Source organism: Aulonocara stuartgranti (assembly GCF_965226115.1).
Source record: "Aulonocara stuartgranti genome assembly, chromosome: 11".
In the NCBI taxonomy this organism is placed as follows: Eukaryota; Metazoa; Chordata; class Actinopteri; order Cichliformes; family Cichlidae; genus Aulonocara; species Aulonocara stuartgranti.
Window position 1 is genome coordinate 17,763,096 of NC_138947.1, and position 140,221 is coordinate 17,903,316.

General features: G+C 39.9%; 13 protein-coding genes and 1 long non-coding RNA gene across 19 annotated transcripts; 5 read left to right on the top strand and 9 right to left on the bottom strand.

The window, feature by feature from the left end:
- Nucleotides 1-393: 393 nt before the first annotated feature.
- On the bottom strand, nt 394-7,462 carry ppp1r8b (protein phosphatase 1, regulatory subunit 8b). The gene is made up of 7 exons (XM_082550672.1): nt 7,367-7,462; nt 6,821-6,881; nt 6,372-6,525; nt 4,890-5,107; nt 3,004-3,148; nt 2,657-2,721; nt 394-2,418 (listed from the first exon to the last, which is right to left on the bottom strand). Exons 1-7 carry the CDS (start codon nt 7,417-7,419, stop codon nt 2,065-2,067), a joined length of 1,050 nt encoding a protein of 349 aa, XP_082406798.1. The 5' UTR covers nt 7,420-7,462; the 3' UTR covers nt 394-2,064.
- A 1,151-nt stretch (nt 7,463-8,613) lies between these two features.
- themis2 (thymocyte selection associated family member 2) lies at nt 8,614-14,503 on the top strand. The gene is made up of 6 exons (XM_082550951.1): nt 8,614-8,773; nt 9,115-9,255; nt 9,332-9,757; nt 10,255-11,468; nt 11,729-11,843; nt 13,415-14,503. The coding sequence occupies exons 1-6, from the start codon at nt 8,671-8,673 to the stop codon at nt 13,522-13,524; spliced, it is 2,109 nt and encodes a 702-aa protein (XP_082407077.1). The 5' UTR covers nt 8,614-8,670; the 3' UTR covers nt 13,525-14,503.
- A 320-nt stretch (nt 14,504-14,823) lies between these two features.
- rpa2 (replication protein A2) lies at nt 14,824-20,841 on the bottom strand. The gene is made up of 9 exons (XM_082550955.1): nt 20,678-20,841; nt 20,383-20,477; nt 19,942-20,043; nt 19,480-19,593; nt 19,169-19,243; nt 18,019-18,135; nt 16,966-17,103; nt 16,556-16,650; nt 14,824-15,342 (listed from the first exon to the last, which is right to left on the bottom strand). Exons 1-9 carry the CDS (start codon nt 20,688-20,690, stop codon nt 15,255-15,257), a joined length of 837 nt encoding a protein of 278 aa, XP_082407081.1. The 5' UTR covers nt 20,691-20,841; the 3' UTR covers nt 14,824-15,254.
- A 389-nt stretch (nt 20,842-21,230) lies between these two features.
- Nucleotides 21,231-25,156, top strand: smpdl3b (sphingomyelin phosphodiesterase acid like 3B). Its single transcript, XM_082550952.1, has 8 exons — nt 21,231-22,029; nt 22,109-22,325; nt 22,498-22,595; nt 22,704-22,847; nt 22,970-23,139; nt 23,306-23,486; nt 23,639-23,772; nt 24,135-25,156. The coding sequence occupies exons 1-8, from the start codon at nt 21,942-21,944 to the stop codon at nt 24,495-24,497; spliced, it is 1,395 nt and encodes a 464-aa protein (XP_082407078.1). The 5' UTR covers nt 21,231-21,941; the 3' UTR covers nt 24,498-25,156.
- A 232-nt stretch (nt 25,157-25,388) lies between these two features.
- Nucleotides 25,389-29,096, bottom strand: mecr (mitochondrial trans-2-enoyl-CoA reductase). Its single transcript, XM_082551118.1, has 10 exons — nt 28,758-29,096; nt 27,576-27,673; nt 27,353-27,484; nt 26,967-27,110; nt 26,625-26,727; nt 26,386-26,488; nt 26,237-26,310; nt 26,067-26,127; nt 25,776-25,848; nt 25,389-25,695 (listed from the first exon to the last, which is right to left on the bottom strand). The coding sequence occupies exons 1-10, from the start codon at nt 28,949-28,951 to the stop codon at nt 25,532-25,534; spliced, it is 1,146 nt and encodes a 381-aa protein (XP_082407244.1). The 5' UTR covers nt 28,952-29,096; the 3' UTR covers nt 25,389-25,531.
- Nucleotides 29,097-33,496: 4,400 nt separating this feature from the next.
- Nucleotides 33,497-45,105, bottom strand: lin28aa (lin-28 homolog Aa). 3 transcript variants are annotated; one of them, XM_082552100.1, is made up of 4 exons: nt 44,416-45,105; nt 40,509-40,681; nt 36,529-36,713; nt 33,497-34,214 (listed from the first exon to the last, which is right to left on the bottom strand). In XM_082552100.1, the coding sequence occupies exons 2-4, from the start codon at nt 40,584-40,586 to the stop codon at nt 33,995-33,997; spliced, it is 483 nt and encodes a 160-aa protein (XP_082408226.1). In that variant the 5' UTR covers nt 40,587-40,681; nt 44,416-45,105; the 3' UTR covers nt 33,497-33,994. The 3 variants fall into 3 exon arrangements, with proteins under 3 accessions (XP_082408226.1, XP_082408225.1, XP_082408224.1); XM_082552099.1 differs by lacking the exon at nt 44,416-45,105 and adding an exon at nt 41,602-41,803; XM_082552098.1 differs by lacking the exon at nt 44,416-45,105 and adding an exon at nt 41,194-41,350.
- A 5-nt stretch (nt 45,106-45,110) lies between these two features.
- On the top strand, nt 45,111-56,239 carry LOC309717485 (glycoprotein endo-alpha-1,2-mannosidase-like protein). Its single transcript, XM_082552097.1, has 4 exons — nt 45,111-45,631; nt 46,899-47,008; nt 53,769-53,845; nt 54,199-56,239. The coding sequence occupies exons 1-4, from the start codon at nt 45,121-45,123 to the stop codon at nt 54,833-54,835; spliced, it is 1,335 nt and encodes a 444-aa protein (XP_082408223.1). The 5' UTR covers nt 45,111-45,120; the 3' UTR covers nt 54,836-56,239.
- A 179-nt stretch (nt 56,240-56,418) lies between these two features.
- Nucleotides 56,419-63,565, bottom strand: yrdc (yrdC N(6)-threonylcarbamoyltransferase domain containing). The gene is made up of 6 exons (XM_082552246.1): nt 63,301-63,565; nt 59,700-59,895; nt 58,927-59,041; nt 58,715-58,834; nt 57,865-57,995; nt 56,419-57,238 (listed from the first exon to the last, which is right to left on the bottom strand). Exons 1-6 carry the CDS (start codon nt 63,470-63,472, stop codon nt 57,169-57,171), a joined length of 804 nt encoding a protein of 267 aa, XP_082408372.1. The 5' UTR covers nt 63,473-63,565; the 3' UTR covers nt 56,419-57,168.
- Nucleotides 63,566-64,111: 546 nt separating this feature from the next.
- Nucleotides 64,112-65,386, top strand: LOC309717779. Its single transcript, XR_014279811.1, has 4 exons — nt 64,112-64,244; nt 64,318-64,376; nt 64,442-64,543; nt 64,625-65,386. It is a non-coding gene; the product is annotated as an uncharacterized lncRNA (long non-coding RNA).
- Nucleotides 64,765-79,502, bottom strand: mtf1 (metal-regulatory transcription factor 1). Its single transcript, XM_082552612.1, has 11 exons — nt 79,331-79,502; nt 77,584-78,111; nt 74,254-74,492; nt 72,763-72,894; nt 72,434-72,507; nt 70,784-70,917; nt 70,220-70,297; nt 69,918-70,020; nt 69,196-69,833; nt 68,881-68,950; nt 64,765-68,218 (listed from the first exon to the last, which is right to left on the bottom strand). The coding sequence occupies exons 2-11, from the start codon at nt 78,046-78,048 to the stop codon at nt 67,737-67,739; spliced, it is 2,415 nt and encodes an 804-aa protein (XP_082408738.1). The 5' UTR covers nt 78,049-78,111; nt 79,331-79,502; the 3' UTR covers nt 64,765-67,736.
- An 89-nt stretch (nt 79,503-79,591) lies between these two features.
- inpp5b (inositol polyphosphate-5-phosphatase B) lies at nt 79,592-99,752 on the bottom strand. 4 transcript variants are annotated; one of them, XM_082552608.1, is made up of 23 exons: nt 99,316-99,752; nt 97,516-97,594; nt 97,134-97,231; nt 96,970-96,999; nt 96,747-96,857; nt 95,619-95,762; nt 92,050-92,140; nt 91,351-91,521; nt 88,209-88,310; nt 87,803-87,917; nt 86,824-86,940; nt 84,727-84,914; nt 84,508-84,619; nt 84,312-84,421; nt 82,824-82,959; nt 82,600-82,710; nt 82,237-82,402; nt 81,741-81,976; nt 81,497-81,604; nt 81,138-81,222; nt 80,572-80,699; nt 80,369-80,480; nt 79,592-80,022 (listed from the first exon to the last, which is right to left on the bottom strand). In XM_082552608.1, exons 1-23 carry the CDS (start codon nt 99,371-99,373, stop codon nt 79,913-79,915), a joined length of 2,718 nt encoding a protein of 905 aa, XP_082408734.1. In that variant the 5' UTR covers nt 99,374-99,752; the 3' UTR covers nt 79,592-79,912. The 4 variants fall into 4 exon arrangements, with proteins under 4 accessions (XP_082408734.1, XP_082408737.1, XP_082408735.1 ...); XM_082552611.1 differs by having other exon boundaries at nt 97,516-97,558; nt 99,317-99,456; XM_082552609.1 differs by lacking the exon at nt 99,316-99,752 and adding an exon at nt 98,523-99,303 and having other exon boundaries at nt 97,516-97,558.
- A 2,517-nt stretch (nt 99,753-102,269) lies between these two features.
- LOC309717827 (uncharacterized protein) lies at nt 102,270-105,437 on the bottom strand. The gene is made up of 5 exons (XM_082552691.1): nt 105,210-105,437; nt 104,833-104,992; nt 104,402-104,475; nt 103,958-104,053; nt 102,270-103,515 (listed from the first exon to the last, which is right to left on the bottom strand). The coding sequence occupies exons 1-5, from the start codon at nt 105,258-105,260 to the stop codon at nt 103,267-103,269; spliced, it is 630 nt and encodes a 209-aa protein (XP_082408817.1). The 5' UTR covers nt 105,261-105,437; the 3' UTR covers nt 102,270-103,266.
- Nucleotides 105,438-114,593: 9,156 nt separating this feature from the next.
- LOC309717913 (uncharacterized protein) lies at nt 114,594-118,011 on the top strand. The gene is made up of 8 exons (XM_082552824.1): nt 114,594-114,743; nt 114,995-115,095; nt 115,211-115,295; nt 115,491-115,675; nt 115,748-115,838; nt 115,941-116,076; nt 116,404-116,643; nt 117,718-118,011. Exons 2-8 carry the CDS (start codon nt 115,027-115,029, stop codon nt 117,773-117,775), a joined length of 864 nt encoding a protein of 287 aa, XP_082408950.1. The 5' UTR covers nt 114,594-114,743; nt 114,995-115,026; the 3' UTR covers nt 117,776-118,011.
- A 2,271-nt stretch (nt 118,012-120,282) lies between these two features.
- Nucleotides 120,283-130,648, bottom strand: zc3h12aa (zinc finger CCCH-type containing 12Aa; the record flags this gene model as incomplete). The annotated part of the gene is made up of 5 exons (XM_082553142.1): nt 120,283-123,259; nt 124,842-124,948; nt 126,404-126,638; nt 129,677-129,816; nt 130,275-130,648. 5 exons carry the CDS (start codon nt 130,646-130,648, stop codon nt 122,217-122,219), a joined length of 1,899 nt encoding a protein of 632 aa, XP_082409268.1. The 3' UTR covers nt 120,283-122,216.
- Between the last annotated feature and the right edge of the window lie 9,573 nt (nt 130,649-140,221).

Genomic DNA, 140,221 nt, shown 5'->3' on the forward strand with positions numbered 1-140,221 from the left:
AACCTGTTCTAGCAACGAGCGGAGCACACTTATCATTCCGTACAAGTGAAAAGGTTTCTGTTTTCATTTACACCTTTTTTTAGTCTCCTGCAGCACTGTTAGACAGCATGCGTACATGCTTCTGCAAACCAGAAACCCGGTTCATCATCTCGCTTCAGGTAGGCAGAGATAGAAGTGAATATGTGTGGCGAGACAGCTGCACTTAAGTCCCGACTTCAGTTTCACTGCCTATCTCTGCTGTTAGACAGGCCAGGTGCTGGAGCAATTTCACAACAAGAGTCGTTAAAGCGTGTGCAGAAGTGTCACAAAGACACGCTATAATCCCCTTCTGCAATGTGCAGGTTCATACACAACTGGGTGAAAGTATCAAGAAGGGCCAGAAAGGCTCATGAGTCAAAAGTACTCTTTTATTTACAGTCATATTACAAAATCCACACACCCACAAGGACAAAAAGTCACCAGTACAGGTTGTATAAAAATGAAATGACGTCCTCTTTCTTTTATCTCAGATTGCCAACCTTTCGCTGATTTAAGATCCTAATAACTGATCACTTGAATTTCCTGTGAAAACTCCCAAAATGCATTGCATCTTCTGTCGCTGCCTCATGCAGAAATAACCTCAAGCCGACTTGACTTTTTGGCCGATGTCAGACCAGGCACCACATCAAAAAGAAACAACAATGTTATGTGGCAGCCTTGTGGTCAGAATGCATGTTGCACTGAGACCACAGCATTTAATCTGCGATTCCAGCTAGGAACCTTTGCTACAAATCACTTACCCTCTCCTCTCAATTACTACTACGGCTGTTCTGTCCACATTTGAAAGAGAAAAATCCAAACCACTATACTATATAAGATATAACACAATTTAATGGTGGACTTAATCATGGCCACAGTCTTTATTAACCAGCTACAGCCAGCTGATTACCTGTTTGACACAGAGAACTTTTAACCGTTTGTTCAAAACAGTAATACGTTGTATAAACTGCACTGTACTGTTTCATGTGAGAGATGCTAACATGCTACGTGACATTTAGAATAGTTTAAATCCTAATTCTCTTTTTACTAACCTTTTATTTTGCCTTTCAAGTTGGTATTTGTTCTTGTGCTAGTGTCTACTCAGCTGTATTCTGTTAGTGCTTAGCAAAAGTTCACTTAAATGCCGAGCAGAACAAAAGTGTGAGAGTACACCTGTGGTGGAAAAGTGGGCAACAAACCATTTAAAAGTAATATACTTGAAAAAGCCAAAGAACAAATATGTTCGGGATACTGTTTGGACAGGGCAAATAGCTTATCAGCGACATGTGAACGTTTAGAAGCTTGAAGCTCCACTTTCATGTGATGCCACATATATAACGATGATTTCTGTAACTGTGTAGCCAGTGTCACTGAAAATGCACAAGCCACCACCTAGTGGGTTGTTGGAAAAAACGCAGGACACTTTGGTTCATATGATGCTGGTCTAATATATGGAATGAAAAGCTTGCAGTCAATAATACACTTGTATTATATGTTTTCATGATAAAAATCAGCCCTGTGTTTTGACAGAAATTCAGTTCATAGCTGCAATCTCTGGCCCCCCTGACTCATCACAGTAAAATCTGATAGAAAAGTACGTTTTGCTTTCCTTTAATAGTATTTTCAACATTCTAAAGAAGTGAAAAAAATATTGAAATTGTAGAAAAAATACAACCTTACATCAAATTCGTCAAAAACATAACTCGATGACCCACCATATCTTCGTAAAGAATCACTCAGATAACCATACCTGCCACTTTGAGCCTCAGATGTGAAGTCCTGTAAATGTATTTTAAATTTCGTTGCAATCAATAAGCTTCTACTTATCAGCTACCAGTTTAACAGATGCAGACACATCTTGTGACAGACCAAAACAGAACTTGTGTGATGACTTCTTGTAATGACAACGAGTACACGACAAATTAAAAGAAAAAAACAAAATAGAAAACAACAAAAAAAATGGAAGTGAATGGCTCCATCTCGTCCAGGTCACAGTCCCTGATGTTTCTGCTGGTAACCTGAGAGTCAGCAGCTTTGAGAAACTGGTTAGATGAGTAGTGAAGGGGTGGGTTTCTTGCCTGGCCAAGTTTCTTTGGCATACTTCTTTTTTCGTGGCTCGTTGTGGGTCTCCGGTAGGTAAGGAGCTGTAACAGGTGTGGGGTTGAGAGTGACAGGTGGCTGTGGAGCCTCAGGGGCCAGGTCTACCTCTGGTGCTGGGTTAGGGAAAGGGAGAGGAAGCCCTCCCTGCATGGCAACACCTCCTGGAGCTCCTATCGGCTGGTTCTCATGACTGGTGGGAGGCAAGTCCCCATAGAGACCACCACCAAAGCCGTAGCCGTGCATGCGTTTTGAAGTCAAGTCATCAAAACCCAAAGTGTTCTGGCCCTCTAATCTCCGTTTCTACAGCAGGGATAGCAGAGCATCAGCTTCACAGTTCATACACTTAATACATGTTTACCTTTCCAAGTCATACAGCTAGACCACTGCAAATGGTAGTGTTACACTGGGCATACTGGGGCCACCCAGTGAGCTACACAGGACAACTTTTTATTTTTGCAAAAAATGCACATTTATCACCTTAAAAATTACATTTCTTTAACCATCCTGTCAGCTAAATGTATCTGACATCAAAACTCACCTTTATAGGGATGACAGCAGTCTGCACCATATTTCTGAAGCGCCCAACAGAGGGGTCTATATCCTCTGTAAAGATTTAAAGAACAGTTGGTATACATTAGCGCTGGGGGCATTTCTTCTCATTAGAATTCACAATCAACATATTTGATCAGTGACATATCAGCCATAAGCCACCTCACTGCAAACCCACATTAATTAATGCGTTTCTAGCCTGGAATGAAAAGTATCCAAATTTAGTTTATTTGGCTTAATCTTAACTAATCTAATCATCAAAGCTCATTTTCTTCTCATGTACATGCTGTAAATAAAATAACAATCCACTAGTTTTTGGGTAACTAACTTGAGTACCTGGATTAATGATGGAATCTTCTTCACTGAAGGTAACTCTGGAATTTTTTCGTTTCCTCTTGGGCCTCTGGATTTCCAGGTTGCCTTCCTCAATGGTGAGGAGGGAGATGCGCTTGTTGTGAGCTGTGTTGAACTCTGTCAGGTTCTGGCAGGTTAAAAACATTACATATGAGCAAAATAGCTGCATGAATGTCAAAATATCCCAACATAACAACACGATATACCGGAACAAACTTGATAGAAAAAAACAGTATTATAAATAGGGATGGGTATCGTTTAGGTTTTATCCGATACCGGTGCCAAATCGGTACTTTTGAAACGGTGCCGGTGCTCAAACGGTGCTCAAACCGGTGCTTAAAGAATGGAGAACACAAAATTGGTCCAAAAACCTCTCATGTTCAGCTGTTTTTTGTAAAAATATAACAATGTTAGCCTTTTCTGCAGCTATGGGGCATATATGGTATCACTCTTGGCTGGAAGCAGTGCTTAAACAATGGAAAAAACACAAACTTTGTCCTAAACCTCTCATGTTTAACTGTTTTCCACTTTTTCTTTGGTCATTTTAGCCTTTTTAGCCAGGGTGAAGGGAGTATCTGCCATCAAACAAGAAGACAGCAGCATGTAGCTATGATGATGTTTGCTAGTTCGCCTTACATGCATTAATGTAATAACGTGGTTAGCCTGCTCACGCAGAGAAGAACGGCTGCTGCTGCATCATCATCCGTCATCATTTCTGCTACACTGGCAGGGCTAGGGGCCAGGACTCTCCTCTTCGTGTTTTTGGGGGATGTTGCATAACAGGCAACCCACCCGCAGTAGATGTGCTCGGTGTGAGGTCTCGCAGCAAGCTATCAAATACGGCGCATTTCTGGGCTTTTAAAAAAAACGCTATGCGTCGCCAGGTGTTTCATCGGATTCGAGGTGTTACCTCCTTTGACAGTATCACAGTATCAGCTTAAAGCACTTGTTGCAGGCTGCTGAGTTTGCATATTTTGCTATGAAGTACAGCCAGACTTTTAACCGCTTCGCCTTGGGCATTTTTAATCTGTAGCTCTGCTTTAACAGAACGTACGTACGTACCTGGCCCCGCCTACTATCCTCGGAAACGTAAAATGATTGGCTAGAATCTAAAGTGTATCACAGCTCAGGGAAATAAAGCACCGAAATGTGCGCTGCTTTTCGGTCTGGTTACTACCGTTTATGTCAGAACCGGTGCCATCATGGCACCGGACACCGGTACCCATCCCTAATTATAAAGTGTCATATCGTGATAATTTTGTGAGGCCACATCGAAAAGGCTCGGATGAGCTTTCCAAAGTTCTACAAGTTGTGCCTCCATCCCTTGTGTCCAGATCACACGCTGCACTGCCGTGCTACTCCGTCTTTTTCACCGACATTTATGCGTTTGCGCATGCGCAGTGTGAGCGGCTGCGGTGACACCCTCACGACGGTCGTGAGGATTTCAAACCTGTTTGAAATCCTCCCGACCAAGCGATTGATGATCGGGAGCTGGTCGGGAGGTGTTAATCACTTCTCGTTCCCCACGTATACTACATGATGCACGATGAAGGCCAAACTCGGGCCGATCACCAAAACGGTCGCACGACTCAACAATCGGCTCAAAATGGGCCAAAAATCGCACAGTGTAAGCCCAGCTTAACTTATAAAAATAACACGTGGAGTTTTCTAGTCAGAAGACGTATCGCAGTATCATGTGCATTATGAGTGAAGGGGTTACAAATTGAAGAGCTTAGCCTATTTAAACAGACCTAATTTAGTGTTTTTTAGTGCACCAAAATACATACTGTGGACCTGAGAGGTATTCACATCAGCCATGATATTCCTTTCCCGTGCAGTTCATTTTTCAGAATATAAACTAACTGTACCTCCAGTTCTGTCTCTTCTTCTGGAAGCCCAAGCAGTCCTTTCAGCTCCTCATCATCTCCTGTCTTGCTGTCCCCTGTGCCAGCACTGCCTTGGGTTTGAGGTTTCTCTCTGATGGTGTAAGTCCGTGTTGAGGCCCCAAAAGATATTGTAGAGTCTATGGGAACCTGCTGAGGCTTGTGGGCCTCCAGCCGAATGTGTCCAAGGAAAGTACCGTGTGCTAAATGATGACATCAAGCACAGTTTTAGGACTGATGTGTGTAGCTAAGCCTGATGTAATAATGAAACAACAATAATTCAAGGTAGTCAAACAATACATTTTGTCAATATTTGGTAACTTTTCTGACTTGCCTGACCCAGCAATATTAAATACTAATATAACAATGACCTCTGCATTAACAGAGGCCATGTTTAAGCACATAATGTCTGGTGTGATCAAACTGCAATTTTTCTTTATATCCAGTTATTCTCATAAATGTGATTTTTAGTCCATTCTTAATTTTATCATCTATAACATCATTTTCATTAATACGTTTTTGCTAATATTTTTAAAAAGGTCCAATGCGTGCCACTTTCTTGCCAAAACTCAGTTGCCAGCTGGCATATCATGTTTCTATTTATTTTTTGCAGCTGGTTATAACAAACGAGAAAGAGAGAATGCATAACTGCTACACAAGACAACTACTTCTTTTGAGTGCTCCCCTTAGCAGCCACCACCCACTCTTTCCCTTTCACTGCCATAGCCAACTAATATGTCATCTGCTCCATCCTTAGTCTCCAGCCTTACCTACATCTCACTCGCTCCTAGTGTGCTGTATTCCTAGCCAACCAGTAATCCTGTCTAATTCCTTCATCTCCCTGACTACTGAATATTTGATTACTTTCTTGTACTGTGTTATTCCATGACAAAGTCTCCTTGTTTGCTCTGTCCAGACGATGCACCAAACAGCTTTGCCTGAGCACTTCAGCTGTATTTTCCCAGTCATCTGGTAAATTTCCCCTAAGACCCAGAGCCTGTCTCCTCAACTCCTCCCTAAATTCCACGCCAGCATTCTTCCTCCATAAACTTCCACCATGGAATCTTTGGCTCTGCCATCACTCTGCTCTTCTGCTAGATTTCCAAAGTCATCCTACAGACGACCATCCAGTGCAGCTTAGCTACCACCTCACCACCACCTTGCAGTCTCCTGTCTGTTTATATAGTCCGAATTACACATTTATTACAAAAACAGGACCTTAAATAAACAATAAGGTTTCCAATTACAATCTGACCCTGATGCTTAGCATCATTGCTTTAAAAACTAGCTGATTATCAAAACAATTAGAATATTGTTGTGGATTATTTTTGTCTATCCAACAAATTATTCGAGCGATTATGAGCACTACTGGCTGCACGTAATAGATTAATTTTATTCCCTTTTAGCCCTTAGCTTTTTCAGACAGTAACGTAGAGTGTACAAGTATGACTGAAGATCATGTCTTACTGCTGTTGAGGTCTATGAGGAAGACCCTTTTCAGGTGTTTGTGATAGACTAGTGCAGCGTGAACACGAGAGCACGACTGATGGTCAATGGTGAAGTCGCACCAGTCGGGGTTCCTCCCAAATAGGTAGTACTTCTTTTCATCTATGATCAGTTTCTAGAAGGAGAGACACGAGTTAGTGACTTGGCTTTGAAAACAAGCCAGTGAAGAAGGCTGAATAACATTTCTGTGCCTCTGAGCCATAACTCCACAGTGTTGCTTCCACTGAAAAGCTTAAAACTCAGGGCTGATTCTACTGTCGCACCGTTTGAAGCCCTGCAGCCAAAGCAGACTGTCAGGCTCGTATCTGGTGCATTCAATTAACCCTACTACCAGCATTATTCTTGCAGTTCACAAGTATGCAATACTATAAATTGTTGGTCTAGTGTAACATCTCCAAACTTCCAGTTACCTCTATCAGTTTGTCCCCCTTCATCACGTCCAGGTGGAGCCCAGGGGGCGGTTTGCCTGCCCTAAGAGAAAACATTTTTAAACATTAAAACTGTCTAAGTTAATGTTATACGTGGACAGTGGATCATTATTCTAAATAAATGGCTACACTCCATTGTCTCCCCTTGCTGCAGTTAAGGATTTGTTCATAGAAACGACTCACTCACCTCTGCACTCATAGAAACGTGTTCAAGATTGATACTTTTACATACAGAAAAACTTATTAAATTATATCCTGCGTATACATGTGATTTATTTCTTCTTTTCATGATCAGAATTAAAACTGCACATAAACGATGGGTCTTAATAAGAAAAAAAGAGGCAACGCCATTTGTAGATACACACCAGCGTTAGCCTGCTCAGATGCTAACATTAGCCACTGTGAAAACCAGCTATTCTCCTCTGTAGAAAGTTACATTGATAATTAAGTGAATGCTAATCTGCTCATTTGCACCTGATATCACATAACAAGCTAACGGCTACAACTTTAGCACGTGCATTTTCTCACCATGATGGACAATCAAAAGGAGGGGGACTGTCTTTGCTTATTTTAGTCGCCATCTTGCCTCAGCTTCTCAAAGCAGAGCTGCATGCTGGGTAAACGTCACTTCGGATTACTGGGAAATGTAGTCCTGTAGTACTGCCAAACATTGAATAGAATATTAGACTACGTTTTCTCATTTACTCCGACTTTTACTTAAAATAAGTGGTAATACAAAATAATACATGAATTTTCTAAGAATGTTTAAACCCATGAGGGGGGGGATTAAACTAACACCAACTTTGAGTTACCACAAGAACCAGCAGGGGTCCCTATCCCCCAAATTTCTAAGTTAACACTGTTAAAAGGTCAAATCAGATAAAATAACTGATATTTGTTTCGTGAGCAGCTGGTGGTTTGAATGAAGCTAGGACTGTGGGTCTATCTATTTGGGGCAACGGTACTAATAGCTGGTGTGGGCGGACTCTGTGTCAAGCACTGATCTTTAGAGCTTTTTGTGGTTCTTGGAAACTGTGAGTTGAGTCAAACGCTAAAAACCACTGCCTGCCTTCCTTGATATGTCAAGGTGGGAGGATATCTAGCCTCTCCTTGCTGCAGATAGAAGTGTCATAGGCTTAGAAAAGCACTAAGAGCAGGAAGTGCTGAGAGAGAAAGATGACACATGGCTAAAACGAATATCACAAAGAGCCTGAAATATTAGTGAAGAAAAGCTATCAGTGTGTCCTCGCATCTGTGCTCTGAGAGTTGCTCTTTTGCATTTTTAAAGGTTATCATAGTGCATGTATTTATTTAAACCTTGCGCAATGTGTTCACACTGATTTTGGCCACACCGTTAAGTAGAGCAGCTTGACTATCAAACAAGAAAAAAGAAATATAACACGTTCACACTGCAAAATTGCAATTGCGATTTGCTCCTTTTAAAGTCTGTCATCCTCTCCCCCTTTCTCTCCCTCTCTCTCTTTCACTCTTACACACACACACCCACACACACCCAAAAAATTAAGACATATAAAAAGCTCAAAGTTAGAGTGTGGATGTTTTCTTTTATTCTTCATAGCAGGCTTTATGCTGTAATCCCCCAAAATTTAATAAAACATTCTTTTGGATACTTATTCACCATCTTCACAGCAATGAGGCTTTGCCAGATTGCTTTGTCCCCGTATGTGAATGCACAAGTTGTGCAAAGAGATCCTGTAACTTCCTCATTCACTTTTGTGGTTTTTAACTGAGAAAGCACCCCCGTTTTGTGCTGCGCTTGTCATTTGCTGCCTGCCTTCATTTTTGGTTGCACACACTCAGAGGCAGCAGTGATGGCAGGCGCCACTGCTTTGCCACTTCAGGAATTCATCGCGTCATTGGACGATACCTGTCTGCCAAAACTTTTGCAAGTTTGCTCTGGAGTATATTTCCAAGGTAGTTTTTTATTATTATTATTATTACTTTTCCTCAGTGAGATGGCGTATACAGAAGGACAGCACTTACGAGATTATAGATTACTTCATTGCTGTGCGCTTCTCTGTGTTGTGTCTGTCTTTCATAAATTCAAAGTTACAATCTAGTGTACATTCCTTTTACATTTTGTACATTTTTAACCCTAAATTAGACGTTATTATATATAAAAAGAACAGTGAGCATTTGTTGTATTGCTCATGGCTCGCAACTGGAAACAATTCCCATTAGAGTGTATGCGTTCATGTGCTAGTTAAGAAATCATAATCATTTTTGTTCCTTCAGTTTCTTGTTTTCCATTCCAGGTTCTATATATGAAATTTCTGGGAGTGAAGTGTGCTTTTCCACTGGGGATCTAATAAAGGTCACTAAAATTGAGCTCCTATCAGTTTCCTGTCAAGACGTAGCAAACAATGAAACATTTGAGCTGCCTATCAGCCACACAGGTTGGTCTAGAGAAATTCTTGTAAGAATGGTTAAATCTATTTTGTAGAACTACAATGACTTTTCTTTTCTTCTCAGGCTTGTTCAGGGTCGTGCCAGAGGAGATGCCATACAGTACGGTAGAGGAGATGGTCAGCATGAGGCCGGTAGGCCTCGACTCCTCTCTTCCCTTCACTTTCTCCAGCCACTCCAAGATGACCATTGGCAATTTAGCACTGGGAGCTGGGACAGCTTTGACTGTGCTCTCTGTTGAGAAGCACAAGGATCAAGAGGATCAAGTCCGCTGCCTTATTCGAGGACAACAAGAAGCCTCAGCTGAAGTGTGCATCCCTGTTTCTTTCCGAGGGGAGTTCTATGAGTGTGAGAGTGAGGAGCGCTTTACCCTGCGGGAGATCATGTCCTCGTCGTCCCTGCGTAGCCGAAGGTTTCGCTTTGTCAATGCTACCAAGTGTGATCGGCCTCTTATGCTCAGTCCAGTATACCATGTCCAGGCCGTCATGAACTGTAAGAATAACCTACTTTTTAACTATTTAACTACTATTTAACATAATGTTGATCTGGATTTGTTATTTGTGTGTGAACCCCACCGTGTGTTATGTTAATGCAAAGTTTGTGAACTTCCACTTTAACTTCCACCTTAATTGTGAAATACTTGGTTCATGACATTTTATTGTTCCTCTACATCTGTGCACATTTATGCACTACATAAACAACATTTGTGCATATTAAAATTTTACACTTGAAGCCAATGACATATAGTACATACCATGCTATAAAACAGTTAAAGTTAATGCCACCTTGAAAAACATCAGCATATCATTAAAAGCAATTAATCTATATGATGCACTGTTATGATTGCTTATGATTATATGATTGCTTATATTTGTAACCTCAATAATTTAAATTCAGAACAAAAAAAAGCATAGTTCACCTGTACTGCACTCATACCAAAGTTAAATATACCTAATATGCATGACTGCCTTCCTCTCTTTTGTCTACAGTGAGGAAGAATGTGGTGAAGTTTCCATCCAGCTTAGAAGTGGATGTGGTCGATGTCACCGAGCTGTGTAAAGATGTGCATTTTATTGTACCCCTTTCTCTGAGTGAAGTCCACTCTGAGCCGAATAAATCATTCCCTGGAGTGGTGGAGATCATCGAAGACCCAGAGACGCGCTCCCTGTTCAAGTGCAGCTGGCTACCGGAGCTTCGCAAGAATGAGCACCTGATTTTTCACAAAAAAGGAACCTCGCCCATGATTTTATTATCCACTTTGAAAAGCAGGAAAACACCGCAGTACTTCCTGGTGTCTCAGCAATATGGTGGACGTTTCCGGAGACGGCCAAGAGAGTTTAATTCAGTATACGAGCTGTACGTTGCTTCAATCCACGCACCAGGTCTGAAGGTCAGCGTAACAAGGAACTGTGAGGAAGTGGAAGAGGAGGGACTCCCTGCCCTCAGTGTGGGGGAACAGCTTGAGGTTGTGCGCTGCGATAGGATGGTTTTACCCTGTGAAGGCAAAGCAGGACAGAAGCAGTCGGTAGAGGCTCTTTTGTGTTATCGCCTTCAAGAGTCGGACGATGATGATGATGATGATGATGATGATGATGATGAGGATCAGGTGAAAAGGGAGGATGAAAAGGAAGAGATTATTATGCCTCTTTACATGGAGGGTCACTTTGTGGAAGTACTCAGTGACAACAGGAAGTACAAACTCAGTGACTTGGGGAAGGAGTTTAGCTTGCCTCTGGATGTTAAAGTGGTGGGCCGTGATACAGAACTCGAGAAGGATCCCCTCTATGGGTTCTCATGTCTCAGAATAGAGGCAGCTATGTTGGAACCCACCATTCAGGCAAGCTTTGTACACAAGCCAGAGTACTGTTTCGAGATCCCAACGCAGTGGCTCTCAATGTCTGTCTATTTTACTACAGACCCCCTCCCATGGCCCAAAGATCAACCCCCCACGTGTCAAGTGGAAAGAGTTACCGAAGTTGCAGACACATTCTTTTATGAGTTTCGCAAACGTGGTAACTCAGATGCGGAGCCGCCACCTCGACCACCAAAGCGAAACATGTCATTTTCGGCACCTCCCAAAAAAACAAAGAAATCAAAGAAGGCAAACAAATCCAAACATCAAGGAGACAAAAGCGTCCCAACCAAACAGTTCAGCGACTTGACTTTGAATAACAAAAAGAGGCCCCCCGCCCCACCACCTCCCGTGAGTGACTCTTTTCATGCTTGTATAACATTTTCGAAAGCTATTATTATAAAGGCTAAAGCTCAGCTTAGGTTGTCTAGATTTTCTTGTCACGTCAGGTTTCTCTTGAAACCCCACTACGGTGAAACTAATATACAGATTCTCATAATGTGACTTTCAGGAAATGAACTAAGCAAAAATAACAAATTGGTGCTTCCACTTTTTTCCTGTGGTAAATACGCCATGCATGTAATAAAACAGAAGTTTCCTCTTTTGTGCAGGCTAATGAAGATGAGCCCCCACCACTTGTGCCCCGAAAGTTCTCAGCGGCTGACCAAACCATAGGCAAGGCTCTGCCAAACACTTATGTACAAATGAAGGAGTCTGCTAAAACAGGTGGGGCTCTGTCTGATATAATGTTTTAAGAGAGCCACCGATTTGTCTCTTGCAAAACTTATAGTGCAGCTGCTGGACTAGTAAAGCATTCTCTATGTTTATATTAAAGCAGTGTTTGCAGGACAACCTCTAAATTTGAGACATTTTCACCATGGGAAAGAGTTTATATACTGTAGGGTTTATATAAAGACCCCAAAAAGTTGAGAATACTGGCAGACTTTGGCTTCCCTCTACATCTCTAAGACAAATGTGAGCGTGACTGTTCACAGAGCCACAGAGAATTCACAAAGTCATCAAGACCACTAAAAGCACATAGAGTAACATTTTTTCTGCCATAACGCACAGAACTAAATTTAAAGTAAATGAATATGAAGAAGGGTTAAAAATCAGCTTCACCTGCACTATATACACAAAAGTACTGGTCAATACATTTTTCATATTTGAATTCAAAGGGTTTTAGTCCCATTTCAGCAGCTGTATAAAATCAAGCATCTTGCCATGCAGTCTGCCTTTGCAAACATCTGATAAAGGATGGTTTGTTCTAAAGAGCTCGTGTCAATAGATAGATAGTCCACCATCCGCTGTAACATATAGCTGAAAAGTGGAAGCGTCTTAGAACCACAACAGCTCAGCCATGAAGTAGCAGACCGTGTAAAGTTACAGAGCGGGGTTGCCAAGTGCCGAGGTGCACAGTGCGTAAAAGTTGCCAAACATCTGTAACGTCAGTAACTGCAGCGTTCCAAACCTCCTTTGGCATTAACATCAGCACAAAAACTGTGTGCGTGGAGCTTCAAGGCATGGGTTTTCATGGCTGAGCAGCTCCTGTAGCTGTAATGTGCAGGTGACCCAGTACTTGTATCCACGTAGTCTACAAATACACAAAACCAAACAGTGAACATGAACTGAATAGTAATGAAAAACATATCAATGTCTTATTGTCTCAGTAATGTGTAATTTATATGTAAAAAACACATACGTAAGTATATTCAATTAAAAGTATGTGCATATGCATATGTAAATATACAAATTACCTAATGTATTAATAATGCATTAGATGCATTAAATGCAAATAATAAGAATTTAGCCGTGTTTATCACACCATGTTTATCGTCCATTAACCATAGACGCAAACTTACACAATAACCACAGACCGTAAACAGCATGTGCAGATTGAGAAAGTCTATGGTTTTGGGAGACTTCATCATTTCTAATATATTCATGCTTTTATTTACTTACTATTACTCTTCGTCACTTAACAAAATCCACAATGACGCCTTAATTCCAAGTGTGTTCCTGTATAAGATTCAACCCATCACCCAATAGTATCTCAGGAGACATTCTTCCTATAGAAGCGAAATGTGTTTAGTCATTTCGATTGGCTGCATCAGGAAGTGAAGTGAAAACCTGTGATAGGTGGTGTATGTGATGGGTGGTGCATAAATGTTTGGTGGTGCATAAATCGCATGTTTTCTGAAAGGAAGACATTCGGCGGCACATTTGATAAATGACAGTTAGGATGAATATAAGAATATTGTGAAATATAGTATTACTAACAATAATCTTTCCACCAGGGAGTGTGCCTGACGATGAAAATGAGGACAGTGACCATGACTATGAAACTGTGGATGACACTTTGGCTGTTATGATGAAGAAAGCACAAGAAAATGTTATGTACTACTAAAGGAAATATCTTCTACATCTTCTGCAACAGAGAAAAATCCTGCTCGAGCAGTGAGAACTGAACTGTTCCCTATCCTACAAGTGCTGTGCAGGGTTGGTTGACATGACATCATTCAGCTTAGCCCAGAATAAATACAAACTTGGTGGTGTTTTCACATCTGTTTTCTCACGTGATCAGCAAAATTTCTTTTTACCTCATAACTTTATACCCAGAACTATACTTCACTGTTTTCAGTAATCGTGTATTCAAACTTTGAACACATACCACTCTTGTAGTTCAAACACTTTTTATTGTACACAAACTTGTTTAGAAATTGTTGATTTAACCATGTAGTAATTGAGGCTATGTCTTTCAGCTTTGTGTACAGGTCCGTATTTATATTGTGAGGTACTAAGTAGCTAGTTACTGTATATAATGCCTTCTTTTGCATAGTTACAGCAACAAACTATAGGATAATATGCAGTCGAACATAACACCATAAATTACAGCCTTTAAAATTACCAGTGTTAAATCAATAACTTCTCTCAAAAATGCATATTAATAAGCTTCAAACTGGCTTCAATGGATTGTATTCTGTTGCACAAGTATACAACATATGTGTATGTCAAACTCCTACTGCATAGATGCAAACTCTAAAGAGAAATAGCTCACCCCACTCATTGATGGAAGGCATTTGTCTAAACCGCAACATTGTATCGCTGCAGCACCGGTAGCAGAAGCCGTCCCTCTAACCACATCAAACTATTTATCTGTGAACAGAAATGTATTTGCCTTTTTTTTTTTTTTTTTGCAAATTAACTCCAAGGAGGAGTAGAAACATTTCCACTGAAAATGAAAGTATGTTTTGCATCTTTGTTAACCGATGGACAATCCATTTTGTGCCATTTTTCTTTGAAAGATTATTTCCACTGCATGTAAATGTGTGGTTGATTTTAATTTTCTATTAGACATTATCATAAAGTATGATTTCTATATGAAACTGGACCTATGTGGTTTATTCCAACTTTGTAAAACTTTAAATAAGATCTTATATTATCTATAAGAATGTGTGTGAAACTCTAAGATAAGTGTTAAAGTCAGCTTGTGGTTTTACAGCTAGATGTGTGAAAGCAAATGTGAATTACGCATGTTAGTTTTTCTAAAATGCAAAAAAACAAAATCCCCACCCTGATAGACACAGAATAATATATAGATATATATACACGTGTGTGTATACTAATGTATCATATATTTACACACACGCCTATACCAGAAAAAGGGGCTTATACAACTTGATAAACTGAACCAACAGAACAAAAATACATTTTGAATAATCAATTTATTTTGGCAAAACTAAATTACATAGACAAAAAAAAAGTTGGATTACTTATGTTCCAAATCTTTAAAAAGAAAGAAAGAAAGAAAGATGTTTTACAGAAGAAGAAAGATACATAAACAGAAAGAAAGTAGTAACTGCCAACAATAATCTGAGTGACAGAAACTTTTTCGGGCGAAATGGCTGAAGCAACATCAGGAATACAGGATGTGTAAACCTTGAGTTTCACCATTTGTAAACCACGTGTTCTTCAACAAACATAGACCACAGTGCCGACAGACTTGCAGCATTTCGCACAGCTCTGTGGCATTATAGACTCAGGGAGGTTGTTACTTATGTGATAGCTTTCGGTAATAAATGATGTACCAATTATTTCAAATACGTAACCCCACTGATGGTAACAAGATGAATTAGTCTAGTCATCACTGTCAGTTGATTTGTAGTGATCTTCGTCGATGGTGGAAAAGATATGACCTTCGTTGCTAAGGAACTCCACAGCTTGTCTGTTAAAGCAAAAGGAAACAGCATTTTAGAAGTGCTAAAAATCAAATAAAAAAAAATCCGAAGGGTTACCATAATAATTTCATGGTATTATTATTAATAATAATACCATGAAATAAAATATTTGTGAACTGAGTACCAAGTAGACAAATCATTTCCTGTACACTAAAGGAAAATCTCTTTAAAAAAATACAATAAAAGCATAAAATCTAATATAAAATTATATATTAGATTTTTTTCTTTTATTGTATCTTTTTCACTCTGGTACAGTTTCAGAAAACAAAGCAAAACTACCAAATTAGCATGCAGTGGGTGTTTCACTCGGGTCATTCTAAAGTCTTGGACATACACTTCCTGTAGTTTGCATAACGTATGTACTGCTAACACCAAAAGGGTGTAACTGCATTTTTCTATTATTATTATTATTTTTTAAACTGAGGTTGTACTGTCCCTGCTCAAATTTTGCATAGTGGGATGCACCAAAAGAAAGTAACTGAGAGCAAAGTTTTTATAAACTGACCCAAACAAAGTCCTTCAAGACCACATTGTCTTGAAGGACAAAGACAATGTGGTCTTGATCCGTAATAAGATAAGGAGGAAACTTTGTTATCTTGACATTCACCATCCCTTAATAAAGCTACCGTACTTTTATCAAGAAGTCAAACTAAAGCATTCAGCTTGTCCTTTAAAGCTGAATGCTTTAATGCTCTAATGTTTTAGAGCATTAAAGCAGCTTGCTAGAACACATCTAAAGTTAACTCTCCATCACAAATAATGTGTTAACGCTTGACTTGTAAAAAACAACAACAAAAAAAGAACACTTTAGCCACTACAGGCCTTCTCTCTTGGTTTCAGTTTGTTTAACAGCATTGTACCTCCAGTGACTGTGTTGTTCAGACCAAGTCCATTTTGCAGATAAAGGGTTGAGAATTTAAATTGTGGGAATTCATTTTGTAGTGAAACTTTGTTGCAAAATCTCTTTGCTATTTGGAAAAAATGTATGTTGTAATTTTGTGTGAGCTTCTCTCTCTTTGAAACCATCCTTTTTATGACGGTACAAACCCAACGTAAAAAGTAAAATAATAATTTGAACGTCATTTAAGTGGATGCAGCTTAGTTTGCCTCTTGGTCTGTTTCAGTGTATGTAAGGGCTTTTCTACTTTTCCAACAGTCAAAAAGTAACATTTTATATTGTTTTATCACTTTAAAACTTACTTGATCACAGCAATACTCATGCTGCCGAGTCTCTTCTTTAGTTCTTGAATGCTAATACCCTGCGGTTCTGGACAGCTTCTTATCAAACACAGCACCTTGAGAGAGAAAAGTCGACAGGGTAAGCAAGCTGACACACACTGCTAAAAGAAGCTATGTTCCAGTCTACTGACTTCTTTTTCTGAAAATGTTTTTTATAAAACAACAAATCTTTGATGCAGTTCACACAAAGAAGTCGAAGACAGGATGTAAGAGTCAACGATCACTGTTTGGGTTTACATAAATAAACGGGTGTAATAGCTGTTCTTTTCAGCATTCAGATACAGTGCCCCTTCATTTCTCACCACAGCTTATCTATGATAGTTAAGAACTGTGAATTTCTTGTTACCGCTGTCTGATTTATTTAGGCTCACCTGATTCTGGTTTGCACTTAACCCATTGTTGGTCATGTCGTTGGCACCTGCATAGCCTCCTGCATTCCCATCCATGCCTCCCATGGTGGGTCGTGACATGGGCATGGCACTACTGCTCATTCCTCCTCCGGCAGCCGACTGAAAGAGAATGAAATTGCACGTTTTCAACATTATACATAGATTTGATAAAGGATACAGAACAACCTTCAGAGACAGATATGTAAAAGTATGACACTGAAAATGTGATTACGACCGCCTGATACACATTCATCAAAAAAAAAACAAAAAAAAACCATGCATCTCAAACGGAAAGGTACCCCTGGCTATTATTAGCCAATCCATTTATAACAGGCTGTTGGTCAATTTCATAAATAAATATAGAGCACTTAAAACAAGTGAGTGTTAAGCCTATTTGGTGGCAGTAACAGTCCGAGTTTGACCTCACGGGTTCCGGCAGTCTACAGAGTATTAGAGGGATTGATGAGCGTTAAAGCCATGTATACTGAAGCAGACTATGCCCTTTATGGAACATAGGATACAAAAAGTAAATTTGCAGCGCTGCAGAAGCAATAGTTATCTAGAAAGCTTAATTTTTATTATGTCATTACTCAGTTTCACTTCTAATGTGTTTCTATATTGACTGCAAATCATTTTTTAAGCCATTTAAAACAAAACAATCATTCTGTACGACCTCTAATGTGTTTAAAATCATCTCTCAAAGCTGTTAGAATTATGGTTTTAATACATAAAACAAAAAGAAAAAAAATAGCCAGGCTGTAGAAGTCAGATAAGGTGTTGACTGGGCTTGGATATTTATACCCATTCACTGAAATCATGTGTGTCTGTGACCATTTATCTGTAGGAGCTCACTCTCACACTTAGCACAAACACAACTAAAAGATGTGACAACGCTGTACTGTTTCTTAGCAATCTGGCAAACAAACTAAGCAATCTTTAACAGAAGTGGTATTCATAGAACCGATCTCAACTTCCCTTTTTCACTTGTTTAGCCACCATTAAAGGCTGTGAAGGTATAAGCACAAGATTTCTCACCATAGTTTGAGGCTTGCTGAGTGCCATGTGTGCTTGGACAACCTCTAACATATGAGAGGTGATTTCATTCATATCCTCCAGGGGCCTGACGCTGAATGCCACAACAGACCTGTGGTTCTAAGAAAGGAAGGCACAAAAAAATAGACACGCCATCATGAATTCAGAGAGGAATTAAAGCGAGCAACATCCACTTCAAGTATTTCAAGTGTTGAAACAAATCTATGTTGGTAAAGGTGTAAAAGCCTTCTTAAGTGGAGCTCAAGTGTAATTTAGACACATGTTAGACACATGTCTCACACACACACACAAAGGTTAATAAATGTTTAAATGTGAACAAGATTAAATATGACATTGTCAAAAATGTTTGTGCAATGAGAAATCATACAGCCGCTTGAAAATTTTACACTGTCATGTTGCCTTTCAATGAAATCATGATGCAAGTCATAAGTTCCTACTTGATTCTGGGTACTGTGCAAATGTTGTTAGCATTTACTTTAAATGAACCATTTCCAATTGATTCACAGTCTGTGTGTGTGTGTGTGTGTGTGTGTGTGGTTATCCGCACGCAAATATATTCTTTTTTTTTTTAATTTAATTTTACAATAAACCTCACTGATAAATAACTAACTCAGCAATATCAGCTGCTGGCGAGTCTCATCCAGTTGTTGGAACTCCAGCTGGCTGTTAGGTCTCGTTCTGCTCTTTAGGTCTCACTGGAGCAGCACATGAGCCATTACTCCACCAGCTGCAGTTAACAATGGGGCAGGAATCAGTCTGGCTGCGGGAAGCAGCTGATTGACTTTGAAGAACGCCACAACACCAACCACCAAGTAAGCTAGTAGAGCAGGGCCTCAAGTGCCGGTGTCCTGCAGGTTTTAGATATGACCCTGGGTCAACACACCTGAATCAAATGATTAGTTCATTACCAGGCCTCTGGAGAACTTCAAGACATGTTGAGGAGGCAATTTAACCATTTAAATCAGCTGTGTTGGATCAAGGACACATCTAAAACCTGCAGGATGTGTCCTCTCTGGAGGACATATCCTGGGGCCTGGAGTTGGACACCCCTGTAGTAGACGGTGGATGGGGTTTGATAGCAACCACACTTTTAAACTAATAAGCGGTCATAGGTGGCAGATATTAAACTCACCTGAAAAGAGCGCAGATTTCCAGATACTTTGACATATGTTCCTGGGGGAAGGACAGTGCTGTCCACACTTTGGTCCTGTATAAATAAAAAGCACATACTTGATCCTTTTCATCCAATTCCAGTTAATTTTCCTTAGGATTTGTGTTACTACTGCCCTTTCCTCTTGGCCTTCTACTTAAAGAAATGTAATGCTAAACAGATATTATAGTATAGTAGCTTTCTCACTATGTAATGGAGTTTATATACACATAATTACCTCATGTTTCAATACAGACTGAGCTTGCAGCAGAGCTGTGATGGTGGATACTTACCTCTGTGTCTACCCATTGCTTCACATCCATGGGAGCGCCTGTCATGTCATCAACCTTGTACTGGATGTTGGTCATGGATTTATCTGTGCTTCTGATGACCCCCACAATGGTGACCTATGACACAGAACACAATTATTATGAAATCTGGAAATATTAGAATAGTTATTACGTCCATGTTGCAAAATGTTGTAACATAAAATGATTTAAAATTCTGCATTTGGTCTGACTGTTAGATAGATGTTTATTTATTTAAAAGGATTTTTAAAAAAGTACAATCAACATAGATGGATATTCAACATAATTTCTGTAAACAAAAGTAACTTGTATTTAAAAGGGAGTGTAAAGTTGCTGTTGTTCAACTGCAGAAGTTAAAAAAAACCCTGTATTACAGAGTACCAAACTAATGCTATTAAGAGATGAAAAAGTAACTGGTTAGTGAACTAACTGAATGGTTTGGCTCACCTGGGCAACATCCACATCTCCTACTCTGAATGACTCATCGGCTTGGGAAGCAGACATTAGCTGAGACACTGTGCAGGGGATTATTTGGTTGGCACGTGTTCTCTGCAAAGACCCAAACACAAATGGGTTGACCTGTCAATTTGTGCTTCCATCACTATACAGAAGTCAACATGTGTACAAAGAGGGGATATCTCACTTGGCAAATGAAGGTATAAGATAAGACTTTATTGATCCCACAACGGGGAAATATTTGCGTCACCTCAGCTCAGGTACAGATATCAGAAGGAAATACAAATAAGTACAATCAATGAAAAAAAGTAAGATAATAAAAGTAATAAAAGTATGGTGTTGCTGGTTTTCAGCACAATTTTTACAGATTTATGTCTGTGTCAAGTCTTTAGTGAATTATTCCGACTTTTAAGTGTAGATATAAGTACAGACCCCCTTTTTCTCTCCCCCCTGGGATAAGGCAGGTGATGCAAATCCTCCTGGAGACTGAGTGTAGCCCCCAGCCATACTGGACTCACTGTACCCTCCTGAAAATGTATAAAGAGGTAAACAACTGTGTCACCGAAATCGTTTATTAAACATGATCTTCATTTGACCCACCTTCACTCACATTCAACACACAATAACAAAGACGTCTGTAGTCAAGCTAACGTGGACCGAAACAACACAGCGACACCGAGTCCATATGGCTGCTTTATAAACACAACGGTGTCGAAATACAACTCACCCTGATTCCACATGCTTCCGCTGTTTGTTTAACTTATTAAAGTAAGGCGTAAAATGTTACGTGCAGTAATGTATGTAGCCAAACGTATTTCTCTGGTCCTCTTCCTCGTTTAATCCCGCGCGCAACCTTCAATGTACAGCGCAGGCGCACAGTGGAACTCCCGCGAAATCTATGATGACGCAGATCTTCTACGTCAGGTAATTCAGCCCTAATTTTTGCTTGTCAGGCTATCGTTCCCCTTCCAGCGCCAAGACTGACCAATGCAAAAGCACAAACTCTGGTCCCAAACCACTGTTTAACATGTACTAACATTATTATTATCATTATTATTATTATTATTATTATTTGCTATATTACTTAATGAAGCTGTCCATGGCCTGGGAGTTACGTCTGCCTGAAAGAGAAACATCAGGGAATGATTTTGAAAGAGTCCTAAGGTTGCTTTCATGAACTTCCCGAAGCACTACGTGCTCACGCGCGGTTTTGCGGCTTTGCAATTGCCATAATAAATCATTTCCAAAGAACATTTGCAAACCCATAGCTGTGTTTATCAAAAACAGACAGATATTGCAAAATTTCCAACGATGATTAAAAACGCCCCTTTACTGTAAAAAGAAATAAGCGAAACAAATAATAACAAAACCAAAACAAAGCAAAACATTTTTTATTTGCATCATCAGCTTGAGAAACAGATTCTCCACAGTTATAACAGCGTCGATTTGGGGAAACACGAGTATCACGCGAGGGCACCATGAATAAAATCCTTTTGTATTTAGTGAAATATTACAGTGTAACAGCGAAAACATTCGCACGTAGATGTGTTTTAATATACTGTGTCTATATACTCCTGCTATGAATGTATGTATATTTATTGGATTCTTAAACAGCGCATGCCCAAATAAGGTAACTGTAAAAGGTGGTCTACTAAATTTAAATTTAGTCCACATAAAAATAGTCTAGGCGTAGTCTACAAGCAGGAATTCGACTCTCAAATAGCTTCACAGATATATGGATATATATAGAGAGCTTTTTTCAGCCGAAGCTTTTTATTGTCTTTAGATTTATTTTGATACTTATTTTTATTTATTTAATTGTATGCAGGCAAAAATGTAGTCTTGCATCATTACTGATAGCGAAGTATCCCCTGCACATAGGGATCCAAACACCTTTAAGCCTCAGATGCGTCATGACCAGTCATCTTATCATGATTTCGCCTTTATAGACTTACGGCATACCTTTTAAACCAGGTCTTGATTTTTGTCGGATGTTTCTTCCTCTCAAAGGCTTCGACATGTCGGCAGTAAGGCTGCTTCTGTCTTGCTTTCTTTTTAAAGAGGCTTTTGCGCTCTCGGGTAAGCATCAGATAAATCAAGTGTATATCTTAATCTCGGGATAACTTACTGGATGCCATTACGCATCGTTCTTACACAGGGAACTTTTGGCACATCACGGATCTCCACTGGGACCCAACGTACAAACTGAGCAACAACAATCCTGCACTGGTGTGCGCATCCAGTGGCAAACGACCTGCAGCCAATGCTGGTAAATTTGGAGACTATGTTTGTGACTCGCCATGGCACCTGATCAACTCTTCTGTTTATGCAATGAAGAGTATTCTACCAAACCCGGACTTCATCGTATGGACTGGGTATGTTACTTTTTTTTTAATGAATATTGCAGGACAGTGCTAGTCTTAAGACTATATCTGGGGAAATAAATGCTTGTTTGCCTTTACAGTCATGATATTTTCAGATTAGTATTTGGTATTGACATGTTTGACTGCAATTAATCCTGAAACAATCTGCTGTGTTACTTCTCAGTGATGACACTCCACATGTTGATAATAAAGATCTGGGAGAAGACGCAGTGCTCAACATTATCAACAACCTCACTGACATCATAAATCGAGTGTTTCCAAGTAATTACAAAATCAGGCGGAAACATGCAAGGTCAACACATATGATAGTGTTTTAGCGTTGGCTGCTTCTAATAAATAATGTCTTTTATACATTATTGTCTTGTTTAGACACTAAAGTGTACTCAGCCCTGGGGAACCATGATTACCACCCGAAGAGTCAGCTTCCTGCAGCCCCAAGCTCTATGTATGACCGAATAGCAGAAATGTGGCAAGGCTGGTTGGATCCAAAGTCAAAAGAAACATTTAAAAAAGGTGAAGAAGGCTTTCTCTAATAGTTACAAATATATGTGCAATTACTTTCCAATGAATGAATACATCAGCTTATGATGCACAGGAAAAATTTAAACACACATTATCTCTTTCCTCTTGCACAGGTGGATACTACACAGAAAAGCTCATGAATCAGACTGGTTTCAGGATGCTGGTCCTTAACACCAATCTCTACTATGATCAGAACAAGCTGACCACGAACATGGATGACCCAGCGGACCAGTTTAGTTGGTCAGATCAGATTCTTACAGAGGCAACCAACAACAAAGAGAAGGCAAAGCATCTCATCTTGTTCATGGATGTTTGGATGTTAGGGACTAGAGCTCAGTAAAAGATGGAGTTTGTAATGAATACAATCCCTGTATAAGCAATTGCCCCTCCAAAAAAGAGATTTGGTCCTGATTGGATTTTAGTTAACTCTGTATTGTTTGGTTTATCAGGTTTACATCATTGGCCACGTTCCTCCAGGTTTCTTTGAGAAGAAAAGAAGTAAACCATGGTTTACACCAAAGTTCAACCAGCGATATTTGGATTTAATTGAGAAGCATCATTCTGTCATTAAAGGCCAGTTCTTTGGCCATCATCACACTGATAGCTTCCGTATGTTCTACAACACAGAGGGTAAGCCACACTGCAGTAATAGTACTCATTTCACCTTGTATTAGTATTACCTGTTTATCACTTAGCCGGAATGCGTCTCCGATATCCAGCATTAACATTAACACACACTAATACTGTTGTTATCAGAGCTGATATCTTGTCCATTTCTACAGGTTCTCCCATTAGTACCATGTTCCTCAGCCCTGGTGTCACACCGTGGGAAACAACACTTCCTGGAGTTAAGGATGGAGCGAACAATCCTGGGATTCGTGTCTTTGAATATGACACAGAAACACTGCTAGTCAAGGCAAGTTTTGGCCTTTACAATTTTCATTAGACATTTATGTTCCTCTAGGGGTGTAGTGGTTAACACATTTGCTTGGCAAGTGAACAGTTGCTAGTTCATTATCAGCCAGATACAAAAATCCCCTTGTATTGTAGCTCCAGAAAGACCATCCGGTGTAAAACGCTGCCAAATCAAACATGTGAAACGCTCCTTGTGGCAACGGGGCAGTCAAAAGTAGCAATCAAGAGCCTAAAAATAGGCTCTTATGCAACTTATATGAATATATATTTGTATTTTAAAAGATTGTAAAACCTTCAGAAATATCTTGTAATGCTTCTATTGTTCGCTTTCTGTGTTTAAACCACATGCTTTCTTTCATGCAGGATGTGGTGACCTATTACCTGAACCTTACTCATGCTAATGTAGCCACAGGACGCTGGGAGAAAGAGTATCGCCTCACAGAGAGTTTCAGAGTACCAGATGCCTCTCCAGCCTCCATGCACGAGGTTCTAAAGCGTGTAGCTGATGACCCCCGCTACCTGCAGAAGTACTATGATTTCAACTCTGTGAACTATGACCTGAGGGATTGTGACAGCGACTGCCGTGTTGACCACGTGTGCGCAGCACGAGAGGTAGACTTTGACAGGTATGAACACTGCCTCGTTAAGGAGGGGGCAGTTTTCATCTATGGTGGCCTCCTGCCACTCATCTCCGTGGCTTTAAGTCTGGTGGTGGCCCATGAGTAATTAATTCAATACTATTTTGAACTATAACTAACTCTGAACTCAGTATGGGTTTATTGTTTCCCTAAACCAACATATAAGCTTTCTCCCTCAGAATCTATAAATATGCAATAATCTTTTGTTTCAAAATTATTAAAATCATGTCCACACGTGTATCACTGACCCATTCAGCAATGCAAACTCCCCCTCTGACTTTCTGACTGGCCGTATGACGTTCCACCTTAAAAACTGCACACTTTTAGCAGAGGAATCTGAGAATAGCTTTCTGGTGTCAACATTTGTAATGAATTTCATTCTTTAAATTATAATTCAAGAGAGACATCAAGAAGCAGGAAGTATTTGTTTTAAATGTCACTATTTAACATGTAGCGCTATAATAATGCATTTTCATACTTTCAGTTATATTACATCTATAAATGAAATGAGTCATGCTCCAGTGTGTAATTAAACTATGGAAAAATGCAACCTTTGTCTTCAGTAATCTTTGGTGTGCCCCTTGACCTTGATTTATGGGTACTGGCTGAATACTTTGTTTCAAAACTACACAGTATTCTTGTGCCTCTAAAGGTCAGCTACCATAGTTTTATTTGTGTAAACTCTACTGTATCTTGTTGTCAATCCAAAACTCAATCTTATGAATTTCATGTACATTAGCTAAAAAAATCGATTATATCAGGATTTTATATATAATAAATGTCATAACATTACTTCTATTGTCCATGCAACTTCAAAGCAAAGCAATCAGTTTTGGAAATATTATAAGATAAAGTTGTATTATCTGTGTTCTGTGATAACGCCTGGCATTTCATATCTTGTTATAATGACTTAATAATCTTTTGATAGCTGCCTGTAAACGCTGTAAAGTGTCACTACAGAACATGACAGACGCTGGACTTTGAGCCTCATGTGAATACACTTTTATTGAGAATGTGGATTTGTTTGACATATCAGCAAGAATGTCACAGTTCTCTGGTTTCACCCAAATATGCATGCAGTGTTCTCAAGCATCCGGTGGTTAGTTGACACACTCAGCTAGTTCACATGACCAAAATCTGTTTAGTTGATATGAAAGGCTGCATAGCAGTATCCAGAGCTGCGTGATACTGCTGCAGACCCACCTCAGTGCAGGCGGGAGCTGTCAGCTTTCCCTGCTTGATGAGGGAGCACAGTTCATCCAGCATGGCTCTAAATGCCCTTCCATCTAGGAAAAACAATATCCCAGGGAAATGTTTATCTTTTTTAGATTAATTTCAAACAATCTGAAACTCCATGCCTACTTACCATGAGAGTGATCTCTCTTCCACTGTGTTACCCAAAACCCTCGAACCTTCACATCTTTGAAAATAAGAGCACTCTAGAAAGAGCAGCAACAACAGCAAAAAAATACATCAACATACAATATTTCACATTTGTGAAAGGGAACTTTAAAATTACTGTTCATGATTTTGGGAACCTCTTAGCTGCATCTAAGAGGTTGAAAAGTGTCAGTACCACCCTCACACTTATGATGCATGCACCTCTTCTGTCTAGTGTGAAACTGTGTAAAAACGGCAAATGCAGTTTTCCTCTTACCACAGGAACAGTAACTGGCTGTTTGGACATTCCCCCATATGTCACCATTGACCCTCCGATTCTGAAATAAATGGAAGAAATCTGGCAAATACATAGAGTTGGGGTTTTCCCTGCTCTCTACAGTGCAACTACATTGTATAATACTAATAGAGATTATTAAGTATGCTCACTGTAGATGACGGAGAAGTTCTGTTGCACTCTTGCCTCCAACTCCATTTAATGCTAGTTTGGGCTTCGGACAAGTCTATAAAATATATTCATAAATTGGATACGTTCGTTCACCAGCAGGGACAAACTACAAGATCATATCTCTACAGACCTTAAAGAGTTCTTTAATCTCATGCTTCCTCAAGGCCTCTTCTTTGATTACATGACTAGCTCCAATAGCCTTCAGCTTATCACTGAGCTCTGTGAACTCTGGCCTGAAAGTGAAGGCACATTGAAGAATTTTATTACAAAGATGGAAAATCCCCATGGGGTTCAAGAAATTTGCCCTAGTCTTCAAAAAAGAAAATCGATATTTTAAAAAAAGCATTAATATGAAAGAATTAAGTTCACCTGTCTCTTATAACATTAATAGTGTTTATTCCCCTTGCAGCAGCAATCTGTATGACAGCCTGTCCAACTCCGCTGTTGGCAGCGTTCTGGATCACAGAATCACCTAAAAGGACATCAGAAATGATTGGACAAATGGTTACATGCTGGCCACAAATACGTAGAATGGAATAATGCACCCTCTAATCTTATTTATTTTTTACTTCTAAAATTGGTTCGTCTGTCTTGCTGTAAAAGCAAAAATAATTTAAGCTGTGGGAATATAGTACCTCTACACCGCTATGAATAATCCAAGATTTGAAATTTGGTGAGAAGGAAATAATCCACTGTGAGTGGATTAGTTACCTGGCTTGAGGTCTTCAAAGTCGGAGAGCATCCTGAAAGCGGTGCAGGGATTCACCCCGAGTGTGGCAGCAGACACCAGGGGAATGTCATTTGGTACAGAGATAACATCTTCCTCAGGTAGCACTGCCTGTGTCCTCCATGTGCCTGATCACAGGAAGGAAACAGTCTACAAAGCACTATAAAATGTTTTTTTATTTTCCAATTCACACACCATGCAAGGTGCTGTCCCAGCACTTAGAGCTCCGTGTTTACCAGAGATAGATTTTAGCATGCAGTGGGGGCCAGAGATTGTGATTAGTTAAAGGCTCAGAGGCGGAGGTCCACCTTCAGCTGGGAGCTAAAGTGGCACTCTGAAGATTTCATTTTGAGAACTGTGGAGTCCTTACCTAAACCAGCATCTTTTGGGATCACCCAGTCTCCTGTCTTGAGGGACTTCACCTGGCTGCCCACCTCTACGACCTGGGCCACACCTTCATTGCCACCAACAGCTGGGAGATCCGGCAGGATAGCATAAGTACCTGAAAAAAACCCCATCAGATTATGACCTGATCATGATGCCACACATTAAACTGCCCTGATGAATGACTGTTACTACCTGCTTACAAGTACCTTGAATCATGTTTATGTCTGATGGGTTGATTGGGGCAGCCAGCACTTTAACCAAGACATCCTTTGCACCTAAGGAAGGAAGCTCTACACCCTCCAACCTGCCAAAAATACATTTTGCACAATCAGTCACTATTCATGTAAGCTTGCATGACATGTTGTCTTATGTTAGGTGGCAGGCTTTATAAATACAGATAGACTAAAAGCCCTACATGCTTGGGAGGAAATGTACGTGCTTGCATCAATATAGAAACAAACACACCATGAAAAAGAAATAAACATTAAGCACGATCGTGGCTCAAGAGTTGGGAGTTCGCCTTGTAATCGGAAGGTTGCCGGTTCGAGCCCCGGCTTGGACAGTCTCGGTTGTTGTGTCCTTGGGCAAGACACTTCACCCGTTGCCTACTGGTGCTGGTCAGAGGGCCCGGTGGCGCCAGTGTCCGGCAGCCTCGCCTCTGTCAGTGTGCCCCAGGGTGGCTGTGGCTACAATGTAGCTTGCCATCACCAGTGTGTGAATGGGTGGATGACTGGATATGTAAAGCGCTTTGGGGTCCTTAGGGACTAGTAAAGCGCTATATAAATACAGGCCATTTACCATTTACACCACACAGAGCCACTTATAGACCATATAAAATAGACAGCTGGATCATAAAAGTTGGAGATAGGAGTGAGCAGGCACTGCACAGGAAGATAGACTTCTTAAAGACTGTGAGACCCAAGGGCCCTACATTTTTCTGCCAAGTCAAAAGTGTTAGAAAGACAGGGAAGACAGATGATTACAAATCCTCAGGAGAAGAAAAGGGGAAATGAGGCTCTAGATATTCTAGAAGTGAAATCAGGAATGCATTGCTATCGAGCCACGTTTAACATCTTTACGTAGAGACATAAATGTTTTCCTCCTGTTTTTGTCACTCCATACCGGTGAGCGGCGGTAACGCAGCGACTCGTTGTTTGCTTCCCGCCACAAATTTCAAAAAAGAAGAAGAGGAGTCGAGGGCTCACAAAGGTGAGACTGAGGTTTACAATAATAGGTTGTATATCTTTTATAAGACAAAACACCTGAGCTTTACACCGGAACTGTGGGAGCATGTCCTGAGCGAGGCTAGTCACATTTTAACCGTAACCGTTTCACTCCCACAGTCACAGAAACATACGCACACTTATTGTTTAGCCAGATATTCTTACTGAACGACTCGGGAAGGGTCTCCGTGGGTTCTGTACACAAGTGCCTTGCATGTTTGTGCGGAGAGTCCGGCTGAATGGCTGAAGTGGGAAACGCTAGCGTCTCTGTGCCTGAAACACTGTGAAACAGCCGCAGCGACGCTTCGTCTGCAAACTCTCTGGCTTCTTAGACAGACTGCGTGGAGTGGCACCCACATTTCTACTCGGGACAAAGCTGTAAAGTATTAAAACAACCCGACTATTTAATAATATTTGTAGTTTAAAGCCAGACTTGAGCTGGCACTCTTCATACTACGGCCATATTGGACTGTAGTCGTCAGGTTGTGTCATTGAAAATGTAAACACAGAGCTGCCCCCTGCTGGATGAGAGATGAACTCCGCGTTTCTACACACCGTCAGAAGGTCCTTTTTTGGATGAAATAAATATGAGGAACTGGTTGGTTTTTTTTTCCAGTATTTCGCTTCAGGGAAGGGAAATGTCGAAAATAGATTATTGGAACGGATTACTCAGTTGTCTCTTTTTTATTTTCCTTTACTGAGTCATACTTAAGAACATCACGAGACATGGGTGGGTTACGACAATACTGCGATGTAACATGCTCAAGTTCCACAGAATTTCTTAGCCTACTTAAATATATTTACTGGGCTCTCTATTAGGTACACTTTGCTTGTACTGAGTTTGACTCTCTTTTCCCTTAGGAACATCCACCCATCTTCTGATTGCTGCTTCAGGCAAGATAATGCACAATGTGATAAAGCTCAAATCATCTCAGACTGCTTTCCTCCACTTGGCCTCCACACTCACAAGGTTTCAGTTCCATAAAGCACTTTTGGGATGTGGTTGAATGGAAAGGTTGAGTCATGGATGTGCAATATCTCTGTGGTGCTATGATGTCATTGTGATGTCAGTAAAATATCTGAGGAATGTTTTCACCACCTTGTTGAATCAGTGCCACAAAGAATTAAGGTAGTTCTGAAGTTCTTGTATTCCAAGGTGCAATTAACGAATGCTCAAGGTTGCTTCAGGATTCAGCATTGCATCTTCTAGTATGTGCTTTTTTACCCCACTACCAATGGGAATCTGTGGACCATTTACCAATCAGAATATTGTGGATTCCTCCAGTGCTGAAGCATCTTCATCAGGCAAGTGTGTGTGAATCTGAGCAAACACCTAGGCATAGATAAAACTGAATACATGTGAGAATAAGACTTGTAGTAGAAAGCACTTTAAGCACTCTACTGAGTAGAAAGGTGATATTTAAGTACCAGCTAATTTAATTCTGTCAATGGAAAACTCTTTCATGTATTGGAAAACCTTTAGACTGTGCTTCTGGTACTTTTTCTAAGTTTTGTTAATACTTTAGTGAGTGTGATAAGTCTTGTGACTGGGTGATTGGAGTAAGAAGGCATTAAAAAAATCATGAATATTAACATATTTATTAGGAAACGGAGCAGATCTTTACATATAATGTATAAAACATAATCACAGTAATACTTTGAAAATCCTACATGCTGCTCATCGTTGACAGACTTGCCATTAAATTGCCTGAGATCAAGTTAAGTGTAGTTCTATGGAAACAAACACTGATACATTCATCACTTTCTAAAAGTAGCTGTAGCCATTACCTGATAAAATACAGCACCACAAATTAAATGGCTGACGGTCACAAGTAAGATGTACCATTAAAAGCACAAGTTAACACTACTGTATTACAGGATGCCTTGATGAGCTTCAAAAGTTACTCTGAGCACACAGTCTCATGGGTGGGTCCTTGGATTTTAAAGCCTATCTAACCCAACACCTGACAATAAAATCACAACAGCACACCACTGAGGGGCCAAAGAGGTTTGTTACAATCAGAAGTCTGAAATGACCTTCCTTAGTTTCCAAGTGATATTTTGAAAACAAATACTTTCAGTTACCCTTATTGGTCAGTGTTGAAATTCCCGTAAACCAGTTAGAGTGTGAGTGATTACAGTGCGACACTTTGATGACATACTGGCGCTGCAGTTGTGGTAAATTCAAAAATCAAAGTGTGCAGAAAAATAAACTCTCAGCACGCCACCTTTTCCATCCTTTTAAAAAAATGTTTATCAAAACAATTTAGCAACCGTCAAACTTTGAAGACTAACAGCAGAGTATGAAGCAATCCGTGACACACATTCTTTTTGTCATGAGCATTGATAGTCTGAAACACCAAAGATCGATGTGTTGAGATGAGACAACACCGGATTATACACTACTAACCCCAGCCCCTTTACAATATTCTACTATATACCCATCTACAACGATTATAGAGGAAAAAAAATACAATAATAGTGGAACATTTTCTTCATATCGTATATCATTGGCAAGTTATTTGAAAGAGGAAAAAAATATAAAGAACATCATCACACTGGGTGCATGGACATATGAAAGAGTCAAAAAGCAACAATCATTTCACATCATCATCATGTAGTCATTGTTTTCATAATCAAAACTGTATTATAGTAAAAAACTGAAACTGTTGCACCAAGACATTCACTTTGGCTTCCTCGTCACACACCTCACATCATGCGAATGAGCATTTAATCCCTGCTTTTTCTTGAACACCCCATGACTCCTTCCAATCAATCTGAAGCATTCCCTGAGATTTCAGATTGGTAATTCCTGAGATGAGCCTAAAGAGCGGAGGTATCTTTTTTTCCCAACCAGCAACCAACTGAACTGTGTGTAGTTTGTGAAAATTCAAAATATATATAAAATAGGAAACATATATTCAAAAGTGATTAAACTGAATAGAACAAATATTAATGCATTTTACGATTAGTGCAGAGTAATATTGCATTGGTTTTGGCATTAACAACAATGGGCTTCTCCTCTGAAAAGGTTAATTGTGCACCAAAGAAAAAAACAAAACCCTCACAAGAAAATCATACAAAAAAACCCCCCTCACATTTAACATCGGTTCCTATATTGTGTACCTGTACAGTATGCACTGTATATTGTTTGTTTTTGGTTGCAATATTTCTGTAGCATTGCATCCATATTAAATTACATTACAATGAATTATCAAGCACATATGTACAAAGTATTATGAGTACCTTGATGTTAAAAATGTATTACCCCAATGTATTCTCAAGTCATATGTAGCTTTTAATGATATTTGCCAATTTTCTGCTGTCTACTAGAACATTCAGTGCTGCGAGGCTTCAATCGGAGCGGAAGGAGAAGCTGCAGCACTTTTGGATGAAAATAAATAAGTATGATAGTTTTAAAAAAGTTTTAGAATAATTTTACATATATATTAATTGGGTGTAAAAGACTCAGTCAGCTTCTCCTGTAAAACGGGAGTAAAATGCTGATTAGCTAGCTAGACCTACATGCTCCTCCGTGCAGGCTTGGTGTTCCTGAACTACTACCCTACTAAGGGTTATAGGGAGGTAATGTCTTAAATAACTACCTACTAGTGGATATAAACAAAAACACCAGGCTTCCCACTGTCTGATTCTGCCTCAGTTTTACTCAAGCAAGAGGAGAGCTAGCCAGACCCTTTACTAACTTAAGTCCAGATCAAATATCTTACCAGAAGTGACATAGATGTAACGGGGTTTGTGTCGCATTGGTTTAAATTCTTTCAAATCCAAATTGAGGTGATTATAAAACAGCGCTCTTATACACAGCAGCCACTGCAGTTAGAAGATACTTCACATGGAAAGTTGACAATGGTTCAAACTCCCATGAAAACAACTTAAAATGAAGAGAAACCTTTTTTTTTTTTTGCTTCCCCCTTTGGGTCAATATTTTGATTGCTATGTTTTATCCCAAGGTAGTGCAACACATGACAGCTGGTATGGTGTAGTATGTGTGCCCAAAGAAAACTTCCTGTCAGAAAATGGGCAGGGTTTGTAAAATAGTCCCCCAACCTCTTTCTTCCTGTTAATTACCGAAACCCTATACCAGTTTTTCAGAAAGACACACTAGGCTATGGTTGGCACACTAGACCGAGCTCTCAGCCTCAAGCATATATGGTAAACAGACTACAGAGATCTGTTAACTTCACTTCTCTAACGCTCTACCGAGTTTGCTTTCACTTTCATAAGCTGTTTTAATGTGTTACAGCCCTGACATAATCGCCAACCTCAACTCAAGATAACCCCACAAACTCCCCCCATTCTGAGACTATATGAAAGGCTGAGAGCCTGGCTTGGATGTGGTCTGATGTATGCTCACCAGAGACTGATTTCACAAAGTGTTTGGTAAACCTATCCATCGACGTGTGAAGTGACAAGTCAATCCGCTAGAGGTCAGTAAAGTCAGGGAACTGTTGAGTTACTCTTTAAGGAAGTATGGCGGTGTGGTGTAAATACTGTAGTGCAAAGAGGATTTGACTTAACCCCAGTTCAAATCACAATCTCTGAAGCTGTATTCTGAGAATAGTTGGTTTGTCATCGGCTTTTAGGATGATAGATTTACTAGCAGACCAAACATGGACCAGTGAGGTAAACCATGTACTTTTAGATAGCCAGCCAAATACTGGATGAACAAAAAATGAAATGAAAAAACAAAAAACAAATTTAAAAAAACAAACCTGACCAAAAGCTGGAAAGCACCTCTGGTCTAACATTCATTTGGCCCCAGGAAAACTGGATGGTCAATTGCAATATTGGCAGCTGCCAATTCATTGCTAACATACCCTTAACCCCCCCCCCCCCCCCCCCCAATGTTATTTCACAAACCCCTCCCCCATCCCCGTATGATATGCAAACTCTAACATTCATTACAGATGTACTAACTGTTACATCTACGCCCTGTCGGATAGTGAGGTGTAACAGTCGGGAAGGAAACAAAATGGTAAGGCAGCAAAAGTGTAGCTATACTAAACACACTGAGTATTACTCAAAGAAGAAGAGGTATAATGCCCACAGCAGAGGCACATTATTATATAACAGAAATCTACGTAAACTCCTGAAGATCATCCATTACATAGCATTGCTCACTACAATCTCCAATCCCCAATACCAGTGATTCATACATTAAGCAAGCGTCCTGAGTGCAATAGTACAGCAGTATTCCTGAGTGTTACACCAAATAAAAACCAAATAAAAAAAAAAAGACTTCAGCAACATTCTTCATGAGTATTTTTAACCTGAGGTAGTTCCAAAAGCAGCTTCAACAGGTGGAAGGGGATTGAGTCTCCCTCCACTCCATCAAAGCAGTTTGATTGGCCTCTGTGCTTCCCCAGAGTCGGATCCTGTGTTTAATCAGAGGTCTCGGTAGGTGGTGCCTGCTGGCTGTGCTCCTCCTCGTCTCCTTTGGAGGAGAACAGTTTTCCCTGAGAACCCGGTGAAGACTGTTGTGCTTTGATTGGGCAGCTGGCAACCATGTGGTCAATGCTTTGGCAGAAGTGGCACTTCTTTGGCTGGGGAGGTAACTTACACTCTTTGGCATGGTGGTCTAAGCCTCCACAGTTGTAGCATCTGAAAGAATAGAAAGACGTCTATTGAACCTGCAGTGGTCTCAAGAAAACAAGCAGGAAACACAAGTATATCTCTGTATTTGGATATGATATAGCTTCCATATCCAGAAGAGATGAAGCAACCTATTATGTGGTATTATTGTATTATTGTATCACAATGTTGTGATACAATAATACTCTGCTTGTGATTAAACATCTGAAAACAACATTTTAAGGTCAGATAATGTTCCAGCTTGATATCAAACTCTATACCAACCAAAAAGTAGTAACTAATGTGACAACTAAGAGACATTTTTGCATGTTGAGGTTTTCAAGCTGCAGCAAGTTACAACGTAAAGCCCTCAACTTAAAGCTTTTAAGTTACCACTAGATGGCAACATGTCACCTAAAATGAACGAGTTTGCATTTGGTCATACTTTAAGTCTTTAGGGAAACAGTAGAAGGAAATGTTTTTAAAAGTTTTCTATTTGACCAAAAATACCATTAAATTTCAGTAGCGTCTGTTTTGATTAGGAGGGTTTTTAGAAGACATAAATTGGGTGGCAAACCTGGTATTTTTATGCGGACCTTGTTACCATGGATCTTTAAGTTTTGTGAACCGCTTCAGATGCTTTTGTATCAAAGGTAGGCCCATAAGGTGCCCACCGTCCACCGTTTGTAATCTATAGCATGGCCACGCGTACAGGGGCAGAAGACAGATGGGTTGTGGGCGTGGGGCGGTCAGTATGTGGCTCTGTGGACCCTCTGCTACCTTTGTAGCACCAGATAAGGTTGGATAAGGGCGGCTGCCAAAGGGTCAGTGTGGCTTTGTAGCTGTGGTCGTTGGGGGTGGTGTCAAGGTCTATACCATCACATCACAGAAGCTCCCTACATCAGCATCCATCAGAAGGCAAGTGGAAGGAAGGGGAAGTGGTCCCTTTGTCTAAAAAAGCTGCAGTAATGACCTCTGAACTCTGACCCCCAACCCCTCCCCAATCCCATCCCAGCCCCCCAGCTCTCTTGCTTTTACTCATACACCGTTGCCATGACAACAGTGACCCTTCACCCCCTTGGCAGGGCTCTTACATCTGTTATCAATTAAATGGACAGGAGGGCTTTTTCCCCTTGTTTCAGTCATATAAATATATAGATGTATATGTACACACACCCTCAAAAAGGTGCCGTGTTTTACCCCGGTGAAGCGAAAATTGATATAATTATCTCCATATAGGTAATAAATATGATCAATTATTCACATGCATACATCCATGAAACCCAATCCAGTGTTGCATAATGAAATACACTGAAGGGGAATGATATCTTTGGATCAGCACAGTCTAGAGAGGTATTGAACACAGCAGCCCTCCCAGGACTCTTTGAGGCAGTAATGATCTGTTTTCACACTCACTACTCTCTGGCTGTAATCACAACTGACAGAGGGGGTAAAGTTGATACACCTCTAACCCTGCATTAAATGAATATTCAAAGACTATCCCGAGTATCAAGGCCCCCTTAGTTCTTTTTTCTTCTGCTGGGAGGGGTATTGTTGCCTTTGCCTTTTGATCTTCATGAGAATTTTTTTCCCCTTCTGAACAGAAGCTGATGTTTTCTCCGTTTATAACATATTAATCATTAGTACTGACATATTAAATTTATCACTTTTTAAATTTCTTTTAGAAACGCCTTTAAAAAAAATCGACATTTTATTTTGATAACATCAAACTAGCACCTTGATTTTTAAAACAGGAGTTTAAAGTTATTTTGAAGTCAACGCTTTTATCAAATGAGGTTGGTAGAGGAGGTTTTGGAGGAGATGGAGAGTGGGTCGGTTTGAATTCACCAGGGGCCAGCAGATTTAAACAGTTATTGATCCAGGTCACACGTCAAGCCTGCTGATGTGACCCTTACTAGGGCTAGATGTGGGGGTTGGGGTCAAGGGAGAGGAAGCAAAATAGGGAGAAACTACAACATCATTGTGTATCTACTTCAAACTCAACAAAAAAAGTGCAGGATTTTTTTTAAAATTAATTTATTTATTTTTTGCTGTTGTTAAAGAAGTAAAAAGTAAAACTGAAATATTTTATTCCTGTGTTACTGTGTAAAGTTTATGAGTGTTGAAGTTTTACTGCTAATTTTAATTAGCTTTAGAGCTATTTTTATTGGGTTAGTGATGTTTTTTCTGCTGTTATTAGTACAGTTTGCATATAGTGTACCATAGAAGTATTTCACAAATTTTATTTTTTAATCTGACACCAAGATGCTTCAAATAATTGAACATGGAACTGAAAGAAATTAAAGATATTTCTCTTGTCGTGTCCCAGTTCATCCATGCGTACCTGTCCCCCTTTGAACGCCGCTTTTGGACCTTCTTGCCTTTGGGTCTCCGCTCACTGCCCACGCAGTGGATGCCACCTGGTCCGGTCACTCTCTGTGACTCCAGACCTTTGGATGACTTTTTGAAGGTAAACTCGACCGCCTCGCCCTCCTTCAGGCTGCGGAAGCCTTCCATGTGCAACTTACTCTGAAAAGGGAACATAGGGAGATTTTCCATCATGAGCGTAACTGTTTCATGAATGAGTTTTCTGGCCATTCAAGTGTATAAAGCATTTGCAACATGGGAGAGTGCTGATTGATAAACGATGTGTTTCTCCATCACATGTAGATATCTTGTATGATATATAGAGTGATAATTGGATGTTTTACAACTCCTAATATCACACCAAATCACCTCCACGTTGAGCCTGTGGAGACTTTGACCCTTGAGATCAACCCCCACTCATTCCTCACGGTGTGATATCATCAGAGGCCAACTGCGCTTATCAGGCATTTAGTATTTTAAGGTGATTGCCAGGCCTCACCTGATGATGAGCAAACAAGCACCAAAGCTTGCTGTTCCCACTCTACTCAGCAGTATGCACACACCGATTTGCAATTCAAAGCACTGTTTCTCTAACGCTGCATTGTCTATTTGGTGTTGTCTGAGTAGTAAACCTGGTGGGGATAACCTTCAACCCATCCCCCCCTTTAAAAGAAATTCCAAACTGCTGCCCCCACCCTGATCCCTCTTCCCACCCACATCACAAAGCTCTTCTAACACACTGACCACCACCACTAACCCTAAACTGCAGGATGCAGGGGTTGGTGTTCGAGTTGGGGGTGGGGTGAAGCTTCTCTGTGAGGTTGGGGGTCAGGGTGACATTCCATGAATAGTTGCTTGGCAGAAAGAGGTGGAAGATAAAAGTTTCGGGAATGCAAAAATGATTGATAGCTCTCTTTCATATCGGTACTTGGATATAATGATGATTTTGATCTTACGAGTTCTTGGCTTAATCAGTCATTTTATCCACTGTATTTTAACTGATACTGCCTTCACCTGAAGTGACCTTTGAATAGGATCATCTTCTAGATACTAGTGTCCTTATAGAAACATTTTGGACTCCCAAAGAAAGGAAAGAGATGAAGGAAAGGGGAAGGTGTGGTGCAGTTTTGAGGATAAATCCCATAGACTGGCTAACACAACATGGGAAACCCCTCTCTAAAATTCCCGTAGTGCGACTATATGATTAAATAGTCACTCATACCGCAGACTGCTGGCAAAGGAAAACCGATCCATTAATTATGGGGTTGTTTTGATAGGCATTAATCCCATTTTCTTTTATTTATTTTTTTTTGGAGTGAGTTATCATCCATCTATTACGTGCGACCATCGGTCTGCATTCTTTCTTTGCCCAAACCACAGGGAATCATATTCCACGACAGGTTATAATTTAAAAGGAGACAAGTAGTTAATCTCCAAAACGCAGATTTATATTAAACAACAATTAGGACACACCAGTGGTTAAAACCGAGGTTTAAATCGTTACAAACACAGGCGGGGGTCCAAGTGAGCCAACTAGCAACACCCCCATCAGTGAGAAACAAAACAAACAAAAGTGATGTGTTCTAATCCTCCAACACTGAGTCACAGCTGAGCATCTGCTGCAACGTCCTGAGCAGCGAGGAAACATGATTGGTGAGCCATGACAATTGAGTGGCATTGCGTGGACGTCCATAGAGCCCCAGTCCCATCAGGCCTCTCTGTGCTGCTTACTGTTAACCATTTCCTCTTCAACGTGTGACCTTCCTTACCCCAGTAACGGACCCTCAACACACCAGGTTAGTCTCACATGCAGGTACAGAATCAGGATGGGGCCATTTAAAAGTGAAGGACCTGTAAACAGAAGATGACTGGAAGCCAACTGAGTCAGAGAAAGACATCAGAGCAGTGAGGGACTATAAAGGGACTACCGCTGAGACAAACAGGGGCTCGGTCACGGCCACAGGGTGCTTCATTCGAATGCATGGCCCCATTGTTCACCTGCACAAAGGCCAGAGGACCCTGGGAGTTAATTTTCCTTGACACACGGCCACTAATTTTAGGACTGAGGCCTTTTCTTTTGCAATAACCCCTGTACATTAATCACTGATGTGTCCAGGTTTTCTAAAAGACAGTAAGAGAAATAACTGGCTAAAATGACACCAGTGATATTATAGTAATGGTCAAATGGAAGCTCAAACTAAAAGACAAACATGTGGCCATTTGTAAAAAGCATTCAGTTCAATAACTCTGAACAGTGATTTTAATGTTTTTAAGTAGCATATGACCGTTTGTATGAATCTATACTGATGGCACCTGCGCTGGTTCTAATTTCATTTGAGTCCCTGCGACTGCTGGAGCACTAATCTACATTTCTGCCAACTGAACTGATGTTTTTGGTTTGCAATATGAGTAATCAAATACCAGCTTCCTGTGTATAGTCAAAAAACATATCAGAGCTGTTCCACAGAACAATTAAATGTTTCTATATGCATCATCATCAGTAGGCAACAGGAAGACAGAAACGAGCAAGACCTGCTTGAGAGGACATGCAAACTTATTATAATGAAATGTGGATGGCAGACCTGTGTTATAGCTGTGTATATTATGTAGGTGCATTTATTTATTATGCATTATTTAATCTTAGCATAAGTCTAAATGATGCAAAAAGCAGATCAAAACTAAGTGTTACAATGTAGGAACACATCTTCCCATGATGCTTTGAGAACAATTTTGAGAAATTTACCAGGGTGTTCGTTAAATTGGTGTGTTACACTGACTTACAGATCTAGTGTACCTCTGCCACACACACAGAGGGGGTTGAGCAGACGGCAAAGAGCCTTTAATCACTTTATGGTGAGAACTTTGAGGTGAATGGGCAGCTAGTGAGAATGCCTCTCATTCACATGCGAAACCTTTATCTTATCAGATAGAAATGGAGAAGCTCACTGAGATGAAAAAGGAGGAGAAGGGACCTCCCCACACCCACACACAAACAAAAACTCAAACACTTAACTTTAAGGTGAATAAAAGTGTTGGAATGAGCCTTCAAGCTCTACTTTAAAACTAAAAGTAGGAACAGCAGCACCAGGTGGGGGGGAAAAGTGTGTGAGGTGACTGTGTTGTATTTAGCCACCTCAAGTTTGACTGTTTAAAATGTGTTTAATCTGAAAAGCAGTGATCAGGATCAGTAACCCTTTTTAGATACCACCCCAATAGGTTGCTCAAATGATGTGTTAAAGAATTCTGTTCGCAGGTGGAAAATAAATGGTTAAAAAAATCTAAACAAACACCCACACACAAAAACAATGCACACTGATTGTTCACGTCTCCAGATGGATCAATTAAACGTTTCCTCCTCCTTAATGGCTCAGTTTTCATGCAGCTCAGGAGGCTTATGGATGTAAGCCTGTTAAAAGTGCGCTGGCTTCAATGAACAACAAAAACCGCACATTCATCTCTCCATCACATTGTGTCAGCGTCCTGAAAACCACGAGGGAGGCCCGCTGCTCCCCTCTGGCTGCAACACGTGTTCCCCTAAAGGAGAAACACCCACCGCGCAGCAAAAGCATCAATTTAACAGTTAGACGTTTCCGGCGTTGTAGCAATTTTTTATCTTTAAATGTCTTTCAGTGCCCTCCCTGTTGAAGGACTGGATTTCTGATTAACCTCGCTTTCTTTAAGTTTTTGTTTGTTGTAATGTTTTAACTTGTGCCCACAATCCTTTGCTGCTGGGACTAGGTCTAAAAGCACAGAAACTGAAGACTGGAAGAAGATAAGATTGATCTCTGATCTCCTGGTGTGGAGAGATTTTACTTGCTTAGATGGAAAACATATTTCTACCTTTACATTTTAGATATCTTTATTGGGATGCAAAGGAGCTGGTCCACACACCGCCACCACCAGTGCTGCGTTTCACATAATAAACAAACACCACGTCGGAGCAAAAGCAGATCATACCTGATGGACGAACACATCCACCGGCTCGTCCAGCGGCTCTCCCTCCCGGCTGGTCATGGACAGGAACCCGAAACCCATGCGGACGTTGAACCATTTACACACACCGACCCCGTGGAAAGACTCTGAATTCTCCTCGGGACTCGGTCCTTCATCCTCCTCGGTTTTACACACTCCTACGATGAAACAATTTAGCAATTACTACAGAAAAGCTTTAAACCTGCGAAGGTGACGATGCTTAAAAACGCAAAAGGTTTTTTTTGAAATTGAAAGGTTTTAAAAAACGGAAATACAAAATTTCCTTTAGGCTAGGCTACCCAATCAATAATCAATACGAATCAATACAATGAACAAGATTAGGCTGTATTTCTCGCAAAATTTGAAATAAATTATAGCCAACTTTTTAAGGGGAATAAACATGCGACTTTTTTCAGCGAATGCACAACGAACTGGTGCATTAGCGCAAAAAGGAAACAAAAATATTCTCCCTTCCCGTAAGATGCACAAAATTTTAAAGACAATGCAAAGCACTGATAGACACACGGACTGCACATTTTAACGTTCAAGTGTGTGAACAATGCGTTAAAACGTTCGGCTGCAATCGAGCACACAGTCCACAGGTACAACGACTCAATTAACTTGCAAAAACTAGTAAATGTAACTCAAAATGTAGCTCAAGTTACCCAACCTCGGAGCTGCTTCTTAGAAACGGAACCCATGTCTTCAGTTCTGCCTTGAGTCAAAATCAGCACCCAAGCTACAGTATCCAGTGTACAAGCCCTCAAACTGGGTAATCCTCGCAGATTGCCACTTTCATGCAAAATGCTGTGAAACGCAGAAGCTGCGCAGCGAGAGGGAAAGCGTGAGAGGGAGGTAAACAAAAGGGGGCTGGCAACCTATCCCCCTTAAACAATGAGGGGTGGGGGGTCACCGGGAGAAATTTCTTTTTCTGTGAGGACCCCGACCCCCCCCCCCCCCCCCCCCCCCTTTCGCTAAACAAAAAAAAAAACATCTTAGACAATACATCGAATTCCTGCCCCACCAGAAAGCGCTCTAACCGTTCCCAGAGATAACTCCCTAAAACCTGCCAGCATACCTTCTGCCATGTTCGGGAGCTATGGTTTAATCTCAGTGTCCACTGCTGCCGTTTCTCCCCTTTCTTTGGACGCCTTTTAGCGCTCCTGCAGTGGCCAGCTCTGTTGGTCAATACAAATGACCATTTCCCACCCAACAAAACCCCCAAACACTCGGTCACGTCCACGTGATTCACAATTACAGTCCCCAGGGATACACCGCATATTGCGTGATGGACGAGCCCAAACATGGGAAGTGGCCAATCACTATAATACCCATAATATTCTTATACCACCTTTGTTGTTGTGATTGACCACTACTTCTGTAACCAGTGTAACATCCTTATATTGCAACCTAAGCATCTGTTCTAGTAGTGAGTTTACACTTACTGTAAATTTATCTGTAATGTATTTTATAGGCAGGGTGAGGCATTTATCTGCCTAAAATGCAACTTTTATTTAAATAAAACCGGATACTAGAACAAACATTTTCGTGTAAGACTTGAAGCTTTTAAGCATTTCATTTAAATATAAATAGTGAGGTGAAGCTGCATGTAATAGATGAAAAGGCCAGAAGTAAATGGTGTATAACACTCTACTTGAAGCAATTAGTTTGAGATGTTCTTTTAAAAAATAATAATAATGGATTTGAATATCTACATTTTATATCTATGTCATATTACTTCTCACGTGTGTTGGTTTCCTTATAATCAGAGATTCCTGTAACTGCTCTCCTAGGAGGGTTTAATGGTAATCCAGATGAAATTGTGAGTGGGGGACGGTTTTTTTCCACATGCAGCAGAGGAGGAAGAGCTCAAAGGAGTCAAACAAGCAAGATGAAGGCGTGAAGAAGAAAACGGGAGAGAGAGAGAACAACAACAACTCGGATTTAACAAAAGCATGCAAAGCAGTTTATGCAAAAAAGAAAGAAAAAAAGAAGGCGACCTCACGAAAATAAAACGAAATCATGGCTCAATAGTGATCGATCACATCACGTTAAGTGTGTTGTTGAATTGCGTCCTTGTGAAATGAGTGATGCTTTAAAGACAGGAGGGGGGATAAGCAAATTTATCTCAGCCTAAATTAAAAAAACAAAATAAAAAAAAAAGATTGAAAAGGTGCTATTAACGTATTACTGGTGATGTTTATGTGTTGTTACATTTATAAAGGTTTTGGAAATGACAGATAAGATTGCAGAAAAGGGAAAAAATACGCAAAGTTCGTTTACATGTATTATACTGTTGTCTATAAAACACGGACACATGGATGTATTTGAAATTGTAATTCGTTTGCTTTATGCTACACCAACAAATATAAAAGATAGGGTTTTGCATTTGCTAATTTATTTGTGTGTTTGCTAAATAAAAACGATTTATTACTGTCACTGATTTGGCCTAAATTGGTAATACTAAATAATATTGAATATACCCGTTTTCTGTTGTATTTTACTTACTTATTTGTTGAAATGGAAATATGTGATTGATGACTGAGAGGAGGCTGTGGCTCCCAGTTTATCACAATTACCACAACGACCTCTTGTGGACCCACAAAACGCGTGTTTGTGGCCCCAGGATAATATATTTTAATTTAATATGGAAGCTGCACTTCATGCTCAAAGAAAGAAAGAGAAGAAAATTATTAATCAGTGGTTACGTTTATTTTCTTTATTTTCTTTTTTTTAAATCAACAGTATTTTAGTATTTATTTTAGTTTTTACTTTTAGTTTTGTAATTTCGTTTGAAAAATGTGTTTTTAGTGGTATAAGTCGAAGGCACGAGTTGTATGTTTTTGCATAATTTACTAACTAGTTCACTAACTGACTACATTTATCTTTACAGAGGTTTGGCTAATGATCACAGAGGCCGTGAATATTTTTATTGCCACTTCATGTTGGAGTTCTTGTGCAAAGAAAACAATCTAATAAAGTGTCAGGACGTCAGAACTTCCAATAGTGGGGTGAGAGAGCCGTAAGTGCTACCTAATAGCATGACCGAAAGACCGAAAGACACTGCTTTTGGACAATATAGCTGAATGCCAAAAGCCTAACAGAGCGCAAAGATACCTTGTTCTGACGACAGGAGGCGCTTTATTATATTTGCGACAAGGTTTATTTACAATCCCCCCCCCCCCCCCCCCCCCCCCCCCCCCAAAAAAAGAAGCTCTACACAACAACAACAACAGCTAATACTGTTATACTACTTACATTATTAATTTAAAAAAATGGAAAACAAGCCACATTTATGTAATGAGTTCCCTATCCGTCTTTTACAAGCACATCAAAACATACTTTTTTGCTATTTCTCGTCTGCCAAAAACGGATTTCCGGTATTTGCCAGAAAATGACTGCGGGAATTCAAACTGTTATTAACAACGTGTTAGTCTATAATTTGTCCAAAAAAAAGAAAGTCCAACATATCTCTCGTGAATGATAGCAAGTCTTTTTGAGGTAGGAAGAACATTCCTATCACAAGGTAAAAGCCATGAATCTTTTTGACTGTTTTATCCTTTATTTATCCTGTAAAAAGAAAATAAAGAAAGAGTGAAAGACTAATCTCACTGGAATTACAGATGTCTTTTTCTTGAGAGATCAGTCCTTCATAAATCCTATTTACGACAGTCTATTTGTCAATATAAATAAAGGTATTCGATGTAACAACAACAACAAACAAACATAAGAAATCACTTTTTAGCACAACACAAAGTGTTCTATAAAATGACCGCTAGATGTCAGTATAAGTCTCAGTACAAAGTGCCGACTAAAATAAATAAAAATCTAATAACCTACCTTAGGTTTAACTGTGAAAACAACTTTATGAGAAAATAGTAGTTAATGTCACCTTTAAGAGATGAGTCATAGTCTTGTGGCCTCAGACCTGTTGATAAGAACAGTAGGCTATATAACGGGTATAACCATGTTGCTTTTTAGTCTTTTCTTTTTGAGTAAACTTTAGAAACGGTGAACGAGAAGGGTCCCGCCTCTTTGGCATCCATAAGGAAACACCAGCCAACCAAGCACGGAGGCTTTAAAGCCTCTCCGGGCATGACCAACAGAGAGCATCACCCCTGCGTTTAGACACCGTTTTTTGTCGGAAGTCAGGTGGATGGAGCAGCTGATGGGCGGGGGCGGTCCACGGGAGCGGTGAAGCGTCTTAGTGAGTGACAGCGTGGAAAAGAAATATGAGAGGAGAGTCTTAAGTTAGGAATAACTGGCCTGTGGCATTTAAAACAAAAAAATTGTAGCTCGGGCTTATCTTAGAGGTATAGATCCGCGTTGCAGTGATAAAAAAAAAAAAAATCCGCAGCTCATCGAAATGCGGAACAGAAGAAAGTTAAAAATTCCTTAATCAACTACGTAGGGTAGTCCTCCCTGGTTTGAGTGCAATCATGTAGACTCGTCCTTTAGCCGATGCGACGAGAAACACTTCGGAGAGTAGTTCGTAGTTTGTGGTGAACTCCATCTGGCCGCAGAAGCAGGACGCAGGTTTAATTTGCGCTCTTGGTTCCGTCCGTGCCGTATGCAGCTCCTGCCACTCTAGCCAACCATGGCACGACTGAGGAGGAAAGCGTGCATAGCTCTGTTTCTTTTCACGCTGTTCATCTTTGGGACCATGATGGGACTGAGGACCCTGAAGCCCAGTGACGGTTTCTCGGACTTGGCTCCGGGCTTGGAGCTCCTGCCGATGATCGGAGGAAAGATGGACCGGCGCTCAGTGTCCCGTGATGGGACCGCTTCCCCGGGTCAAGCCCGTCCGCCTGGCAGCAACGCCAAAGCCGTGTTGTCTAACACCGGCCCCGAGGGGACCATATTTTATGATGTTCATATTTTCTACTATATGTGGTACGGCAACCCACATATGGACGGTAAATACATTCACTGGGATCACATCCTAGTCCCGCACTGGGACCCTAAGATCGCATCCAGCTACCCGAGAGGGAAACACATGCCGCCCGAGGATATCGGCTCCAGTTTCTACCCCGAACTCAATTCGTACAGCTCGCGGGATCCGGATGTGTTGGAGTCCCACATGGAGCAGATCGGAGCATCCGCAGCAGGTACTGTAAAAAATGCAAACCGGCACCCTGAAATTCTTAGAGAGACGCACAAAAAAGAGCTGAGTGTTGTTATTTGTGCACAGCAGCTTTACAGAAATGTGGCTTCTGTAAGCACAAAGCTGCCTCCCTTTAGCTGAAGGGGCTCGACACATTTTTCAGCACCACACATATACTGGACAGCTCCCCACATGCTTGGTTCCCATATATCTGCTGCTGCGCTTTCATCCTTCATTGAGGTGTACATCAGAAGCAAACTAATGTTTTTAAAGATGTTTAGCTATCTATATTAAAACTGAACCTTATACTACTTTAGTATTAAAGCATCACCAAGCCCCAAAGTATCTCTGCAAGTACCTTTATCTCTTTTAAATGTCATGAACTGATAATAGTTGTGTTGCAGTCTCATCAAAGACTTGTATGGCTCCCTTAAATTCAGTACAAGTTTGTTCCCTGGTGTCAAGTAACAGCGCAGTGTGTCAGCCATCAGCAGCCAACACATGATAGGCCCTGATGTGTCTGTCCTGCGGTGCAGTAGGTTACTGTACACCGGCTTGAGTGATGAGAAGGTCATCTAACCCTGAAACCTGGGAATCATGGGAGGTCCAGCTCAAAGTTGCTTAATTAAAACCTTCCATTTAATGAGAGACCTCATACTCAACTGTAAATAGATCTGCTTGACTTGGCGACTGATTTCCTGCCACTGAAATGAATAGCAGTAGCCGTCTTCTTGATACACAAAGACATGTTTGGCTATTGTAATCTAATAGTCTCCACAGCTCCACAGCAAGTGGACATGAGTTTAATAAATTAGTTGTGAGTGCATATACAGTGTGCCAGTTCCTACCTCTTGCCAGGCACCGCTGTGGCTGATAGAAAACCATTTTTCAGCCAGCGTGAGTTTATGAATTTATGAACTGTCACACACTCAAACTGTTGCCACTAAAACAAGGCATAATAAATAGTCCTAAGATGACAAGTACATATTCATTTAAAAAATTGACTGTCCTCCATAGATCAGCAGATGTACTGTATTGCTGTGAACCACAAAGAGACACTAAAGGATGATCGCAGAGAAAGCAACATTACTCCAAGACAACAATAACTGCACATAAACACAGTTAGCTTGAAATCGATGCATCATTTCAGCAATCCATACAATAATATTGTTAGAGCTTCATATACATTTTGTTTGTATGTTCCCATCAGAAGGTGATGGTGCTCTGAGGTGTTAATTCGTATCTTTGATCAAGTGCTTATCTCCCTCCAGGTGTTCTGGTCCTGTCCTGGTATCCTCCTGGAGTAGCTGATGACAATGGGGAACCTGCTGAGGATTTGGTACCAGCTGTACTGGATGCAGCATATAGACACAACCTCAAGGTAAGCAGTGTCAGCACATTTTACGTGTGTGTGTGTGTGTGTGTGTGCATGTGTGCGTGTGTGTGTGAGAGAGAGATGTTTCTTAGATGAATCATCTATTTTAAACATTAACTTTTTTTCTCTTTCCTCTTCATTGACCTTCATTGAAACTCTAAAAGACAGACCAATAAAAAGGAAATCAGATAGCACACTATATAACAATACTGCCAAAGTATAACTAAAGTAAGCTCAGATCATATAGAAATACAACAGAGTTTACAGTAGCTTTGAACTCTGTTAGAGAAATTAGATTTTGTGAAATTCATTTTAACTTTAGGACTATAACTTCCTGGAAAACAAACCAGTGACTTTGTCATTTCTGTCACTCAGCAGCTATTCTGCATGTCCTTTAAGAAATACAGGAGATGCATCTCTAGAGATTTGTGTTTAGATAAAGACTATAACAAAAAGAAAATATATATATGGCTATACTGCCTCTCAAAAGGAAAGCATAGTGTCAATTTAGTACTACTACACAACAGTAGCTACTGCCCAACACGCATGGATACTGTGCTGATGGATTAATGTACAGCAAATCACCACGATATAGAATCTAGGCCAGATGGAAGCAGCTAGGCTTCTCCTAATTCCTAACAGCTGTAACAGTGTCCAAAGTATCTTAAGAATTCCTCATATCTGTCATTTACACTTAGAAATAGTTGAGCTGATGGTTGCAAAGTGTATATGGCAGAATATGTCCATAATTACACAACACTTTATCACATTTGTATTAGTTCTGAATGCGCTACACTTGAATTATTTGCATAAGAGGACCAAACTCAGATCCCTGAAGTACTCCACTGAGAACAATGAGCCATATTGAATTGTGTCTGTGGAGTTTCACTCTGCAGTGTGGATTAAACACCCAAAATTATCTACATGACATTAAGTGCTACGTAGACAGTCATTAATATGTGCAGGCTTGCTTACAGTCTTTCATAGTGGCTCATTGTGTTGGCTTTTGTGGGTTCAAAAGAGAAGTCTTTACAATTGATGATTTCTATGAGCAAAACAGACCTAAAGTAACTCAGCTATTGTTTATTTTGCTATTTTTATTTTGAACTGTTGCAAGAGCCAAAGTTGAGGCTCAAATGTGAAAAAAATTGGAATTTCTGTCCACTACCCTTTCTAAAACCTCAGTGACACGGGACCAAAAGAAGGATTACTGGTCTTTCACGGAGGCATATGAAGAGCTTAACACTGCATAGGATAGTAATCTCGAACCAGTGTTATATGTGGAATTTGTGGGTGCTAAGGCCTTCTCAACTTGCTGTGCTGCATCCTGTAAAGCTGCTCACTGCTACTCAGGATTTGACTCGGAATACTTGCGGCTGCAGTGACTTCGTCTCTAGCATTAAAGCATAAAATGTGTCAAAGAGCTGCTGCTGTTGCCGCTGGATTAGTTGTTGAATGAACTCTTGAACACATTAGTGGGGTGGAGAGCCGTGGGAGGCGGTGCAGAATGTGGGTAAAACCACATGACCAATTGCCAATTAGGTTGGAAAATGACAGCGGACATAGCTGAGTCTGTGTTGGTGCCCCTGCTGCACTGTATTGAAGGCTTATTAAAGCCAGTGTTTGCTTGTAATCAGATATGATTCGTGTCAGATGCTTACCAAATACGAATGGAGGGATTGGGCGAAGAAAGACAATGAAGGGGAACAAGAGTGAGGTGCTAGCAGTACGGGATTTTCAGCAGCACTGTGGATCGGAACAAGGAACTAGAAATAAATTAAGAAAGTTCTCAGGTCTGTATGCTCTAATGTGAAGAATAAAAATGACTTAAGGGCCAAGATCTGAGGACTTTTCCCATGTTAAAGCAGGTGCCATTAATAATACACCACTGCATTTGTACATCTAATTCATTAATTTAATCATCTTAATAATTACCGAACATTTTCTAATATCAGCTTCTAAATATGACATTTTGTTGCTCTTTTTTAATATATGTAATTTATAATCGAATATTTTTATAATTGAAAAATTTTATAGTTTAAAAATGACAAATATGTACACACGTAATAATATTTCCGTGAGCCTCTTGAAGTATATTTACCTTTTAATGCACAAGACCAAAAATCATTATTCACAAGTTGTATTTACAATTTGCAAAAGTTATCACCGAGGTTAATTACAAATCAGTATTGCAACACAAGTCATTATCATGCTGGTGTTTGTATTCTGTTGTGCAGATAACATAATTTGATTTCAGCAGAGATGCGGCCACAAACTGGCCTCATTCTCACTATAAACAACTCCGATGAGAGGCAGAAGAGTTGTCGGGCTAGCCTGTCAGATTTAATATCATACTGGGGAGTTTTTTCTGTTTGGTTGAAGGCAACGAAATAATGCATCTCTACAAGGGCAAGACAAGAATGCAGGGATTAGACATGCATGGCTGAGTTGATGAGGTTTTACACATAATGCTGTCAGTAGAGAAGCTAATAGACAGAATTTAATGCCACGCTTTATTGTCATCATCCACCCAGCAAGCATGGCATTTTCATAAAAGCACGTGAGGAAAAACAGATTGTGACACGTTTTCTTCAAACTGCATATTGGAGTATCTTACTGAAATAAGAACGAGCTGCTTATCCTTGTGTTTAATGAAAACGCGCAGAAGGTCACAATCAGAGCAGTCTCCAGAAAGCGCTGGAATGAAATTATTCAGAGTTGAGTGGAGTCTTTCCAAGCATCCTCTTCCAATTCTCTTTGTTTTTCTTGAACTGTTATGTCTGCACAGAGCTACATTTATCTTTGGATTGCATCCTCTTGCATAATGTTTAGCAAAATGCTGACAAGGTAAAGAACTTTGGCTCTGATAATTTGGAACTCTGATGAAAAACAACCTTAAATCATTTCTGTGCTCTTTTCCACTGAAAGGCCGGACAAAAGGTGGGAGGGAAGCCCAAGTGAGGAGGATGGATGGTCCCACAGAGGGCAGTGGCAGCAGCCAAAAATGTATCAGATCAGGATACAAGAAGCTCACATAAAGTGGCTGCTTGCTTATCTGAGAAATGCATGAGCGAATTAGCAGTTTTGTTTTGAGTCCTCACCACCTTGGATAGTCTACTGTATGATATCAGAAAAATACATTCATAAAAAAAGACAAAAAAAATATCACAAAGGGAGGAACCTCCAGGAGTAATGAGCTATCAGTATTTATGATGCGTACCTTGGTTTCCAGCTTTGTCCTTTCTTGACCTGAGCTGTCTTGCATGTTGCAGCAGCAATCCTCCAAACTGAGGAGGAGTCTGGCACTCGTAACTGATGAATATGAAATTAACTTTCCAAGATTTTCATGGACAGACTAACCCATTAGGGGACACTTACTCGTAACCTTTAAGTATTCAATAGCAAAGAATAAACAAAAAAGAAAATGTAAAATCAGAGAAGCTGGAACCATTTTTGCCTGAAAAATAATATGACACATACATTTTAAAATTAAGAAATTATTGGAAAAAACATGCTTTTTTTAATCAAAGAAGTGTTTGCATTCAGACATTTAAACATGCAGTAAAATTATCAATAAAAATAAAAAAACAAGGAAAATGCTACAAATGACCAGTGACATGATCTGTCTCCATGACAGCAGGATGTAATGCTGAGCTGACAACGCATTTATATGAACCCAAAGCGATAGATGGAGGTTTAGATAAGAGGAATACAGTGAATTGCATACAGCTTTTGACCTAATTGAACATGTACAAGTTAGACTGAAGGTGAATGGAAACTGGAGACGAGCAAGCTCACTAAAAACAAATCCAGCTTCCATCCTGGTAGCGATCCCACGCCACATTGCTAAAAACACACTGACCCCTCTTCGGGTAATGCTGCAAAAGAAAGCAATGTACTTTTTATTATATAAGTTGAATAGCATCTCAGTAACACCCACACACGGCTCATGTTGGAGAGCACATCACATGAGCCTCCACAGCAGTGCTGCTGCTTGACCTCAGCTTGAAGTGGAGCTGAAATAGTCCTTTTGCCCAGGGCAGGGTGGGGGCGGCTTGGTGGGGACAGGGTAGGGGGGTTATTGGAAACTGGAGGTAGGAGAAAAAGAGCAGAGGGGATATGTGCATCATGGGTCCCATGACTCAGTTTGAGCCTGTGAACAATCTGCACCCTGAGGGGGTGCAAAAGTTCTATCTCCTAAGTAGGCCATGAAGCTACACAGGGGAATATGGCCCATGGGTGCCCTATGATGGCATCAGCCACACTTCCTTATTTCCCGATGCACTCAGTAGCTACATTTTTTCGTACATGAAACCTGTACAACCTCGGTGTATATCCACCGACTTCATTCACTGTAGAATGAAAGTGATATTAAATTGATCTAACTGTCAGAAAAGGTCTGAATCTATATTTTTGTGTTGGTGCATATCCTTCCCTTTGCGCTTTCTGCATGACATGCCACTAAATTCACTCTGCTCAGCACAAATCACACCGGGGCTGTTCCAGACTGCACTGTCAATGTTTATGAGGTATTAAAATGCGTTGACTATGTCTCATTTACTTCTAAATTACCAAAAATGTAATCAGCCAGCGTGTTGGGGAAAATGAGTTTTCTAGTAGCCTGCACTCTGATGTAGTATCTATTTTCCTCTGTTATAATCATGTTATAATCATGCAGCTTCACGAGCTGTAATATCTCATAGATTTTTTTGTGGCTTTATCTTACTGTACTATCTTATTGTCTCCATCATTTTCTCTCACTGTTACTGCCAGAGAGTTAGCTTCATAAATATTGATTTTAGAATATGATTTACTCATATGCCCAAGACCTTCCTTCCTCAATCTCTTTTCAAATTACTCTTTTGCAAAACAAAGTGCCTCTTACACTGTTAAAATTGACATTTTTTTGTACATAAAAGCACTTAGTATCATTATTAGTAGCAGAAGTGATCCAGTTATTTGGATCCATCCTGACCGTCCAGGACACATATCCATTAATTCGTTAATACGCTACACTTAACTCCATAACGACAATATGGATCTTACAGAAAAACTACAAAATACATCTATTTCCAATAACAAGTAGGTGAAATGCCATTCTATATTTTAGTGGAGCTTTGCAAGCATTGGATTTTTAACAAAGATAAGACTTGGATCATGTAAAGTGGGCTAAGGCATCTTTGTTTAGCTTACTCAATGGCAGCCTACATCCCTTTAGATGCTTCCATCATCTCAAAAAGGACATTTTCCTTTCACATTGTTCCTCTCAAGTGTCCAGTGCTGGAAAAGTGGTGTTTCTCTTTGATCATGCATTATTCAAAGTCACTGAATTCTCCAGGCACACCTTAAAATATTCAACTTAAGCACTTTTTGTGTACATGTCACTTCATATCCCTTGTTCCTCTGCTGCGTTTGTTCATGAACTGTAAACGGCCATTTCTAACAGACGCATTAACTGTGAGTGTTACAATAGTCTCCAGAGGCAGACCACTCAGGCTGAAAAACAATTATAGTGTAGCAGATTTTGTCGTGAACACGGAGCAGTGAGGAAACATGGTGCTTTGATGTCCGTGTAAGTGGGTAACATTTGTGTTGGTGAGCCTTCGTAGTGTTATAGCCTTATTAAAGGGTTTTTAGAAAACTGCAGTGAGTCTGTAATAAGGTACAAGGGTAAAGGCACCAGACTCCTGATGCCACGCATTGCTTTGGGGCTGCACAAGGTCAAAATGGTGCATGACTAACATGTTTTGCTGAATTATAACCGTGAGACTCATTTTCCTGAAAAGGGGCTCAGAGGTCTGATGAGCTGTGATACCATCTGACTACAAAAACAGGGGTTGGTAATTGCGGTGTGACCAACATTGTTGCATCCGTGCCCAATCAAATTGTGATCTCTTTGTTTTTAATATGGTTACTTCAAAGATAGGGACCAGGTCTGAGACCGCTCAGTCACCATCTTCAAACCCATGTTGGTGCATCAAAACAGTGATAAAACGGGGATAAAACAGCAACAATCTCATTGAGATAATAATGTGATTAATGATGATAAAGCTCAAATCTTTTGTCTGCTGCAAATATGTTGCTATCCACACTTGACCTGTAGTGGTGTACTGGAACCAGACATGGAATCCATGCATTAAATGCAACACTGTCAGCCACAGACTGGGTCAGACTGAAATGTGGAAAATGTATTGCTTATACAGTTATAAGCAAACTGGCACCGCTAGTTCTTTTCAATAACAACAAGCATTTTACCAAGATCATCAGATTATCATACCCTGATGAAGATAAGAGAATGAATGGATTCATGGATGGATGGATGGAAAAATAAGAAGCAAGTAACACAATAATACAGTGTAAGTTCAGGTTTTATGCATGTTTCTCTCTGAAAACACTTAATGGTTCGTCTCTCCAACTACTTTGAACTAGATAGCAAAAAAAAATAAAAAATCAATCCAATCATTCGCCAACCACCTTTCCCTGGTTGCATGGAGGTTGTGGTCCTATTTTTCCTCTTGTGTGACTGAGGCCTTATTGAATTATTTTTGTCTTAGAAACATGTCAGACTTTGATTGATTACAAGCCAGGAGAAGTTACTGTCACTCTTGTCAACTTTCTATGAGGAATCTCCCCCTGGGAACGCCTGACTTTTAGTCAATACTTCTCGAGGTCATCTGTAAATGCTGACCTTGAATGATACATAAATTAATAATGTAGTTATATAATGAATGAAAATGAACATGCATATTGCTTTATCATCTCCCAGGTTGCATTCCACATCCAACCATACAGAGGACGAAACGATCAGAGTGTGCATGACAACATCAAGTACATCATTGACAGGTGGGTGCATGTCTGGCTGTGCTTCATCGCTGAGTCAACTCAAATAGAAAGCCATTAAGATTGCATGCATAGCAAGAAAAACAGCAGTTACGACACTGAAATACTTTTAGGGTGCATTTCAGCTTATATAAAGCCAGTTTCATGACTTATGGATGAGTTCTTCAAGCAAAAGCCATTTTAACTTTTAACTTTAACATGTGGGGTTGCTCTGAAAAAGAGGACCTTTCAGAGATTTACTCAGAAGTCCCAAACCTTGAAAAGATATTCAGTTTAAGTAAGAAATGGTATTCTTTGTCTCAGTGGTAGGGTTTATTGTTGTGTTGTTAAATGTTCTGTATTATATTCTTTTTAAGGTATGGCGACCACGGAGCGTTCTACAAGTTCACTACCAGCACAGGGAAGAGTCTTCCTCTGTTTTACATTTATGACTCCTACCTAACTCCACCCGAGTCCTGGTCTGAGTTTTTGACACCGACTGGCTCCCACAGCGTGCGTGGGTCAGCTTACGACTCCGTCTTTATAGCCCTGATTGTGGAGGAGCGTCATAAGCACGACATCCTGGCAGGCGGCTTCGATGGCATGTACACTTACTTTGCCTCCAACGGCTTCTCCTTTGGCTCTTCTCACCAGAACTGGAAAGCCATCAAAGCTTTCTGCGATGGGAACAACCTCCTTTTTATCCCCAGCGTGGGGCCTGGTTACATTGACACCAGCATTCGGCCGTGGAACAACCACAACACACGCAACAGGGTGAACGGACGTTACTACGAGACAGCCCTGCAGGCGGCACTCAACGTGCGCCCAGAGATTGTCACCATAACATCTTTTAATGAATGGCACGAGGGGACACAGATAGAAAGGGCTGTGCCTAAAAATACTGTGACACGGGTTTACTTGGACTATCAGCCACATGGGCCTGATCACTACCTGGAGCTGACCCGCCGCTGGGCCGAGCAGTTCAATAAAGAAAAGGAGCAGTGGCTCATGTGAGCTTTCATCAAACTGACTTGAAACGGCACGCTGTAGTGGAAGTGTGTGCACACATGAAAGAGGAGGCAAGAGAGCGATTGATTGATATAGTTTTGAGTGCAGAAGGACATGCTGTTACCTTTTTTAAACATGCTGGATGCGAGAGGTCCTATAGATGTGTGTGCAAATTCAAAGATAGGATACAAAGCGTATCAAAAACCCAGACTTGTAAAATGCTCTGTGGGTCTGTCTCTAATCTCTAATCTCCCCCACACAATTGGTACGTTGAAATGTCTGCCCGATAATTTATTGTATTTCTAAATACAGTAAGCCACCATCTCATGCCCCTTTATATGGTGAAATAATAGAACTGAAGACACTGTAGTTTTCATTTATCCATAACATACAATTTGACCCTTTACCCAGGTTCAGAGAGCTTTTTAAAATGGGGATGATGTGGTGTTTTACAACTTGTCACTGTCACACAACATCATAATTTGTAAAGGTAAATTTGGAACATTATAGCATGTTAGCTCAACTTGTAAAAACACAGAACATGACAGTTTCTCACAGCAGATCCCCTGCATCCATTTCACTCGATCTCTAACATCTTCCTCTGTCACGCCAACCATCTGCACGTCCTCCTGCCTGAAAGCATCAATCTTCAGCATCCTTCGTCCAGCACATCCACCATCGCCTCTCTAACCTTGCCTCCAAACTGAGAGTCACCCTGATATCCTCATTTCCAATCCTGTCCATTCTGCCAGTAAAATCTTAACATCTTTTACTCCACCTCCAGCGTGACAACTTGCCCTTTCGTTATTGCCGCTGTCTCTAAACCATATATCACAACAGGTCTCACTACCATCTCATAAACTCTTTTACTCTTGCCATCCTTCACCAACAAACTAACTTACCAAGAATACTCATTTCTGATCTACCCAAATAAAATTGGGTAATTTCAACCGCTCCTTTATTTCCTGAGGCCTCTGACACAGATTTTACTCTAGGTACTATTGACACAACCCTCCCATTCATCAGCACAAGCTTGTGAGTCCCCGAGGCTGGGATTGTGTCTCCTCTTTGTCTCAAGCTGGGGATCTTTCCCATATAACGTGTCAAGTACTACACCACAGACCCGATATCTACCCAAATACAATTGGAGATTGAGTAATTCCTATATGAAAAGACTTCACTGTAAGCATATGGGACTCTGCTTTTTTTTCTCCACTGAAGCAAGAAGTCAGGACATGAAAGTCTATGGCTCAAAGTGATTGAACGCATTAATGAATATAAACCTGCCCACTGACTGGGGCACACTCTGTATAGACTTGATTAAGATTCTGATAGCTTTTAAAATGAAAGGTTTCGCAGAGACAGGCGTTTTTGAGAATAAAAGTGCGTTCTCTGAATGATCCGAAGTTGATTTCCCTGTCCAGGTTGCCAGTAAGTGGTTTCTGCTCCTTTTTAAACACTTAACATTGCTCTATTGATTTCACCCTCCATTAAGAAGCTGTTTTGAGTGAAAATCCAGACACCAGTGGATAAAGACAGAAATAAATCTCAGATAGCTTCTTGTGCATGGAGAAAACTGTGAGACTGGGAAAAAAATATGTAATTTTATTGTGGATTTGCCAATGTTGTACCATCTGTTAATCAAGGTCCAATCAGACACTGAAGATTTAATCATGTACTCCAATTATTAACATTCAAATGAGAGGAATTCTACAAATTATATCCATGTGCCAACCGAAACAACCCAAATGTGCCAGTATTAGTAGTCTACACTGTAAAACAGGATTTACTGCAAGTGTTGATGCTAACAATTGAAGTGCAATCTTCACGCTGCCAGAAAAAAAATTATTAAAAAACAAACCAAAAAAAAAAAAAAAAAAAAAGATTAAAAAACAAACAAACAAACAGAAAACAGTTTACAGCCCCCTTAAATAAAGTTGATTTATTATATCACACAGATTCAATCAGACCATTAAAATGTGTTCACTACAGTTCTGATCGTGTTGCGAAAAGGCTGGCTCAAACCATTCTTTCTCCCATGACCACATTACTTAAAGTACTATACAGCTGACCTATTTCTGTATAAATGATAGTTTAAAGCTTAAACTCCCAAATAATGTAATGACAGAAACATATACAAAATATGCTAATCTAAGACATAAGGAAAGATACCCAAGACTTTGAAGCTGCCACTGGAACAAAATCGTCCATCAGCAGTTTCAGTCCTCCTGAGATACAGTCTTCCCCGGCAAAGGCTGATTCATGGATTCATCTTCTCCCAAGTAGCCCCGGGTCAGAGCTGGTTGTGCGTGATTTTTGGAGTGTGGAGAGTTCAAAGGTCATTCTTCCCCAGAGAGCTCTGACAGTCCATATTTGCGCTCGAGCACATCAACCGTAGAAGAAAGGGCACTGAAATCAAAATTAAAGTCATTTCTTGTTTAATGTACCAAGTCTACTTCAGAGGAAACATGGGTGGTTTGGGGGCAGAGGGGGTGTAAGGGTCAGAGTGAGAAAGAAGAGTGTTAACACGATGCGACAGACTGACTCCAAATATGGTTTTTTAATGAAACTAAGACTTGTTCTTGCAAAATGCCTCCTTATTTTTTGTGGTGGGTATTTCAATATTTAAGTTTTGTTTTAGGAGATTCATACTATAGCTGGTGCTGTAACACTGGGAGAGGCTGGAAACACCTGGGTATTTCAAAGCAACAGTGAGTCAGTGCGGATGCATTCCCCTTCTTCAAGTCATGGAATAAACTGGTGCTATATGAATAACTTCCAGTTCTAATTCAGGTGACTTGAGCAACGTATGACTGCTTACTTTGGATATTTTAATACATCAGACTCAGTCAGTTTACTTTTGCTCAGTTCTGGTTTGAAAATGTTTTTTTTCCAGTCAATTTTTTTGTCAGTTGTAAAATGTGCCTGAAGTTCTCTGAAGGAGTTTAAATGATATGCTTAAACATTCAGTTACATCAGATAGTTTTATCTCACTTGGAGAGAAACTATTGGAAAAAGCGTCTGGATGAACTTACCACCCTGGTCTGATGATGCTGTATTTGCCGAGTACTGACAGGTCGACTACTGTTGATCCAAGGCGGCTCTGGTCTCCTATCGGTCCACCATCAACAACCACAGCTAGTTTGGGCCAGAGCTCCTGGAACTCCTTAAGAGGATAAACCCAGCAATATTCAGAGCTACATACACTCACTGACCGCTATGTTAAGTGCGCCTGTTCAACTGCTCAAAAATACAAATAATTAATCAGCCAATCACATGGCACCAAGTCAATGATTTACACATGTAAAGACAACCTGCTGAAGTTCAAACAGAGTATCATAATGGGGAAGAAAGATGAATGAAGTGAAGTGATTTTTTCATCACAGTGAATTCACTTCACTCAAATGGAGCCCACAGTTACCAGATTTCAATGCAATAGAGCACCTTAATAATGTGGTGGAAAAAGAGATTGGGATCGTGGATGTGCAGGTGGCAAATCTGGGGCAACTGTGTCTGTCTGGTAGGTGTACTTGAAATTTAACCTCCTAGGACCTGGCGTCCACATACGCTGACATCACATTTAAGAAATATGTAAAATACAAAATTTTGCTCTACAAGGGCCTGATATCCACTTACGAGGACATTATACTGCCACTGCTCTATCGAAATTTAAAGCGAATGTCCTCATATGTGGATCTCATTTTTCTCAGAAACAAAAACAAACAAAAACAAAACATAATTCTTTGTTTTTACACTCATCAGATCCTAATCAGCTCAAATAGCAAAGAGACATTAAAAATGCATGCCATGAAAGAGTTCGGGTCTTAGGAGGTTAACGTACTTGAAACTGAAAGAAACAAAAACATCATTTACTTTAGTACTTACATGTACTTCCACTGTGCTGGTATGTGAGCTGATGTTGGCACTTGTGAGTGCCAGTGGTTCCCCACACATCTGACAAAGTTGCCTCATAAAGGGATGATCTGGGATACGTACACCTACAAGCTGAGGAAGACATGGATGTGTAAACAACAATTCACACTTATGATCAAACAATTTATTGTCAGCACTATTCAATGAAAAAGAAGCAAACTCACTGAGGTAAAGGGGTTCAGGTCTGTGTTCAGTTCTTCAGACCTTTCAAACACCAGGGTGACAGGACCAGGGAGCAGGTCACCTAACAGCTCTTTTTTCACCTTCACCTTGCAGTACCTGCACATGACATCACATTACCATACTTGTGTGTAATCTAGCTCCCAAAACTATAAGGAAAACAACATAAATGACCATTAATGACTGCATCACTGCAAAAAAAAGCAGCTGTGTTTTATTTGATTCTCTGCTCTGATCCTGTTTTGTCTTTTGCAATGAAGTTTTGAACTCATGATGTCACGACACCAATTTGCATTGTGGAAAAATTGCTTTGGGCCATTTCATCATGTTCTGAATTTTAATGAAGCAAATGACTGATAGCCAAAATAACTATCTGATAATAAAATAATTGTTTTTCAGGCCAGAATAGTTTTTGGGAATATCCACTATTCTCTGATTTAATTTGTTTCACTTTAAATCCCACAAAGCTTTAACAAATCTCAAAGAAATGCGACATGCCTGCACAGTGATAGAAAATACAGTCACAGAATAAAGTTGCGAATAATAATTACCGAGGTGTCCTTTGACAGCAGGTGTGCCTGTCACTCAAAATGTAAAATGTGTTATTTGAGTGGAGATGGTATCTGTGCCTCATGCATGTGTGACTCTTCAGGAAATGAGTAATATGTTTGTGCAAAATAGATGAGGAGGACTGCACTTAGAATGAAGCAATTACACAACATGTGCCCTGATCAAAGTGAAATAAAAGCACACTTACTTATAGATATCCTGAATTTCCCCTACACAGATGGCCAGCGGCTTCTGTCCGTTTCGTCCTTTAGTGTCATACGTTTTTCTGACGGCGTCGGAGTTTTGGGCCAGACATGCCAGGCCGTAGATGGTATCTGTGGGCACCGCAACAATGTGACCCTCTTTCAGGGCCTTTACTGTGCAACTCAGGATTTCAGCACCATCTGCAGTTCAAAAACAAGGGGTGTTAATGAGACGTCATCCACAGAAGGACACAACAGTATGAATGGATGGTATGAGGAGGTTAGGGCATCTAAATTAAATGTTTACTCTAAACATGTTCCCCCAGCTTTATTACTTTCATTTTCCTTTATGTATAAGGTACAAATTTAGGCTCATCAGCTATCGTGAATGCAATGTAAATACATTAGGGGGAGCGATAAAACAGGAAGAAATATGTATAGTGTAATATGTTTGTTGACTACCAAAAAAGTACACGCCTGAAGTAGCTAAAAAAAAACCCAAAACCAAAAGTACACAACTGAAGTGTGAATAGATAAGCAACCTAATGAAATCCTACTCACACAATTGAACAGGTGATGTAACACCTTTCCAGATGCAATCTCACCTTCTAATCACACTATATACTATAATGCTAAAATATTTGTTGCTTGCCTTCACACACACATCCCATTCTCAGTCCAGAGGATTTAATATGTCAGCCCAGCCTTTGCAGCCATAGAAGCCTCAGCTCAGCTGGGAATTGTGTTTATGGGAATTTTAACCATCCAGAAGTGCATGCATGAGGTCAAACACTGATGTTGGACTCACAGTCTCTGCTCTAATTCAACCCAAAGGTGTCTGTCGGGTTGATGTCAGGACTCTGTGCAGGCCAGTCAAGTTCTTGCACACCAAACTCGCTCATCCATGTCTTTATGGACCTTGCTTTGTGCACTGGTGTGCAGTCCTGTTGGAACAGTAAGGGGCCATCCTAGAGCTGGGCGATATGAGATTTTTTCATATCACGATATGTTCTTTTCATTTCAGGCGATAACGATATCTATCACGATATAAGCCAAATAACTATATTTGTAAGATTTAAATGTGCCGTTGCTCACAAGTAAAATGTGAAATAATCAGCAGCTTGTTTTTATTTAAATATTTATTTCCCATAATAAGTTCAACAGGGTAGATGTACTTAAGGAACATGAGACTTTTTCAGATAAATAAAGGCAAATATTGCAAACTACACAAAAGGCAGCCGCTAAAGCGTTTAAGTTTCAAAATAGAACAAACGAAACAGACTAAATTGTCAATTCCCCTTAGAAACAAAATATTAATTCTAAAAATAAATCTTAGTTTGTTTTACAGAAGAACAGACAAAACTGACTAACCTTTGTCAATATCAAATAAACTGAGAACTAAAGGGAAATTCTCAATCTCTCCTTGTTGTATAGCTTAGCTTTTCAAACAGTTTTAACAGTTACTTTAGTCTGACAAAAGCCGAATGACGAATTAGCGCTTCCAGTCAGAGACTGAGGCTACGTCCACACGTACACGGGTATTTTTGAAATCGGAGATTTTCCGTTTTCGTTTTAAAAAATAATCCCGTCCACACATAAAGGCAGAAATGAAGGAAAACGCTGCTATGAACATGCCAAAGCAGCAGGTGGCGCTAGATTCCTAACCGTGCAGAAATGTTGGCCAATCAGAAGTCTAGAAGCCTCGGTGGGAAAAAGTAAACAAAGCTGGGGCATAGAAGCAGAACAGAGTCGTATGTGTGGAGGGACAGTAACTGTGTGTATATGTAAGCATTTAAACACTGCAGAGAGTAGAATTAACAGTAACAGTATTGTAGAAATTCATTTCACCGAAACAATAACGTGGCGCACAGTGTGACACATGCACCAGTTTATTGTATTTCCAGACTTGCTTTCGGCACATTTACAGTGCACGCTACTCTGTTTTTGTCAGACTTGAAATAGCCGAAATACCTTCCCACTACGGAACTTCTATGGCTCTTCCGTTCGACAATCTCTCCGGCATTGGAACCATCATCTGTTTTCTCTTCGGTCACGCTCGGTTGATTTTTCTAGTCGGCACACTCATTTCCTCCATTACGCGCTGGCTCCATTACCCGCTGGCTGTTTCCCAAACAAACACACGTGCGGCTTGGCACTTGTGCTGTACGTAACAAGTCACGCGACGTGACGCTGCGGCTGTGATTGGTTCGGCTCTGCGCTGCTTAATTTGGATTGGCTGACCTTTTTTTTTTTTTTTTTTTTAAGAGGACAAGAGCGGCGAGGTCTATCGCGATAGCTTAATTTCTCTATCGAGTAAAAGTTATATCGCGATACATATCGTTATCGTTCTATCGCCCAGCTCTAGGCCATCCCCAAACTATTCCCACAAAGTCAGGAGCATGAAATTGTCCAAATTGTTTTGGTGTGCTGAAGCATTAGGAGTTCCAACCAGACGTCATAATTCCCCTCTTCATCAAACGCTACACTTGGCACATTGCACACAAGTTCTGTTCTCCTGGCAACTGATTGCCAGATGTAGAAATGTGATTCATTACTCCCGAGAACACGTCTCCACTGCTCTAGGGTCAAGTAGCAGCGTGCTTTACACCAGTGTATTGCTTTGCATTGCACTTGGTGATGTAAGCCACTCAGCCATGGAAACCTATTCCATGAAGCTCTCTATGAACTGCTTTTGAGCTAATCTGAATGCCATGTGAAGTTTTGGAGGTGCATAGAAACTGACTCTGCAGAAAGTTGGCAAGCTCGGCACACTATACATCTCAGCATCCGCCGAGTCTGCACTGTGATCACACTTCATCAGCCATGAAGTGATAAAATCACACTTCATGGCTGAGTGGGTATAATACCACTCACAGCTGACTGTGGAATATTTAGTAGCAAGGTAATGTGACAACTTGTCTTATTGCACAGGTGGCTTCCTACTCACTCACTGAGCTGCTCAGAGACCCATTCTTTCTCAAATTTTTGTAGAAGCAGTTTCAAAACATTAAGAACACCTGTCAGCATACTCATCGTCTTAGTACATTTCATTCTACACCTGTTTAAATGTTAAACTTGTTAAAGCAGTGATTGTCAAAAGGATCTGCTTAAGTTCAACCCAAGTATCCGAAGAGGCAAAATACGTAATTTAACTCCATTTGGATAGGGCCAGATGAGGACCTGAGGTTTTCACACAGTACAGAGGCATGAACGTTATGGTAGTTTGGGGCTTTTAATAATTTCTTTAACTTTTGTTTTCCTTTTTCTACAGTGGAATACAGCATACATAATGACTACAACAACAAGAATTAGGTGTACAACTTTGAATTTCTGCTACTAATTTCTAGTTTGGGCAAACAGCTACAAAGTAAGCAGTTCATCCTAACTGGCAGTGCTCACTCTACTGTGACTTAACTGGAGCTTAGTTTTGGATGTTAGAATCACATCGGGTTAGCTGTGAGTCACACATAACAGGAAAACCAAGAATCTGATGCAACATGGTGCAGTGTTTACGTTGCTTAGCGCCAATCAGAGCCGGTTGTTTACAAACACACTCTGCTTCACTAAGCGAGACCTACGTCCACTTTGAATGTTAGACACATGTACCTGTCTCGTCCCGATGGACCGTCGGTCCGTTGGAGGTCGGCGGTAACAGACGCAACACTTTTGTCTTGAGCTCTTTAAACATCTCTGCACTGATCCGACGAGCTGCGACTGAACCGTGAACTCCTTTAGATGTATTTACTAATACAGCAGCAATACTACATACCAGCTTCATAAAATCAAGCGTTCATCCGGAGGACTACCCTGTCTCACACGAGCAACGTGTTGTGGTGGGACCAGATGATAGAATTTTTCCGGGTTACGCCCCCAATCTATGACGACAACAATTAAAGAGCCAGCGGCACGGAAAAATGCAGACTAATACCAATGACCGCCATAAAAACGAGTATAATTTCACACTTGACATATACTTATAGCATTTCTAAAGAGATATCTCTCTCTCTATCTTTCTAAACCGAATGCCAACTGCATTCTTTAGCTCATTTTTTTTAACCTTTTGCAAATAAATAAAAATTATGAGCCTGGTTATATCAAAAATAAAATTTTAAAATAAAATGCATCACGTTTACGGAAAAAGAGGAAAAACAGCAGTGAATAAAAATGTTTTAATACGAGACACTTTCACTGGGAAAAAACAAACCTATGTCTTTTTTTTTTTTTGCTATTTATAGGGGAAAAAAACAACAAAAACCCCAAACAGATTATTAACTTCAAGTGAATTTCTCAGAACTTTGAGTAGTTAAGTCAAAAATGGGAAACTATACCCCGAAATATACCCTTTCACTTATTGGTGCCTTTTTTGTCCTCCCCCAGTGGTAGAAACATATGTCCAGAGTGGCCTGGGCAGTTCTTTCCCTCGCCATTCACTAATTAGTAAAATATAAATCACATGAGCACACCTGCTTAAAAACACCGAATGCCCTTCCTCTATGAAACACGCTGAGCTTGCAAGACAAATGTGTATTTGCTCATGGCCTCGGAAACTGGTAAGGTCGCCTGCTGCCCTCCAGCTTTCATGTTATCAGCGGGTTTGTCCAGGTATGTTTTGAACACTTGCAGGTTGCGCAGAGGATTTGCCGTCTGGGCGCGTTGATGAGGCAGGCTCCGAGACTAGACAGGTGAGTCACAGCATGACATTTTAGCCTGATGGTGCTAGGCATTTTAACCAACACGTCCTCCGCAGGCTCTACAGGACATCGAGGACAGACTGTTGGGCCTGTCTGAAAAAATAGCCCTGTGCAAAAAGATCGAGAATGACTTGAAGGACTTGCGTCATGCCCTAAAAGTGAGTTTTCTTCTGGTCTCTGAATTCTACTACAAATGGTTGTTTTTTTTTTTTTTAAATGATACTGGTTAAATGTTACAGAGGAAATCCCCCCAGGATGTGTCCGCACCACTCCAGAAATGAAGAGAAGAGGAAGACCCCTCCCACCTGCTGATTGCTATCTATCTAACTAAATGAATGAATTCTATTAAAGTAACACAAAATGCTTCACCAAGCAAACATTTCAGTGACAAGGATAAGGTTTTATTAGTATTATATTGCTCTCAATTCAGAAAGTTACTCATATTTATATGAAACGCATAAGCAAACAGTTTCACATTATACATTCTTTAAAAAAATACAAATTCTTAACATTTCCTCACTCTTTGGGTGTCAAGACATTCCTTTGGAAGCATGTCGTTTTCCTCTTTCTCCCTGCCCCAGCTCTTCCTGGAAAATATAGCCTGTTTGGTGGAAAATGTTGATGGCAGAAATTCCAAAGAATCTACACTTGTGAACAATCTGCTTCCAAACAAATGTCGCCACAATTGATTTGCTGACACTACAGACTGATGTAAATATTAGCCACGTGAACTTGGCCGACAAAGGCAAAATTTCTCTGTTTAATGAAAGAAACCAATAATTCACATGTTAAACTGAAGCGTGCGAAATGATGAAACTGGATGGAATTCTAAACATATTTAAGCTTAAAATGGAAAATATCTGATTAAAATAACAAAACTGCCAAATACTTAAACATGCAAATCCAGCTGATATTAAACCAATTACAGAGGCCATAGGGTGGCTGTGAAACAGTACTTCATGGATTCACTACAGTCCAGATTCACACCATTCAATGCAAAATATACAGGAGCACTGTAGCTCAAAGCTATATTGCAGCAAATATTACTTAATGGGAGGCATAAGTAACCATTTAATCTTTGAGTCGGTAACTGAACTTGTAAATACCACACTTAAAATTGCATAGTTGGGTTCACCAATGATCTGTATGAAAATGTATAATGGTGAATAGGTACGACTCCCGGTGGTATTTTTTTTTTTCTTTGTGGGAATTATTTTAATATCCACTGGAGTCAATGTCAGATTTGGATGCTCCAGACATCTAATTAATATTGTATTATGGGAGGAAATTTGCCTTGTGGCTCCTATAAATTTCCTAAATCACACCAGAGGAGCCAGATTAAAACTTTACTTTTTTTTATTTTTATTTTTTTAAAGATTGATTCTGCAAATTGGAAATTAAAAGCAGAATCATAATGTCTGCATCTGTTATATAGCTGAGTTTAATTTCTTTTTTTAAGTCAATGCTGAAATATTATAGTATTATATTGGTAAAGCCCATTCGACTTTCCCAATATCACAACTGGAAAATCTCCATGCTTTTGCCTTGGTGTGATCTGCTGCTGGAATGGCTGCCTGAGAGTCGGTGAATGTGAAAACAGTGTCAACAAGCCGATTACTAAAGCAGAGGCTATCAAGGCAAGGAGGCTTACAGAACAATTAATGTTGTAAGGCCAAGAAGCTCTACTGTCATTTACAGGGCATAATGCCTTTACTCTATCATCATTGCATTGTGTCCCATGCGAAACAATACTGTTAAATTATACTCTGAGCCAGAGGCTATGCATTACATATATTTTCTTACAATGTGGACTATACAGAAACCCAGCGGCTTGTATAACTATTCAACTAAAACACAGCAAAAACATCTTCTGCATAAACGTGACGGGGAGAAGAATGAACAGAGTATACATTAGGTTCAAACTCAGAGTTAGCAATTCAAAAGTCTATACAAAAATACAAATTCTAGAATAATCTACAAGTTTTTCAAAGATGTTTACACTAAAATGTACCATATTTACATTGTCACCAGGACACCATCTTTTAAATGCTACTTTACAGCAGGTTTATACAAAAACTCTGTAGTGGTGCCGCAAATCAGCCTAACCGATATGCAGAACCAACTTTACAAGTTAGTGTGCAATAAACAGGGAAGAGTGCAGCAAAAACGTAGGGCTACTGCGAGTGTGGGCCGTCCGGCAAGGAAAATGCATGTCTGAGAAAATTGTGGGAACCAGGAACAGTTATGACTTGATGCATCCCTGAGAGGGTCACAACCCTAAAGAAGATGGGATGTTGACAGTAGTTCCTTATAGTTTAGTTGTGGGCAAGTTTTTGCAAACAAGCAGATCCTAGAGGATATTTTGCTTGACTGTGCAGTCTACTACACGTGCCTCGTTTTTACAATACTTACGTTCTTATGAAGGTAAAACAATTCAGTAACAAAAAAGCAGCTCAACTTAAAAAAAACATGTGATTGGAATAAATTAATAGATTATTTCTGCTATCTCAAAGATGATAGTATCATTATATTGAAAGAATCAGGCATTTAAATAAATTAACATATACAATTTTAAGTTAGTTTAAGTTATAGGCAACTTATTGACGTTATGTCGCTTAAAGAGACAGGCAGATCTGATCACAGGTTCTCAAAAAAAGTAAAAAAGAATCATCACATTATCTGGACCGCACTAGTCTTCATAGAAAACAAACAAAATACTGAGGAAATCACTTCATATTACAAGACAGCCACGTGGGAAGCTGTGTGACCAAGCTCTTTAAATTTTTGCTGGGAGCAATGCTTGATTAAAATTGTAGCAAAATCCTCTCATATACAGTGCATTATGGTTATTTGCATACCAGCCTAAAGAATTTGTTAGGACCTGTAGTACAGTACGAGGATACAGTACAAGGACAGACGAGTTTTGTTTTCCTGCTAAGGTGTGTGACCTTCAAGCCAGGACAATGAAACTCTAAATTATCAGTGCTTGGACAACACTTGGTCATTTCAATCAATTCAGAGTGAGGATTATTATAAAGAGTTTATCTTTTCAACAAAGGATCTACTGCCTTTTCCCTGCATTAATTAGCGTTTAAGTTGCTAAAACTCAACTACTGCAATGAGACTCAACAGAAAAGTTACACATACTTTGTATATATACCATACCTGTCCCAGTGCCATACAAAGCAGAATGCACTGCAGGTACTGGGGGGGTTTCAATGCACACGCTATATAGGGTGAAAGAAGAGGCATAACTTCGGAGAGTGACTCGAGGTGTGGGTGGAATCGACGCTTGTGGGCGAGTGGGTGCAACAGACAAACATGTGGTGCCAGACTCCAAAGGCAGCTCTTTTAAGGATTGCCATCAGTAGCCATGCTGAAGTCATCTGCGACCAGCAGCAGAGCCTCAATGTTGGCGGCTGTCTCAGGGCTCTGCAGGGACAGGAAGTCTGAGACGTCCATACTGGCTAACCCGTCAGATGAGGGTGGGTTGGCGGCAGTGCCGCTCACTATTGTGGAGAAAGTCTGAGCTGTGGAGGAGGAAGAAGAAGAAGAAGAAGAGGGGGCCTCCAGTGTCACCTCACCCACCTTGGAGGAAGACTTGGGGGGGCAGCATGAGGAAGATGAAGTTGCTGAATGGTGCTGAGGCTCTGATAGTGGCGGGGGAGGGGGCTGTGGTGGCTGCTGCTGTGATGGGGCTGAAACGATGGAGGAGGCACTCTTTGCACTCTTGTCTTTAGCAGAGTCCCTGCAGGCACACTGACACTGGCAGGATTCCTCCTGTTTGATGATGATGACTGGCAGGCTGAGGCCGATCTGCTGGACTGAGTTACCTACAACAGAAACATTACGTTTGATTAGGCCAATGCAAAGAAATTAGTCAAAACCACAGTGGTGTCTGCAAAAGTAGGCTGTCTGATTGTACCCTGTCAATATTTACAGATGGAAACATTACAATAGATTAGGTGACCACATGTTCCTATCAGCAACATGAACTGTAAACGTTGATGAAAACACCATCATCTGGTAGACCTGGCAGTGGTTCTTTTAAGGACCATAAGAGCTGTAAATTCACCAGCAATCACTAACAAATCAAAAATCTTTGACTTCAACTTGCTAATTAGAGCCCACCCCCCCCCATTTTCTGTTTCTGGTCAATTTATATTAATATATTTGGGGAATTCTTAATAAGAAAAAAAAAAGAGTTCAGGGAATCTTACTTTTTTCCTCCCCATTTCATAAATGTTACATTTAATTAGGTGGAAAAAAGATTTAGCAAAAATGAAAGATGGTTACTATCAAGCCTCAGCCTGAGATTGCCATTTCCTTCCTCAAACTTCGCGTTTGTATTACCAAATACTTTTCCTAGTAACTATTGCATACTATTTAACTAATCATCATTAACCCAAGTATTTTAGTGGCAAAACAAATGCCACTAAAATACTTAGTCTTTGGCCAATGTCAACAGCACAAGATTGGTTTCACGGTGGCTTACCAGCATTACCTCCCACTGGTATGGCTGTAGTGAAGAAAACCTTTTCCACTTTTGGAGCTCCTTGATGTGGCTGTGAATAAACAAAAACACCAAAGTTCAAAAGGGTTAACAATAAATATCAGTATCCTCAAGATGATTACACCATGTTCTTTTTTTTGGGGTTTTTTTTTTTTTTAGACTGTATCAAAAAGGGATGGACTGTGTATGAATTAAAAGCCATACTTTCCCTAATGTTTCATAGTTTGTTTGTGCTACCTTGTTTTCTTGTGAACAAGATGAAGAGGAGAACAGATTCTGTGTGGGATCATTACTCACTGCTTGCTCTGGGTTCTGCTGGCTGTTGGTGGCACTGCTAAGGATCCATTGGAGATTCTGGTCAGACATGACCAAGCTGGGCTGCAGCAGGTTCTGTGTGGGTGCTATGGTGATAGTGGCAGGGGTGGTTGCCAGACCAGGGCCAGAGTTTGGACCAGGATTATTGGCCAAAGGCACAGGTTGAGCCACAGGTGCTGGAGCATCTGTTGTGGTAGCTGCAACAACAGCAGGACCTGGTGCTGTGGCAGTCAGTGCAGGGGCAGGAGCAGGCGTAGCAATGGGTGGTGGTAGTGGAGTGGTCTGGGTAGTACTATCTTGCTGTAGAAATGTTGGTGGCAGTGCCACATATTGCTGGGGGGTGACGTGGTTTTGTGGCTGGACAGAAGCCTGTGGCACGTCTGAGATCTGCTGCATGAAAGCAGGAGGCTGTGTTGTGCTAACATTTGCAGTGATGGAGGCAGGGGTGGAGGTCTGGGAGGAAGAGCTCTGATTGAGCTGGGAAGAAGCCTCCATGACTGCAGCGTTTTGTGAACAAGAAGATGAGGAGGTAGGATTGACAGAGAAAGAGATGAGAGAGGAGGCTTCTGTCACTCCCGGTTGGGTGGGAGTGTCCAAGCCGAAGGGCTCAGCAAGGTTCTCTGGTCAAGGGGGAAAAAAAACTTCTCAGAACAAGAACTTTAAGAAAACCCAAACAGGTCGATTTTTAAATGAAATATTCTTACCGCTGGGATGAGCATCATCTTGGCTGATGCTATTTTCAGGACTCTGGAACATAAGCTCAAAGATTTTCACAGGGGTGGCATTGTTGAGGTCCAAATTTTGAGCCTGCAATAAAATTTAAATGAACAAAAGCCTTTAAAAAAGTGCACTCAGTGCACTTTTAACCTTGACATTTTAATACAGTGAATATAAAAACTGAAGACTGAAAATATCTTTTAACTGACATCTCACTGATCATCCTGACAGCTCCTCTACTGTGTCAATACAGTCTGTTTGACAAAGGTGAAATAAAGTTCAAACTCACATTATGGATGTTCTCTCGTAGTTCTGAGTCTGTAGAGATGAGGCTCAAGTCACTGAGGCACAGCGAGTGATTTGCATCCTGCAATTAAGAGATCGAAAGGTCCCTGATTAAAGTAGCCACCCCAAGTGCTGAGTCGTGGAAATGAAAGCTACTGTAAAAAATAGGTAAAAATCTAGGCTTTACCATACAAGGTAGTCCATTACATAATGACATAATTAACAACTATTCCTTTAAAGAAAGAACAATGTAATCTACTTGGTCTATAAACATTTGCCATTAAAAACACAGGCCACTGCACAAGTGGAAAAGTTAAATACTTTACTTTTATGGTGACATGCTCTGTAGAAAGTCAATGTACCATGTAGTAATACCTGTGATATGAGATGTTATAACACAACTGTTTATTATGTGAAAAGCAACAAAAGAGCACTTTACTTCAGAACACAGCATACAGTAAATGGCACGAGGAGCACAGTGTTATGTAGCCCTGAGGCTGTCCATGGAGAACACGATAACTGTGCCAAGTGTGCCCACACTCTGACAAGACGCTGTGCTGTGACTCACTTCAGAGAGTGGATGGGTGAGAGAGACGCTGAAGGACTGTCCTTTGTCGTGGCCCCGAATGTGACTCTTCAAGCTGTACTGGCTGCTAAAAGTCTTCTCACAGCCATCACTAGGACAGTTGAATGGCTTCTCCCCTACAGAATGAGCAGAGACAAAGGCAGAAAATACAGACTGAGACTGATTCGTTTATTTATTATTCTTTACTATTTAGATCTTTCCTGGCAGGAAAAAGTAACCTAATTCAAAGTTGCAGCTTTATTAATAAAATGATGACTTTTCAGTGACAAAAAAATGCAGCCGTATGGGTTTTAAAAAGTCAGCTTTACTCTTGTCACAATAATATAAAATTTTCAAGGGACCAGCATGGCTGTTTCCTGCTCTTACTCTAGCGTTGCAGACTTACACACGCTATAGCTATGTACTGTCACCAGGGGGCAGTGTTAGAAATATGTGAAACAACTCTTAATATGAGCTAGTCTTCTTTGTGTTCGCAGAATTCTTGGTTCTTAAGCTAAGTCGCTGCAGAGACAACAGAAGTCAAAACATACAAAACTGTTTGTAGTAAAGCAAAACCAAACGTTAAAAATAATGAAAACTGTCCTGTTTTCAACCTTGAGGCAACTGTGGCTCAGGAGGTAGTAGGGGGCGTCTTTCAAGGGGAAGGTTAGTGGTTTGCTCCCTAGCTTCATTCTAAAGTGTCCTTGGGTAAGATATGGTGTGTGTGATGATTAGAAAAGGTGTAGGTTAGGTATAGAATAAAGCTCTTGTATGTGACTGGGTGAAGGAAGCTTATAGTTAAAAGTGCTTTGAGTGGTCAGTTAAGCAGAATTGATGGGCCAGCAGGGCGAGCACCTTCGTAGTCGGGGTGGCCCGTCTCTCTGCAGAGAGCTCTGTTTTTAGATGGACGCAGTGTACAAAGTCTGTGATAAAAATCTGTGGGCTATTCTTGCTTGTGCTGCTGTTGGTGCATCAGCCAGGCATGAAGTTATAACATACGAATAGCTGAAGTGAAACCAAGTGCAGAAGAAATGTCTGTGCTTTTCATGGTGTATTTTTGATCTTCGATATTTTTTTTTTTTGTGGTTCTCTTGTTTCCAGTAAAGTCCCCTTTTCAGCCAATTAGCAAACAGTAGAAGTACTTCCTCTCCACACCCTTTACAAAGTGTTACATTGGTACTTAAATAGCACTTTATGGGGCTACTGATTGGGTAATGGTAAATTACCCAATCAGTATTCTACCTATGCAGTGTCATCACTGTTAAGCTACATGCTTTTGTTTTTTCCTCAGTCTGAATATGCAAAATCCAGCCAAATGGACACAGTACAATGAATCCTGTAGCTGGATTTTAATATCCTGATACAGCTTGTTCTTGTACATGTAATTGTTTCTTTTTCAACAACACAAAGCATAAGCCAGTTCAAGTCATTCCTTGTTCAGCTGAACATGATCTACTATATTGATATATAAGGGGAAAAAACCCCACCAAATACATGGGAAGCTAGTATTTGTCTGTGTGTTTGACAGCTGGCATGTAGGAAAGGTGTTCACCTGCCCTAAACAAGCATGCAATCATTAGAGCAAAGAGCTAAATAAATACATCTTTGTTGAAGCTTCCCTAGATAATTGAGGTGAACCAGAACACTGTATACCTGTGTGAGTCCGTACATGTGTTTTTAGGTGATGACTTGCAGCAAAGGCTTTTCCACAACCATCATGATCACACCTGAAAGCAAAAACATAAAAAAACAAAAAAACAGTGTGAGATCAAATGTAAACAAAGTGAAAAACATTCAAGGCTGGATTTCATCATCCTTCTAGATTAAAGTCATGACCCATTGCCCCCCTGTGTCGTTATATGAAGAAAAATGGATAGTTGATATGGATAAGTAAAATTTAAATACCCTTAAAGTTTTGTACAGCAGTTCCTTCACCTTAACTGGGAGAAAATTAAACCTGCTGTGAAAAAGGAAATGCTCACCGGAATGGCTTCTCCCCAGTGTGTGTGCGAATGTGCTTCCTCAGGTCACTGAGGGTGGTAAAGTACTTTGTGCATCCCTCTGATTCACAGTTGAAAGTCTTGCCTGTGTGAAGTCTCTGGTGTGCTTTTAGCCTGCAGAGAAAATAGTGTTTCATTAAACCACAATGGGAAAATATGAGCGGGACAAAGTAAACGCAGTGGCATTCAGCAGCATGTGCTATCATTTCATTTAAAAAAATCTTTCAAAAAAAAAGAAAGAGATGAGTCAGACGGGAAATGGGGCTATTAATAGAATTTTAAACTCAATCACGATTTTTGGCTTCTCACATTTAAATGAACATGGTCTAGTGATACTAAAAATGCATGCTCTGCAAACTGAATGGAAAGCAAAAGCAAACCAAGCCCTTCCTAAAAAAAACAGCACCTGACCACGTGCCTGCATCAGTCAATCACAGCTGTGCCCTGGACAACACAGCGTGCAGTGCTGGACTGATCTGGACGAGTAACACCACATCAAAAGACCAGATATACAGCAAAAATCAAAAAATGTCTGGCACAGGAGAACATGAAGAGCTTGTCCCTTAAAGTGGATCATCATCAGTTGTTTGGAAATACTTTGGATTCAGTGCAAGAGATTTTATCCAAGAACAAATCATATACGAAAATTAAGTGTCTAATAAACACATATTTTTGGGTAAACGTTGGAGGGAAAGAGAGAGAATACTTTGAGTGTTTTTGGCATCCATCGTGCTGATACAATAAATGGAACGAAAGATTTTTTTGTTCGAGGAGATGCACTAAGATCAGGTAAATGGTGAATAAACGCTTACTTGTCTGCAAACATGTCTTAATAACCAAGAATGTAGCACAACGTAAAAAGGAAAGCAGTGCTCTGTTAATTCTATTTTCTGTTAAGTTTTGGTGCTTTTTTTTAAATCATACTTCTTATCTTTTCCAAGAAACGCATGGCGTTTCAGTGAATGAGGAAGACCAGTTTTATTTTGCTGCAAAGATTGATTATGCGAAGCAAACCATGACGAACCACTAATGTGATCTACAATGTAAAGTTAGATCAGGAATCTCAACAGCTCTAAGCCCTGTGTAGCTTACGATGATGGCACAGCAGCATCAAGCCACAGACACATGACATTGCTACTGAAACAGTGCAAACTGGATACTTGGATGCCCTTTGATTTGTACATCTGATATATCTTGTGGTCAAACAAGAGACCTGACGGAATGACTGAAATATGTTCCTCTTTTAATCAAGTCCCGAGTCGCTTGAGTCATTTTTTGGTGTCAAAACATCTACTGCATCACGCTTTGTGTACTGCCCCCAACACTTAGGTCTAATTATCTTAACCTACTTTTGATCAAGTCTAACAAAACTGAAATGGAACCTACAGTGATGATAAAGGTGACTTCATATAAACTTCAAGTTTCCACAGCAATGTAAAGACAGCGACATGAAAGACAACAAAAAAGGCTCACCTGTACAACGTGTTGAACGCCTTTTCACAGCCCTGTACGTCACACTCGAATGGCTTCTCCTTGGTGTGAACACGGACGTGGATCTTAAGGCTGTAAGAGGTGAGAAAGGCCTTTCCACAGCCTTGCTGATTACACACAAATGTGTACTCGCCCCGATGCGTTTTCTGGTGTGTCCGCAAGTTTCCTGCTGTGCTGTACGTCCTTGTGCAGCCTTCGAACATGCACTGGTACCGCTTTACCTGAAAGTGAGAGAATAAACATGGTAAGTGGAATTAAAACATAGTGAAATAATGCTGGTGCTAAGAAAAGGATTGCATCAAATCTCTTTAAAAAAATCTGTTAATCTGCGTTTTAACTTTATTTAACAACACCATTTCAACAAGACAGGGAGAAATTAGTAAATCCAGCTCAGAAATAATAATAACCTGCCCTGCCATTGAATGAGGTGACAGTCTGACTCAGGGTGGCCTTTTGGATAGGATTTGAACTTAATGACTCAACCTCCCATCAGTACACAAAGCGGGTGAGCATTAAGGACATCAGTGATGACTAACCCTCAATTCTCTTTCACAGCACCGATGTCCATTGCAGTGGGGCAGTCTCCTGCTCTGCTCTCACACAAATATCCTGGGGGCACTGTGAATAAAAGCAGCCCAGTCTCTATTCTATAGTGTATTGAACACAAAACCAGGAGGAGAAAACTTGTGGCTGGCCTCCTCAACAAGAGACTCTCCTTCCTCTGCTGCTATTACCTCATTTACTAAATTAAATCCTCTTAGTATTCTTGTAAAAACGAATTGTAGCCCAATTTAAATCAAAGCAAGGCAAGTGAGAATATTAGATGCATCAGAGAAAACTCAGCATGAACCTTGCAGTGTTTGCAGAACTCCACGACACCCAGTATCACAACTGTGATACAGTGAAAGTTACACACAGCTGACTTAGCTTTCGGTGCTTCTGACAAGCGCTAATCTGAGCGATGGTAGTCTGAAACCATTCAGTCTGGTTATTAGTGTGTGGCAGGGATCATTTGTTAAGCAAATATCTACGCAAACCCACAGCAGAACCCTGCTAAAGCTGGCAGCTCAGATCTGCATTTATCTCCCACACCATTGTGATTCTACCACACTGTGAATATGATCATTGCGAGGGAGCACTTTATGCTCCAGCTTCCCACACGCATAGTGGAAGAGACCACTCCATTACAAATTGGTTTATGAAAGAGGAGTGCTTAGCGTGGCCAACAAATATTGGACAAACCATCCACACCCCAGTGCACGCGTTCCGCGGGGATTCATATTTCATATTTGCTTTGTTTAACATATTACAAAGACCTGCATGCACATGACTATTTATGATTCCAGGCCTGCAGAAGAGTGTGGCACCACTTTATATTGTACTGTTGTGCAATATAAATTTAAATTCATTTCTCAGAAGTGGCTTGAAGTCATACACATACAGACACACACAATAAAAGATCCCGGTATGCTTCTATACTGCTGCAAGAAATATATAGTTGTCTTTTAATTCAGAGGGTTGCTCAAAATCTTTTTCTTTAGATATTTGTTATTATTGCAGTTGGTAAAGGGGTTAAAAACTGAGCGGACACTGCTAACAAATAAAATCAAACCTTGACTTAACTTCACCTTTCAAACCAAAACTGGCTACAAAAGCAGCAAAGTTTCTGCCAATAATATTCAGAAATAATAAGGCATTTGCTCCAGCACCACACCCATCTAATGATAACAAAATCTAAATTTACTAGTATATTAATCTTCAATACATAATATGATTTTAAAATATGAAAATACCATGATCAAGACAATATAGTCATAATGCTTTACTCTGAAAAGTTTGCAGTCAATTTTAAGTGTAATTCTATTGTTCTATAAAACTTTTAAACCCAAAAAAGTCTTGGTGCTGTGTAAAATGAACAAAAACTTTTGTGTAACTTCTATAGAACACAATAAACTTACTAAATGTTTAAGCAGACATTTTACCATTTCATAAAAACATTAGGATGGGGGCAACAAAACCGCTTTCAACACTTTGCAGTGAATCAGATGAACTGTTAAAAAAAGGCCAATACCATGATTGGATATAAGAAGAGGATCGTAGAGAGGCAGTGTTAGAAGTAAGCTGCCTCTCTTTTACGGAAGGGGCTCACCAATTTACAAAAGAATCTACATTTACAACTTGTGGAACAATTTCAGAATATTGTTCCTCAAAAGATTCTGAGAATCTGCAGAAATCTCTGTGTGCAAGGGATAAGGCCAAAAATCATTGGATGGGCTCAGGAACACTTTTAGAAGTCTGTGTCTGTGAACACAGTTAACTGTTCAGGTCGTGTTGCATCCTCATTTTTCCTGCAACCTCTAAAGAGGAAAGGGACCAACGTGCTTGTTATCAGCACTCGGTTCAAAAGCCTGCATCTCTGATTGTGTGGGTCATACATTAGAGCCTATGAAATTAACAGCTTGCACATCTGCAAAGACAATGCTGAAAGGTCTATACAGGCTTTAGAGCAACATATGCTTTACCCAGATGATGTCTTTTTTGTGAAAGTCCTTAAATATTTCAGTAAGACAATGCTACTGCATCTGTTGCATGGCTTTGAAGTGGAAGAGTCCTAGTGGTGAACTGACCTGCCCGGAGTCCAGACCTTTCATCAATTAAAAATATACAGCTGTTGTGAGCTACAATCCTGTATCAGACAAGAATCTGGCAACATTTCTCTCACAAATGTCCCACAACTGTGCTCCTCAGATGTTTATAGACTACTGTTAAAAGAAAGGATCATAATAGTGGTAAAGATGGCTCTGTAGGCTATATATCATCTAAATCAACTGATTAAACACAGGAAAGAGAACCATGTTTTTCCCCAATGTGCCTCCCTACCTTTTATGTTAGGTACCTACTGGTTAACAAGTGCAAACTTCCTATCAGATGGTTTTACTATGCTGCTCATCTCTGCTAATTAAGATAGGTTACTGCTGAAGGCAACAGAATGGCAACTTCTGCATAGTTGCTGAGAAGATCCTTTAAAAGAACTTGAAGCACAGTGACATATTTTCAACTGCACACCATTTTTCACCAGGACAAACTAGATTAAAAAAAAAAGATCACTATATTATTAGAGGATAAAATCATAAAATCTTTAAACCATCTGCTCTTCTGCAATTTGTTGTAATAACTGAAACAGCTTAGACAAGCAATCACTGCAATCTGTCATACATGTGCACTACCTTAGAGCCAATCAGAGGAGCCGCTGATGACCAAACAAGCATATGTCTTGTAACAGCTGGACAAGATGCACTTATTTTTGCTCACCTCTCTCTGCTTGGTCTCTGGGCACTCAGAGTGCAAGGTGAGCGTAGCCCCCTCGATGTTGCGTGGCATTGGGGTGGACCCTGGATTTATTGTGAACTGGATCTGGTCAGGAGAAATTGTGTGGTGCACATAACCCTGCGACATCCCATCTGGGTCTGTCATAAAGGCCAGCGATCCCTCCTCCTCATCTCCATCACCTTCTCCCTCTGTTAGGAAGGTGACTCCATCTTCATCCCCTCCACAGTGACCCTCCTCTTCTCCCTCCTCATCCAGTCGTATTGGGTCCCGCTCAATGAGGACCGTGGTGCGGTCATAGACCCGACCAGAGGATGACGAAGGTTCAGCAATTAGGTCACCGTCTTTGCCAAAGTGGATCTTGTCATCTTCTTCGTCATCCCGCTCCAGCTGATCCACCTCCACCTCAAAGTACATAGGCACCTCCGTATGAGGGCCATTCTCACTCATGGTCTCTGATGCCTCTCCTTCCTTGGCAAGAAGGACTGCACTCTCACACGTTAATGTTTCACCCTGAAAAAGAAAGAAGCTACTTCACTTACGCTCTTAGGTTGTATAGCTCAGCTGAATTATTACAAATTGTAATTGGAAAAAAGCAAACACTGTTGAGCAGAAACTCATAGTTTCTCATAGCTGAGCCCAATATAAAGACTGAATATATTTATCAGCGTTTAGTGATTCAGCAGCAGATCTGACTAGGGCTGCCCAGTTAAACTATATCAGCTGTCACTATGTAGCCCCACGCTGACAGACAGGAACATTTGGCAACAAATAACTAGACAGAGCCACAGCTATGTGTGCTTTTGGCAGAATAAGGTTTTTTTTGACTACATTAAATGCCCGTTTTAAACATGTTCACCCCCTAATGTAGCGGACCTGCGGGTGTCAGTCAAAAGCAGCGAATTTTTTTCTTCAACACGTCAGACTGAAATCACCGCAAGTAGTTACTTAGTAAGAGACATAAACACTGTTCACAGAAACTAAAGCTACACATCGCGATCTGGAACTTTCTTACTCCAGTGACAGATGTCATGAGATAGCTGGTGCTTAGCCCTAGCTACTCGGTGACTTCTAATCAATCAAAATTCATCAGGTTACCTCTAAAGGAAAACGTTAAATGCTGCGTATGAAAGCTGTCACTTCAAACCGACGGTGACAGTTAACTTTTACATGGCTGCGCACACAATGCCGCGCAGTTATAAAACATAAGCGTGACCTTATAGGCACTCAGTGGCTGCAAGGTTAACCTTTAGCTGACTGAACAATATCGTTCTCACAACTTAATGTCACAGTACTGAGGTTGTTAGCTTTACGATGCTAGCATTCTGGTGGATATCTGATCTCATATCATGATTACATCGTCTCCAGCCTGATACGTCGCTGGTTAGCTGCTGTAAATTAATCTTAGGCTGCTTATTTTGCATCTGCCGTTACATATCTTTAGAGTGTTTTTCTCTTCAGCTCGTAAGCCACAGAAAGCTAAATGGGAACTAGTTAGCCAGAGGCTAGGCTAGGTAAGTCAGCTGCCACTTATTTCTCTACACATTCATAGCTTCGCTGGATAGCAACACTTTAGCTCATCGCTAAGCTAAGGGGCTAACGATAAACGTTTATTGTGGAGATTACTTATCGTTCCTGCAAAGATGGTCAGTTTCATTTTACCCGGTGATAAAGTGGCAAACTGAGGTTTAAGTGGATCGACTAGAAGGAAATGACATTAAAATAAATTTACCTCTGAATTTTAATCCTTATTCCGATGCTTTGGATGTTGACCACTTTCTTCCTATCCCCTCCCTAGAAAGCCATACGTCACAGGCTCGCAGCCATTCGTGATGAATTATGGGAAATAATGTATAACTAACGCTAAATAACAATGTTAAAAAATTCCATAAGATGATTGTAGGGAAGGGGTTTCGCTTTTATATTTAGTGTTGATTTATTTTAGCAAATAATACAATTTTCATTAGAAAAAAAATACTACCAACACACAACGTGTTTGCAGACATTTTATATATAAAAACAATACACTTTTTAGATCAGAGACATGAAAATACAAATTGTTCTTTTTAAATAAAATATACATACATTAAAATTTGTTAGGCTTCTACATATGCTCAATGATATACAATAAATTCTGCATCAACTGATCACAAACTTGGTTTTGAAATAAAGTGATTAGAAATAAGAAACATCACTGACAGTAATAACTCTACATAGTTATACAAAGAGGATATCAAATCATTACAGTTATTTCAAATACTGGACGTTTACAGTTTTTAGTGTTCAGCTTCAGCAAGGGGGACAAGCCCTCCATCTAGGAGGAGCTTTGGGTCAGGAAGTGCTGAAAGAACTCCTGAGTCTTCCTCTTCTCAGCAAGATCCTGCTTTGCAGGTGACTTCAGAAGCAAGGAGGCAAAAATGGTGGCTACACATAAAGAAAATATATTGTTCATATTACACAGTATAGAAAAATCATTCATAAAAACATAGTGTCTGTAATAATTTTGACATTTCAAGGAATGTAACACAGCAAATGACACAAAATGTTTTAAATAGATACATTTCTTTTAACTGAAGTTCATTTTCCTGCTATACTTTAGTTCACAATCAACCTTTATTTGGTGGAACAGATTAGCACAAAGGACATCTTTACACAAGTCCCCAGCTTTACACTGAGCAATAAAAAAGTCACAAAGTAAAATGTTGCCTAAAGCACAAAGTAGTAATAACACATTTATAAATCAAAGGAACTGCTTGCTTCATGTTCTTACCCAGGATGCTGACATCTAATCGATTGATAGCTGAATTCTTCAAAAGCTCACGGAGAAAGGCAGCTAAATAGTTGAACACGTTTTTATGGCACTGAGGTAGCATGGAAATAACCTAGACAAAAAATACAATACTTTTAACTTTTACAATTTAATGTAGGATTAGTAGAAATGGGTGACTAACTCTGTTCTTTTTTTTTCCTTACTTGCTCACACTGGTTGGCACTGGTGCAGCATTCAAGGCAGCGTTGGTAAAATGAGTAGGGAACCACAGGCTCTGGGAGGGCATCTAGGAACAGAAGCAAGGCCTCTGCTACTGAGTGATTACTACCCGCTGCAGGTCAAGAGTAGCAGGGTCAAGGTAGCAAATTTTAAGAAAAAAAAAAATTACATATCACATAAAAGTACAACATAAATTATACTTAACCCCCCCCTCCCAAAACAAACAGTATTACATTCTAAGCAACATTCAAAACAACACGTTTGCAATTACATGGATTAAACAGCAATACAGAGTATTCGAAAAATCAAGCTTATTACTTTCTGTAATAAGCTATGGTCATCGAAGGTCCCAACTTTCAGAGCCAATTTATTTGCATTTAAATCCTGAATGTTGATTATTACAGGGCTGCTAAAACCCATCCAATATAGATTTAATGCTCTTAAGATAAAATAAAACATATGTACTGACTGTGCTCTGTGACTTCTTCAAATATTCTACAAGGACAAACAATATTTTTCTGCTAATTTTATTATAGTTTTGAAAGGATACGGAGGGACTCTGGCATCCCCGTGTCAAGGCAATCCCTTATTTCAGCAAATTCAATCCGGAGTCCAGGTTGCTGAAATATGTCTTCCTGCAAATAGAGGACAATACATTCAGACTCGTTCTCTCATTATACACCACAGATTCCCTTCAGCTAAAGAAATTATTTGAAGCGCAGTGGCTAATGCAGCAGAATAAATTCATTGCAAGGATCTTCATTCAGTCTATTTATCCTTAATCACAAAAAGCTGGCAGGAAGCCAAGTGTAGTGCAATTCACATGAAGTGGACACTATAAAACAAAGTAGGAGCATAGTATTGTTTGATTTTATTACAACACTGTTACATCACCATCAATTTTCTGACCTGTTTGACTGCATTGCGGAATAAGTGATCCACCATCATCCAAAGTTCTTTAGGAATGTCAAGAGGCTTTTCAGTGTTTGCTGCGTTCTCCTTTATAGGCAACTCTGCCTGATATTGGGAAGGAAAAAACAGAATGAAAGGCAGTTTAGTTACAGCTTAATTAGTCTCCAATCCTCAAAACTACTATAATGAAGCACCTGAGGCAACAATGAATACAATAGAGGTATTTCAAGTGAGCACTAACCAGTTGAAGGAGGGTCTCTTGTGGAATGTCTTGAATGGGCTCCCTCAGCTGACATAGTGCATGGATAGAAGTGCCATAACAGCTTGGCAGGTAGTTTCCTGTCACAGAGATAAAATAGTCCTTGCCCCGCTCTAGATGGAGCACCAGGATGTCTTCAATCTCCTGCTTGCCAGAGTTAAGCTCAGGTGCTGTTGTGCGATTTACGAAAACCTCAAGGTCAATATCCACAGAACCACCTAGATATTTAGAGAGAAGCGCAAATTAAAGAGAAGGCTGCTCCAGTCAGTTGTTATGTTATACTGTGGTCATAACAAGCAATTATGACGTAGTACTCTTTGAGGATTTCAAAGACACTATAATAAGCATAATCTGTCAGTTCAAAGGAGTCTGCCACTTAAATCCAAGTCAGTCTCTTTCTATATGACCAGGCTAATGGATTAATGTTTTATTAAAATTAAATTTGTTGGTTTTTACACAACGATGACGTGTTACTCACCCTGAGCAATAAAGCCTTTGGGGGGGTTGGCTGTGAGCCAGGGCTTGCTGTATGTGAACTCATTCGGCTTTGGAATAAACTCAAACTGACATGGGACCTGCCCGTCATTCAAGAGGCTCAACGTCTCTGCCTGGTGCTGCATGAACTTCACGTCCTTGAAGTGGAACTGAGAAAAAAAAACAGAAAAAAAAAGGGGGGGGGGAAGCAGATTTATGAGCAAAGATTAAAAAAAAAAGTTTTTTCCTTCAGATCATGTGAAGCTATTGTATCCTTTGAATGTCTGCATAATGCACTCTTTCATTATTTTTTTATTATTATGTATTTTAATTTAATGCCAGGGAGAATCGTAAGGTGAAGCTTTACCTCTCGCTTGGACAAGGTTACAGATGGAATGCATTCATTCTCCATTTTGTCAATATCACGAACAATTTCTTCAAAGGTCTTCTTATAATCCTCACTATTTATCCTCTTGATCTGCAGGATGAAGAAAAACAGGATTAAGTAAAAGCAAAGAAATAATGTGTACTTAAAAAAAGCCACAGAATAAATAAATAAATAAAAAAAAGCTCTTCAGCTAAATCATTTACCTCAATGATGAGCAGGGAGCTGACAGGTTTGTGGTCACTGGTCTTCAGAGTCATGTGACTCTGGTAATGCTGTTGCTTTATGTTCTTTCCTTTCCACAGGATACGATCGCACCACGCAGGGACACGACATTTTTCACTAAGTTCAAAATAAATGGCAAACATTAGTTCCCAAGTGTCTATTTTATTACAAAGCAATAAAACAATGAAGGCAGGAATTATCTCTGACTCCATTTATCCATTATCAAAATTAATGACACAATCCCTGCAGGGAGATTCTCTTGTGAGGTGTTGCAAGAGTACTGAATATTACACAACAAAGCTCACAGTTCAGGGCCACATCGGATGGCTAAACCAATTTATAAAGGACACTGATGCAAATGAGATGTAGTTTTTTTCCTTACATTGCTCAAGTCAATTCTTAGGCAATGTAGCTCTTGTACACACACTCGCTGGCCACTTTATTAGGTATACATATTCAACTGCTTGTTAATGAAAATATCCATTCAGCCAATTATGTGACAGCAGCTCAATACATTTAGGCATTTACAAGCTTATAACAAGCATCAGAGTATGGGAGAAAAAAGGTCAGAACAGCATGGTCACTGGTGCCAGAAGGTTTATTTGGAATATTCCAGAATTGGGAGCATAGTTTAAACCTCACAACCTACCTGAGTATAATTACTAACACTGTCCATCCCTTTATGACCACAGTCTACCTATCCTCCTATGGCTGCTTCCAGCAGAATAGTGTGTGTAACAAGGAATAACAGCATGTCACTGCATTCAAATGGCCTCTACAGTCACCAGATCTCAATCCAATAAAGCACCCTTGCGATGTGGTGGAACTAATTTGCATCACTGATTTGCAGCCTACAAATCTGCAGCAGTTATGTGAAGCTATCATGTCAATGCATAAAAATCTGTGAGGAATTTTTCCATCACCTTGTTGAAACAATTAATGGATGACACTACTAATGTGTACCTAATAAAGTAGCTGTGAGTGTATTCAACAAACATTTTATCAAAAAACAAAATGGAAAAAAACTTTAAACACAGCAGAGCTTTCTAAACAGTCTTAACGGTCAAAAATCACTCTGCATTGTCTTTGCAATGCTGCAGTCATCAACCTCAAGCCTGACATTTCTATTATAATGCTACTATGGTATTCTCTTGAGGCTATCCTTCAGTAAATACTATAGACAAAAACCAGAGTTAAGCAGCTCTGAATAGAGGGATAATTGTTTGCAGAGCAGGAAGCTCCAACCATTTAACAATTGATGAGACAGAAATGTCTCAACAGAGAAGGAAAAGAAATGTGGGCTGATCTGAATCACTGGTGTGTCACAAAAAATGTGATGATAACACAAGCAGCTATAGTGTTCGAACTACAATGATAGTATGTCTGCTACTTCTTTCTGTTATCAGTTTACCTTTTGCTACGAACACTGACATGGAATGACTTACAATGCCTCCATGTGAGAAGATTACCTTGTATCCCAACTGTCAGAGCCAGTGTCATATTTGTAGGTGGGCTGGAAATCAATCTCCCCCTCCTCAAATCCCACAAACACAGCCTCCTCGTCGATCTGCCTCTTGAGCTGATGACCACACGCAATAGGTAAATATCACTGCTCACAAACACGTTTGAATACAAAACACATCAGGAAACCATAATTAATATTACCTGATCGAAACTGTGCAGAGTTTCAAAGTCCTTCTTGCTGATGAGACCCTTCACGTTGTCAACGTCAAGCTCACTAATTCTGTAGTTGAGGTCCCCGATCCATAAAATAACACTAATTCAGAAACAGAACACAAATTCTAATGAAATAGTCATAAATACGAGAAACTTGTATTTATTTATTTGATTCACAATGTAAATTTTAAAATGACAGCTACTTACTCGTGCTTCATGATAGTGAGTGGCGCCTGGGTGAGGTCAGGTTGGCGAAACTGAAGACGACTGCAAATATCCTTATAGTCCTGATTACGTCTCTCATATTCCTCAACATGAGCAGCAAGGTGGGAATTGACCACGCAGATATCAGAGTTGTGGAAGCGAAAACGGATTGCCACAGCTCCCTTGTTTCCCTGTGAATCAGTAATTGATTAGAATGGACAGAAAACACTGAAACGCCTCCGCAAACACTAAAATAAAATAACTAAATGTTTTTATTTACTATGATTTTACTCATCTGCTAAACAATAAGTCAATATTATGCAAACAATTTCATGCTTGGCATGTTTTGGATATTTCTTGCTGCAATTCATAAACTAGTGTCCCATTACTGCAGGAAAGGATGGAGTGACCTTACATAGCTCTACCCCCCTCCCACTGGTCCCTAGCCAGCCATCTGCTCTACTCTGCAGGGACTGCTAAGTAAGCACGGTCGCATGAGTTAAGAATAACCTTTCCTGCACCAGTGTATGAGAAATAAAGTTGAAGCTACTGTAGGAAGAGCTTCATGGATGAATAAGCACTGAAGTGAATAGTTCACAGGAAGTAGAGATGCCTTTTCATCATCACAGGAGATTGTTTGTGCTTAAAAACTGCCTCATGCATTGCCATCTTGGTAAATGGCAATACATGAGGCAGTTATAAAAAAATAAAAATAAAAATTGTATGGCAGTTGACAGACATCATAGCATAAGCCCAATTTTTGTTTTCTTTCATCCTTTCAATTTTCATGTAAATGCTAATACTCAACACTTCCTGTTTATATGTATATGAGGAAAATCATTTCAATGTGAAACTAAAACAATGCTATTGACATAATCTAAAACAGAAAGGCAGAATGTGTACAAGGACCCACACCCAAGCACTGCAGAATATTTGCCAATTTATGCAGTAAAACCAGCCTGTACTAGTTCCTACATCATTTCTAGCTGAATATAAATGCTAATATAATTGTGGAATATGTCAACTGATCTGGGTGGGGGAAATCCCTCAATAATATTAGGGTAAAATTAATTTTTCCTGCTGCTTGCATACCTTGGCTGATAAGCCTACATGGTCACCTGACAGTAAGCTCAACCCAACAAAATATAGGATTTTTTGGGATCCTTAAAGAATGTTTTCCCTGTGCCAGGTCCTTAGCCCACAAAATGTTGAGAACCCCTGACCTAAAGCTCCTGACTCTGTATGGTTTATTTCTAAAAAATTATTTCCAATTCCATCCAATCATTTCTCAGATTCAGGGTCATGGTGGGGCCGGAGCCTATTACTGCTACCATGAGGTAAGAGGTGGGGTACACCCTGGACAGGTCCATTATAAACAGGGGTGCACATAAGTGGTCAGTGGCCAGATAATAAGTTGCAACTTGCGTTTGCGTACATAAGATTTTCTGGAGGAGGACATTTGTTTAGAACTCTTAAAGATGTCGAAGAAGCAAGCTCCTTTCAGCAATTACTTTGGTGTTCCTCCACCTCCAAAGAAATGTCAGAAGGAGTCCGAACCTCAAAAGAAGCGCGTATTCTCGGAAAAGTGGTTGCAGGAGGTGAGCTGGCTTCAAACAAATGATGAACACACAGAGATGTGGTGCAGAATATGCCCTGAAAATGCCACTCTAGCGGACAAAAACAGTGCCTTTTATATGTACGCAAACGCGCGTTGCAACTTCTTATCTGGTGTGCGTCTTTTATTTTGACAGCGAATGCGCACCTACGGACCACTTATGTGCACCCCTGATTATAAACCCATAGGCAATATGGAATCATCAATTAACCTAACCCTGACTAAATGCATTGCTTTTGACTGTGTGAGTACCCTGGAGAGAACCCACACATGCATGGGGAGCACATGCATACACCACACAGAAAGGTCTTGGCCAGATGCTGGATTTGAACAAAGCAACTTCTTACTCTGAGGCAACAGTGTTAACCGTCACGCAACCAAATCCCGTGGTCAGACACCACAGACATCAACTTAATGACTTTGCACAATACCAGAAACCTATATGATGACTTGTGCACAAAGAGAGTTTGAAATACTGTCCTTACCATCCTCCCCATGATGCCAGTGCCTACAGTCTCAGCCTCCACGTCTGAGATGAATTCTGCATGCTCCTTCTTCACAAAGAAGATCAACATAATGCCCACCAGGCGCGCCAACTTCACCTGCAGAAACAGACCAACAGTATACAAATGATTTCTTGTGGTTAAATGAAAACATTTTTGATGTTGCACTGGAACTCAAGAGATTGTGTAGCCACAAGACATGATCAGAGATGCTTTAGTGCAGTTTCTGTTGCTTATATCAGCACTTTGTCAGCGTCAACTACTAGGAACAGTAAAACGGAAGCGGAGAATCACATCTCAGAATAAGACACAGTTGTGTATGAGGAGCGCTAAGTACTTCATAATAGCTTTAACTTATGTAAGAGTTAAAGTGTCAGAAACAGAGCAGCCAAGTGTGCTTTAGTCAGAGAACTCGCAGATGCAGAAAAAAAAAATCCAACAAACTGACAGGATGGTGACCTGGCATATATCATGTGGCGTTTAAGGCGATTTGAATAAAAAAACAAAACAAAAAAACAACCAGAGCTATAAAAAGAGGAAGCCAATGTGCTGGTCAGTACTCTAAGAATGAGGAAGAACACAAAAGTGAAGACAAAAGACAAGAAAAAGAGGCAGATCAAAAAAGTAACCTAAAACCTAAGGTCTGACTAAGCTTATGAAAGCAACAGGGATATAATAACTCCTATTAGAAATAAACAGTAATAATCGATGTAATAAGATTGTATGATAATTATTATTACCACAGAAAGGTGGTGCTAGAAGTTCTTGAAACTGTAACGCATGCATTGTATCAGTTTCAGGAAACTATTTTAAAGTGTGACTGTTGCCCATGTAGAAGAAAACCAAACATGCCCTCTAAAATGAAGATCAGTGGTGTGAATCGTGACATTCGCAAGTCTTCTCAAATATCAACTAATAGCAATGAACTGCAAGATGTGAGGGAGAAAAAAAAAATCCTTACTAAGGCATACTTGGCATCTGGATGCAATGCCTCAGACACAGCTTTTGTCCACTCCTGTTCCTTGGGGGTGTCATTGAAGAAGAAAGCCTCTTTACTGAGGTCAAGCTCCTGAAAACTGCAAAAAAAGGGCAAATGGTGAAACTTTAAGGGTTTGATTTCCACTTCATCCACAAGTGCTATGGTACTGACTAAACTTTTTGGCTCCTTAACACCAAAGCGGTAAACTGAAACAGGCCGGATTAGTGGATACACAGTGCAAAAATCAGTGGGCAGGCGTCTTCAGCACTTAAAACTGGCTCAATGGCTGCATGCATCTGTCAGAGGTTTGAGGAGTAAATGTCTGTCTTTGTAATAGGATTAAGCGGAGCAGTGCACAGCTATTGTTCAGCAGGAGAATATGACTTACCCCACGCAGTACATGTCAGGGGGCTCGGGAGTGCAACTCAGCCAAGGACGGAGGCTTTCCTTTGGTGTCTGTCCGTTCACATTGTATGTGCCAAGAAAAAAGCTGAAACAAAAGAATGATGAAAAGTGAGCACAAAACAAAGGGGCTCCTCCTTTGCCCCTCCCCCCCTCAGTGGTTAAATGGTGAAACAATAATGTCAGTCTATATCAAGCTTATGCCCTGCTGCTTTATTGTAGCAGTGAGTCATTTCTAGATATTTTAATTCTTTTTTTTTTGTATGTTTAAGAGCACAACTGCACTTTTGCAGAAGTAACATTTATTAAAATGAATAGGAGAAAAAAAACCTGAAACGAAAGCAATTGCTTTCAAAGGTAAACCAACAAATACTGGAAGAGTCCTACATGTAATCCTCCACCAATCCTCAACCTTTTTGTCACTGATCAGGATTTCTCTCAAACTCCTTTGTCAAGTTTTCTAGGTTGCTTTTGACTTCTTTAGTTTCTGTCTGGACACACAGTATCCTGGGTGGGCAGGTGTCATGAGCTTGGATAACCAATGGTCAGCAACTTTCTGAATGACGGCAAACAGGCAGAAAGTAGTGTCAAGTTTCTACTTGTATCAGACATTAGAGGTTGTGAAATAATCAACACTGTTAAAATAGTGTGTTACAACAATTTGTAACACAACATATACAGATGACTAGTGGGTGCAGCTGTGGAGCTGCGATGCCATATTAGCCAGTTAACTAGATAAGTGCGGCTAAATAATAGTATGTTTCTGTTTGACCGCATCATTGATGCAAGAAGACTGCAATCATGTGGACAAAGAAATTGTCAAAAAAAAAACAAAAAAACAACAACAACAAACAACTTTCTTTGTTTGTTTTCATCACAACATGTACAGATATCTCCAATTAAGCTCCTTTTCCATTAGGACCTACTCGGCGCAACTTGCCAAGACTAGACTCGAATCAACTGGTTTTCCATTACAATGGAGTCCAACCTAATGTGCTCGGCTGTTGTTACAACAACGCGTCCGAGCGTCCCTTGATGTAATTGGTATGTGACACAAACGGCAAGAATATACCTGCTGCTCAGTCTGTGGCTTTTCCTCAGACTCGGGAACCAACGTGTTGTTTTTGTAGCAATTTCTTTCTTTTTCTTCTTCTTTAAATGGCGGTTTGAATGTTTGTGAACGAGATGCTCTCATAACTCATCAAATGATGACACTGATCAGCTAATCAGTGGCAAGCAGTCTGACGAAGTCCCATTTTAGTACCTGCTCGGATTGCTTGGAGCCCTGGCCGAGCAGGTCCCATTTTAGTACTTGGTACTATGACCTAATGGAAAACCCTGAAAAACGTCGCGAGTCAATCAGAGTAAGTACTAATGTAGTCATGGAAAAGGGGACTTAGTGTCATGGTTTTGCTTTATTTTATAGCTACAGGCTGGTAACTGCAGATTTATCAGTCGGTCTTCGTCAAAGGTGTTAGCAGATAGTAACACCATCTTAAAAAAAGAACACAAACTAATCAATGACCTAGTTTTTAATCTTAAAAAAACAACTGTAAATACTTTATAAAGAATATGCACATAAACAAAACCATTAACATAAATAGAGCTGCACCACTTTCTGACTCTTGGCCATCACTTGCTAAGCTATCAGCCAATGTGGAGGGCAGAGCTGTAGGGAAAAACGAAATTGAAAACAAAGAAAATGTACTGAAATCAAAACACAGTGTTGAAACAGAAAGAATAAAAAAAAAATGCAAAAGAGAAATCCTCATTTCCTGTATTTAAATAATCAATATTATTGCATAAAATGTACAAAGACAAACACATAAATGTCTTGTGATCACTGAGCAGCCTCACTGCAATTTAAACGGAATACTGAAGGCAACATGCCGTGAGAAATCGTGAGAGGGTCGAGCCCTTGCCATTTACATCCCCACTGAGGTTTATTCTACAGGTCCAGCTCAAAAAAAGGCAACTTCCTTCCATTCAATGTGCCGCGTCTCTGACCTTCAGGCGGCTGCTGTTTTCCAAATGCTCTTTCACAGGAGCAGCATGGGGCTTTTTATTTTGTGCTGACTGCCACTGAACCTTAAAACACTTTCTGCTTTCACAGCCCGAGCCTCAGCTAACCAGAGAAAAGCTGAAACTATATTTACACAAAGGGAGCTTGGGACTGCTGCTTTTCTAAAGCTTTTATTCATAATATTCATATCAGCATGGATTTTTCCCCCCAGCGTGTCCCAACTATACAGTATAAAACGAGACAAAAGCAGACAAATGCATGTGTGCAAGCACGATACTAAATGTCGGCCGTTTTTGACTAAAGGCACAACACTAGCTTACTTCTTGTTAATCATATACGGCTTTTTAAATATGTCCAACATTACATATTTAGCATACCCTTTTACATGTATGTATGGGAAACAAATATTTCCCTTTTGGATCTAACTCACTCATGTTTATCATATTCAAGATTCCTTCCATTATGGTTACAGCTATTTTCAAAGTGTTCAGAACGTCTGAGACAGTGCGGCTTAATTTAGCACGCAGCAAGACAAACCCACAGATGTTGACTCATGCTTTTTACATAACACTTCTATCATCCAAACTGTGTTAACAGTTACACTGCGGGCACAGAGTCTTCATGCATAAACCATCTTTTCCACAGATTTTACAACCTGTTTTCGATTTTCAAACTGAACACCAGAGTACATCGAAATACAACTAGTTTAAAAATATCTGCACTCACCTAAGTTGGAAACTTGGGAGTGGTTTTTTTTCCCCAACTTTTAAAGCTTACAGTGTAGATCTTAAAAACAAATTACTATAATGTACACGTTGTCCGGCTTAAAGTGACTTTTTTTTTACTGCTTTAGACCAAGAAGAACAAACAGGAAAAGATCACATCACTTCTCTTTAGATTAGACTTCCCCACCCAGAATACCAAGGCCTTACCATCATCATCAAGGAAGCATTTTTTGCTACCTTTTTTTTTTTTAAATATTGATGATGCTTATGCAATATTCAGGAGTTTTAAGATCACCAACATCTATGTGCCTCTATCAATGAGCCAAACACACTTTTAATCAGGGCCACACTGGCACAAAAAACAATAAACAGCAACATACCTGTGATTTTCCAAGAAAGTGTACAGTTCCTCTTTTTTCATCAGCTCACACTTGATAAGGTTGTCGCGCAGGCCAAACTGCGGCATGGCTAGTATGTGAGCTTTGTTTGATGGGGTGTGGCTGGAGGATCGCACCAGGTCATCCCGGTCCTCTCGAGTGGAGATGCCCAGGCTGCACACCAGAGAAGAAATAACGTGCGTGATTTGAGATGGAAAAACGGAGTCACAGAGGGTTGTTTTCTTTCTTTCTTTCTTTTTTTTTTTTTTGCGGTGGAGGGTGGTGGTGGGGGGGAATGTTTTAACAATTAGGGAGATGCTAGAAATGCTCATCTCCAGCTGTGTATTAACAGTCAGCATAGTCTTTAGCCTAAATGCATTAAGCCATACTTACTGGAGAGCTACAGTCTTAATGTACAGCAGTTCAACACAACAAAGACAACAATCTCTATTTCCAGGTGGTCAATATGGGATGAGCTAAGTTGAGAGGAGAAAATGTAATATGCCCATATCATACAGTCTTCCAGGAACATCCTGAAACTTAACTCCAGCACAGGGAATAGACATTAACTCAAAGCAAAGCAGGACCGAAAACAGACACCGTCTTTGTCTTTGTATTAAAATATAACTGTATTAGTGTGGGTATAATGCAAGACTTCCCCACCCTTGAAAAATTATGAAAAGATTCTCAAGGCCTCCTCACCTATCTTGGTTGGCAGACGCTCTGGACTTCTGTGTGCCACCGTTGGAACCTTTCTCTTTTTCTGAAGTTACTTTTTTGTCTGATGATTTCTCTGTTTAGGAAAAGATAAAACAGAATGGTTAATTACATGATTGCAGGACAGCTATGCAATCATAACTGCCTGCACAGTGAACCACAAACAAAGTACTATTTTCATTTAGCCGGTTAAGATATTTTATTAATATATTAATAAACTCATATTTCAGCCTTTAAACAACCAAAATGTAAGAATAAAATTAAGCTAAATGTGAATAAATATAAGTCATAAGAATGCCAAGTCAGAGCTTAGTTGTTGGGGGCAATCGACTGAGGCCTCCTCCTGCAGATGGATACGGTTTCTGCATTCCAAGTAGCTGGATTTAATGGCTGAGTGCGAAGTATTAGACAGCATGCCCCTGTCTCCTGAAGCTTGGCAGGCAAGACAGCTGGCTCCAGTGAAAGGGAAAGCCAGGTTCTCTGAGCAGGAAATTAAATTCTACAAAGTTATAATAAGCTACATTAGACAGTACAAAGCAATGACCCAAAAGAGTAGATACAATCTACATAAAAAAAACAACAACACAACAGTGAATTTCTTTTCTCAAAATTTGTTTTAAAATGACAAACTTAAAACCAACTGGTCTCTTACTGTTTTTACAATATGTGTGTAACTCTTTTCTATGTGCAGCATTTGAGACATGAAAAAAAAGAAAAAGGAAATCATATTTATGTAAAACACAAGGTTAAAGAAGTAAGACAACAAAGCAGACAAGGCATAAACCAGTGAAACACAAACAATAATAAGATAGTAATTTTAATAAAGTAAAGCAAAAACACGTGCTAATAAAACTGGTTTTATAGATTATTTTCTTTTTTATTAGACATGTCTTTTGGCAGAACAGCTGCAGCATCAAAGTCTGCTGTTACTTTCACCTCAGCAGGCAGTTGATGTCACTTTTTCTGCATCGTTGTTTTAGGAAATGTCACTCTAATTACCAATAAGACAGGTTGTGACATGTGCACCAAACCCCAAGAAAAGGTCAACATAAAAAAAGGTGCTAAGAGTTCAAGCCATTTTAAGCCCTATTTAAAAATCCTGACACTAACACTCTGACATTTTAATTAAAAAACAGCAACTCTGTTGTTTCAGTCAACAAGAAAATCCCTTTATTTGACTGACAGAACTTCCAGCAAACTGTGAAATTGCTCTTGAAAACACTACAAAAGATGCTCTTATTGCACACACAACCCACACGCAGCTGTCAAACAGCACTTACCCAGTGTCACACAAAATGCATCAATAAATAAAAGTCAGTGGATGTGTATGTCCATTCTACTTCACTTTTGAATACCTGCTGCCGTGCAGACAACTTTTGAAACAAATCTTGTGGCATTAAATGCACACATGCTACTGACTGGAGATCTTATCATATTTCTGCATTCTCAAATCAGCAAGGAAATGACTGCAAAACCTTGTGGTGTTATACTGTTGCATGCACGTTATTAAAGACATACAAGTTTTTCTCTCTCTCGCTTAAAGTACAGCTGCTTATCTGTTAGATGAAAAAAAAAACAATTTACAGTTAAAAACAGTACAACCAGTATGAGGCTATGCGTTTAAAACATTATATGGTACATCCTGCACAGGCTTTAGTATCTTTATCCATACAGCGGAAATCCAGCTGTATGACCTCTTGCTCACTCCATTTGTCACAGGATGCCTCTATAAGTGTGCAGCTACACGTAGCATAAGTGGCAAACTCTTCTATGAGGGCTCTCTTCCGTATTAACGCAGGAATATCTCTACAAAATACAACCGGCCAAAGTTCATCATTACACTGCTTCACAAGCAGAAACACGTCAGATTGCTCATATGAATTATTTTTTTCTTTTAATACTTAACTGTAAATTTACATCTGCTTAATAAACGGTTGGAGCGTCATATATTTTAATTGGATGACATGCAGACTTTTCTTTTTGAAGGCGAAGCAGACAGTAAACGGAGACCTATAATAACAGAGAGAGCCGGTGGGAACAACGTTTACAGGCAACTGATTGAAGCTAACAAGCTAAATCGGCTAAGAGGATAAGTCGGGAGTGAATGGGTGAACGTGGAAATACCCTGACAACAAGTGCAAATGGCTCAAAATTCAAGACAAAAAAAAAAGAGCCTCTCGGTGAACGACACAACAATGTGTCACTAAAACGTGTTGTTGCAACATTTTTCCTAACAGGTGTTCCACTTCTTTTAAAACCACACAATGACGATGATATCGCGGTGCTGAAGTCTGTGCTAGTGCTAGCTGCTGTTCTCTTTAACCGAGCGCCTATGATTCTATGATTCGCGGCGAAAAAACAATGTATCGAACACATTGCTACATGGATGTGAAATTACCCAGTTTCATCGATAAGCACTTAAGCTAATGAGGCTAAAGTTAGCATTTCTTGACAGAAGAACTAGAACTGCACGCTAGCATTAACTAGGAAGCAAGCTTATCCCGGCCGGATGGCAGGGACCCCAGCGTTTCTTTCACCTCCTCAAAATCAACAAATTAAACCAGGAATAGTTTTTTTTTCCATACCAAAGTCTCTCATCTCCATAGACATCTCCATTTATTGCTCCCACGCATTCTGTGCAGAAGACCAATGTCCACTCAGTCTCAATCCAAACGCTATAGTAGTGGGAGGAGTTTACACTCCCACCGCTGCAGAGATAAGACACCGAAACAAACCTAATCGACTATGCAGATTGAAATCGGAAGACTCAACAACATTGCATCAGATTAGGAAAATTAAACATATAACGAGAGATACATATTTAAAAATGATTTTTGTTTATTTGTTATGGAGGTAAGTGTGTTTGTGTGGCACTTGACTGACAAAAGATGTTGCACGCAGAGTTTTACACGGTATCACATGCTGTGTGATTTGTATAAGGTCATTCCATGTTTTGCATACTTGTCAGCAGTAGCATGCCAGTAAAACAGAATGCACAAGCATAATGATTGATTAAAATCTGCTTAAAATCACACAGCATGAGGAACGTACACAAGTTTGGAAGCTTTTCTGTTTAAAAGCAATGCACAAAAACACTCCGATATCTCACATGGCTTCTCAATTTGTTATGTTTTTTCTTTCATTGTTAATAGCAGTTAACAATAACTGCACTACATTTTCTGTTAGGCCTGTTGGCCCTGTGAGCTCTCGCTCTCTAGTTTACTGTGGTGCATTGAATGAAAAAAGGACAAATTAAAAATACAGGTTATTCCTGTGGTTTTCATGCTTTGTCACGTCAAGATGTCCTTTCGACTCCTTTCAACTCACGTTCAGATGGAGTCAGTTGAATTCAGAGGAAGTGGCATTTGCAAAATTGGATGTAATTTATGGTGCAATACTGACACGCAAAAACTGCACACACGAAGAGACAAAATGGAGAACACGTCCCAACATCCACTGCACAGATGCTGGTGGACCAATTCTAGTGCAGTTCATTTTATTGCATAGGGAGACGTTGGCAGACGGCACATACAAATTAAAATAAGGTGAAAAACCTGTTTTTCCATGCTGGTTGAGTTTAGTGAGAGTTGTGCCGATGGGTGCGAGGGCTTGTTTGACAACTTCCTGTCCTCTAGTGTCTTTTTGGTACTTGGTAATCCAGTCAAACTTGGGTATCTGTGTGGGAGTCCTGCAAACATCTGTGAAAAAAAGCAGGGAGGAAAAGAATGATAAAAGAACTGTAAACGATTCTTGCCTTAATGAGAAATTCGACAAGAGCCTGGTGTGCACTTTAAGGCAACACGAAAAGTGTTAAGAATGAGAAAAGTTGCATTTTGGAACTTTATTTTAAAGCTACCACCTAAAATTCCTTGTCTTGTTTTCAAAGTAAATTACCCTGTAAGTCAACCTCCATGGTTAAATTCACCTCTATGGGCTCACCGTGAGAATTTTTCTTTTTAACAACAGCCGGCATGCCATTTGTTCTTACCATCACTGGTGTCCCACAGCAAATTAAAAGCCTTTGGGGCTCTACTGGGAATACCGCAAAAAACCCACATCAGTCTTTGCTTGTGTTCATTTGGGACTTCCACCATGAAAACGGCGAACTGGTGGGAAAAGCGGCACATCCATAACAAAGCACACCATCTTTGACCTTTAACGGCCTGATACTTTCAGATGAACAGAAAGCAGGCTGTAAAATTGTGGTGAAAATTAACTAATAAAAAGGAAGTAACTTATCCTGTTAACTGTTGTCATGTCTAATTTTCATGTCCCATTGCTAAAAGCTATGTGCACAAAGATTAAGTAAGAACAGCGTATCCTGTCCAAACTCCACCCTTCCCTCTCTGCCTGCTAGCAATTCTCGCACAGGGAAGTGTCACCACCAAAACAGCAATAACCAGGAGTCTTTTTCCAAATAGATATATTATGTGGTTTTCCAGAATAATATAACCTCTAGGTTATTAACTCAATATGTATTGTTTCACATAGGTTACTACAGCAAAATATTTGTGCTTTTTCACACTCTTCTTCACTTAAGATTCAAATGACCTGTCTTAAACAAATAAGATGCTGGTGCTACTGCGAATTAATACTTGATTCCAGTGAACCGACAGCTTTCAAAGGTTATTCTTGTTTCTTGCTGGATGTCATGTAAACACATCATATAGGGGCTAACCTACCACTCCACGCCTTGTTGACTTCGCTGAGGAAGAGACGCGAGTTGGAGCCAAAAGGAAGTTTGAGGTCTAATTCTTCATCTTTGTAGCTTATTCTAACTCTGGTATCAGCGCCTAAAATCAGAAGAAGAATGCAGGGGGCGAAAACAAGATGTTCATTATCGTGTGGTGCACCAGTTATGCAGCTTATTTCTAATTGGGCTGTAATGGAAACTAGCACACTCACCCACAACCACAAGTTCCTCTGGTGAGGAAACTAAAAAGATTGTAGTATGAGAAATATGTTTCAGAGAAATTACCGTCACATTATTTTTGATTAGGTACACTGTTGAAATAGCATAAGGGAATATTTATTTGAGATGAGCTAAAAAATATTTAAACACTATTCACCTGTGACAACTGCAAAGTCGACAGAGATGGGTATTATGGCTTCCAGCAATACATCGTCAGCAGTAATTGCCATTCTTCGATGGGTATAAATGAAGATTCTGTAAAAACATTACATTGTAATTTTAAGATTTGTTTAATGAAGTCTGTATTTCAGTTAGTTCTCTGCCTAACTAGAGCTAACACATGCACACTAAAAAATATCCCATGACTGTGGTACCTTTGTCAGGCAGGTTAGTGTAACTCTGTAGTGTACAGTGTTAAGCAGTGGGTGGTACTGCTGCCACCCACTCTTCTTAGAAAACACTTTTTAGACTGAATTCAAACAAACTGCAAAGAACTCATGTCAGAGATATTTTTTCCCCACCAAGCCACTAAAACTTACGCATGCTCGTTTGCAGACTCCACGAGCCCCAGCAGTCTGCTCTCTGTAGTGTCATCAAAGAGGACATCACATTGGACAGCATGATTACGTTTTAGTTAAGGAGAAAGATGTTGTTTACACTTGATGTTTAATATCATATTTATCTGCCAGAAAAAAAAATACCTTTCAGCAAAGTCTACTACAGTGGGAACGTGAAACTGGATTTCTATTCCTTACAAGTAACTATTGCACTTTTTACAGTATTTCTTAATTTCACAGAGTAATATCAAAAGTATAAACCAGTACATCTATATGTCAGCATATAAATAAGGCTAATAAACATATTTATAGATCAAATTTCCTCTCCCCGTTTACATGCAACAATTCACGTTCTTCTCCTCCTCCTTCTCCTTTAGGGGTTGCCACAGCAGATCATCTGCCTCCATATCATCTTATTCCTAGCATCCTGTTTTGTCACACCAACCCTCTGCATGTCCTCCTTCACAACATCCATGAATCTTGTGGTCTTCACCTGGAGGGAGCCTCGCAGCGCCATCTTCAAGACCCTTTCCCCTTTTGCTCCAAACCAGTCAAACTGAGCTGTGCCTCTGATATACTCATTTCTAATCCTGTCCTGGTCGTTCGCAACAAAAATCTTTCCAGCTCTCAGCTCTGTCTCCTGACTTTTTTTTAAATTTTTTTATCAGTGCCACTGTCTCAAAACCATATGTCACTTTGGATGGTTTATCCTATGTATTTAAACTACCTCACTCCCTCACACCTTGCATCTTAGACCTGGCCCTCTCTCATTCTCACAAATGTATTTGGTCTCACTTCTACTAACTTTTATTCCTCTTTTCCCAAAAGCATACCTCCACCTGCTCCTTACTCTTACTGCAGATCACAACGTCTGCAGTAACTGTTAACTTGTCTATTTCCACTGCAAACAAGAAGGGGCTGAGAGCCGATCCATGATGCAATCTTACCCCCGCTTTGAACCCATCTGTTACTCCTACCGCACACCTCACCTCTGTCTTGCTGTCCTCATACATGTCCTGTATCACCCTCACATACTTCTCTGCCACTTCTGACTTCCTCATACAGCACCAAAGTTTCTCTCTTAGTACCGTATCATATGATTTTTCTAGACCCACAAAGACTCAGCACAACTCCTCCTGATCGTCTCTGTACTTCTCTATCAGCACTCTTAAAGCAAAAATCGTGTCTGCAGGGCACTTCCTTGGCATGAAGCCATACTGCTGCTAGCTCAAATCCTCTTCTTAACTTGGCTTCAGTATCTCTACCCAAACTCCTTATGGTATTATGCAACACTTCATGTTATTACCATATTATTAAAAGAGGAATGACAGTAACAGTAACTACTCTCTGCACCTTGTTTTGAAAACATATTTTTATGCACATCTTACTTTAAGACAATGACAGTGAAGTTATAGGATCACCAGCACTGACAACAAAGACAAAGCACACAGCTGCCACCTTGTGGACAACGTGTCTCACTACAGTATTGAGTACATGTTACCTATTTGAAGGAACTGCTGACTAGACTAGTTTTTAATCTAAAAACAAAAGCACCAATAAACTCCATGTGCACTCAACTGCAATGCCCGGATAGAAGCCTAAGTAAAGCTACTCTTTAGTCAGAAAGATGACAGCCAAGTGGCACAACCCAACAGGCCCCATTTCGAGCTCAGCAGACAGAAAAGCTGTTGCGCCAGTCAAACGCGGTTTTTTGGAAGCATGTAATCTATAGTTTGATTCGCTGGTCAACCAAGAACCAATGCGTGTGAGTCGGGAAGGATACCATGATGCAGTTTTCTTCCCTTTCTAAAGTTTCTTGAATTGCGACGGACTGATCCATAGTGTTGACATTCAAGCTTGCTGGGCGACAACTTTGGCACCACGCACTCCAAACGAAAACCCACTCCGTGGAAACTCGAGCAGCTCAGTTATTTCTCTCTGAAGTGGAAGCGCAGCGCAATGAAAGGGAGCGCAGAAGCTCCGCGGAATCCCACATCATTCCTTTTCGACCCAGAAGTTTTCTTCTTTTTCCACCTTCCTTCGCTGCTGGCCCAGCCCGACCCAGTCTGCCACGCACTGATTCAGGATCGCGTTGTACACCCAGTGTGACGTCACTCTGTTTGGTTTGCAAAGGCCCGAAGCCGCCAGCTCAAGGACGGTTATGTCTTGCAACACCTCGCACTCCTCAGAAGTTGCATCAAAGCTTTTTGAGGAAGTGTTGATGACACCCCGGTCAATCAAGCGGAAGTGATCGATTGCGTATTTTTTTTCTTCAAAAAATATTGTATTGCATTTACATCTTACGTTGTCAAAATGGACTACTGTATTACTGTCATTAATATTATTTGATTTATATTGATCTTGGAGAGTTAAAATTGAAAAACTGTTCAGGATGTGTGTAACGCTGATTTTTTTAAATTATTTTTTTAAAAGCTGCTATCACAATACATGATAATATACTGTGATAACTGTACTGTATGTGCTTTTGCACAGTTGGCACAGGACATACACCTTTGTGCAAAGTACAGTGCTCTGTGTGCAAAATACATAGAGCGCATAATGTGTAATCACCTCTCATTTATGTATACTTTGCTAGGACAAAGGGAAAAGGGTTCAGTGATTTCTTGAATCATCATACTGTACTGCAAATAAAGCAAAAACACAGAGTTTGTACAGTTCTAATGGGCTCTAAAGTCATTAATTGGTATTACTACCTTTATTCTTCAACACAGCCTGAACTCTCTTGTGCAGGTTTTCTTGTTATTTCTTTAAGCAGTCTTCAGGAATAGTTCCCAGGCTCATTGAAGGACATTCAAAGCTCTTCTTTGGATGTTGGCTTCATTTTGTTCTGTTCTCTCTCAATATGGTCCCACACTGCTTCAGTAATCTAGAGGATGTAAATCCATGACTGATAGTGTTCCATTGTGTGTGTTTTTATCCCTGTTTTTAATGCACTGGCATTGTGATATTGACAAATGAAGCTGTTGCCAATGAGGCAGTTTCCAGATATTGCTGCATGCATGTTAAATCACCATGCACCTACTGAAGCTTCAGTGAACAGTAGATGGATCAAGTCAAGGTCCAGATGTCTTTGGTCCTGTGCCAGGTCTTTGCTGGATTTTCCCTTCTTTTTCAAGGAAACCATTTTCAGATACTGTTCATCTGTGGCAGACAGTTGTTTTTTATAGGCCTGCCACTTCTGCTTTTATCCTCTGCTCTTCCAGTTTCCTGATTTATTTATTTTTAGTACAGAGTGTACATTAAGAGATATAGAAAGTTTTAGCTAACAGTCCATAGGGAAATGTAAAAGTTTTTTTTTAAGAAGATAACTTTTCTTGACAGGCTGCTGCAGACACAATACTGGTTCATCCATTGCTTTTGTTGACTTTTTTAAAATTCTTGAATGATTCATATGTCACAGTTAAGTGGCTTAACAAACAAACAAACCAACAAACCAAAACATTCCTCTGAAAGCAGGTATAAATACTGGACTGAAAATGAGGGAAATAGCAGCTAATGTCCAAACAAAATCCCCAGAACACCTCCCAAAAGACCTTCAGAAACCCTGGACAACTGTTGCTCAAGACCAGATTGTATTTACAATAAAACATAGAAAACATATCAACAGTTTGACCTGATAAAAATGTGTAATTTTAAGGGAAACATAAGGTCATTTTGAATTTTATGGTAACAACACATCTAATTGCAGTGTGCAGTTTAGTATAGTCTTGTTGAAATATAAAAGAACAAGAACTTGCCTGAAGAGGTCATCTGGATAGGAGGATATGTTTCTCTTAGACCTGTATATACCTATAAGACCAATCCAACTGTCAGAATCAGGGGCGGAGCATGGGAGTGGCTTACTGGGCTTAAGCCCGGGTTGTTTTGTCAGAAGCCCGGGGTCTTTTGGAGTGTAATTTTTTCATAGCTAGATGCCTGGCTGACAACTGTATAAAACAAAAAGTACACACAATATTCGAAGCACATAGTGCACACTGTGGGAATTTACGACTGTGCGTGAATCCCCCCTGATATTGGTATGATCCGAGAATTGCGGGTTTTTAAACTCACTGCTGATCACAAACACAGTGGTCTCTGTGCTCTTTAGGCTGGATCATCTTACACGTTTTCCAAAAAGAATTTCAAAATTCATCTGAACACAGAACAATTTTCTGCTTTTCCTCAGTCAATGAGCTTCTGTCCAAAGGTGATGCCAGCATTTCTGGATCATGTTCACATATGGCTTCTTTTTTGCATGATAGAGCTTTAACCTGTATTTGTGTACGATATGGTGAAATATGTTCACAAACAATGTTTTCTAGAAGTCTTCTTTAACCTGTGCAAAACAGCCATTGAATAGTGATCTTCAGCCTTGGGCTTCACGCACAGTAAGTTCTTTGAATTCTTAGGATTTTTTGATGACATTATGTACTGTAGATAATGAGATGTTGAAATTTTAAGTAGAGAAACATTCAATTGTGAAATTATTCCACAATTTGTAGACAGTTTTTTGCAGTTTAGTGGAACTCTTCTTGTCTTTACTTCTGGAAAGCTCTGCCTCTCAAAGAGGCTCTTTTTATACCCAGGCATCTTACTGACCTGTTGCAGTTAGCTGTAAAAGGTTCCTCAAGCTGCTTCTTTTTAGGACCACTTACCTTTTCAGCCTTTTGTTGCCTCTGTCCCAAATGTTTTGGGACGTGTTGCTGCCATAAAATTCAAGTTACTAATTCACTGAACAGCTTATAACTTAGACATGTAAAACATGGCTTCCCATCTAGCAACAGTCAGTATTTTTTGCAATGTAAAGCTTATTCTAAAAAGTAACAGGTACTGTAACTGGAGCTATGGATAAAAAAAACACAAAACAAGGGAATTTATGTGATTACTTTATGAACTTAGGTTGAGGGAATGTAGACTTTGCTAAACCGCGATCCACTAAGTACACTCCGAAAGCTGTAGCTGGGGAAAAACTTATCAGACATATTACATAAGATTTATTTTATTTTATTTTAAGGCATTTTTGATAGTGTACAGTGCACAAAACTAGAATTCACATATTCTAATTTCATTTAGCATTGATGCAACATGAATGTACCACAAAATATACTTTGTAAATCATATAGTAAATACCTCAAAATCACAAAATGTAGCTAAGTGCACTGACTTGCATGTGTCATTAATGTTACATCTACAGGAATTATTCAACAAACCTTCAAAAGACAACTCCCTGTTACAGCACAACATTTGTGTTTTATAAAGTGCATGTAGTTGTATCTGCATTACTACAACAAAAGCTTGAAGAAGAGATTTAATCTTATATCAATAATGGCAATAGATAAGGACATTTCCGAACGTACAACAAGGTACTTAGCGGTTTAAAATAACTTAAAAGTTTATTTTACTTTATCAATCTGTTGCTTATAAAGATCACTTGTATGATCAACTGATATGTTGCTTCTGGCTTGTTTTTCTGGATTCCTGAAAATAGTATTTCATAGAGAAATACTGTTCAAAGCCATTTCAGTGGTCTGGAACCAGACATAAACGGGACTGGAAAGTTTAAACAAGAAGCACAATCAACATTGCAATTAATGTTTTCCATATTTCCATACCTATACAATTACATATGAATATAAAAATATTCATATTAATATCTTTTCTACATTTTCTTTGTAACTTTGGAGAAACTAGGAGTTACACAAAGCGCTACACAGCAATTGAGCAAGCATGTTCTCAAAGCAGAAAAGCGATAGCAACAATACAAAGTAAGGAAGCTATCAGTTCTGTGTGAAGATATGGACCTCTTGTGGCAAAAGAGGGAACATTTAGTGTGCCATTCAACCATAGGCAAGAGGTCATTGTGGCATTGCAGCACTCCAGATTACATGGAGGTTTTTTTGAAGCCTTGCAAGCAGTGTAGCCAGTGCAGTTGGTGCAACCCGCTGTCCATTTTGTGGCAGTATCTGTAGACTCATTTTTCAGCTGCAAAGACAATGAGTGAGAAAGATCGGTGTAGGGCCTATGAATGGTAAAAACTGTAAATATGAGGCTAATGAAGTTTGTTTATTTATGCTCATAAAATGTATCGTAGAGGTACTTCTTATGTTTGTTTTTCAGATTCTTTTGTATAAATAATTTATTCCTTAACCGATTCAAATAAAAAGCTATTTTGAGTTCATATTGGTACATTTTATGCCCCCTGGTTCCTTTTTCTTGTATATTCTCCAAATTTTGATAAATTCAGAAAGTAAATTCATAGATTTATAACAAAGTTTGTGCTGAAGCAAGGATAGCATGAAGACGGTGTCAGCTTTAAAAGCACTAAACAAACAGAAATACGAGTGTGTAGAAGCTCAGAAAAAACAACTGCAATGAGGCTGGAAAAATTAATGAATGTTATATTTATGCTATTGAATGTTCTTACCTGACAATGTGGTTCTGAGGAGGAACACATTTGTAGCATGGTGAAACTTGTATAGCAGTTTGCGCTGGTGCATGTACCAGCACGGCACTTGTTTCCCTGACAAAAACAACAGCGCAAGAAACATAAAACTTATTTCAAACCAAGTCTCATTTACACTGCTGGACAAAGTGGTTTTTCAGTCCACACTCCATTAACTTGTTAAATTGTTGACAGGCAGTTTATTAACCAGTCAAAGATAATCATTATTAGAAAAAAAGGTAATACTTTTGTTAAACATAGTGATTCTGTTGGAAGCAAGGAACAGAGGAAGTTTGTAGCTGACATTTAAGAAAAGGGGACTGTGGTGTTAAAGGCCAAATTAGTTTTGTTTAGTGATACACAGCCTTCTTCCCGCATGCACATTTGCTTGCCAAAAGATTCATTCATGCAGCCAGCAGTTCTTACATTGTTTGCTGTTGTTTGACTGGTAGTAGTTGTAGTAGGGGCCTGCGTGGTTGTTGGTTTTGTGGTTTGAGTTCCTAAAAGTAGATAAAGGAGAAGAACAAAACAATATACAGTGATGTTTTTTTTTAAGATTTAAAAATTGATCATTTGCAAAGACAACAGGAGCATGGTAATTCAAGGAGTTTGGAGAGAAAAGCATCTGGACTTCTTTAAGTTGCTTGAAGACTTGCTAGCGTCACCCTTGGCCAGCCTTGGTCCACTTTAAGAAACGTCTTAAAGCAACTTAAAGAAGTCCAGATGCTTTTCTCTCCAAGCTCCTTTGACTACGATGACCTGGATGACTGAGAACCTTCACAGACATATGAGCATGGTAAAACATAAAATATTTATGAGTGCTCAAATGAAGTGATTTAAAAGAAAGGTGTAGTTACCATTGGTTGTTATGCTCATCATGGATGCAAAAGTGTAATTGAGACAGCCAGTGAAATTACAGCAGTTCACAGCACAGTTGGTCTGGGAGGCATTCTTGCAGCTGTCAGCACAAGAGTTGCTGCAGCTGGCAGTATACCACATGTCTGTTTGCCTTAACAACTGAGATATAACAGAAAGATTAGAGAGACGCATCTAATTTCTTTCATTTCTATACTATGTTAATTTATTTAGAAAAAATAAATGTATTTTCCCTTTAATAGTCAGTTATAGATACCATGCAATCTTTTGACTGCTCAATTCCTTAAAAAGAGGGATTTGTAATTGCTATGGCTCAAATAGTTTCTTAGTTTTTAGTGCCATTAGCTGACTGCCCTACCTGACAACAATTATCGACAGCACACGGAGTGGTGTTCTGACTGATGTACATTGAATAGCAGTCAGAGTAGTTACAGTTGAATGAGGGGCAGTATATCTGTATTTGAGAGAATTAAGAGGCATGTGATGAAGAGGCTTGAAGGAATGAAAAACACTCATAGATAAGTGAACAGAAGAAGGAGAATATTTGACTTGCCTTAGTGGTTCCATTCTCAGTCATGTCACCTGTGATAGAGAGACAGATGTCATGACTGGAGTTTTTTAAAGCAACACAACATTGATTGTAAAAGATCTATTTAATTTTGATGCAAGAACAAATTAAAATGTGAATGAATGAAAAAAAGAAAAAATGAATGAATAAAAAATACCCCTCCCCAAACAAACAAAGAAACAAAGAAACAAACAAAGAAACAAACAAAGAAACAAACAAAGAAACAAACAAAGAAACAAACAAACAAACAAACAAACAAACAAACAAACAAACAAACAAACAAACAAACAAACAAACAGCAAAACACACACATACTAAATGAATGAATGAATGAACAAATAAGTAAGGAAATAAATACATAAAAAACTGACTGGTGTTCATCTTTGTGGTTAAAGAACTGGTGCCCAAAGTCAAGGAGGAAGATGAAGTGGTAGTTGCCGTGGTGGGTTTGGTCGTGGTCGTAGAATCAACTGGAGACAAGGAATTGATTGATTGGTTGATTATTAATTTATTTTGATCATGTAAACAATATACAAGTACATTTAGCAAAGACTTGAAGAGACAAAATGTTATACAAAACAAAGCTAATACATTTCAATATTGCTTCAACTTTACTGATTCAGTTTGTTAAGTTTGTTGTTGAATTAGTAGAATTGGCTGAATTAAAAGAGTGGATAGAAGTTAAAGATACAGCATTGCCAAAGGCTTTTGTATTGGTACCAGTGCTTGGTGACCCTCCTGAGTTGGGAGGATTGAGTAGTGATAGATACTGAGTTTCCAGAGATGTGTATATTTGTCAGGGATTGCGTGTCAGTAAATGCTATACCTGTGTAAGTGGGTAAGGTTGTGTGGAATTGCATTGTGGTGGGTAAATCAACTATAGAAGCAGGTGTAGTTGTGGGGGACTGGCTGGTGGTCAATGCTGTGCCTGTGCCTGTGGATGTGGGGGACTCACTGGTGGTTGATGCTGTGCCTGTGGATGTAGATGTGGGGGACTCACTGGTGGTTGATGCTGTACCTGTGGATGTAGATGTGGGGGACTCACTGGTGGTTGATGCTGTGCCTGTGGATGTAGATGTGGGGGACTCACTGGTGGTTGATGCTGTGCCTGTTAATGCGGATGTGGGGGACTCACTGGTGGTTGATGCTGTACCTGTGGATGTAGATGTGGGGGACTCACTGGTGGTTGATGCTGTGCCTGTGGATGTAGATGTGGGGGACTCACTGGCTGTTGATGCTGTGGCTGTGGATGTGGGGGACTCACTGGTGGTTGATGCTGTGCCTGTGGATGTAGATGTGGGGGACTCACTGGCTGTTGATGCTGTGGCTGTGGATGTGGGGGACTGGCTGGTGGCCAAATCTATTCCTGTTAGTGTGGATGCAGGGGACTCACTGGCGGTTGATGCTGTGCCTGTTAATGTGGATGTGGGGGACTCACTGGTGGTTAATGCTGTGCCTGTGGATGTAGGGGAATGGCTGGTGGTTGATGCTGTGCCTGTGGATGTGGGGGACTCACTGGTGGTTGATGCTGTGCCTGTGGACGTGGGGGACTCACTGGTGGTTGATGCTGTGCCTGTGGATGTGGATGTGGGGGACTCACTGGTGGTTGATGCTGTGCCTGTGGATGTGGATGTGGGGGACTCACTGGTGGTTGATGCTGTGCCTGTGGATGTGGATGTGGGGGACTCACTGGTGGTTGATGCTGTGCCTGTGGATGTAGGGGACTGGCTGGTGGTTGATGCTGTGCCTGTGGATGTGGGGGACTCACTGGTGGTTGATGCTGTGCCTGTTAATGCGGATGTGGGGGACTCACTGGTGGTTGATGCTGTGCCTGTGGATGTAGATGTGGGGGACTCGCTGGCTGTTGATGCTGTGGCTGTGGATGTGGGGGACTCGCTGGCTGTTGATGCTGTGGCTGTGGATGTGGGGGACTCGCTGGCTGTTGATGCTGTGGCTGTGGATGTGGGGGACTCGCTGGTGGTTGATGCTGTGCCTGTGGATGTAGGGGACTCGCTGGTGGTTGATGCTGTGCCTGTGGATGTGGGGGACTCACCGGTGGTTGATGCTGTGCCTGCCGATGTGGACTGGCTAGTGGCTGAGGAAGAATGGGTACTGAGCACTGTAATACCTTCATTGGTGGTAGAAGAGGGCTGGCTGGTACTGGGTGCTGTTGAGCTTTGTGGGGTGGTAGTGGCTGCTCCTGATACTCCTGATACTAACATGGATAGCAGAAATAGTCCTAAAGGGAGGACTCGCAGAATACCTGTAAAGTTGGGCATTTTGGAGGAAACATAATAAGACAGGATTGGGTGGATTTTTTTTAACAACATTGCATAATGTGCATGGACTGCATTTTCTGGGAAACTTTTTATAAAATTCTCTAATATTATGGTGATCAGAGAATAAATCATAATGAGTGATGATATTTATCAAGGATTTCATGCAATATCTTAGCTTCTATTTGAAAGACTGGCACAAACACCAGGTAACTGGTTCTGAATATGCCTTACCCTTTTTTTATCCAGGTGCAAATCAACATAAAAACCATATATTACAGATTCACAATATGAGCAAACTATTTTGTTTTTTACTTATGCTGATAAAACTATAAATCTGTTAAAAAATACCGGGCCTAAGATGTTTATATATCTATATAGTGCCCTCGGGTTTGGCACCAATGCTATTGAAGCTTACCTTGGAACATGAGCAAAAGATATATAACTGGCTCAGACGTCGCCTGAAAAGTTCCCCATCAGGTGTTGACAAACCAGGACATACTGAACATGGACATACATGCACAAGAACTGGCATATGGAATTTATGAAATGCTACTACGCCTGCTGATCCAATGACAAAAGTCGCAGAGCATGTTTGAAGTTTGATTGAGTAGAAAGCACCTGGCAGATCAGTGCAATAACCTCAAATGAAGACAGACAGACTGGTGAAGTCATATACTCCACTGGTTCTGAATGAAAAAGAGTCACAACAAGATGTCCATAACTGAGGCTCTAGAAAGTGCCAAACAAAGGCTCACCGCCCTGGCCACTAGGCTGAAGAGATACACCACAGAAGGAGAGCTGAAGAGAATAAATGATCTGTTATAATAACTTTGTCAGTGTATTGATCCCTGGCTTCTCCAGTTTACATGTGAATCCTTGGGCAAGATACTGAACCCAGAGTTTCCCCAGTGCTCCCATGAATGCATCTTGTGAATATAAAAATTTTGATAAAAGTGCTGTATGAATGTGCATGAAATTGGGTAAATGAGAAAACTGTTTTCAGTGCTCAGATTGAGTGGAAAGTATATAAGTGCCAATCTATTTACACTCACGCCCCATTATAATAAACAGATACTTAACACTGTCCTTAACATCAGCTGTTAGGACTGTCATTCTTAATATTTAGCATAATGCATGATTGTACCTGAATTTTGCATTACAGAGATTATTTTATGATATCATTATGATGATCGGACAGCTGGACCATTTAACCAACAGCCCTATGAAGCAAAATTTAGTACAATGATGCATTATGCTCAATATTCAGAAAGATAATCCTAGTGGCTCCACAGTGTATTGATTTTCACATGTGCCTAACAAGCAAAGGTTTCCTTTGTTCAATCTTAGAACGAAGCACAAAACCTTTTCAGGTTTTGTCAGGAAGGGCGTCTCGTATAAAAAGTATGTCAAATTAAATGTGGGTTACCTACTAAGACAACCCCCTTTAAATAAAGGAGCAGTCAAAAGTAGTTTTTACTGGTAATAACATTTCTTACAAGCTGAGACACATAAACATGTGTCTCTAGCAACCACAGACTGACTGTAATCATGGAAGCTTGTATTTATCTGCAGAAAGGCATGCCACTCTGGTGCACAGGTACCATGCCAACATGCGTGTGTCATCTTTTTATTCATGAGAGAGCAGTATGACATCTTTGCTTTTGGGACATTAGCACTGGGTTCCCATAGTTTCAGTGGTTAGATGTGCATTTGTTTCTTCAAAAACATGCAAGACCTGAGCCCTAATGGATGCAAGTTCCTTCGTGAGACATGCATATTGCCTATTAAACCAGCCAAATCCCAGTAATTTTATCTGATTTTCTCTATTCTGAACATACAACAAATACTCCATGTCTTCTTTTTCCATTCCTTAGTTTTATTCCTTTCCTAACTTCAAGTCTAAGGTGCTGCAGAGGGCGCAATATGCTTGAAACATTAAAGTTGTGCAAGTTTTTTCTTAAATGATAGGCAGGATGGGTGGAAAATAAACAATCCTAAAACATATTGATTGAGTCTCCATTTCACCTGTGTAACAGAATATATATGTCACCGAGAACAGTGCTTTTAAATAGAGAATAAAATACAAACTCATACCTGTGTCTTTTATAAAAGTAGTGGAGGTCATTATGCCACTGCCTGAAAGGGAGGGAGCTCTTCGTCCAGCCTGTAATTATATAATACCCATCAAATTCCCAGTAAACTCATTATCAGCATGAAAGAACATCTTGCATTGTCCTTCCTTTTTTTAATATCCACTGAGTTGTACTCAAAATTGAAGATTAATCTCACCAAGATAAATAAACTAAACAATAACTGCATTTCTGTATTGACAAGGTCTGTATCGGTGGGCACAGTTCACACTGTTTACCCACGGTAATAGGTCTCTGAATTACAGCCATGCTCATTCATTGTAACACACCTGGGCACTTTGTTTGATCTGTGACAGCGTCGATGGTCATCAATGGTCTTCTCTTTTCACAAATCTCCAATTGTTCTGGTGAAACTGATCTCATAATTGTTTGGTTGAGTTACAATATAAGAAATTCAAAAGTAATGTGATATGTGACATTTAAACCTGTTGTGCTTTTTTTTTTTTTTGCACAGTTTCTCAAGGAATTAGTTTCAGCATTTTCTGGTACTTTTTTTTTTAAACCAGCACTGCATGGTAATCCCCCCTATGAGGTAAAGTTTAGTTTTGTGTAGTGACACATAATTGTTTTTTAAGTGTCTTGCAGTGCAGTGAACACAATTAAAATGTGTTTGTTCCATGCTCAGTGCCCCTGGGAGAGCCACTAAGCAGCATGGCTTGTTTTTTCCTCTTCTTCCTTGGATCCCAGGGTGGCCTCCTGTGGGCTCTCCACCCTGGAAACTGACCGACAACAGTGGCCATTTTAACTTCCATGTCAAAATGCAGTTTAATTAGGAAAACTGGCAGGAATTTATTGGTTTGGTGCAAGCTGTTTACTCTTAATGATGCCAATATACCTATTGTAGTGTCCTCCTTACACAAACTTCCTGTTTACATCATCTTATTGGTAAACTGCTGCTGCAAGACTCAGTCGATGTACTAGTTAGTGTTTGGCAAAAGCAGTCATGAATGATGTAATGTTTTGGGAATATTAGGAGGTTTCAGGGAAGGAATTAGTTGTATTAGCAACTGCCTATTCTATAAAGAGCAATGGAGAATAGGCAACACATGCTACAAACAGAACACCTGAGTATAAATTTTTAAATGATTTTGTAATCAAAATCCTCAAAGTGGTTCATTTTATAGACATCATAACACTAAATGTTTTTGAGACTGAAACTGAATATTACATTTTAAATATTAAGGGATATAAAACCTTTATTCAAATATTAGAAAAAACATTAGAAAAACATATTCACCATATTTGCACATGTAATATGTGAAATAATATTTTGTAACTGAAAAACGTACAATAGAAAACGAAGAAAACATCAGCCTGTTGTATAATTATCCAGCTTCAATGGAGCCGCCTGCTTGCTATGCGTAAATATAGCTTAAGGAATTTAAGTAAAACTAACAAAGTCCATCATTCAAAATCGGTAAAATCCACTCACCTGTGGTGCACTGGGCATGGTTTGTCTCAGCTGTGGTTGAAGTGAATGAGCTTTCTCCCACTGCAGAGTTCTCTCTTGCTCTCTGTCACCTCCCCTGTTTGCTTCCTGCTGATAGCACTGCTGATAGCAACGCAATAAGAACAAATTCTCAGCTGGACACTTATTCAAGTGTGAGAGGAGGAGACTAAAGGCTTGCACTTGCTGGATGCCCCACAATTAATGTTGTAATAAAAGACGATATTACTTTACAGTACTCACACAGTTTTGATTACTCTGAGTTCAAATAAAAGTGTACATACCGAAACTTACAATTAACTGAAATAACTGAGTGGATTAAGCCTGTACTTGTCTATGAGAGCACAGGTGAGATTTCAGTGTCCTGTGTGTTGATTGTATAGGGAGCCTCTTGGTTTCGGTTCAACACAATGTGAAATTAGACCCCCTTCTCTCTCCCAGCCATACGCCCCCTCTGCACGCTACAATTCGCTCTTTGTGGCTCAAAGAACATAAAATTCTTGGGCATGACACCAAAGAGTCTTGCACAATTTAGGTGACAGAAGTCCTTCCTTTTTTCACTGCAGCTCCAATAATAATAACGACATTTTTTCGGCTATGTATGGATAATTGTATGAAAATAACCCTCAAAACGGGAGTTTTCTGGATTTCTAAATTAGGTGGAAAATCTGACTCTGAACTTTATTTGTACTTTCATTTAACGTTAGAGATTTCTCATTAGGCAGTGTTTGAGCTATTTTACTGTTAATTATATAAACATATTTAGAGATAATAGTGATTAAAAGACATAAAATGGTATAGAATATCTTATTTTAAAAACATAACAGAACAAGAGAATGTTTTTTCTTATTACACATCTTTGAAGTAATTTATTGGCCAAACCTATCAGGAATCACTCGCAGCACAACCTAAAGGTTAAAAGTTTGGACAGTGATCTCCTCATCTCCAGCAGAGATGTCCCACTGACACCTAAAATACCATTAAATTTAAGATTTAAGTCCTAAAAGCAGGTAATGAGAACTTATTATCATAATTAATTATGCGCCTAATTCATTAATTGCATTGGGGTGTAAGTGGACACCCTCATTTTGAGTGAGATGATGTGAACTAAAGACATTTATTGGTGCTAAACATTCTGGAAAAGGCTACGAAACCATCTTCTTTTGCCCATTTTGAAAATTGTAACCTCAGGTTTTTGGTGGTGTGGGAACAACTCAGTAGACTGATCTTTAAAAAGCTCAGACCAGCCCCATTGGATGATTAAGAACAATTATTCCACGTTTAAAATCACTTAAATCACCTTTCTTCCTGATTCCGATGATGTTTTAACTTTGGTAGGTCTTCTTTATCATGTCTGCATGCTGAAATAAATTGAATTAATGCCATATAAGACTATTTTCTAAGAATGAATGTTTAAAGTAGAATAAATAAAATGCGTATTTTGGATGTCAAACTCCTAAAAAAGTGTTGTGAGGAATCTGTAGCAAGCAGTTAATTATTAATCTGAACAGTTACATTACAGTCATTTCATTTAAATGCTTACATACTTTTTCCCCACTACAGACATATAGTATAGTATACATATAGTATATATAGACATGTTTTACTTACCCCAATTAAATGAATTATACTTTGTTATTTAATTATTAACTTTATCCAGTTTTGGGATTAGTGTGATAATCTCACAATGTTTGAGTGATATTTTAGTTTGAAAAAATTATTTAGGAATTCAAGACCGAGTGTATCTGACTATTAACAATCCATGATATAATTTTGCATTTTCCTTGGAAAATAATAAGTGTTTAAGTATCTTACATGTCCAGAAAATAGTTCGGTGCATCTATCCGACCACCAGGTTGCACTTCACATTGTTTAGGAGCTCAGTGCAGTCCTGGTCCAGACCTGGGAGGGCATTCCCAGGACACCATCTGTTGTCTTGTTAGGACCATGCCCCAGTGTTGTCAGGCAAACACACACACAAGTATGTGGGGACCATACAAACTATTGAGTACCATTTTGAGTTGCTGTAATCAAATTTCAGCAAAATGGACTTGCCTGCCACATTACTTTTTCTATTATATTTTGGGGGTTTCTTTGAATTCAACCATCTGTAGGCTGTTAATTTAATTTCCATCAAACAATGTGTCATTCTTTCATTTCAAACACATTACCCAGGCCATACCAGAGATCCAGCATATTGGATATGCTGGATCTCTGGTATGCTGGAGATCTGATGTGTTTTCAAAGTGTTCCTCTTTTCTTTTTTTTTTAAGTTTCTATAAAACATAATATTTTTAGTCACATCTATTATAAATGATCAGACTGTGCACAGAGACATGAAAACTGCTAGGGAGTGGCAACGCAAGTGCTTAGTTATTCTCCTAGCAACATCTACAGTGACTCACCAGCTGTGTATCAGACTAATTAGTTTGCCCTGAAACTTGAGGCGGCATTTTGCAAGAGGTAGAGAAAAAAAGAGAAAATTCCCAGGGAAGATTGATTCTGTGTTCATATCTTTGCACCAGTGTATGGTCTAACAATAGATCCATTAATATCGTCCCAATACCTAATGTCAGACAGGGCGTTGTTGACCAGCCTGTCTGTGCCTCCCTCCATGGATATGCCAGCCCAGAACATTACTGATCCACCAAAAACACATCATGCTGAACCATGTTACAGAAGGTCGGGTGCTCAGGCTACATTCATTAAGTCTGTTTCTGATTGTTTGGTCAGAGACATTAACAGGAGGTCATTTTGTAGGGCTCTCGTAGTGCTCATCTTGTTCATCCTTGCACCTGATGGGTTAACGTTCTTCTACAGCCTTGTTTCTCCTAGTTTCTCCTACGTTACTGCCTGTCTCCTGGAATCTCCTGCATGTTCTTGAGACTGTGCTGGGAGACATAGAAAACCTTCTGGCAATCGCACGTATCGATGTGCCATCCTGGAGCATTTGGACTACCTGTGCCACCTCTGTAGGGTCCAGGTATCACCTCATGCTACCAGCAGTGACACTGATCTTGGCCAAATGCAGAGTGAAAACACAGTAAGAAAGGAGATTTTTGTATCAATATTAAGGATGACCTCTCCAGTTTGACAACAGACAGACTAAACAGATGGGTGATGATACTGAATCCTTATTCCTCCAACAGATGTAACAGTTGCACTAAATGTAGAGGCTTATTCACATTGTTTATCAGACTCAGTAAACCATATGTAGCAGCTTGGATACAACCAGATAGTGTAACTGCACGACTAAGAAGATTAGACTAGATTTACCTCCCGGGCGGTCGTCAGCAGCGCTCACACAGAGCTGGCACATAGCAACAGGTCAGTGAGCCCTGTGTGGCACATTAGCCTTCACCATAGACTGGGACAGAGGCCCTTTTAGCAGAGATGGAAGCTACCATTTCCCTATGACTTCTAGCCTTCAGTTAAGCTTCTGCAAAAGGTCAGTGTCCTGCTCGAAGTCATAAGCTTTCAACCACATTTTAATTTCAATGTGGTTTTTGAGTGTGTTTATGTGTTACGAGGGCATAGCCTGGTAGCATTGACCTACAGATGGTACAACCCATTTTTTTCTTAGAAAACCTACAACTAGCCTTGAGTTTTCTGTAACCAAATCCACTCTTTTGTAAAGATATAATCTTTCAGCTGTAGTACTTACTGTACTAAAGAAAAACAATTCCTTTGTCTGCTCAGGATAGCACAATGTGAGAGGACGGTGCTTTAACATGACAGTCCTATGGGCTGTGTTTACGTGGGCAGTCAAAGGGATACTCTGCACCTGCAGGTTCCTTTGGGTGAGTGTATGCTCATTATATTCACATCTGGGTAATCTGCTTACATCACAGTTTAATGAAGGCTCTTGTAAGTGGTGATTATAAAAAATTTAATCAGTGTTGATCTGCATTGCAGATATGTCCATACAATGCTATCAGATTCTTACCGAGGGAAAACCCCATTACAGAGGGCAAAAGCCATGAGTTGAAACAAGTTGTGGGTAAGAAACTCATAAAATCAAAGAGTGATCACCAGCACATTTAAAATATCTTAAAAATATTTAGTCAACTGTTAAACACTCAATTTCACAGTTTATTTTCTTAAAGCCTCTCTTCCTCCTTATGTAATCCTACTTCACATCCCCTTTGCTAATGTGCAGATTTAGATGATTACCTTATTTGATGTTATTTGTCAGGTGCCGAAAATAACAGGATTGCCGCCATACCAGGTAGCCCTGACCGTACATTTGCCCTCCAGAAGAGACTGACCAAAACTGAAAAAGAGGTGCTATCACTGAAGACCAGGATTGCTTGTGAGAGAGCATCATGGGAAAGGAGGTTTACAGAGCTGAAGAGAAAACAGGAAGAGCTGCATAATCAGGTGTGTTTGTGTGTGAAGTTGTGTGTGGGTGGCTGAGGTTCTGTAATTATACCTTTGCCTCCTTTCCCTCAGCTGGAGTCTGGAGTGTTGGTGAAAGTGGGCAGTTACAGTGACCAGGGAGAGTCAGGAGTGGACAATGGAGAAGCATTTGAAGAGTATTCAGGTAAATGGCAGTAACACAATTATGGCAATAACAGAACAAATTTTCATATGCGCATCCTTTTGTATTTAGCCATGATATCAGCTGCTAATGTCTCACGTGCAGGCGGCCTCCATCAGCGCAGAAGGTCTGACATGTCATCAAGAAGTGATAGTTATGAATGCAGTTTGTCAGGCAGCCAGTTATCTTCATCCTCAGCACAGAGTTCAAGACCTTCCTCCTCCTCAACTTCAGCCTCGAGGTATTGCTTTCAAAGAAACGGTTTGGCAGAGAGTTGGATAAAAAAATATTCTTATATCTATGCTCAGAAGTTTAACGGCAAACAGTGGAAACAGCAGGGACCATTTCAGAGTCATGTGAGGTCCTGTGTCCTATTGAAAATGTATTATGTAAAAAATCGTTCGGCAACAGTTATAATCTTCCCTCTTAAGAAATGCACAGGGTGTATATTCAAAATATAGTTCCAAAAGCAAATTTATTCATTACATGGAATATATTTTAGGATCATAATTCCTGATTTATCGATGTGTGTAATTTTCTTTCACTAAGAGAAGTTTTCTTTCTGCAGTGTGAGATCATGGAGGAAATCTCAAGGGCCACATCGAGTTTTTGTTCCTCACTCCCCGATGGACTTACAGCTAGGCCATCGGGTCAGGATCATGCTGCCATCTGGGAGGATCAGCACAGGAATAGTTCGTTTCCTCGGTCACCTGCAGGGGGAGGTAGATCTCCACCTTGGAGTTGAGCTGCAAACTCCTGATTCAGGGCTATGTGATGGGAGCCACCTGGGACACAGCTACTTTGAATGGTAACCAATGTCATTTTCCTACCAGCCGTACTCAAGCAACATGTATATGTTTTTGCTCTAAGGTTGTGCACCTTGACATTTAGTAATGTACTGCGATTTGGATGTGTGCACTAAGTAATGCTTTTTACAATAATCTCAGTATCTATTTAAATTCAAATGCTTCTAAACCTTTACATTTGTTTTGAAGTGTATTTACCTTAAGCACCATTCTTTCACACAATTACACAATGTATTAATACATTAACTTTGATGGATTTGATATTCCATAATTCAATATTTCACCATCTCAAGGGTTTACATTAAATGATATGAAAGCAGAAGAAAATCTCTGAATACATAACATGTTGAACCTTGAAGCAACACCAAGAGACTACATATGCATCTTTCAAGTGCCACAGCTTACCTGAGAAATGTGGCTGACCATGTCACTGACCACGCTGTACCCATCGTCTGATGGTTGCTTCCAGCTCAGATCATCTCAAACTGGTTTACCGAACCTGAAGATGAGTTCACTATAGTCAAATGTTCTCCACAGTCACCAGATCTCAATCTAATAGACCATGTTTTGGATGTGGTGAAATGGAAAACTTGCATCATGGATGTGCAGCTGACACATATGCAGCAACTATCTGTGAATATGGACCAAAATGTCTGAAGAATATTTCTTACAGCTTATTAACTTCATATCATGAAGAAGTAAGGCATTCCCAAAGGCAAAAGAAGGTCCAACATAAAACTGCAAGGTGTGCCTAATGAAGTGGCTGTTGGGTATTTTTTTAGGACTGTGCTGCACTGTGCTGCACATGCAGCTGTCAGGTCATCTTAGCTGTCTTTAAAGGCATGAGGTGCAACCTTGTAATGTGAACTCACTTTCTTACAATGACAAACTTGACTGACTGCATTTGGAAATGTTACTTAAATGTAGTATTTTTTTACGAGACTGCAAAAGAACAAAACAACAATAACAAACACACGACCTCCGCGACATCTAAAATATTAAAATTATAAATATAAGTGTGATTTTCTAACGTATAGTCTGTTTGAATAGTAACTTAATCTCCTTTTTTCCCCCAGCAAACCTGGATACGGGGCTTTTGTACCTTTCCACAAACTACTAATGGCATGGGAGTAACAAAAATACATACATCTTACCAAGCTCGCCATCGACTAGAGCAGCGGTCCCCAACCCCTGGGCCACGGTCCGTGAGTCGTTTGGTACCGGGCCGCGAGAGTTGAGGCTCGGGTGTGAAATGTATGGTTTTCAGGGTTTTTATCGGTTTTTAGCGTTATTTTGTTATCGTTTTTATCGTTAATTCTGTTTTCCTGGGTCTTTTCATGTGTGTTATGAATAAATCTTCTTTTTTTCGGTACCGGTACTACGGTAGTTTTATTTTGTTGTATTTATCCGCGACACTTTAAAGGCCGGTCCGTGAAAATATTGTCGGGCATAAACCGGTCCGTGGCGCAAAAAAAGGTTGGGGACCGTTGGACTAGAGGACCAGGTGAATACAGAACAGCATCATCAATCTGACACTGCAGCATAATGGTACATTTACACATGCATCTTGCTTGTGAATCGATATCAATTTCCCATTCACAATAAAAACATCAGTTCAACAAACAGTGCTGTATGAAGGTTAATGTGTTACCAAGTAACTGATGATTGTTTGATGAACTAGTTTAAGTCTGCTAAAAAGTACTCGTTTCTCTAATGCTAAGAGAAATGCTTTACTTAGTCCCTATGGACCCCAAAGCGCTTTACACTACATTTAGTGATCCATATGTTCACACACTGGTGATGGCAAGCTACATTGTAGTCACAGCTGCCCTGGGGTGCACTGAAAGAGGCGAGGCTGCCGGACACTGGCACCACCGGGCCCTCTGACCACCACCAGTAGGCAACGGGTGAAGTGTCTTGCCCAAGGACACGGGGACCGAGACTGTCGGAGCCGGGGCTCGAACCGACAACCTTCCGATTACAAGACTGCCAACTCTTGAGCCTCGAATGCCCCCACATCATGTAAAACATGGGACACATGTGTGCGAACATTGCACAAGTTATAGAAGTAAAGTTATATAAAGTAAATATTTACATTCATTCAACCGTAACACCCCACTCTAGCTGGTAATGGTAACTGTGTTTCTTGATTAAACAAATATTATTGTTGCACCTCCTGGATAGTTGGCATAGTTTAGATTTTTGAATTATCAAAAAAAAGAAAAGAATCAAAAGCCAAGAGACAGAAGTGGTCCATCGAGTCTCAAAACAACATTAGATAACAAAGAATTGACATGTTGGGTAATATCTGCAACTCTGTGAACTTTAAAAATAACAAGGACATTTCTCAGGGATATAGTCATAGAGTTAGGGTGTGAGAAAGGTTGGTGTATTTGCACAAAACGGTTACATATGGAGGTTTTGGAAGGCTAGCAGCTCTGTGAGGCTACATGTGAGCTACTGACCCTGCACACAATGATTATAATACCAATAACCACAGCGATTAGCATGTTAACAGTTATAATTTTCAATGTGCATTAGCATAATGATGATTCCCTTTATTTTAACATAAATCTAGTGTTCATGCTGCTTTAAAACAGCAGCATTTTGTTTAATTAATTAGTTCACAATTACCTTATTAGCGTGTAAAACTAGTTAAGGTGAGCGCTACATTGGAGAAACCAATAAGCTCCATATAGACTTTGAAGTTAAGCTAAACGATCTGTCCCTGCAACCTGGACAATATAGAGACAAATGGAAAAGTTGACTCTTAATATAAAAACAACTCTCACCTTGTACCACCATCAGTACGGATATGAGGCCTTTTCCCAGTGAGACTAATTACATCTGCAGGGACTGGTGATGCATGAAGTGCAAGATCTTAGTTATCTACTTTCTTTCCTATTATTATACACAAGTGTGATTGCATTTAACATTTGTTTTTAAATATAAGTTAGTTTTAAATCATGTCTGCATCGTTCAAGTGGCAAAAAAGGTATTTAGCATGCTCTCTCTCTCACACACACACACACACACACACACACACACACACACACACACACACACACACACACACACACACACACACACACACACACACACACCCTTACCTTTCCCTCAGTCACTGGGGGGAAAAAAACAGTTTCTCGTCCAGGCTTGCAACACGAGCTGCGCTGTTTCTTGTGAAACTGAGTAGGACAGTTTGGCAGCAATTCTATCTGTGAGGCAATCAGGATCACTGTTGTTTGGTCTCTGATTAACATCAGAGGGATATTTACAAGTGAATTAAATAAACCCGAAGAACTAGTTTGGGATTAATCCACTAACCCCATACCAGCTGTTTATTTTCTTTTGCAAATCCATTTCGTGAACGCCGTTGAGCTGTAGCGTATCCTGTCTTTCATTGGGTGTAAAGTGGTAGCTGTGGACAGCAAAGACAGCCAATCACACTTACATTCACACCAATAGCCAATTTAGAATCACCAATTAAACCAACATGCATGTCTTTGGACTGTGGGAGGAAGCCAGAGAGAGCCCACACAGGTATGGGGAAACATGAAACTGGATTTAAACCACTGGCTGGCTCTCCACGCAACAGTGCTAATCCCCGTCCATTTGTGTTGTAATAGACTTCACACATATTATTATTACAATAGACTTTAATAGGTAGTGACAATGCATTTCCTAAATATTCTTACAATGAGTTCTAACACTAAACATTTGAAGTTAATGATCCAATATAAGAATAGAGAATACAAATCATTTATGAGAACTAAATTCCATAACTGTCATTTTTATACGTTATACTGTAGTCTCTCCTACACACACTAATCGGGACATTTATTCAGAGAATGATTCATGAAGCTGATTCAGGTTTACAGAACAAATGATGATGACACATCAGCAAGTTCCTTTTGCTTGGGTCAAAGCCTTTTTTTAAGTTCAGTTTAAATTTCCTAGCAAGATCAGCATTTACACTGTATGGCAAAAACATGCAATGTTAGCTTATCTTTGTGGACTACATGACTTTTCTATTTACTTATGAAGCTCACAGAGCAAGGACACCAAAGGTATTTCAGAAGTGGGGAACTAAAAGCAACAGAGTCGCTCTTTGGAGAGGCGTATGCCGTAAATCAAACTACTGACTTTACACATGCCCTCTGTGACGTAACCTACTACAGGTTTTCTCATGCCAGATCAGGACAGAAACAAAATGCTGACAGGTAAGAACACTTCAAAATTATTGATATATCAGATGAAATACTCTTGAAAGTTTAAAGTTTGAGCTGGTTAATAAAGGAGAAACAAAATTCCCGACCAATAAAAACAATTTAAAAATGCAGCAGGACATCATCAGTTGCCTTTTCTAATGCAAAAACTCAAAAGTCACAATAGAAAAAATTCAGATAACGAATTCAACAATTAACTTTATTTTGGAAACCTCAGACAGAGGTGTAAAGTGGATGACTCAATGCCTCTTTAGATCAAAGACTACCTTAAGCCTGCACATTTAAGATGTAATTTCCGAAATGCTGAAGGTTGGATAGATGCAAACATTTATTAAACATACGAGCAATGACAGAGACAGCATGCAGGAGTTCTATTTAGCTGTCTTTTTGTGGTGTTGTCTTTACAGTGAAGTAGATGAGCAGGATGTAGCTCTGAGGGTAACATGTTACCCTTACATGTAAAAGCTCTCTGGCCTGAGATGGAGAGGAGACATAAAGCCAATCTCACAGGGTAAATGCACTCCTAGTACTGGTTACATCAGGAAGGTCAAACATGCAGATCTATCTACTGTGGTGATAAGAAAGCAGCTGAAAATACCTTCTGTGTAACTTGTGTGACAAGTTACCATTGCATGAGCGTTTGGTGTCCTCATTTTCTCCGTCCTCACTTGTCATGTTTGTTTAAAAAACAAAAACAAAAACAAGATAGCAACAGCAAAAATGCTCTCAAAAAGGGGACTTCCCAAACCAGTTGGTTATGTCATGGTGGCTGTATCCATAGTTCATAAAGGTTTTTATAGCTCACCTACATAATTAGCGTTTCATTTTTCTTTTATTGTGGTATCTCAGCTACTTTGCTTTCAATAATATTTGGAAGCCTGGGTACTTTTCTGGACTGACTGCCAGTGTTTTTTAGTATACTGCAACTGTCCCTTGAAAGGATAATACTTGTCTGCAGGCTGTTTCTGAAAAACTAAGATTAAAAGTAGCACATAGTACAGCAACAGGTTATTTCATGAGAACTTAAAACTAATTAACTTTGAAGCAATATGCATAAACAAATATGCATAAATGTAACCGTTTTCCATCTAGAGGCACTTTTTATCCAAAACATGGATGACAAAGACATATGACTCCAGTGTCATAAAAAAAAATATATAACCTATAACAGATTAACTAAATCATTCATAAATAAAACGTTTCATTTTTACAGTATAATAGCACATTGCACAGAATTAGTTTTTAAATGACTCAGCTATAGTCACTATGCGACCTTCTGAAAAGGTGATAAGGATGCTATATTGAGGTCAAGGCAAGTAGTAATGACAGGTCTGAAAGAAGAATAATCAGAAAAGATCTCTTTGGGCTTTCAGCTTCAGTATCTCTGCAGCTAGTTTCTCAGCATTCATCAGATTTGGAAACATTTCCATGACAGTATCCACCAGATGTGGGTTGAAGATAGTTTTGAGCTTGTTGCGGAGTTCTAACCTTTGTGAGTCAAATGCAGCAGAAGATGGTTGTTGTCCCCTTGAATAGTACTGATGACTGTTGCTAGAGCAGCAAGAATTGTGGTAGTGTGAAGAACGAGTTGAAGAAGGGAGGCTATTTGGTCTGCTGGCTTGTGGTAACCCCTGAAAGGGATCTGACCAGTAATGTTGCTGAACATGGGTGCCTCCACTGTACTGGAAATGGCTGGGGAGGCTGCGCTGGTGGGAAGCAGTGGGTGTGAGGGCATTTGGGTGATAGGCGCTGTATTGGGGTTGTGCCTGAGAGTCCATGTTTCCATGAAATTGCTGGTGAACTGTCGAGGGCATTGCATGAGAACAGCACTTGCAAGGCTGATTGATGTTATTTTTCTCTAAATGTACGGGAGAATTTGTGGCTCCAGGAGGAGCACTCTGATACTGCAGCCTGAGCATCTTTGAGTTGTGGAGGGAATGCGAAATATCAGAGTACTGACTCTCAAATGAGCCAAGGCCTGAATCCAGGTACTCTTGAGACATGTTGGCATAGTAATGATTTGGCATCAAGTGCAACCCAGGCCACTCTTTCTGACACTGGGTTCCTGTTACAGAACACGGCATGTGATTTGGATTGTGTCTAGGATCCTCCCAGTACAGCAGCTTGTTTTCACTAACGTGATAAGGTGGTGAGGAAGTCTGCTGATCTCTTTTGAGCTCTTTGTTGGAGTCTCGAGGATGAAAATAGGCATTTTGAGCAAGTGCGGGATCAGACTGAAGCTGTCTGGGTGACAAACTGGCATTTCTCTCTTCTTTTACAGTAGAAATCTGGGCTTTCTCTCTCAGTTCATCAGCTAAAGACAGATAGGGTTGGTTTACCCGCTCAGGATGGTAGAACTTACACTTTATGCCATACGTGCACTTTTTTTCTGTGATGGAGAAAAATAAGACACATAAGCAAAAATAGGGCTGCTCGATTATGGCAAAAATGATAATCACGATTATTTTCACTGAAATTGAGATCTCGATTATTTGACGATATTTATTTAACCCTTTAAGACCTACCATAGAACCAAGTCCGCCAGAGCTTATATTATTTTTTTATATGCTGTAGTGCCATTTTTGGGAGCATTTCAAGTTGCTATACATCAATACAACTGTTATAGCCCATATTTTAATAATATGTATGCATTAAGTCCATAGTAATTACATTAATTGCAAAAAAGTGCAATAAACTACAAAAAAATTGAAAATCGTTTTTGTTTTTTTTACATATATATTTCTACTTGGGGAAATTTAAGAGGCTTATCCCTCAAAACTTTAAATACAAAAAAGTTGCAAAAAAATAGTTTACAACAACAGGAAATTTATTTTGAGTTTCTTCATAGTTTTATTTTGGAGATACAGCAATTTTTATATACTGCAGGAAAAACAAAAAACAATCCTATGATGCAAATTTGCAAAGAAAACAGCATGTGCATCAAAATAAACTATTTCCAGCAGTGCAATTCGAGTTCTAAGCATCCCAGAAACTATTCAGAAAAGTCAAACATGACTTATAAAAGCACCAGTATAGGCTTTTAAGGCCTACAAGTAAAAAACTACATTTTCCACGAAAATGACGTCACTTCCGGTTTCGGACAGGAAATGGCGAACATGCGACAGTTCGCGCTGACGTCTGTTTCACTGTGGGAAGTGTTACGAACAGCTGATCGGATCGGCAAAGAGTGTTTCTGGAATATTATGTTTTTGTTCCTGCAAGCGCTTTTTATGCAATTTTTGCAAAGCTTTATGTGGAAGGAAACCGGGACCGAGGACAAGCTGATGGCATAAGATGTAAGTACAACTCCTCCGGTTTCATATGCAAAACAAATTATTGCAGTTCTACAGGGATTTAAAGGGTTAACAATAACAATGTATTGAATAATGACTTTAAAAAATAATATAAAATAGTGTGCAAATACTGATAACAGTGCAAATGTTTGCAATATAAAAAATAAATGAAAAATGTAAACATCTATGTTTAGTGAACTTTGTAGTGTTGCTCTGTGGTGCAGCTATGACACCATAGCAAAGTTTACACACTATGTCTACTTGATCCACGTCTGACTCCACGAACCCATAATGTTTCCACACCACTGAAGTTTTTTTTTTTTTTTACCTCTCTTTTCAACCAACGGCAGTCACTCTCCTCTCCAAATAACTTCTGCTTAGCTTTCCGAGCTTCCTTCGGGTCCTCTTAATTGTTGTGATGCGTGTTCGAAATGCAGAGAGGTGCGCTCGATTTGCCACACGGAGCAGCGCGAGAGTAAAGCACGAGGGAGGGGCTAATAATCGGCTCAGTCGTTTTTAATGATCGTTGAAAGCCCAGATCGTAATCGTGATTAAAATTCGATTAATTGAGCAGCCCTAAGCAAAAAGATTTTTTGTTGATGAGATCTAATGTGGACAGCACATTCTCTGCTGCAGAAGAGGGTAACACTTCCTGATCGATATGCTAATCGTACCTACCGTATGGACAGAGTTGTCTCATTTGCTCCGTAGGACGAGGCTTTTTCCGAAGGAAATTGTCAAGGCTGGGGCCGTGGCGACCCAAAGGGTCATCTGGGGGCATGAACCTGTAGAAAAATACAAAAATTGTAGAGTTCTTCATCCACTTGTAGGGGAGACCGGGGATAGTTGTAACATTTTTGACATTTCTGTCTGTAAATTGGAGTTCTTTTAAGGTAGTGGATTCAAAATGTAATGCAAAGTATTTACATGTCTCTGCTATTAAATAGTGCAGCTATTTTCTCTGCAGCACAATTACCCATTGCATGGTATGGTCTCAAACACAAAGAGTGAAATGTTACAATTAACCCCATAGTCTGGGTTAGTTGTAACATATCCCTGGGTGAAATGTAACACAATGAAATAAGGGTACTAACAAAATATTAACATGTAATCTTTGTTTATTCAACACATGAATGCAGTTAGAGCCATTTATGTAGCTGTGTGTGTGTGTGTGTGTGTATGTGTGTGTGTGTGTGACAGAATGCAGAAATCTAACTTTTGAACATATTCCAACCCCCCAAAAAGACAAATTCTGGAATTTTCTGCAACTGAATATTTCATTAATTTTGGTTGGTCTTCCTTGAGTTTGGCCTCATTGGCTCAGTGGGCATTATAACCTACAACTCTTGCACCAATTTTGAACATAACAATGAAGCTGAAAAAATGTAGTTGTTCACCAGCATCGCAATTGAATTACTTTTTATCATGGCTTACCTTGGTGTGGTTTGCAAAGTGCTTCAGAAAGATGAGGAAATCTGTTTCTTGCACCCATCCTGACTTATTTCCACTACCAGTACTTCCTACTGGTCCATCTCTGACACAGTGGTCTGCATAATGTATGTGTGGGAACACAAACAGTGGAGGAATTGTGTTGCCAATGGCATTAACCACATATACAAATGTGACCAGTGAATCTCTCTCTGCTGATGTCGTTGCCCCAACTTGTTTAATATAAGTTAAAGTAATAGTGTGGTAAGTTTTAACATCTGCATTATTGTTACAACTAACCCAGACTGTTGCTGTTACAACTAACCCAGACTGTTGCTGTTACAACTGACCCAGACTCCTATAGCCATGAACTAGCTAACATTAGCCAACGGCTAAAACATTAGCACTAAAGACCTACACAGAATATATCCCCATAGACATACAAATAACATAATTTAAGTTTGATGAGTTTAACTGCAAAGCAGATAATGCTATTAGAAATTGAAATAAAGTAGAAAAACTTACTTTTTGGCATACAAATTACTTTTTTTCATGTTAAATTGTCAGTGTTTGACAAAATGTGCTGATTTTTCACATGTGATAGCAGAACTGAATTGGGCGTGCACAGGATGAGTCACATCATTTGAAACTTAGCCCTGATTGGAGAAATTGGAAGTGTTACAACTGACCCACGTTACAACTATCCCCGGTCTCCCCACAACTCTGCTGTAAGCTGCAAATTCTTTTTCTGGAAAATTCACCATGAAGGAAAATGTGGTATTTCACAGGCACATACAGAAGAACAGGCTTACTTGTCATTCACAAAGGAGTACATGAGCAGCCTCTCTTCAATGCATTTCTTCCACTCAGGTCTTTCTGCTTGGAGGTCTCGGTAGGTGTCATTGGATACGATTATTCCATCGGACTCATACGCCAATTTGATAATAAAGCGGTCATCATAGCAAACCACTCGCTTGCCCCCAACACGGCGTGATGGAGTAAAGACAACGATTTTCCTTTTTTCAAGCTCCAGCAGAATGTGTTGATCTGAAAGTGCAACCAGTAATCAGTTACAGATCCAGAGTTGACAATTTACGCTGTATTAAATGATTTCGTGTATTCAACTGTACTGTGACACATTAAAAAGATGTGGATTTATTGAAAGATGCATGCCAAACCACAAGGTGAAAACAAAGTTTGTACAATTTTAACAAGGTTGAAAGTTAATATTTGCCTTTATTCTTTGAAAGAGCTTCAACTCTCTCAGGCAAGCTTTCTTGTCATTTCTTTATGTAGTCTTCAGGAATAGTTCTCCAGGCTTTTTAAAAGCTGCCAACATCCAGTAAGCTCTTTATTGGATGTTGGCAGCCTTTTGTTCCCTTCTCTGTGAAGAGCATCCCACACTCCTTCCATAATGCTGATTTCAGTGCCTTGAGACAATTGTTGTTGTAATTTGGCACTATATAAATAAAACTAAAATTGAATTGAATTTCTAGGCCTAGGGAGGTCATTCTATTTTTTTCTTTTCTATCCAGGTATTTCTTTGCAAACTTGGTAATGTGTTATGAATCACTGTCGTGCTGAAACATGAAGCTGCTGCCAATCAGACACCTCTGGGATGCTATTGCATGGTTGATCAAGATTCTGACAGCACTTTTCTATGTTCATACTTCCACAAAGCACTGGATGAAATGCAGGCCAAAGCCATGACAGAGCCTGCACCATGTTTTACAGATGGCTGCAGACATGTACTGTTGTACCTTTCTCCTGATCTCTTCTGAACAGAACCAAAAATTCTAACAAGATTCATCACTCCATAAGACCTGTTGCCACTGATTTTCAGTCCAGGTATTGTGTATTTTGGCATACCTCAGCCTTTTCTCCCCGTTTCATTTCCTTACGAATGGTTTTTGACAGCCACCATTTCATTGAAACCATTTCTGACGAGGCTTCAGTGAACAGTAGATGCATCTCTCTGGGCCTGTGTCAGATCTGGATTTTTTCCTATTTCTTAAAGACACGACTTTCAGATATACTTTGCGTGCTTTAGCAGAAAATTTCTAGAGTAAAACTTTGAAAAACCTTCATAAACCTTGGAGAATGATTGCTCAAGACCACAAATTTTTTGGAATTAGAACATAAGGAAATGAGGGGTAGCTTAAGATTACTCTAGATCATGCTATGTGCAAGCTGAGTGAATAAATGCACGACAAAGACACACGCGCACACACACACACACACACACACACACATTGATAGTGCTTCAAAACAAGTTAAGGGTAAGTGAAATGAACCTTGAACTCTGTGTGATGAACAAAAGATAGAAAACCTTATGTGATAGAAAAGCACTTTTCTAACTTCTGTCAAAACTTAACAACTTACTGTAAATAGATACCAGTAGTTAACTACAACATCAAGTACGGTAGGTGTGGAAAAAAAAACAACACACAAAAAAAAAACAAAAACAAAAAAAATCCCCATCTCTACTTCCCGATGGGACTTTCCCACGAGTAACTACATGGTGATTTTTACTTCCTTGTTCAAAGATTGAAAAAAAGAACCTTTGGATTGCTCCACCCAGGCTGCACAGCTATTAATTCTTGAGAGCAACAAGAGGCTTATGCTCCAGGATGTGCCATCCTTTTTATTTAGTTGTTGTGCTGCAGGTGGTAATATTTACACAAAGATACACTGACATTATATTCATCTGGGCTTTATAAATACACGGACATAAGTGAATCAGTTGGGATAAATTTAGAACTCTATTATACACGACTGTCTGTGATTACAATATTGTAACCACCCAAAAACAGTCAGAGTGACTCATTTAAGTGTATTTCCACTTTTTCTTGCCATGGCCTGGTATGGAAATATTTTATGCTGGCCAACTAAATAATACCCTGTTTCACAACCTTAACTTTTTTTGCATAGATGTATTAGTTTTTCTGTAATATCTCCTGGCTCATGTGGGAATTATTCATGAATACAGAATTATGTGATAGAATTTCTAAGTTTTTCATTTCTTGCTTAAAAAAAATCACCTCTAAAACTCACTGTATAATACAGTATTTGTTTCTGTATTAACAAAGAAAAAAGCGTGAGTGGGGGAAGAAAAAAAATATCATCTTAGCACGACTTGTACGCAAAAACTAGAATAAATGGCAACCTCTCTGTTACAATAGTTGTGTGGGCTTATTTCATTTGTTTCAGTTCCTTATCAGTAAGAATTTGTTACCTTCTGAGTAAAACAATCAGGCTACCATTTAAGAACATCTTTAGTGATTTATATCCATTTTAGCTACTTTTTGTTCTAAATCTATGGGTAAACATTCTGATTACAGTGTGGTTACGGCAGGATATGCCCTGCAGATATTATCTCATTGTACAGAAACTGAAACTTTAAGAGGCTAACATAGTCGGCACTTTAACAGAAGTGATCAGCTTATGTTGTAACCATTGCATGTGCCACACACTGAGCCCGGAGGGGAATTTTTTGTATCTTTTGTCTTATCTGACAGTTCAGAAGGTGTGGTTCTCAGTCTCCTGGATTCACTGGTCTTGCCTGCTGCCAGGAGACTAAAATATAAACTTTTAGTCTTCTCTAACATTAAACTAACCAATAATGAGAAAATTAGCAGATGGTAGAACCAGACTGACTGCTAAAAGCAGTCAACGAATTTTCAATTCTAAGAATTTCTTTCATTGACAGCTTACAATGGACGCCTTTTTACACATACAAAACCTGTTCTTTATTGGCCTGGACTCAAAGAGAACACAAGCACATCAAAATATTTTGTCAGCAATGCACACATCACATTTGTTTTTTCCCCTCCAGCAATTAGTGAGTCTTAAGGGTCTAATTCCATCTTTATGGTCGTGCTAACATCCAGCATGAAAATAATATCAGATTCATTTCTGTTTGAATCAAACCTTATTTGTCATTCACACCCCGTGTGAAAACTGCTTTTTGTGTCACCAGTATTAACCTCATTTAACTTCGCCTCACAGGGATGTTAGGCTGAAATTTGTCCCGTCTACTTGATGAGAAACATCTGTCTGCTTTGCTTTATTTCTGCCATCCTCACCTGTCAGGGGAGCATCAGCTCTGGGCAGCTCTTTGCGCCAGCTGGGAACGAACACAGTAATGCTAGTATGACCTCTGTCAAGGAAGAAGTTCACCGCCAGCTGAATCCCTTGGCATGAGAATACTTCCTTGTTGCCATGACTGTGAAAAAAAAAGAAGCATAAGAGATAACATGGGTTCAGTTAATCTGACCGAAAATAATCTAATCTAATTCATAGTCAAAAGGAGGCTTAACAAATTACACTGATCTGAGTAAACACCACGTCTTCAAATGCTGCTTAAAAGGAATCTTCCCTCTGGCTATTACCCAGTCCTAAAGTCACATATTGCACATAATTTCTGGTAAAAGGTGGGGATTCTGAGTAGAGAATCTAGAATTTGCATAATGTCTCAGCGGTCCATGCTAAAACATGCACGGGCAGTGCAGTCAACACCTCCTTTAAAAAGTCAAGTCACACGACATAGTAGGAAAATAGAGAGTTAAATAAGACTTTGAAAAATAACTGTCCTTATTCAGAAAGTGTTCATAGCAGCTGTGACATTCATGGATTATGATTTAATCTGATAATCTACAGAGCAGGAAGTATCATCAGGATTACCTCATGGCAACATTGCTGCCGTCAATAACAACAGGCCTCAATTCTTCGTCCAGTTTGTTTTGGTCCCACAGCTGCGTTGTGTTTTTGCAGGACCCAAGACCCCAACTGGGAGGCTGCAGGGAGTCGTTTTGGCGTGTGCTCCTCTCGTCACTGTCAGAGCTGGAAATGCAAGGTACACTGCTGGTTCTGTTCCTAACGAGCTCTCCTAGCACCGCATTAGTGTCTGTGCTTAAGCCCTGTTTCCTCAAAGCAGCCATGACCTCTGATGGGGTGTAACCCAACTTCCTGAAGAAGTCCACTCTGAGCTGGAACTCCTCACTGTCTGCTTCCAGAGAGTCTGAAACTGAGCTCAGGCTGGGAAGAGCCTCGTCCATCCTGAAGCATCTGAGCCTCTTTTTTTCAGGAGCATAGAAGGTGAATTACATCAACTTGGACTGGGTTAAAAAAAATATGATATTCCATTAGTTACTAAAGGAGTTGTAGCTCATATAGTCTGAAATTTTACAAAGAGTAAAATAAAACATGATAATACACATTTCAGTGGCCATTACATACCTCAATATTCTGTAATTTGTTTTATGTATGCTTCAACAAAATTCAGCCTTACATATTTGAAGTTTGTAAAAACTCTGGTGTCCCAACAAGATTTTTAGCCCTGAACTGACACCTCAAAACCAATTCCACCAACTTCGCCTTGTGAGATTAAGTAATCGTTAAAGATTTATACAGGCTACTAAAGTAGTGGAGTATGGTGATTAATGGATTAAACATTTAGACAAGTTCAACTGAATTAATCTTCTTCAACCTGTCATTTCTTAAGGATAACGCCAATATTTTGGCACACCCTGCTGCTTTAATTGAAAATGCGCTTCCTTCCTCTCTTCTCGTAGTCTTTTGAACTATAGTGTAAAAAAAGAAACAAAGAAACAAGACATATCTGACGCCCAATGGACAGTCTCCAGCTGCATATAGCAAATTACGGTGACAGCTTCCAGATTAAGCACTTTAAGCAAGTAATATTACTTTTATTTTTAATATCTTCTTGATAGACGTGTCAAGTTAGTTCTTACAGGCTGTAAGAGGCCTGTTGCAACATATCCTACTGTAAAGTTAGATCGCTTACTCATTTTCTTTTTACGCAAGTCAGCAGATCAGAAAGTAGTCCTGCCCTGCTCTGTGTAACGTAGGCTACTCTTCGATAGCCCATGTTACACACAAATAAACAAACAAGGCAGAAAAGTGTACCTCTACCTGTACTGTATACGCCGACTTTACCTGGCACAGGTAAGAGCTCAGTTAGCCGTGCTACTAACGGGACATTTCCCCCGCTAAGCCCGATCGACAGATCACATTACAGTCAACAAATCTCACGGCAGAGGCGAGCCGTCGTCTTACCTGCTCGGTTTCCTTCTGTTCTATTTAACAGCAGAGGCCACTTAAAGTTCGAGTTAATGTTTGGAAGCACTCTTAACTTTGACACTGTTCCTACTTCATACAGTAGCACCGCCCTCTTGGAAATGATTTCTTCTCCTCTTCCTCCAGGCGCATGCATGCACAGCCATGAAAACATTTGAATATAAGAGAGATACGATAAGGTGTGCCTGTTTCCGCTGGCTGTCACTCACTCACTGTAGTATTCAAGTTTTTTTTTCTTTTTTCCATTTGTCAGCAGCAAGAAGAAAGAAAGTCTGAAATATCACAAAGAGTATCAAATAGCTCACGTTTCTAGTTGCTGTGTCCCCTTTAGGCAATGCGCAATAAGCCCGACCTCACAGCACTCTTACTGTATATCGTCTAAAAATAGAGCTTATTTGTTTTTCCAGTCAGTCTAGAGCCAAAATCGGAAAATGACACCAAACCAAAGTCAGTACGATTATATGTTATGAAACTGTGATTACAGGTAAAACTGATCTATGAAATATTTTGTCTCCACATTTTAGTTAATTTCCTTTTTTTCTGAGTATTTTACGTTTATATGGTTATTCACTTTATTCAATATATGCGTGTGTATTTTTAATAGTTTAATATTGTACAGAAGCAATGTCTCGCCATAGTTTTTTTTTTTTAAATTACAAAACAGAAATATATTGCATTGATCCATATATACGTTTTTTAATGGTTGTAGGCAATGGGATGATTGTTGATAGGACAAATTAAATAAATAGGACACGGCGCCCCCTCGTGGTCCCGGAATAGTATTGGGAGTCAAGATTAAATACTCTATATTGTCATTATGCAAGCATGACGAAATTACAGTTGAACATGTGGAAAAAAAGCAATCGACCCTAAACGTAATGTGCTCAAATCACTGATTTTTTTTCTTCACACTAGAGGATTTTCCAGAATGAATGTTCAGTTTAAGGTCATGCCAGAGCATCTCAGTCAGATATAACCCCTAAATTTGACTAGATCACTCCAAAACCTACATTTTGTTTTTTGAGCTATTTAGAGGTGGACTCTGTGTGTTTTGGCTCATTATCCTTCAAAACCCAAACCCAGGACATTTTCCTTCAGCAGTTTCTAGTAGGCAGAGTTCATGGTTCCATCAATTACAGCAAGTCATTCAGGTCCTGAAGCAGAAAAGCAGCCTACCACTACTACTATATTTGACTATTGCCATGATGCTCTGTTCATGAAATGCTGTGTTAGTTACCAGACGTAACAGGACTCAAGCCTTCCAAAAAATGCAACTTTTTTTTTGTTGCCTATCCCATTTGGTTCTTTAGCCATCAGAATTATTGTCTGAAGGCCACGAAAGATGCCCAACGGATTTACTTTACCAAGTGGATCATCATGGCCTTGCCATATTGGTCCATTTGATTGACCTTTATTATTGTTATGTATTTATTTTATTTTATTTTCAATTGTTACAGATCGGACAGACATGACTGGGGGATAGGAAAGGGAGATAGAAAGAAAGAAAGAAAGAAAGAAAGAAAGTAAGAAAGAAAAACAGAGGGGAAGAGGGACAGTAAGAAAAGGCACTTAAAAAATCACCTGGATCACCCGTTGAGAGAAGAAAAAACAGAAGAGAAAAGAAGCAAAAAAGAGAGCAACATAATAAACACAACACAATCGCAATAATCTAGCTAACAGTAAATAACAGTAGATACTAAATATTGAATGTTATTGCGCAGCACGCAAGATCGATAGCGCACAATGTCCTTTGCAGCCAAGAAAGGTGTAGTTTGTGTCTGTGAACACCCGTGTGTACACCTGTGAGCATGAGCACGCTTGTATTCAAAAGGTTTCTCCATGTAACAATCTGCTAGAGGATGTGGGGAGCCATAGCCCCGTTCCCCAGGGCACAGGCATGGAGGAGATCCAGGCCCCAGACATCCAGAGGCCCCAGAGTGTGAGAGCCCAAGAAGGACCATCGGAGGGGCAACTGGGCCACCCTCCTGGGAGGAGCTGAGGAGAGCCCCAGACGACGGGTCACCCAGCAGCCACGGAGCAGAAGCCAGAGGGGGCTGCAGTGATGTGCCCGCGGACATACTCTAACTCCCAGGTCCAGGCACCACCTGGACCTGAGGAGAAACCAGACCCAGGAGATGCCACCCTTTTCCCTGGGCTGAAGACAAGCAGACTGCCCCCGGCCTCGCAGTAGCAGGGACGCCCCGCATCCCAGACCCCAATTGGAAGGCCATGATGAGACAAAAGTTCAACCTTTGTCTCATCAATCTACAAAATATTTTCCCAAAAGTCATGGGGATCATCAAGATGTTTTGGAGGGGTTTTTTTTGGCAAATGTGAAACTATTTTTTGCTCAGTCTCCTTCTCAGTGTGGCCTGAAGTTTATTAGATGTTGTTCTGGCTCTGTGAGCTCCTGGATGAGTCTTAAATTACTCTTGGAGTAATTTTGGTATACTGGTAACTCCTGGGAAGTGACCAGCATACGCACGTGGAGCTTCACTACTGTCCCAAGTTTTCTCCATTTGTGGATAACGACTCTCATCATGGTTTTATGGGGTCCAAAGCCTTTGTATGGCTTTGTAACCCTTTCCAGACTGATAAATGTCACTGACTTTATTCCTCTGTTCTTTCTGAGTTTCTTTATATGATGTCATGACTTGTTGCATGCAGACATCTTTTAGTTTAATTCACTGTGTCAGACAGATTCTGTTTAAGCGATTTCTTGATTCAGCAGGTCTAGCAGTGTGGTCAATGAAACTGAAACAAAATCAGGAAGGGGGCAAATACTTATTCACAGAACTCTTTATATGCACGCACACATATCTACATACATATGCTTATTCATATATGCACACATATGTCTATGAATACTTCTGTGTTTTTGACATATGTAAACGTGTAGACTTGAACAGTAGAATGTTACACTTTACATTAGTTATTTACAGGTTATTAAATGCACTATTAAAAAGCAAATTAATAAAATACTAGATTGTATAAATTATATAATTTGAATAGTGTAAACATGCAGAATTGAACACAAGAAGATAATAAAAAGTATCCTGAAAAAGCTTGTCCCTAACTGAGCTATGAAACTTTTAGCATCTAGTTGTGTACACGCAAATGATAAATATGAATAACACAAGCAATGAAATAAAAATATAACGTGTTTATGAAAGGAAGGGAAAACAACTAACAGTCAAATAATTCTACTCGGTCTTTGGGCAGTGCAGCAAAAACAAATCTACAACTTTTTGTTTTACACAGTAATTTGGCCACTAGATGTCACCGTTGCTTCACAGTTTCCGCTGTGCAGGCTCTGCTCTCAAAGGAGAGGTTATGGAAAACGTTGGTCTGCAGGTGGTAGAGGTTTCAGTGGACTGATGGTTAAGTTGTGCAGTTTGTGTGTGTGTGAGTGTCTGCCTGTTTGTAAACTAGCTTTTGTGTAGAGGTTTAATGGCATGGTCGAGTTGGGATCATACCACGTGGAGCTTGTTAATGGCATACACAGAGTTGAGTTCCAGAGAGTGGAGAAAGTAATCAGGGCCAGTTGCCAGACGGCAGCCTCTTCTGAGGGACCACACCACTGGTCCCAGGTGTCTGTAAGGCCTGATATTACTGCAGGGCAATGAGCTGCAACCAGCAACTATAAGTTTGGGGATACACACGTACAGAAACACACACACACACACACACACACACACACACACACACACACACACACACACACACACACACACACACACACACACACACACACACAGAGATAATTACGCTGACTTTAATTCTTTTTCACACAGACACACCATAACCTTATTTACAGGTACATCTACTTTAACACTGGGCATCTGCTTTTTGTCACCAACAGTCCCCACGATGTGACTGAGTACACACACATGCTTATTCAGAGATATAGCAAAAGCACATACATTTACACTTTCTTACAAGAGGATTATCTCTGATTTTATTTGTGGGAGAGATTCCAGAGGCATAAGCAAGAAACATCTGTTGTATGACACTTGGCAAGAAGCAAAGTTATACAGTGTTTTACTGACTCCAAGCTGTAAAAGCAACATTACGGGTACAGTAGTTCCTCGTTGAGTGCATTGTTTTGTAATTTATGGCTAGGCTACAATGGAAGACATTGTTGGCATTCAGAAAACTATTGTTCAGTAAATGCAAATCTTGAACCTTGCTGAGAATCCAAGTGCTCAAGAATGGATGAGCTTAGTGCTCGGTTGTTGTGAACATCAAACGCTTATTTCCTTAACATCTTGGGGGAGGCATTGCCCTGCTCAAAGGCATATCTTTTTCCTCCAGGCAGGTGTAGTTTGGCAAGGCTTGTTAAACCTGAGACAGTTGATCAAATATTCAGCCAGGCTCATTGTGCTGCTGAGAGCTTTTGGATGTGGTTGGGATAGTGCCGTGCTGATAAAACCAGCTTTGTAGTGCCTCAGTGCCGGCCTCCCTTTGCTATTCCTTTCACTGGCTGCCCGGGTCAGCTGTCTGTCAGAAAAATTAATTTTTGTATGATTTCTTTAAAAAGATCCAAAGTAAAGAAAAGGCAGCCTTTAACTGAACTAATCCATCTTATGCCAATGGTGTCAGAGTGATTCACGATTTCCAATTTAGCCATGGTTTGAATCTAAAGTAAATCAAGCAGGAAGGTTCTACCCTTTGTGCAGCCGGACGACAAACCCTCAGTGACAAGAGCTTTCAAATGAACATATCCCCCACATTCATCTTGTTCATTTATTACCTCAGACACACTACGACTTGTCCTACATAGAACATCAAGCAAAGACCTCCTGGCATTGTGTGTGAGTGCAGAGGAGGCAACGCATTACCACTGGATCAGTAGCAACACTATTGATAGAAAATTGGACAAAAGATCAGCAGAATGGAGAGGGTGCACGTTTTAAGCCTGTGTTTAATTAGATTTACTTTGATAAGTGACAACTGAATTCCCAGAGAAAGATGTGAGCAGAAAACCGTAATGTATCAGCTACCTGAGCATGCTGCGCAGGCACACCTGCTCATGTAGATGTGCACTGGAAGCACATGTATCTATCTAAATATCATGCACTCTAATTTGTTTTGTTTTCTCTTAATTAGGGTCATTTGTCAACCTTTAGGCCAGCAGTTATTAAAGTGTATTTAGGGCCTCTTTAATTAAAAAAAATATTAACCTTCCTGTGTTGTATTTAATACAAAATTGGAGAATGTTAAAAGATAGCTTAATGAGAGATGTTTAAATCATAATTTTTGTTTTAATGATGCAATTAATCTGTGAAATATGGGTCACCGAACTCAGCAGTACATCTTAGCTCTGTTAAGAGTTTCAGTATTTTTGTTTTACTACGTGCGACTTGACAGTTTGGTTTTATTGTCACAACTTATTTCCTCTGAAAACCAGTTTGTCCAGTCCTAACTGGTTTTACTTCTCTGAGATACTGCTTCGTCAAAATTTGTTGCATACCAAAGTCGAAGACCAAGATCTTGGATTCCAGATAGTCTTTAAAACTTTTAAACGTCATGAGGGCAACACTGAAAACAAAAAATTCCAGACAAACATGCATTCATTGCAATCTCTAAAACATTCATGCCTTGAGATCTTTCACCAAAAGAGAGCTAGAAGGAGAATACTGGACTTATGTTTACTCTGTTGGCAGAACACATACTCTAAATTATAACCATAATTTCTAAATATTGTGTAAAATGGCAGTATAAACAAATACAACAACTAGCAGATCTCATAAACCCACGTTTAATCGTGAAAATTATTGCCTCGTTTTGAATTTGGAGGTAGCACTGTTTCTCCAAAAAGTTTGGACAGGCACAACAAAAGGATGGAAAAGTAAGTGGTACTAAAAAAACAGCTGGAGGAACATTTTGCACCTAATGTGGTTAATTGGCGGCAGGTCACTATCATGACTGACTATAAAAAGAGAATCTTACAGAGGAAGAGTTTCAGCAATCTGCAAAAAAGCTGTTCACAAATTGTGGAATAATTTCAAAATTTAAAAAAAGGAAAAACCTCATTATCTACAGTGCATAACATCATCACAAAAATAACACCAGAGAATCTAGAAATACATCTATGTGCAAGGGACAAGGCAGAAAATCAAAATTGGCCCTCAATTTGGTTCAGTTCACTTCAGTTCAATTTTATTTATATAACACCAATTTACAGCAACAGTCCCTACAGACCCGACAATATGGCTCAGAGCAAGCACTTGGTAACAGTGGGAAGGAAAAACTCCCTGTGAACAAAGGAAACCTCTGGCAAAACCCGACTCAGGGAGGGGCGGCCATCTACCTTGACTTCTCGGGGGGGGGGGAAAGAGAAGAGAGCACAGAAAAATATGATGATATACATATTATGCAAGAGATTAATAATCACTAATGATTAAATGCAGTAGTGATGTTCTGATGATCAAAAGGAAAGTTTTAAGATCTCTGTGTAAATTAATAAATAAATCTGGGTAAATTCCCAGATGATTAAACATGAAATCATTTTGCTTTACCTGAAATGAGTAAAGAAAATCAACAAGATAATTCATAATGTTATTGGGGGGGAGGGGTTATATTGGTTGAGTCTGATTATTGAGGGGGTCATAACCCCCCCCCCCCCCCGGAAATTACGCCCCTGCTTTGTACACATTTCCCCAATTTATTTAGAATTTGGGGCAATAAAACAAGGAGATTTTTGTGCTTTTGGTGTCTCATGAAAATGTATAATAATTCATGAGTGAGCCTTTAACTGTCCAACAACCATGCAAATACTCTGTACTTGAAATAAATGTTGTCCAGCCAGCCATAGATCATTTAAAGATCACTGTGTGTAGGTGTGCTGGATCCCAGTGCAGCTCAAGCCCTTGCAGGTGTAACCTCGGCATGGAGCCTCATCCAAGAGCTCCAACAATGTTCTGATTAATTGTTCCTGTCAGCCCGGGTCATTTAGCCCTACCGGTTATTCTGCATATTACTCATATCCACACTAAAAAAAGGCACACACTGGCAGGAACGCATGTGCTTGCACAGGTAAACAGAGGTGGATACAGTACATATGGTTACACACAGACCCACAGACACCAGCACACAGAAAGACACACAAACAAAAACCACTTCCAATTCCTGGCCTCATGTGTTATAGCAATTCAGGCTCAGGCAGTCAGGCAACGCTCCAAGGTATTCATTACTATTGATGTCAGAATTCACAACAAGAAGTGATGGCTGAACCTCCTGCAGTCTGTACTGTTTAAAGCCGAACTCCTCTCCCCCAGCTGTTGCTCTCTGTCTTCAGTTAGGAAGGGAGACTGTGGTGATTAATGCACTCACTGCCAGGATCTCGGGAAAAGAACCTCGAGTTTCAGCTGAAGCGCTTCGCTCATATTGTGGTGATTCAGTCATACAAAATCTTCACTGTGGAGCAATCCTAAAAAAAAAAATAACTGCATCAAAATTGAAAATGGTAACGGTCCTGCATTCTGCCACGTCTCTGCTGCTGTGCTGCTCAAGATGAATTAGGCTGATGCCTGTTTACTCAGAGGATTGTCTCGAATGTACTGCTGTTTCTTCAGTCTCGGCTTTGCTTTTTTTCAAACTTGAACAAGTGTTTATCAATCAAGCAGGTTATGGCCAGAAGGAGCTAAGCATAAAACAGTCACAGTGCATGATTGTGTTTGCGTATGATGGTAGTAGAAGGAAAATAAATAGCCTAATAGTGTTTGTTGGGATTTTATTAGGGAGTTATTCCTTTGTGCTGCATAAAAGAGGTAACACAGTTTCATGGTGTGACAGCTACTCTCAGTTCTTGCATTCACTGCTTGATTACTTTGATGTCTGTTCACCTCGGGGCTCCTGTTCTTGCTGACGTTGCTCAGAACTGTGGTATAAGCTGTATACTGATAACACAAACTTGATTTGGCTTGGTGGAGGGGCTGAACGCTGGAGATAGTGCTCGTCTCAGTGTGCACAGCTCTTCAGTGATTCCATCACTATATTCAGTGCTTGACAACCTGCGGGATTTGTTGATAGAGGCTTTTGTAGCTTTACGACAGAAGCAAATTAATAAATAATAATTAAAGGACTCCAGCTGCAGGGATGGCAAACGACTCATTAAAAAAAATAAAATAAAGATTACAGTCAAATAAGCAGAAGATTGGGTTTCTTAACACTAGTCAAATGGGTCATGTTTTAGAAACACTGCTGTCCAGCAGAGCAGAGCCACAAAAAATACACACTACTGCGCCAAGAGCCTGTCATTTATATGTAAATTCAGAGGAAGTCCTCTTAAAACATGTAAGTGGAATCAATACAAACCCAAATAATATATAATTCATTTTTAATTAGCAATGCCATTGTAAAATGAATAACTTGTAATACAGGTCTGCTCTGCTTATACACACAAATTCAGTTTAATCAGGAGAAAAAAAACAAACAGTAGCACAAACAGGCTCTAATGGTAGTATAACAATAATATCAATGTTTCTGACCCTTGAAATCACCAAATGTTAAGCAATTTCAGTATTTAC

What these genes read in the sequence shown, in the direction of transcription:
- ppp1r8b (XM_082550672.1), bottom strand. Translation starts at nt 7,419, where the DNA reads ATGGCGACTAAAATAAGCAAAGACAGTCCCCCTCCTTTTGATTGTCCA. An exon ending in AGGGGGACAAACTGATAGAG is followed by an intron (nt 6,526 to 6,820) that starts GTAACTGGAAGT and finishes CTCTCCTTCTAG; the next exon opens with AAACTGATCATAGATGAAAA. An exon ending in AGATTCCATCATTAATCCAG is followed by an intron (nt 2,722 to 3,003) that starts GTACTCAAGTTA and finishes AAATCTTTACAG; the next exon opens with AGGATATAGACCCCTCTGTT.
- smpdl3b (XM_082550952.1), top strand. Translation starts at nt 21,942, where the DNA reads ATGTTTCTTCCTCTCAAAGGCTTCGACATGTCGGCAGTAAGGCTGCTT. An exon ending in AGAGGCTTTTGCGCTCTCGG is followed by an intron (nt 22,030 to 22,108) that starts GTAAGCATCAGA and finishes GTTCTTACACAG; the next exon opens with GGAACTTTTGGCACATCACG. An exon ending in CAACCAACAACAAAGAGAAG is followed by an intron (nt 23,140 to 23,305) that starts GCAAAGCATCTC and finishes TTGGTTTATCAG; the next exon opens with GTTTACATCATTGGCCACGT.
- rpa2 (XM_082550955.1), bottom strand. An exon ending in AGCAATGGGTAGACACAGAG is followed by an intron (nt 19,244 to 19,479) that starts GTAAGTATCCAC and finishes TTATTTATACAG; the next exon opens with GACCAAAGTGTGGACAGCAC. An exon ending in ATGAGTATTGCTGTGATCAA is followed by an intron (nt 15,343 to 16,555) that starts GTAAGTTTTAAA and finishes TTGCTTTAACAG; the next exon opens with ACAAGCTGTGGAGTTCCTTA.
- mtf1 (XM_082552612.1), bottom strand. Translation starts at nt 78,048, where the DNA reads ATGAGTGAGAATGGCCCTCATACGGAGGTGCCTATGTACTTTGAGGTG. An exon ending in CAGAGACCAAGCAGAGAGAG is followed by an intron (nt 74,493 to 77,583) that starts GTGAGCAAAAAT and finishes TCTCACTTTCAG; the next exon opens with GTAAAGCGGTACCAGTGCAT. An exon ending in AGCAGAACCCAGAGCAAGCA is followed by an intron (nt 68,951 to 69,195) that starts GTGAGTAATGAT and finishes GTTTATTCACAG; the next exon opens with CCACATCAAGGAGCTCCAAA.
- LOC309717913 (XM_082552824.1), top strand. Translation starts at nt 115,027, where the DNA reads ATGACAGTCCTATGGGCTGTGTTTACGTGGGCAGTCAAAGGGATACTC. An exon ending in AGCATTTGAAGAGTATTCAG is followed by an intron (nt 115,839 to 115,940) that starts GTAAATGGCAGT and finishes TCTCACGTGCAG; the next exon opens with GCGGCCTCCATCAGCGCAGA. An exon ending in TCCTCAACTTCAGCCTCGAG is followed by an intron (nt 116,077 to 116,403) that starts GTATTGCTTTCA and finishes TTCTTTCTGCAG; the next exon opens with TGTGAGATCATGGAGGAAAT.
- yrdc (XM_082552246.1), bottom strand. Translation starts at nt 63,472, where the DNA reads ATGAAGCTGGTATGTAGTATTGCTGCTGTATTAGTAAATACATCTAAA. An exon ending in GGTCCATCGGGACGAGACAG is followed by an intron (nt 59,896 to 63,300) that starts GTACATGTGTCT and finishes TTTGAACTGCAG; the next exon opens with ATGGTGCTGAAATCCTGAGT. An exon ending in AGCATCATCAGACCAGGGTG is followed by an intron (nt 57,239 to 57,864) that starts GTAAGTTCATCC and finishes TTTTGATTTCAG; the next exon opens with TGCCCTTTCTTCTACGGTTG.
- lin28aa (XM_082552098.1), bottom strand. Translation starts at nt 41,224, where the DNA reads ATGGGTTCCGTTTCTAAGAAGCAGCTCCGAG. An exon ending in TTCTAAGAAGCAGCTCCGAG is followed by an intron (nt 40,682 to 41,193) that starts GTTGGGTAACTT and finishes GTTTCATCGTAG; the next exon opens with GAGTGTGTAAAACCGAGGAG. An exon ending in CGGCGTTCAAAGGGGGACAG is followed by an intron (nt 34,215 to 36,528) that starts GTACGCATGGAT and finishes CTATTCTTTCAG; the next exon opens with ATGCTACAACTGTGGAGGCT.
- inpp5b (XM_082552608.1), bottom strand. Translation starts at nt 99,373, where the DNA reads ATGGATCAGTCCGTCGCAATTCAAGAAACTTTAGAAAGGGAAGAAAAC. An exon ending in TAACCTTGTCCAAGCGAGAG is followed by an intron (nt 82,403 to 82,599) that starts GTAAAGCTTCAC and finishes TTTTTTTCTCAG; the next exon opens with TTCCACTTCAAGGACGTGAA. An exon ending in ATTAGATGTCAGCATCCTGG is followed by an intron (nt 80,023 to 80,368) that starts GTAAGAACATGA and finishes CTTTATGTGTAG; the next exon opens with CCACCATTTTTGCCTCCTTG.
- mecr (XM_082551118.1), bottom strand. Translation starts at nt 28,951, where the DNA reads ATGTGGGTGCCACTCCACGCAGTCTGTCTAAGAAGCCAGAGAGTTTGC. An exon ending in ATTAATGTTATAAGAGACAG is followed by an intron (nt 26,489 to 26,624) that starts GTGAACTTAATT and finishes CTTCACTTTCAG; the next exon opens with GCCAGAGTTCACAGAGCTCA. An exon ending in GAACTTCTCCGTCATCTACA is followed by an intron (nt 26,128 to 26,236) that starts GTGAGCATACTT and finishes CATTTATTTCAG; the next exon opens with AATCGGAGGGTCAATGGTGA.
- LOC309717485 (XM_082552097.1), top strand. Translation starts at nt 45,121, where the DNA reads ATGGCACGACTGAGGAGGAAAGCGTGCATAGCTCTGTTTCTTTTCACG. An exon ending in CATATAGACACAACCTCAAG is followed by an intron (nt 47,009 to 53,768) that starts GTAAGCAGTGTC and finishes ATCATCTCCCAG; the next exon opens with GTTGCATTCCACATCCAACC. An exon ending in ATCAAGTACATCATTGACAG is followed by an intron (nt 53,846 to 54,198) that starts GTGGGTGCATGT and finishes ATTCTTTTTAAG; the next exon opens with GTATGGCGACCACGGAGCGT.
- LOC309717827 (XM_082552691.1), bottom strand. Translation starts at nt 105,260, where the DNA reads ATGTACATCAGTCAGAACACCACTCCGTGTGCTGTCGATAATTGTTGT. An exon ending in GATGAGCATAACAACCAATG is followed by an intron (nt 104,476 to 104,832) that starts GTAACTACACCT and finishes ATCTACTTTTAG; the next exon opens with GAACTCAAACCACAAAACCA. An exon ending in GTCAAACAACAGCAAACAAT is followed by an intron (nt 104,054 to 104,401) that starts GTAAGAACTGCT and finishes TGTTTTTGTCAG; the next exon opens with GGAAACAAGTGCCGTGCTGG.
- themis2 (XM_082550951.1), top strand. Translation starts at nt 8,671, where the DNA reads ATGGCAGGCGCCACTGCTTTGCCACTTCAGGAATTCATCGCGTCATTG. An exon ending in GCTGCCTATCAGCCACACAG is followed by an intron (nt 9,256 to 9,331) that starts GTTGGTCTAGAG and finishes TTTTCTTCTCAG; the next exon opens with GCTTGTTCAGGGTCGTGCCA. An exon ending in CCCCCGCCCCACCACCTCCC is followed by an intron (nt 11,469 to 11,728) that starts GTGAGTGACTCT and finishes TCTTTTGTGCAG; the next exon opens with GCTAATGAAGATGAGCCCCC.